The sequence below is a fragment of the Panicum hallii genome, chromosome 2, assembly GCF_002211085.1.
Source record: "Panicum hallii strain FIL2 chromosome 2, PHallii_v3.1, whole genome shotgun sequence".
Lineage (NCBI taxonomy): Eukaryota > Viridiplantae > Streptophyta > Magnoliopsida > Poales > Poaceae > Panicum > Panicum hallii.
In genome coordinates this window covers 44,019,402-44,152,274 of record NC_038043.1, presented here as the reverse complement: position 1 = coordinate 44,152,274, position 132,873 = coordinate 44,019,402, and the positions used below count along the sequence as shown (strand labels likewise).

Genomic DNA, 132,873 nt, shown 5'->3' with positions numbered 1-132,873 from the left:
CGGGGTCGCAGAAGAAGCTGGAGCAGTGGAGGCCGGAGCAGGTGTAACTGCAAGTGGTGGTGCTCCGGCGCCCTGAAGGCCTGACTGTGCTGGCTGCTGAGGGGCGAGTCCGGTGTGAGAATATAACTGTGAAATCATCCCGAACATCGCCATCATGCCCTGCTGCATCTGCTGAAACTGAGCGTCTGTCCTCTGAGATACTCGGTCAATGAGGCCGACAAAACGCTCCTCTGTAGCGGCTCGCTCTCGGGCGGCCTCCCTCTGAATCTCAGCAAGCTGGGCCTCATGGGCTCTCCTGGCCTCCTCCTGAGCACGGCGATCCTCCCTCTGCTGTGTGACCAGCTGCTGCAAAAGAGCGGTGAGCTCAGACGGCTGAGACACCTGAGACTCGGAAACTGTGGTAGCTGCAGCAGCTGACACTGGAGCTGGCTCTCCGGAACCTCCTGCCTCATGATCATGACTCGCTGGAGCAGGTGCAGGGAAGTACTCATCATCCTCGGAGGAGTCTGACTCTAGGTCTGACCAATGAATCTCATCATCTCCTCCAGGAATCTGTGCCTCTGCGGCTAGTAGTGCCTCGTCCTCCTGGGCAACACGGGCCTGAACCTCCGGTGACAGCCGTGCCATGGCAGCACGATCTGCCTGTCTCCCTCTCCTCCTGTCTGAGGGTGCAGTCGGTCGGTAGACTGGAAACCAGGGGACCTCGTCCTGCCGGTATACAGCACTGACTGGTGACTCAGCTGGCACAATCATAGAGCAGATAAAACTGATCCAGTGAGCATATGGGAACTGACGCACGACTCCCATCCCATCAGTGATGACATCCTCAATCTCTGCCAGAATAAAATCAACAATATCGAACGGCTCGTGAGTGAGAATGTGAAGCAGTAGCAGCTGCTGCAGACCTGTGAACCCCTCAGGGTAGCCACTCCTCGGGAGCAACGTCTTCCGGAGTGCCATGTGAACAGCGTAGGCCTCGGGGGTCAGCAAGCTCGGTACTCTGGCGTAGGAAGCCGGGAAGGGCTGGCGGAAGCACTGTGAGATAGCCTCGTGAGAAGGTGCTATTCCACCAATCATGGCTCTGCGCGGTGGATCTGCATCACCATATACCATCTCGTGCAGGGAGACGTCAACCAAGTCAACTTCTAAAATCCCTGCGAGTGTCGCTCTGGACAAACCAAACACCTGCCCCCCAAACATGAAGTGAACAGCTCTGCGCTCTGGGGCAATCCATGCTGTGGCGTCAAAGACTCTGACCCAGTCCTCAATATACCTGTTCCTCTCAATCGAGAGCAACCTGGGCAGACCCCTGAAGTCATCAAAATGTTCCCTGACATCGGCTCCCCCTGCAGCTGTCCTCAAAGAAACCCAATCAAGAACTCTGTGAGAAAAGATCCTGTGGCCCCGCCTCTGATAGGTCTCGTAGAAACTGGCCTGAAGAAGCGTCCAGAATCTGCGATCGACACTGCTGTCTCGTGTCACCGGGAACCACTCCTCCTCCTGCACACTCCACCTGAGCCTCTTGACCTTCGCCGCATTGGCCTTGGTCAAGTTCTGGAGCAGCACACCTGGCTCCAGACGCACGACAGTGTCCATGCGGAACACTGCGCGCTCGGCCGCTAGGGCCTCGGCTCGTCGAGCTGCTGCTGCTGCTGCGGTGGACCTGCGAGGCTCCTGTGGCTGGTGTCCTCCTCGCGTCCTAGGTCCGGTGCGACGCTCGGTCGTAGGTGAAGTCTCCTCTGCGGGGGACGTCTGCCGAGTGCGACCAGAACGTCATAGAGCTGGTGACTGCTGTGTGCCCTGCCCCTGAGACTGCTCTGACTGCTCTGACTCTGAAACTGAATCGGACTCTGCCGCTGAGAGTGACTGCGCTGACTCTGCTGCTGCTGCTGTGGCTTTGGTGGCCCTGGCTCCTCTGACTCTGCCCATCCCTCTGCCTCTGCCTCTGCCCCTGGCTGGCGTGTCCCTGATAGCGAACGGACGAGCGCGGCCTGACGCCTGCTCCTCGGCGGCCTTAGCCACCATCTCGGCCCTCTCGGCCTCTCTGGCTGCGCGAGTCCGCTTGCGAGCGGGCTCCTCGACCACTATCTCCTTTCCCTTTCTCTTGTCACGACCCATCTCCACAACAGAAGGAAACAAGAAAGCGGCGCTGCAAGCTCGGATAAAATGCAGAACACGTGGCGTGCGCGGCGTGAAAGAGTGAATGCGGTGCAAGGCACGTGGGCTGCGGCACGGTGGAGGTGTGAGGCGTGCGAATCAGGAAATGCAGGTGCGGGCACGATGACGCGCGGGCACGGCGGTGTGGTTGCAATGCAGGCGGCACACGGGCGTGGCTGGGATGGCGCGAGCGGCGATGACGCGGAACGGTGATGGCGGCGGCGCGGGGGCGCGCGTGAAGGCACGGGCACGGACGCTGCGTCGCGCGGGCGGACAGCGGCGGCGTGGGCGCACGCGGGCTGCAGACAGCGGCGCGGGTGCAAGCGGCGGCGGCGCGAGGGCAGCGGTGTGGCGGCGGCGCAATGCGGGCGGCGCAAGGCGAGGACTCGGCGAGCGGGCGGCGGACGGCGGCGAATGGCGGCGCACGTCGGCGGCGGAGGCGACGGTGGTGAGAGCGGAGGCGAAGAGTCGAGCTGGAAACGAATCGAGAGCAAATGGGTCGTGAGCCGGCAAGAGAGAAATATGACATGTGGACCCCGCAGAATTTCTTATCGCCGGTTGATCCGACGCTTAGGTTTTGAGCACCGGTTGATTGCGTCGGTGTAGTTTACCAGAAACACTGCCAAATCTGTATCTGTACGCCGGTTGAACCGATGATCTGAAAAATGAACTCGTCGGTTGATCGATGCAAATAACAGTTGATTTTCAGGTCAAAATTGTGCTCTGTTCATCGGTTGATCCGATGCTGCAAAGTTTGTATACGCCGGTTGAACGCCTGAAATGACTGAGCTGTGGCTGACACTTAGTAACGCCGGTTAAACCGATGGGTATAGATCCATTGAACGTCGGTTTAACCGGTGAACCCAAAAACCCTCTCTCAGCTCACTTTTCTATGCTAAGTCCAATGAACTTATAAGATTCAACTAAACTCAAGTTAATGGATTTGCATAGGCGACCTTACCCCTCAAAATAGGATAGCTTAATAACTTAAATAGTTTTTCTTTTCAAAATCAAGGATAAGTCGCAAGAGAGACAAAGCGCCAAATTAAAATGTATGAGCCATGTCATAGGAATATTGAAGGAGGAAATCTTCAAACTCACCATGACATTGCTCACTAGGCAATAACGCACCTAACACTTTACTCTTTTCACTTCTCATGAATTAAGATCTTGCACGTAAAACAAGTCTCATTTTCATCAAGTGATCTCCTTTGTGACCTTTACGCATGCAGTGATAATGCAAATTACAAACACATGCGAAAGAAAGGTAAACATGAGATGCACAACTATATGACAAGTAATGCATAGCGAGAATTTTAAGATCTACTTGTCAAGTTTGATCCCACGGAAAGCTTCATCATGATGAGCCTTTCTACAAGCCTAGAGGAAAACAAGTGGACCACCACCTCTAGCTAAACCCTTGCTCATCACTATCTTACCATGGTTAGACAAGTGTTCTATATGTGTGCATTTTTCTATATGACATGGCAACTTACATGACGTTTGCCGCATCTAACACATTTAGCTCATTTCTTAACCTAACAAAGGTACTCTCGTCTAAAGATTTTGTGAAAATATCCGCCAATTGCTCCTCGGATCTCACACCTTGAAGGGAAATGTCCCCCTTGGCTTCGTGATCACGCAAGAAGTGATGGCGAATATCAATGTGCTTTGTGCGAGAGTGTTGAACTGGATTCTTGGCAATTTTTACGGCACTTTCATTGTCACAAAGGAGTGGTATTCTTCCTAGTTTCACACCAAAGTCCAAAAGGGTTTGCTTCATATATAGAATTTGGGCACAACATGCACCGGCAGCTATATATTCCGCTTCCGCGGTGGACAAAGCCACGGAATTTTGCTTCTTACTCGACCAAGAAACTAGAGAACGCCCAAGCAAGTGGCAACCCCCGGAGGTACTCTTACGATCGACACGGCTTCCGGCAAAATCCGAATCCGAGTATCCCAAGAGATCTAAGCTAGCGCCTTTGGGGTACCACAAGCCTATGCTAGGGGTGTGCTTGAGATACCGAAGGATCCTATTCACAGCCGAAAGATGTGATTCCTTAGGGTTAGCTTGAAAACGGGCACATAAGCACACGCTAAACATTATATTGGGCCTAGATGCGGTAAGGTAAAGCAAAGACCCTATCATTGAACGATAGAGGGATTGATCAACAGGTTGACCGTCCACATCCAAGTCGAGATGCCCATTTGTAGCCATAGGAGTCTTAATTGGCTTACATTCATCCATCTTGAACTTCTTTAGGATATCTCTAGTATATTTTTCTTGATAGATGAATGTCCCTTCCTTCATTTGTTTGACTTGAAAACCAAGGAAGAAAGTCAATTCACCAATCATGGACATCTCGAATTCCCTAGACATCATGGTAGCAAACTCATGGCTTAATAAATCATTAGTTGAGCCAAAGATAATATCGTCAACATAAATTTGACAAATGAAAAGATCCCCGTTGACGTCTTTTGTGAACAAGGTGGTGTCCACCCTCCCGATCTTGAAACCTTGCATGATTAGGAAGTCACGAAGCCTCTCATACCAAGCCCTTGGTGCTTGTTTGAGTCCATAGAGTGCCTTGTGCAACCTATAAACATGGTTAGGATTCCTCGGATCTACAAACCCGGGAGGTTGCTCAACATAAACAAGTTCGTTAATAAAGCCATTTAAGAAAGCACTTTTCACATCCATTTGATATAACTTGATATTATGATGTGAAGAGTAAGCAAGAAGAATGCGGATAGCTTCAAGTCTTGCGACCGGAGCAAAAGTTTCACCAAAATCCAAACCTTCGACTTGAGAAAACCCTTTTGCTACAAGTCTTGCTTTGTTGCGTACCACCACCCCATGTTCATCTTGCTTGTTTCGAAAGATCCACTTTGTGCCGATGATGTTCTTATCTTTCGGAGGAGCTTCGAGGACCCATACTTCATTGCGGGTGAAATTGTTCAACTCTTCTTGCATGGCCATCACCCAATCCGAGTCCTCAAGTGCTTCCTCTATGCTAGTGGGTTCAATACAAGAAACAAACGAGTGATGTTCGCAAAATGAAGCATACTTAGAGCGAGTTCTTACTCCTTTGGAAGGACTACCAATGATTTGACCAATTGGATGATCCTTGGAGATGCGACCATGCTTCACTAGCGGTATTTGCGTAGATGCTTGTTGGGGTGGATCATGAGTGACTTGTGCTTGTGGTGGAACATTTTGCTCTTCTTGTTCTTGATCTTGGGGTGTTGGCGTTGACACATTTTCTTGGGGTAGTGGATCAACTTTATCTTGATCTTCATTCACTTGGGGTGCCGTGGAGGTGTTTGGCAAAGATGAGGAAGTTCCTCCCCCTTGATCATTGTCTTCATGCACCTCTTCCGGCTTGATATCCCCAATGGACATCTTCTTTAAGGCTTCTTCAATCTCTTCATCCCCTACATTTTCATAGCCAACAACCTCCTCTTGGGAGCCATTAGATTCATCAAACTCCACATCACATGTTTCTTCAACTAACCCGGAGGTTTGGTTGAATACTCTATATGCTTTGGAGTTTGATGCATAACCAAGAAAGAAACCTTCATCACATCTACTTTCAAACTTACTGAGCCTTTTCTTTTTATAAATGAAGCATTTGCAACCAAAGACCCGAAAGTATGATATATTTGGTTTCTTCCCGGTGATGAGCTCATATGGAGTTTTCTTGAGGAGTCGGTGAGGATACACACGGTTGGATGCATGACACGCCGTGTTGATTGCTTCCGCCCAAAACTTCTCGGACGTGCCATAATCATCCAACATTGCTCTTGCTAGGGTGATGAGTGTCTTGTTCTTTCTTTCCACCACGCCATTTTGTTGAGGCGTGTAGGTGGCGGAAAACTCATGTTTGACTCCTTCTTCATCGCACCATTCTTCAATTTTCATATTTTTGAACTCGGTGCCGTTGTCACTCCGGATCTTCACGATTGGGGAATTGTATTTCCTTTGAGCTTTTCTTGCAAATGACTTGAAGATTTCCGGAGTTTCACCCTTATCGCCTAGAAACATGACCCAAGTGTAACGTGAAAAATCATCAACGATTACTAGGCAATAGAGGTTACCACCAATGCTTTTGTATGAAGTTGGACCAAAGAGATCCATGTGTAGTAGCTCGAGCGGCTTGGAGGTAGACAACATCGTCTTGATAGGATGATGAGTTGCAACTTTCTTCCCGGCTTGACATGCTTTGCATAGCTTGTTCTTGTCAAAAATGACGTCCTTTATGCCGGTGATCATCCCTCTCTTGTGGTCTTTCTTGAGGTTGCTCATGCCAATATGAGCAATTCTTCTATGCCAAAGCCACCCAAGAGACGACTTGGTGAAGAGCCAAGTCATGGTGCTTGTTTGCTTTGAAGAGAAATCCACCAAATAGATATTGCCATGTCTAAACCCCGTGAATACCAATGACTTGTCTTTTTCATGAGTCACTACAACACCATTCTTGTCAAAGGCACACGTTAGTCCAAATTCACACAATTGTGCAATAGAAATGAGGTTAAAACTAAGTGCTTCTACAAACAAAACATTTGAAATGGATAAATCTTTTGAAATTGCAATTCTACCCAAACCTAAGACTTTCCCTTTTGAGTTATCACCATAGGTGACATGTTCATGATCGCCGGGGTCTTCAAGTGAGGTGAACATGCTATCATTGCCGGTCATATGTTGAGAGCAACCGCTATCAAGTACCCAATGTTTTCCACCGGCTTTGTAGTTCACCTACACACATGAGAATTTATTTTTGAGTTTTCGGAACCCAAACAAGCTTTGGGCTTTGCACATGTGTGACAAGAGCTTTTGGGACCCAAAGTTGCTTGGGGAGATTCTTCTTCGACTCCTTAGCAATTTTGCCAATGAAATTGGGCTTCACCTTGCCCTTCACTTTACTCAAGAGAAAATGATTATTTTGGAACATTGATGAGTAATTTTTGGGTAATTTAGGAAGAGGACGTGATGGTAAAGTGCACTCCCTAGTGTGGTGCCCGGTGACATGGCAATGTTGGCAATATGAGCCAACTTCCTTGATGAAGCTTGTCTTGATCTCCGGAGAAGGAGTTGTGGCCATATTTGGCTCCGGAAAAGAACCAAGACCTCTCTTACCATAGTCACGGGCATTGTTAAAGAGAATCTCCTTGTGAATGTATTCTCCCCTTGAGAGTTTCTCCACACTACTCTTGAGGCTTGCCACTTGATCCATCAATTCCTTTTCCCTAGAAGAGGCAAGCTTGGGCACAACATTAGTGGCATATGCATCAATGAGTAGGTCATCACATGAAGTAGAAGCATTGACCCTTTCATGAACATCTTTCTCAAGACTTGGGTCAATTACTTCATAAGCAAATTCAAGTTCTTGATACTTGTGAGCCAACTCCCTATGCTCTTGTTTGAGCTTTTTGTGGCTCTCTTCAACTTGCTTAGCAAGTACAAGTGACTCATTGTGCCGTTTGAGCAAGTCATTGTACTTACTAAGTAAGTCGGAGTGGGCAAGCTCTAACTTGGCATGAGTGCTCTCAAGAGTTTTGACTTTGCCCTTTTTCCTCTTGATGACGGATGTATACTCATTGATGAGGTTAGTAAATTCATTAGGATCAAGCTCTTCATCACTATCATCTTCACTATCTACCTCACATACCTTGGTGTTACCTTTTGCCATGAGGCACATAGGAGGCGGAGGTAGAGAAGGTTCTTCATTAGTGAGGGCGATGGTGACAATGTCTTCTTCATCACTTGAGTCTTTGCTTGATGAGACATCGGTCACCCACTCTTGTTTCTCCACCAAGAAACTTTTCTTGGTATGCCCTTTCTTCTTTGGGAAGAGCTTGGTCTTCTTGTCATGGGTCTTCTTCTTCCCAAATCTCTTGTTTTTGTTCTTCCTCTCCTCTTCTTCATCATCGCTTGAATCATGGCGATGCTTACTCTTGTTGTCCTTGCTTCTTTTGTCCGGCTTGGGGCAATTTGGACGGATGTGTCCTTTTTCGCCACAATTGTAGCAAATCTTGTTCTTGACATCCATTGGCCGGAACATTCCCTTCTTGGAGTCAAAGTTGAAGCCCTTCTTATTGATCTTCTCATTCAAGCGTGTGAACTTTCTCATCATGAGAGCAAGTTCTCCATCATCTTCAACATCGGATGAGCTCTCATGATGATCATCTTCTTCATTGCTTGAGCTTGAGTCTTGTTTGACCATCTTGAACTTGCGGGATTTGTTTGTCTTGGTCTTTAGAGCAATCGACTTGCTTGATGTTGGCTCTTCGGTCATACCAAGAATGCTCATTTCATGAGCGCGAATTTCGCCCACAAGTTCTCCAACTTCCATTGTGGCGAGATCCTCCTTTTGAAGCATAGCATTGATAATGTTATACTTGGGCTTCGGGAGTAGCATGAGGATCTTGCGATTGATGGATGCACTGTCAATTTTGGATATTTCAAGTGCATTAATGTCCTTGACAATGACATTCAAGCGAGAATACATATCATTGCAATTTTCATGAGCTAGCATTTTGAAGGAATCATACTTAGCTCTAAACAAGTGATATTTTTGTTCACGAACTTTGGTGGAACCTTCATGAATCTCAATGAGCTCCTTCCAAATATCACTTGCTAGGTCCATGCCATTAACTCTAGCAAAGACCTCCTCACTAATAGCTTCGAAAATTGCATTTCTAGCTCTAGCATTCCATTTTAATTGGTCGGGGGTGGGATCTCCGGTGAACCCGACTTTAGTTGCCAACCACACTTCAGGGGCAATCGCATCAAGGTATGCGGCCATGCGAACTTTCCAATAGGCAAAGTTCTTGCACTCGAAGTGAGGCGGCGAACCACCCATCTTGGCCATAGCTCTAGGCGGTGAAGCCTAATGATCCAAATGAGCAACGTGGCTCTGATACCAATTGAAAGGATCGATGGACCAAGAGGGGGGGTGAATTGGGCCTTTTTCAATTTCTAAAACAAGATAAAACAACCTTAACCTATGCAAGAACTAGAAAGGCTCCAATTCACCAACCGGATAACTAAACAATCTACACAAGCTAGTTAAGATGAAAAGAGATAAAGCCTAGCAAGGTAGAGCTAACTAGTGATTCCTAAATCAAGCACATGAATGAATTGCATGAAAGATAATGCTTGAAAAAGTAAAGTGGACAAGGGACAACCGGATTTTTTCCCGTGGTATCGATGTGTTGGCACACACCCCTAATCCACGTTGTGACACTCACAAAGAGTATTGTCACCTCCCAAGTCACCAAGACGAGGGCGCTCACTAAGAGTCTCCGTTCACCATCCCGGTGTGGTGGAGATCAAGCCACGTACAAATCTCTTCTCCGGGCTTCCACAATCCTTGGCAAGCTCCGCGAGAATCACCTCGATCACCAAGATCGCCTAGGTGATGCCAATCACCAAGAGTAACAAGCTAAGGCCTTCACTTGAGCAAGAACCAATCACCAAGAATGGATGCACACAAGCTTCTCTCTACTCAAATCCTTAATCTTGCTTCTTGAATGATTGAATGAACAAGTGTATGAAATGTTGAAGCTCAAGGTGGCTCTTGACTATAGTATGTGTGTTTGGATGTTGCCTGGTGTCAAGAGTGGTACAATGACCCATTGGAGGGGTATATATGGGCAGCTCACACGAATAGAGCCGTTGGAGAAAAAGCTGCCAGAAAACTGCGTAGCGCCGGTTAATCCGACGTCCCTCCAATAGTCATCGTCGGTTTAACCGGTGAATGTAAACTGCCCTTTTTGAAAACTAGCCGTTACTGTTTGGAAAGATTAACCGTCGTTGCATCGGTTTAACCGGTGAATGTAATCGTCCATTGAACAGCTGAAAAAACCAAGTCCCTGGACAACTGCACCGACGTCAAATTTCAAATAGCATCGGTTTAACCGGTGAGTGTAGTTGTCCACTGATCAACTGAAAACCGAGTCTCTGGACAACTGCACCGACGTCCAATTTCAAATAACGTCGGTTTAACCGGTGTATGGACTTGTCCAGACCTGCTGACCTCGTTTAACCGACGTATAGAAAACTTTAGGCGTCGGTTAAACCGGTGTTAAGGATTTTTCTGATTTTGCCTTTTCTGACTTGAGTCTTGAATGAAATCCAAATATTCTTGAGATATAAGTTGAGAACCACTTATTTGAGCTTCTAGAAACCTGAGTGACCATTGTGTGCATCCATTTTCAAATGACCATGTCCATGCTCAAGTTACTAAGCCTAAACCCCTCTTAATAGTGCGATCACTACAAAACTATAAAACCTATGCTAACCTAAGTGTCCTTCTCAGCCTTATGACACTTAGGACTAGAAAGATTCTTAGTCTTGACACATTATTAAGTTGAATGCCGAGATCGCCTTTTTGAATAATGAAAATTAGGGGCCTCTTTTGACATATAACCAAATGAGCGATAATGATCTGTAAAGCTGCACAAACTCATTAGTCACAATAATGGTTGTCATTAATCACCGAAACATACCTTGAGGGCCTAGATGCTTACACGCCGCTTTCGGGGCCCCCGGCTTCACCGAGAAAACTTCCCGGCGAACCCTCCGGGAGACAATCTCTGAGCTGCCGCCGTACATGACATACAGCTTCTTGCGGCGCTCGTCCCCCCCTCTCCCCCGAACTCGGAGACGGACTGGTGGAAAAGACCCTTAATGTCCTTCTTTGCGTTTCGGTACCCCAACTCCCTCTCCGCCGCAGCAGCATCGGCGTCAGAGACCTTCTCCTTGCTAGACCGCCACGGCGGGGAGGAGTCATCCTTGGAGGCCTGGTCGCGCCTCTTGCTGAGGCGCTCCACAAGTTTCTGGATCTCACGGCATTCGATGGCTGTGGAGGGACCCAGGATGAACAGGACACGACCCAGGGTCGGTATGCTGTTGGCGCAGGCGCTTGCCGCGCAGATTCTGGCCCCCAACCGCTGCCGCTGCAGCGATCGGAGCCCCAGTCTGCGGCTTGTTTGTGCCGCGGTTCTTCTTGTTTTTCTTCTTGCCACTGCCAGGGGCAGCAACACTGGAGCCCCACGTCTGGGCGGGCCCTCCTTGAGGGGCAGAGTGCCATGCACGGCCCTCTGCAGCCCTAGCGCATTTGTCCGCAAAGGCGAACAAGGTGGTGACAGTCTCCACCTGATGTGTCGCCAGCTTCTCCAGCATCTTCTCGTCACGGACCCCCTGTCGGAAAGCCGTGATAATAGATGCATCGGAAATACGTGGAATGGTTCCACGAACCTTGGTGAAGCGGGAGATGAAGGTCCGGAGGGTTTCCCCAGGTTGCTGCCTCACAACGTGGAGGTGAGCCTCCACGCTATGCTGCAGAGAACTGCGCGCAGAGCTCTTCCCAGGATTGGATGGATCCTGGGGTGAGGGTCATGAGCCACGTCCGGGCTGGCCCGATCAAGACTACGTGGAAGTAACTTGCCATTTCGGCATCGTTACCCCCAGCCGCCGTGATGGCGGTGATATAGACCTGCAGAAATTCTGACGGGTTGGTTGACTCGTCGTACTTTTCTAGCAGGTGGGGCTGAAACTTGGACGGCCAGGCGACCGTTCGGAGGTGGTCTATGAGTACTGCACAGCCTACCCTGGCCACCGGGGCCTGGGCGAGTCCATGCGGCTTTGGTACAGCCGCGTCGAGCTCGGCCTCGAGGTTCCGACCCTCGATGTTGAGCCAGCGCACGCGTGCCCGCTTGATGGTGACGCGGGCGTCCTCTCCCGCACTTCTGCGGTTGAGCTCTGCCTGCAGGTTCTCGGTCCATGCACTCCTCACTGTTGGGGAGTGCACAGAGCCGGATGCGCCGCCTTGACGATGACACTGGCTGGACACAGATCCCCCCGCTGAGCCTGGGGTGACCTGCGCCAAGTTGAGGAAGCAGTCGACGTCGTCACGCCACTGCCTTAGCACGTCGGGCAAGGCCGCCGCGTCCAGCGGGTTGCAGAGCAGCTCCCTGGCCACCACCAACGGCTCGTTTGGTGTAGGCTGCGATAGGGCCCAGGAGGCCTGCTCCGCAGCACGCTGTGGCGCAACACGCGCCACAGCCCTGGATGGAGGACGGCGAGAGGCATGCGGCGCAGACGACGCCACTTCCTCCCCCATCGGGTGGTCATGAAGCTCAACTACCCGTGGCATTGTGATCAAGAGTCTTGATCTAGCGCAAACCAAACCTAGCCCCCTATCTGGCGCGCACAATGTCGGAGGATTTCTGCAGCCGGGTGGCGAAGTGCACCCGCCTAATCCTAGTTTAGGATGAGTTTGGGGGAAGTCAAGGAATACTTGATCAAGAGGCGTATGTACACAGAAAGCACAAAAGGGGTTTACGGTGGTTCAGGCCGCCGGAGCGTAAAACCCTACGTCCACCGTGAGATGTATTGCTTATTTTGGTGAGGAATGACTGACTCTGCGTGAGTGTCAATTTCCTTGTGTGTGTGAACTTGTGGAACTTGAGAGAGCTTGTGAGTTCATAGAACTTGTGTTCTCACGTGCGCGCTCTCCCTTTTATAAGCTCAAGGGGAGCGCGTACACTGAGCGAGGTCCTAACAGGTGGACCCGGCGACATATTAAATAACGTACATATTGGAGCCTTTAATGCCACATATTTCGGAAATCTTCCTCTTCGGTCCCCATGCGTATCCTCCGTTAGGGTATGGTCATGTGCCGTCTCGCTAGCACAGGGTCTGCTGCCAGTGACATGCGTTGAGGAAGTCGTGTTGTCGCTGTAGAGTCAGCTCCCGCTGATAGGCGAAGGGGCTATGTTGACCCGCCGCGCTGTAGCCTTTGCGCACTGTAGCAGCGCATGCCGTGGGCTTTCTGCAGCAGGTCATAATAACCCTACGCTCACGCGCACGGCGCTGGAACGTGACTACACGCCCCTCGCCCACGCACGCGGTGCGGTGATGCGACGCGCCGCCTCGGTAACTGGCGGGCTTACCGTGATGTCAGCATACCTGCCCAATGTGTCAGTGGGCAGCCCATGCCCTGTCTCGAGCACGCGCACCCCAACCACCCGCATTTAATGCGGTAGTTGGGCTGGCTTCCCGTAGAAGGCTGGCTGCCACCGGACACGTGGTGGTGCTGGTTTAGCGGCCGCTTCCTCAGGGGCACGTGGCGGCATCGGACCTCCTCCCCGGTGAGAAGGGAGGTCCAGGCCCCCCTGGCTAGCCCGGGTGCTCAGGCCCTCTAGGGGTCCGGCTTCCACACGTAGGGTTCCAAGACCACCCCGTGGTGGTCCGGATCCGCGGTAACCGTTCCTGAGCACCTTGTCCTCGCGGGCACGTGGAGGCGCCGGACCTACTAGAACGTGGGGGGAGGTCCGGCGACCGTGCCCCTAGTTGTCAGGCCCGGGCCGTACGCCCTTGTCGCCCAAAAGCTTAGTGCGAGGTACGGATAATCTCGCGCCCCTCGGGCTGGACACACTAGTAGGAGATACCCCTATCTGTATATACCGACAGAAATTATCGTTACCGTTCGGTTTTCAGCTGAAAAGCTGATAGAGATTGGTGAACGGTGTTGTTCAGAAATCTTATTACAGAAGAGAAAGAGGCACTGTTCTCTGAAAACAAAGTTCATTTGGAAGAAGTTTGAAAATGAACTATGTTTTCAGAGCCACTATTGCATCCGTGGCCATTATTTTCCGTTTCTCCAGATTCATACTATTGTCAATATAAAAAATGCTTAGCCGAGTTTTCGCAAACTGAAGAAACCATGTGAATAGCTCGTGCAAGAACAGTTAGTTGCTAGGACGAGTTTACGGAAGCGTGATTTGTGCATTAGCGTCATCACCAGGTCGACTTTTGCAAGTCTATTCCGCGACTCCTCACAGGTCACCATCTACGTGCCAAAACGTGCAAAATTAAGGGACAGTAGCGTAACTTGTTCATCTTATCGAGCTAGAAGCCTCTAGTAATTGCTGATGCATGCTGTGTAAGTGACAGATCAAGTTGCTGCAAGAAAAAATAAAATAAAATAAAATCATGTGTGCTCTTAGCCTCTTACGTATTACTGACTTCAAGAAGATGGATGCAAGAACGCTGTGCACCTGATGACCCGACCGAGGTGTTCGTGGAATAACCTCGTGGTTTGTCTATCTAGTAGAAGTCACCATGTACACATCAGAAGTTCGAAAAGAAAAAGAAAAATACATGTAAACGTCAGAGGAAGTGGTTGGTACAAATATCTGTACATCCACAATGTCAGCCAAGCAAGGCATCCAGATGGTCGGTCGACACTGAGACATAAGATGCTGAGAGCCTGAAATGAAACCACCAATTCAACAATGTCCAGATAAAGAATCAATCGAAACTGGGGCTAATCCCATAACGGATTGATTCGGAACGGGGTCGGCCAATTTAAGTATGGATTGTTGCTTCATCCAGATCTTCAGAAAATAGCTCATGGGATTTGGGGGTACCAGTTAGGATCATCCAGATTGATTTTCTGGGTCTAATAATTTATGCTTCAGAAGGTTTCAGTCAACTCTCTCGCAAAAAGAGATAGAACGTGATGAATGAAGCCTTGGTCAACTTATCATCCTATAGCAGCTACAAGGCTACGTACAATGCATCCACACATGATGTGCTCAGTCGTTAACAAAAGTTTGTTGAGGGTGAGGTGAAGGATCTTCTAGTTCCGAGTGTAGGGATGCATGCATGTTTCAGGGACTTGGCATATATGCTGAGATGCAGATTTTCTTTATCTGACTACTAGTGTATATGTTTTAAGAATTAGTTTTGATTTCTTTTACAAAACCAAAGGATCCATTTTGATTTGTCACATCTCTGAGGTACAGACTACAGTTCAGTGAACAAGGAGAGGGACGACGACCGGAAGTTACAGTTCAGTGAACAGTCAAGCTGTTTGCTACTGTACGATCGACGAACGCATGATGCAAGTACGCCGTACCATTTCGTGCGCTGCTTGAACCCAAACCGCCCGTGTAATCCTTCCCAAGCTGATGAGCCGCTGACGCCGTCGTTCCGCAGGCACCGGCGGCGTCGCTCCAACAACTCACGAAAGTCTTGCGGCCCTTTCAATTTTTAATTCCTCGACGAAACGCCTGGTACGCGAGAGCGAGAGAGATGGGTCGCCACGTACGCCGCCGGCCACCCGGTCCGGAGATATTTCCGGCGTCCGCCGGTCCGACCCGACAGCGACGCCGGCGGCCGGCCGGCTAAACTTAGGATTTTATCGGCGGCCGAGGGCGGCACGGGGTCACTCGCGGAGGCGGATGCCCTGCTGCTCCGGGAAGGTCTCGCCGCGCACGGAACAGCCGAGATCTGGGCCTTGGATGTATCCGCAGTACCCGTACGTGGTGTCGAGAGACGACGAGGAGATCGTTTGGTGGGTGATCCGTGGTGGACTCCGCTACTACCCCGGCCGGATGAGACGGCCAAGGGAAGGTGGCTCGTGGATGAGGAGATTCCTGGGATCTTGTTCTTGTTCGTTCGGAGAAGGTGACGAGACAGAAGCAGTGAAGTGCGCACGAGACACGGCCGTGGCTAAGCGCGAGGCGTGAGGAACTGATGGACACTACACCTGACAGCAACATCACAAGGCGCGTGCACGCCGTAGGATCGGTTGCCGTCTCGCAGCAGCCACATGACATGGGACATCTCCCGGGCGAGCGGGCGGGCGGCGGCAGCGTTCCGCGCCACCCACACCCACCAGCCACCTCAGGGCAGGGGACGCGTCCCCGCCGTGCGCGCTCCGAACTCCCGCGCGCGTTCGACACCGACGGCGACAGGCCGTATCAGGATCGCCGGCGTGACCTGGACGTTTCCCTGCCGAGCCTGTGTCTGTCCCGCTTTTCTTCACCTGGACGGCGTGGAAAACCTGGCCATCGCGGACACGGGCACGGCCAGACGGACGGACGCGCGCGCGAGCGGACAAAGCCGAGGAGGCCCCACCTGAAAAGCACGTCCGGCGCGCCCGTCCATCCATCCGTTCGACGCGATCCACGATTCGGGCGAGGGCGCCCGAAAAAGGGTCCAAAACGCGTGGAGGTGGCGGGGATTCCGATCTCGCGGCGCCTCTGCCCCTTTTGCTACTACGCTACGCCGTCGGTCGGCGCGGGTGCGTGGCGAGGTGACGGGGTGCCGCGAGCCGGAGACACGCGCGGCGAGGTCGGGGCCGAGCCAAGTAGCCGACACGTGGTGCGCCTCCCGGCCTCAAGGTCGGTGCGCCTCCCGCCGCGCGGTCGGCCACGTATCGGGACGGTGGCAGCGACGGGCGAGCCGACGCCCCGTCACCGCGCCCGCGTACCCACGTACTAGTAGGAGTACTATGCATGGAGGAGCGAGAGCCGAGAGGGGACGTTTGGAGTTGACTCGGCGCCGCGGCGGTGTCGCGGGGTTGCCCTGCCCCACGCACCGGGACGGCGGCGGCGGGCTTGGTTGGTGGGCGGGTCCGTTGGTTCGTTCGTGCCTCCTGCGTGCGCTCGGTGGTTGCGCTCGCTCAGGGTCAGGGCGCGGGTGCTGGGCCATGTGGCGTCCGGGGAGTGGCCTGGTCACCTGCTGGTGCTCGTCCGAGGACGCTGCTTGCCGCAGGGTTTCGCTCGCGTTCGTCGGGGGGAGTTTGAACTCGCCGAGCACTTTCATTGGTCGAGGGTCCGCGCGGTCTGCCTGGTGGGGGCGGACAAGGGGTCACGAAGCGAGCGGCGTGCGTGTTCGTTCGAGTCGTCGTCAGCTGATCGCCTGGCGTGTATGGTCGGCGGGCCACTCCATTTCGCAAGGGGGTCAGCCAAGCAGACGGCTCATGGTCCGAGGCTCCTTCTGGAATCCTTCTAGCTTGAAGAAACTCATCATTATCATCGTGTCTGATTTCAGCGTCGTAGTTGGTTCTGCAGGCTCTGCTCTGTCTGGGCGGCTGCAGATGTTCTAATCAGTGGATTGTGAATTGTGATAATGAAGGTAAGACTTGACAGCGAGTTCTACCCGGTGATGATCGTACTATCATGGCTGGCTGCCTGTGATTTCATTTACCCTATTTAATTCCTTCCAGATCTTTCGCCTCGTGCTTTCTTTTTCAAATCGAGGGCGCGCCTCCGCCGTGAGAAATTCCACGTAGGAACCACTTACCCCCAAGCAAAATTGGACCAATAAAAACCTGTAAAATTCGATAAGATGATGACGTGCCATCATCTATTTTCTCTCTTCACATCGATGCTTAAAGAAAACCGCAAGCCCCGCTCCGTCAGAATATTGATTTCCCAGCGTCCAAGTTCCACTCCGTACAGAATGCTTACCTGCAATCAACCTCTTCCGGGCGGGAAGCGTGAGGGAAGGGCCTGGAACTGCAGGCCGGGAATCGGCTAGAGTGAAACGTTCTCCGGCCACCTGGCGCGTCCCGGGCTTCCCAGCCTCAGGCAGCGAATCATTTCCGATGAACCACGAATCGGAGCTGCTGAGTTGTGCAGCGGAGAGACGGCCATGGCAGACCGGAGCCGTTTCTTTCCTCACCCGGTTACGAAAAGACACCTGTGGCTACCGTTCATTTTCCTGGAGGAAGTTTCCTGATTAGAGAAAAATCATTAGATCCTCTCTCCTCTGCGCTAGGACTCCAGGAGGAGGCAGCACGGGTTAGAATAGTCCAGCCCCAGATCCAGAGATGCCACTGCAATCGCCGACGTGTCAGGCTGCGGCGGTGCTCGATGATGATGCTACGAACGTCTTGGAGAATCGGCTGGGTTCAACTCAGGGACAACACAGCATGGGTGCATGGGCGCCTTGCACGCCCAACTGTTACGTGCTGGCCCCGATTCCCCATCATCGAGCTGCCGGTGCGGCGGCGGGCAGAAGATTACCCTCCCCCAATTCTATAACGGACGAGAGATCTCGCGTGTAGGGTGGTTCAGATGCTAGCATATTGCGGTGTCTGTGCCTACAGCTACCTAGCTCGTGTTTCATAAAAAACAAGTGCATCTAGCCTGCGGCAAGGATAGGAGATCCATTAGCTTTGCCCTCCCTTTCCCTCGGACAGGGACAGTCGGACAGAAAGATCCCAAAAGAAGGAAAAAAAGAACACAGCTTGCCCAACGGGGTCGCAGGGATATGCAGCACGTGAGTACGTGAGCGTCGCGATGGAATTTCCGCCGGCGAATCCTCCGTTGGAGCACACGGAGAGCGAGCGGGAGCTGGAGATATGCAGGAACCACATTCCGTGGCCCCTGCAAGTTGGTGGATTAGGTTAGGCGGCACACGAACTAGCCTCCAACCGGCTGACCCGCCCTCTAAACTAGCTTGTCTTTTTTAGCGTTTGGACCAGTAACCCATCATCGGAGACGACGCATGCATGATTGAGGTTACTTGCAAAACTGTTCTGACGTTAACGCTCAGCCCCATCCCGGCTAATCAGCGGCGGCGCGCCGCGCCCCAATCCCGTTACGCCCCGGCCGCCAAGCTGGGCTAGGCCGTGCCCCCCTCCTCCCCCTATTTTACTTCGCCTTCTGCACAACTTGCAAGGCACCGTATGCGATTAGTTTTACCTGGCCGCAAAAGCCACAAACTGCTGCCACCAAACGAGCATCAATCCACGGCCGTCATCGCACGAAAAACCGCTTGATCACCACCGGTAGCGGTAACAGGTAGTAAAAACACGGCTTTCTATTGGCTCCTTGGAATAAAATTAGCTAGCCTTCCGTAGGCTCGCTACAATATTCTGTGACGCAGGCACGCAGCGCAGTGACTCACCCGGTTGCAGCCTGGGAGGCTGGTGGGAGCGGACGAGCGGTGACGCCGCTGCGCTGCGTGGCGTCGTCCCCCAGCTACCACCACCCCTACGCGCTCCGTGCGCCGGCGTTGTCTAGTCTAGTGGTGGGGGGGGGGGGGGGGGGGTTCCCCTTTTCCTTTTTCTTTTGTTTCCTCCCGGCGTTGTCCCCTGTTTGCGGCCGTCACATCACCCGCGGTTTTGGTTTTGCCGCGCCGTTGCTGGCTTGCTGCTGCAGCGCGCTCCAAGTCGCAGGCGTGGTGGTCCGCGCCAGACCGCAAGGCCGGGCGCGGGGTCAAGGCCATCCGCCCGTTCCGGTGCCGGCCGTTGCCGTCTCTCCGGCCGCGCGCGCGCGCTTATATAAAGCCCCGGCCACCTGCGCTCCTTCCCCCAACCACAAGCGGACTCCTCTCTTCCTCTCCGGTCCCTCCAGCCTCCACCTGTCTCCTCCGAGCTCCTCCTCCTCTGCTCCCCGCGCGCGGCTCGATCGACCGTCGATCCCGATACCAATCGCAATACTCAAGCCACCGATCGCCCGACATGGCCGGCGCCCAGTCCTGGAGGTCCTACCTGTGCTGCGTCGGCGGCAGCGCCGCGGTGGAGGACGACGACTCGACGCCGCGGCGGCGGCGGATCGGGGGCAAGGACAGCCCGCGGTCGTCGTCGCGGATGTCGTTCACGAGCCTCAGCTCGTCGGAGACGCTGTCCCCCGAGGACCTCTCGCTCACGCTCTCCGGCTCCGACCTGCACGCCTTCACGTACGCCGAGCTCCACGCCGCCACGGGCAGCTTCTCCCGCGCCAACTATCTCGGCTGCGGCGGGTTCGGCCCCGTCTACCGGGGCGCCGTCGGCGAGGGCCTCCGCCCGGGCCTGCGCGCGCAGGACGTCGCCGTCAAGTACCTCGACCTGGAAGGCGGCACGCAGGGGCACAAGGAGTGGCTGGTGAGCGCCGCCGGAGCAGAGTTCTTTCCTCCTCCCCCGGCAATGCACGGTCTCGATCGGAACGGAACGCTAATTTTATCCTCGTTTGGTGAAACTGGGCAGGCCGAGGTGTTCTTCCTCGGGCAGCTGCGGCACAAGAACCTGGTGAAGCTGATCGGCTACTGCTACGAGGCGGAGCACCGGATGCTGGTGTACGAGTTCATGAGCTCCGGGAGCCTGGAGAACCACCTCTTCAAAAGTGAGCTCTCTCTCCGCTTCACGCACGCCGCTAAATTTGGTCCCCGTCGCGTGCTAATCCGGTCGTTCCTGAGCCCAGCAAGCAAAGAAATTTGCCGATTTGAAAAACTGAGCGCAAGGCACCGATAGTCTTTTGTCCCCTGCCTCCAGTCTCTGTTTCCTTTGCGTAAAGTCATAGGGCTAGGTGAGCTGCAATGTGCCTTCCAGAGGAACAACAGTTTCTTTATAAGATTAGATGCCAGGTCTCATGCCGGGAACAAAATATCCTCGGGATTGCTCGTGCTTGCTTAATATTGGTCATCAATGCCGAGGAGGAAACAAACTCACATGAAACGTCCTTTTCGCTGCAGGCGTCAACGGCGCCCTCCCGTGGATGACGAGGATGAAGATCGCCGTGGGCGCGGCCAAGGGCCTCGCCTTCCTCCACGACGCCGACCCGCCGGTGATCTACCGCGACTTCAAGGCCTCCAACATCCTGCTCGACTCGGTAAGCGAAGCGCCCAGTTCCTTCATCGCAGTAGTTCACTAGTAGTTCTAGTCTCCGTTTTGCTTTCGTCAGACAGACTAGCACTTTCCGTCCCAGCAATAGACCACTCGCCCAAAAGGAAGACGCGATTCTGAAATGCAAGCTCATCATCTGGAAACGGTAGTTACCAACAAACGGGACAGGCTGACACACGTCACTCCGGTGACCGTAAAATACTTGTACAGGAGGTGAAAAGGACAAGTCCGGGACCCAAGTTCCGTCGCAGCACGAATAAACTTTTAACCTTTCAAATCCTATTATTTTTAACTTTTTGACCATTTGAGTCACCCAAGTGGCCATTCGAGTAAGCAGCAGTATCCAGCAGCCGGCGCCGCACGTTTCTGAGCTACACCTTGCCAGCACGTACGGTATGGGCACAGCACTGACCTGACCGGAGCTCGGAAGATTCCTGGATGCACGCCAAACTTGAGAAAAATCCCTAGCTGTTCTATCCTGCATTCACATCATCCACCAAACCCAAAATATCCTAACCATCACTGTCAGCCTACCCCACACAAGCACCCCACGGACTGTCAATGCTGAACAGTGCTAGTATTAGACCACTAATATCTCGGCGCATCGTACGAGTATACTGTACATGGTACTGCCCAAAAGGCTAATCTTCTGATGCGATGTGATTTCAGGACTACAACACCAAGCTGTCCGACTTCGGGCTGGCCAAGGACGGGCCGCAGGGGGACGAGACGCACGTGACGACGCGTGTCATGGGGACCCACGGGTACGCGGCGCCCGAGTACATCCTCACGGGGCACCTCACCGCCAAGAGCGACGTGTACAGCTTCGGGGTGGTGCTGCTGGAGCTGCTCGCGGGCCGGCAGTCGGTGGACCGCGCGCGGCGGCCGCGGGAGCAGAACCTGGTGGACTGGGCCAGGCCGTACCTCAAGCACCCCGACAGGCTCTACAGGGTCATGGACCCGGCCCTCGAGTGCCAGTACTCGTGCAGGGGCGCTGAGGTGGCCGCCGTCGTGGCCTACAAGTGCCTCAGCCAGAACCCCAAGTCCCGGCCTACAATGCGGGAGGTGGTCAAGGCCCTCGAGCCCGTGCTGGGAATGGACGACTTCTTCCCCGCTGGCCCGTTCGTGTTCACTATCAGCGTGGAGGACGATAAGGTGGTAGGCGTCAAGGTGGAGGTCGAGGAGAAGCCGCACCGGCCGCAGCAGCACCGGAGCCACCAGGACAGGCACCGCCAGAAGTACCCCAACTCCTCGATCCACGCCGGCATTGTGCTCCACAGCCGGGAAGGGTTGGTCGGCGATGACTACACCAACGCGCTACGGCGGCAACGGAGGGCATCGAGCCACCGCCAGGAGAGGGGGGCGTAGGAGGCGGGAGCGGGAAGTGGTGAGTAGGACTTAAAGGGGGTTCAGTGTATATACTAGAGGTGCGACACAATGTCACATCGGCTTGGTTTAGTTCTAAGATTGTGATTCTAGTTTTTTTTTTCTTGATAGTGATAGTGGATGTTAGGTGTTAGAAAATACAGGTATTGCAAGAATAGTGTGATGAAAAGTCCGGCTCGGACATGCAAAGGTTTGTGGCACAAAGAGGTTGTGTAAAAGGAAAATGTGGTGAAACAGTCACCCAATGCTGGTTGCACTTTGCTCATTTTGTATTTTTGTCCAATATTTGCAAACCTACTAAATGTTTATAGGGGAAATGAAAAAAATGGAACAAGGAAATGATGTAAAGTGAAACTGACGCTTGAATAAAAATATGCTGATGATGTCACTTAATACTACTCTCTCCATCCTAAATTACAATTTATTTTAGGATATATAGTTTTTCTATATATTTAGACATAATGTACATTTAGATGCATAGCAAAATATATGTATGTAGAAAAATTAAAGCGAATTGTAATTTAGGACGGAGGTAGTAACGAAGAGCTAGAGTGGACACATGTTGTATCAATAATAAAAATAAATAGGGGGAACATAACTCACCTGGTAAACGAAGAATGCCAAAAAATAGTGAGGGTTAGAGCATGTCCAGAAGATTACTCATCCCTTCTTATACCAAAAAGTTGTCCTTTTAGTAAAGGGAGGTGCTCCAGCAGATTACCAATTCCATCGTTAATACTAAAATATTTTTGGGGATCGTCAAAACACACCTTCCTCTTACTCAAATGTAGGGGATTCCTCCCTCCACTTTATCCATTGAGAAATCTGCTATAACACTGACTACCAAAAATATAAAAAATATTATTGGTGATGGAGAGAGAAAATATATAGGGTACGAGAAGTAAGCATCAACTGCAAACCTGCTTCTAAGATTCTTTTTTTTAGAAAAATACAAGTTTCTAAGGCTACCCAACTACCCGAACAAACGAAAGATAACTTTTAAATGTCAACGAGAGCAGTGACATAATATGTCCCAAGAATGCAAGCTACAACCTCCGTGTCCAGTTTCACCACCAAAAATTCAGGTTTATTGTCCAGGCGTTTGCAGGGCACCTCTTTTTCTTTTTTTTATAAAAAAATAGAGCGTGCATTCATCAACGTTCAACGAGGAGATAGGGAGAAAATAGTGTTGGCCAGAAATATTCAGAAAGCTGTGAGATGTTTCAGGTTTATTGCCCAGGTCAAAAGATGTGCACAGGGCACTTCTTCAACTGTTAAGTTCTGCCAACGAAAATATTCTGCAGGTATTTCGACTTTGATCAATCGTAAACAATAGCTTAAGAAACTGTGAACTAAAACAGGCTTCACGCCAATCAAAATAGTACAGATTTCATATATAAATTATATGTCTCGTATTGCAGCACCTACATAAAGCTCATGTTATCATCCAAAACTAGCAACCATACACAAGCCTGTAATTTATGGATTTGCAAGATTTTTGGCTTAAAGATGTTGTACACAAGCAAATGATCTGGTTAACAGGCTACCCAGTGCTTCTCATTTTTGCTCATTTCAGTTTTAGGTCCACTATTTGGAAAACTAGCTGAACTGATACATCAGATGTTGATAGCGTCAGATAATAGCTAGCATGATTGAACAGGTGTATGCTGCTGATTGGTCCGGGTGGATGGAATTTAGTTGATTTTCTTATGAACTGTTAATACCTTTTTAGATCAATTTGAGCCATCGTATTATTTAGAACTAATGCCACAACAGAAAATGATTTTAGTAAAAAGAATCAACAATCAGAATGTACCATTTCAACATTTTGGGTATATTGTTTCAACAATTTCATGTAAAATAAAATGTTGGACCAGTTTATCCATAATATTTAAATATACTTGAATAAATATTGAATCTATAATTTCAAAATTCTGAATATAGTTGTTCAACGTTTGTTCATGTTTTTTCTGAAAAATAAATCCACAGCTCCGGACTGCATCGTGGAGTCCTGGTGTTGGTTTTGCTAGGCCCGCCGCTGCCTCTGCTTTTACCGGCCCGTCAGCTGTAGCAATTGGGCGATCCTACGCCTCGGCATCATCGCGCGGATGGTAAATCGGAAGATTCACCGCTCTCTCCCAGTTGCAATTTTTTTTTACGAAGACACATGACCTCTCTGTCGGTAGTTTTCCTCCTTTGTTTTGGTTGAATATTTAAAAATCATAGTAAATTAAAAAAACATCATGAAATGAAAATTTCAGTTTTGTTGGACGCATAAGTAGATTTATGCAGTGAACATAGTATAATTTAGTAAAAAGTTTTATTGCACTTTTAGATATATATTTTTATGTAATTAATTCATAGATCCAGTTATGGTAAAATTTTTACAGTGGACTAATCATTATATGCTTGAGCTTTAGTGAAAATTTTATGCTCATTGGATCGCGTATGTTTGAGCATTATTGGATCACGTATGTTTGAGCATTGAATTTTTCACTACAGCTCAAACATATAATGATGAGTCCACTATAAAAATTTTATCATAATTGGACCACGAAAACTGTATCTATAAATTAATTACAGAAACGTATATATCTAAAAGTATAATAATTTTTTTACTAAATTATCATATGTAAACTGCATGGATATACCCATGTGGAGTCCAACAAAATTGTATTTTCTACTTTATATATTTTTTAAAGATTCAGCTAAAATAATATAAAAAAGAGAAAAATCACTTAGACAAACCAGTTAAGGAGGTCATGTGTCTGGTATCGTGAGTTGAAAAAAAATGTAGACAGACGAGGAAACACATATTCATTCCAAAATAAATAACAAAATGAATTTCCCCCTCCCAAACGCAGCGCCCCCCGCGCCCCCCCCCCCCCCCCCCCCCCTGCGGCAAGAGGGAAAGCGCGGAGATGGATCCTTCCGTCACCAGGGCCGGTCCAACTTCATCTCCGACGGCGGTGAGGACATGGCGGCGGGGCACACGGTGGGAAAGAAGGGGGTACTGGAACTGGAGTAGTACGGTAGTCATGTGATGTCTGCCGAAAGAAGCAACCTACTTATATTGATCGATCATAACCAAAAAGCCTGGGGCGCAAAGCTATCGTCGTACTTGCGCAGTTTGTAACAGCGGGCAACACGGTCGCGAGACGATTCACGCAGCTGCCCCTGACGATTGTGCTTCAGGCGGAACCTGGTGACGCGAAGCATGTACTCGAAATGGGGATTCATGTCCAGCGTGACGTTGAGCTCTCGTACCTCGGTGGTGAGGGGCTCGAGGATGAGGAACTCCGCATCGCCCATGCTGGCAAGCGTCATGAGGCTCTGCCTCAGGACGCCGTCCTCCGGGTCCGTATCGGACAGCCTCTCTGCCTTGACAAGCTTCCACTCCGGGCGCGGCCTCTCGCCGGAGCCGGCGGGCAGGGGAGGAGGGACGTCGCAGGCGCACACGTACCCGGGGGAGTGGAGGCCGACCCAGGCGTCCAGCGTGGAGTCGTAGTGGCCCTGGCCTCGGAACGGGAGCAGCCACTCGCCGTGGCGCGTCCACTCCGCACGGGCGGCGCCCGTGTCCAGGGAGAAGGTGCCGAAGTACCTGTGGTAGGTCCTGAAGGCAGAGACGAAGACGGTGCGGCCTTCGGGGTGCACGGCGTAGGAGGCGATCGCGATGGGCCCCGAGGGAGCGGGCGTGCCGTCCTTGGTGAGGAAGGGCAGGCGCAGGGGCGAGCAGGCTCTGGTCCAGCACCACAGCCGGGCGTCCGCCTCGTACGCGGCGGCGTAAGAGTAAGGGTCCTCGGCCTTCGCCTCGTTCAGGTCCAGGCAGTGCAGGCCTCCGGCGTGCAGCGCGTGCAGCCTGCCGCCGCCGGAGCCAGACGCGACGAAACGCATGGGATGCAGCCCGACCGGGTGCGCGGGGCCGTCGCCGAGCACGGACCCCGTCGCGGTGTCGTACACCACGGCGCGGGTCGTCCTGTTCCGTGGCTGCCACAGGGCCAGGATCTTGCTGCCGGTGGCGCCGAACAAGACCGTCTTGGCTTCCCCTGGGGGCCTCCAGGCGAAGTTCGGGAGGAGGCTGCAGAGGCTCAGGCTCAGCAGCAGCCGTCGGCTCGGCGTCGGCGTCGTCCTTGTGGATGCTGTACCCCTTGTCCCAGTCGTCCAAGGCCGCTGCTTCTTCTGGCCTCGACGCTTCGCCTCACGGCCGGCCACATCGCCGCCGGTGCGACGCCGTTTGCCCATGGCGCGCGTTTCTCCGTAATATCGTATGGGCTGCTCCCGCGCTTGCAGATATACATATATATAGCACGGCCTGCCGCCGGCGCCGCCGCGGCCACGAACCGACTCGGTCTCGGAGTATGTTTTCGAGTCGGCCAATTTCGCTAACACCAGTCCTGGTCCTACTCGTACCTAGTACCTACTAGGTACAGATGCAGATTCGGCTCGGGTGTGATGTTCGGAGCAGAGGAATGTTTTGATTCAAAAATTAAGGCAGAGCTCCTGCCATTTTTTTCCAAAAAAAAGGCACCCGCATTTTATATTTGATGGCTATCGACGCTTCAATTTGATCTGAGGATTTGCATTTCTTTACAGGAAAAGGCAGCAGACCATATATCAAAGTACGAACGAAACCCAAGGCCATCTGACAGGCACAAAAGGAACAAGAAACAACAAGAAAACATCTAATTCAACTTCAGCACAAGCATCCGGTGGCACAGCACGGATTCCGGCACCCGGAACATCGACACCCTTCTGTACACTTCCTGCACGACCAAACGCACCCGCACGAGCACCCGGGGCACGACGGCTTCGGGACGCTGCAGCACGGCCTCCAGCAGCTGCTGCCGTCTTCCCCCTCGCAGCACGAGGACTGGCACTTGCAGCAGGACGGCGGCCCCTTGCAGCACGACGACTGGCACTTGAAGCACTGCTTGCAGGAGCAGCAGCCCCCGAACAGGTTCGAGCACTTGAAAGACTTGAAGCACCCGAAGCAGCCGGAGCAACGGGGGCAGGCGCAGCTGCAGCATTGCGCGCTGAAACAGCCGCAGCTTGGCTTGCAGTCGCTGGGGCATGAGCAGCATCCCTTGCAACCACCGCAGGGGTTGCAGCCGGGGCAGCTCGGCAGGGTACAGGTGCAGCAGTTTGGGCTGCACTGGAACTTGCAGCATGAGGGGAGCCTGAAGAAGCTGCAGCTTGGTTTGCAGCACGAGCCGCAGTTTGGCTGGCAGCATGAGCTGCAGGTCGGACTACAGGATGGGCGATCGGGTTTGCAGCACGAGGCGTCACAACACGAGCAGCTGTTCGGCCCACAGCACGGCTTGTTGCATGATTTGCAGCTCGGTTTGCAGCACAACACATCGGGGCATGAACAGCAAGAGCAATCGAAGCAGCATGGCCTTTTGCACTTGGGCCAGCACTGGCAGGAGCAGCAGATCCATGGCACGCATATGCACAATTTTGATCTGCAGGAAAATGCAACTGTAAGCTCAGCGAATTCAGTAAAGATAAGTGTGCCAGAAATTCAGTAAGGAAAGTCATTGGAGTTGCTACACATCTACAAGAACAGGGTAGTACAAATGCGTAAAGTTGCAATGCTGTGAACATGAGAACAAATTTTCATCTTATAAACAAATCAAATGGTGTTATTATACCACTGACAAATACACTAATATCTATAAAAAACATTACAAACAACTCTAAGTACATGATGAGTTCAGGGCTAATAAGCACCATGCTACAATAAGCCCTCAGTGTGTTCTGCTAGTGCAATGGGTAGAATGTTTATAGAAAAATTACACGGACATCACAGTTATGTACCAAAATTGTATAAGCATTTTGCTTCAGTGCACAATCTGATTGCACTGGTCAAACAGAACATGCGCTAAAAAGTTCAGGTTTGATGAAAGAACATGTATACACCTGTAGTTCTTTTTTTTTTTGGAAAAAAGCATGTCTTTCAAGCAGAGAAGATATTTAAGACTTATGATGCTTTACTACCACAGCAACAAATAGTGTCAGTAGAAAAAGTACACCTGTAGGTACTGATGGTGACCATGGATGCTAGTCACTTTGTTGAGAGTGCTAAGTTCTATTAATCACATGTTACGTAGGCAAAGCGACCAAAAGAGGTTCTATTAAAGGGAGAAATGAGCTCCATTAACAAGAAAATAAGACCAGGTATATTAAGTCCTTTCATCAATTTCCTAAATTAAGCCAGGAATTTGCAATTTCTGATGCACCAATCTACTTGTTTGCTCACTGAGATGCAATGATATCATTAACTGGCTTTCTCAAAGGAGAAAAAAAAATACGGCAGGCCATAAGTTTGCTTGTTCATTTTTCATCTATTGAAGGGCCCAAAAGTATTACCACTCCAAGTGTGTTTCTTTTTGTGACAGGTGAGACCAAAATGAAACATTATCAAGATTGGCATTCACCTGCCATGTAATCCATGGAAGAAAAATATAACAGAATACACACCTGATCCACCAAAAAAGACGGCAAGATCTGTGCCTCTTTTTCTCTCTGAAAAATTAAAGTAAGCCAAATTAGAAATAGGAGATGCTACAAATTAACTGTAACATCAGGTCCAGAGGCCGTACATTGGTAGTAGCGGGTCTTGTTTAGTACCAACAAACTCATTTACCCTGACAGATTTTGAATGAGAGGATGTTAGCAGAACGTAAACCGAACTTGCTCCAAATAGTCAATAAATATGTGCGGTATGGCCCAAATTTTTTAGCTATCTCAGCGTTGTAAGAACTGCCATAACATGCACCACAAGAAAAAAAACAGTAACCAATAATTTAATAGCCTTCTCAACCACAAATATATAGCAAATGCACAGACCCTCTGTGGGAGGCAACCAACCACAGCTCACCCCTTGGCCACCCACCAGGAAGCATGCATGCAGGGAATCTTTTCTTGATTCGGAACGAAAAATGCAATATCTCCTAAACCGTAGCTCCGATTCCAGATCCGTTTGCATAAGGTTGTTGGAAAACATGTGCTTAACAAACCGAGATCCATGAAGACTATATTTGATGAACTTTTTTTTTCAAGTACGAAATTGCAACTTCACTGTACTATGAGTTGCCATCACAGCTACAACACAATTGCAACTTGGCTGTAGTGTAGTTAGCGCTTGTTAGACCAATTGCTACTTAACGGAACTAATTGGAACTGGGCGCGAACCAGTTGCAACTAGACGCGAAATGGTTGCAACTCGGACCGACCCAGTTGCAGCTGGACGCGAACCAGTTGCAACTCCGACCGACCCGGTTGCAACTGGACGCGAACCGGTTGCAACTGGACGCGACCCGGTTGCAACTGAACACAATCCAATTGCAACTAGAACTATCACAGTTGCAACTGAGAGGGTGGGTGCATTCTCTATACAAAATGCACCCAGGTGCATTATAACAAAACACTATATATATACATATATATATATATGACGAGTTTTATTTACACTCGCGTGTAGCTAATCTCACCATCAATATACCATCGTGCGTATGTTCACATCCTCATTTATCACTTTGAGTATGTTTATATACTTTTTCTAAGACACTTCAAAGGGATATATACGAAAAATTTCAAAAGCATCCCTATTTTTAAATATATATTATTATACCTTAGTATTAGTATATAAAATTGAGTATGTCCACATACTCTATGTATGGTCACATATCCGACGTATATACCATCACAGATGGTCTAGTAAGATCACATACATCTCGTACATACCTTTTATGGGATCAGATACGTCTTACATCATAAGTTACACATGTAGGAGTAGCTACAAGCGCGTGTAGAATCAATTTTTCATATATATATATATATGCACATTCCATGATGTATGTGCGTAACGGGTACTTTCGGGTGCACAAAGATTCATTTTGAGTACTTCAACCAAATATAGCAACAAAATACTGTATCATTCAATCCTTCAGGCCTATCGGAGATATGGGGTTTAGTGGGAACTAAATTGGATCACCAAACTACAAGCTTAAAGTGAAGAAATAGAAATGAAAAAGATGGAACCAAATACTAAACATTGTGCTGTGTGTGGTTACTCGGTGAATAGTAGTTGGAAAACAAGCATGAACAATATAAGAAAATCAGCATTCAGGTCTACTTTCAAATTAAGAATATCATAGCAGCAATAAGCTGCATGCTCCAAATTGATATATAATAGGATTAATGTATGAACTGAAACACATTACTAATAACAATATTTTTGCATCAATTTCCATGATATAGAACTGAACACGGTTGACAAAAAAACACAACAAAAAGGTGAAATTGACTAAAAAAATCATCAATTAAATGGCATTAAATATTAAGACCTGAACTTGAGTATAGATACAAATGCTTTCAACAAATCCCAACAGCAAGATTAATATGCAGTGCAGGAAGGACGAGAGTGCCTACTCTTTACAGCTTCTAGAAACTGGAGGAACTCCTTCAAGTGATTGTAGCTCTTCCTGCAAAATCAGGTTACTGTCAAACAAATGTAGTTCTTCCACACTATGCTACTTGAAAGTGCTAACAAAGAAACATCGATGTCATCAGTAAGCTGGATGAAGCAAGAGAAATAACATGAAAGGGATTACTAAACACATGTCACTGTAGATATTTTTTTGGTCCCTAATCAACATCATTAGATGCGTGAGACTGACCGTGTAGGACCTTCTTAAAAAATGGAATGAGAACGTTTTAATCTTAAAAATATCTGAAAAACAATCAATCATGATGTTGTAGAACACACTAAAAGTCTAAGACCAATAAAATAGTGAGCATCACTTTACTACGAGAACAAAAAGTAAACTCAAGACCTCCGACAGACTGATTTAAAGGTAGATTCTAGTCTCAAATATGGTGCATAACTAATTGACTAATAACGAGACTCCTGCTTTACAGAGCATGGAAAGCAACTGAACTTGCAAGAGGAGATAAAAAGACGACCAAAGCGCACTTGGTCACCAAAGAAGTACAGTAGTACACTTTAGCCATCTGAACAGCGTCGCAAATCTGCTCCTTGAAAGCGGAGCACGGCGTCAAAAAGCCCTTCATTTCCCTTCAAAAAAACACAAACTCTAGTCCAGCACATGAAAAGCCCCAAACTGTGGCAGCCCAGCCCATAAGCACCAGTACAGTGCATACAGTACGGCAACTCTGCAGGAACCCTCATGATGGTGCCTGAGCCTGACGAGCCATGCCGTGTGCGTGTCCGCGAAGCAAGAACGGGAAGCGAGGCGAAGGGGGACAAGCCCACCCACTGCTCCACGCGCAGCACTGACACGGCCAGCGCCAGTGCCACTGGCCACTGCCCGTGCCCATGCCTGCCTCCCTCCCCTCTTCTCTCCCAAGGAACCGAACCGCACGGCCCAAGAGGTACAGCCGCGGCACGCCCAAAGAGGGCAAGCCTGTCGCGCCTCGGGTTAACTGCGCTGCCGCCGGGATCCGCCGCCCTCCTCTCCTTCTCCCTCCACATTAGGCTCCCATCCCCAAACGAAGGCGAAATAAATGGCGTGCTCCAACGATCAGATTTCGCACCAACCTGCCCATTAACTACTGCATTCCCCCCCGCGCTCGTACTAGTACTTGCTCGTTCTACGCGCTGGCACCCGCTTAGAAAAAAAAAAAAGAGATCGCGCGACGAATCGGATCCTACCGGTGGTGATTTTTCAAAAGAATTTAATGGGGGCCAAGTCAAATGGGAGACGCAGGGAGGGGTGCGGCCCCCGAGAGGGGTTTGGGGGCGGAGGAGAGGAACACGGCCGCGGCCGGGGACGCTCACCTTGAGGAAGTCGACCTCGCGGTTGAGGATCTGGAGCTCGAGCTGCAGCCGCCGGCGGCCGCACAGGTCCGGGTACCTCGGCGGCGACTTGGGCCGCGGCGGCTCCAGCACCACCGCCACCTCCTCCCCCATTGGCCTCACCTCACATGTGCTGGCGGCTAGCAGGGTAGTAGGGCCTCCCACGACCGCCGGCCGAAAAACGAGTCCCGGCGCTCGGGATTAGCGAAGCGGAACGCTGAGGACTGAGGAGGAAGCGGTGGTGGTGTAAAACGCGGTGATAGTTTGGGGGCGTGGCCGTGCGAGGCGGAGCTCGGCTCACGAGCGCGCGCGCGTGCGACGGGAGCAGGGCGAGGAGGAAGCAGAGGAGGTGGTGGGAGGACTGGATGAGGAAGCAAGGAGCAGGACCCCATATAGCGAGGGCGGCGAAGGAGGGAGAGAGAGGATGGCTGCGCGGGCAATAATGGCAGAGAGGGGAGGCGTGGGGTTGAGAGAGAGAAACGGGAGAGCAGGGCAGGGGGGAGTGCGTGGGGTTTAATGAGAGAGAGAGGAAGGACGCTGTTGGGGTTTAATGGGTGGGGGCTTGTTTGACTGCGACGTGGGCCCTAGCCCACGGGGCCGGGGGGTTTAAGCTGCTGGGCGAGGGGGATTGATGGGTACATTAGGGACGGCGTCCCGTTGCGTTGAGCGCGGGTGGGCCTTTCCGTTGCCGCTGAGCCGGCCGCTGCCGGGCTGCTCCGAGCAGCGCGCGCGACCATCACAGAAGGGGGTTAAATTTTAGTCGGCCGAAGCTTCTGCTTGGGCCGCCGGCCCGCACCTCCTCCATGATTGGAACAAATTATTCCATTGGAAAAAAATTCCATTGGAATAAAAATTAAAATTTGTTCAGTTGGATTCAATCTTACCATTAAAACGAAAAAAGTTTCACTAGAACAAAATGGAAATAAAATGTTTCATTGGAACTTCCAAGAAGAAAGAAAAAATTAGCAAAACTGGAGCTTAAACCACCAATGGGCCGGGGAACCCCCGGAACGAGCGGGCCGCGCGCGCGGGCGCTTCTGCGACCGGTCCGCACGCACCCGCGCGCGACTCCAAGTATTGGCGGCCGCTGCCCGCTGGAGCACCATTCTCTCTCGCCCGGCGGGGATGGGTCCGGTGGCCGGCGACCCGGCGTGTGGTTGCGGAGGCCGGCTCCGGTCATGAGCTTCACAGTGCAAGGACATGCTGCAAGCGTCGGTGAAATCATGCCGATAGCCGACTGCAGCGGAAATCTGTTTCCTCAACCGCGCCTTTTTCCAGAGGGTTCCTGAACTAAAACATGGTTGGATGGGTCACTCACTGGGATCATCCAACACAAAAGGGTTCTGAGTACCCCACCTGGTGCGACAGCACAGCGTATGAGATCGACGGCACGGCACGTCCGGGTTCGGGCTCCCGGGTGGTAGCGTACGAGAATAGACTGCACAGAACGACGGAGCTTCGATAAAGACGGGACTGCGCCGGCGGCGACGCCCCATTCCCGGCCTTCCCAATCACACAGGCTCCGAGGCTCACCAATCACCATAGCGTGCCGCCGCGAACGCGAACTCCCTTCACCAACCACGATGACGCGCCCTGATACGTCCACGTCGGTCCCCTGGGACCCCACAGGCAAGTCTCAGCTCGCCAACACGATGGGTGCGCCGGTGCCCCACCGTCAGAGAGGCACTCCGCGCCCACTGACCCGGCAACGGAAAAGAAAAGCAGAGGAGCTGGGGCCTCGGCGGGGCCCCAGGCGTCAGCGGCGCCCGTACCGCGGGCCGTACGGCGTGTCTCCTCGCCGGCCCACACGCACGTCGGGCGCGGGCCCCGCACTTCCTCAGTCAGTCACTCACTGCGGCGCAGCGCGCAGCGCCGCAGCCCCAGCACTCGGAGTCTCGCCGCTGCTGGGTGCTGGCTGCTGCCCCGCTCGATTCGAGAAGGAAACCGGCGAGGGACGCACGCGGCGTTTCGATGCGCGCTCGGGCGGCGCGCTTCATCCTCCGTCGCAGGCCTCCGGCGACGCGCGCGACACTGTTGCTCTGCGGAGCAGCGGCGCCGCCGGCGCAGTAGTCGTAGTTGTGGTCGCTGCACGCCTGCACCTGCACCGCACCCCGTTTCAATGCACGTCACGCGCCGGATGCGCCCTGCCGCCGGCGTGCACCCGCCGACGCGTCGTCGCGCTCGCCAGATGGCCGAGGCGTGGTGGCTCCTTCCCGCGCCGAGGCCGGGGGTTTCTGCTGGTACGTAGCGGTGGGAGAACCGGAGGCCGGCCGGCTTTTTTTTTTTGGACCAGAGACCCTCAAGAGATAATACGGAAAATACACACCTCAGGAGATGATACTACCACATTATTAAAGACCAGATCATTTCTGATCAGCCACAGACTCCAAGCAACACATCCAAAGAAGAAAATAACAGCATGTCTCTCTTTGGTGGCCACACGATCTAAGATGTCTTCTTGAAAGCTCTTGACGCTAGATGGAACAATGGGCCAACCAAAGACTTCTCTACTAAAACAAAGCGAGGCATTGCACAACCGAAAACAATATGGTACGTGGACTCAAGTTGACCACACATCTTGCACTCAATTGGCCCCTGCCAATTACGGAGCTTTAGTTGTTCCGCCGATTTGATCTTGTCATTATAAACTTGCCATAGAAAAATTTTAATCTTTAATGGTAGGCTAGCCCCCCAAAGATCAAGCATGTGTTTAGTACTCACTCCAGGAAACAAAATTTCTCTATATAGAGATGAAGTAGTAAATTCCCCCGACTTCTCAAGGCCCCAAGCGACAGTATCTGTATCATGTGACGAAATTGTTCCTTCCATCAGGTCTAGAAGAGCTTCCCATTCTAATTCCTCTTCTTCCCCAAAGTTTCGCCTAAAAGTCAGATTTACGTCACCCCTCTCCCAGAACTTGAAAGACAGACCAGCTTTGTTGGTAGCAGATTTCAAAGAGCTTATGGAAAGCCATTCTCAGAGGGCATTCCAATGCCCAGACATCATCCTAGAATCTTGCATTGTTCACTATGTGCTTGATACCACGCTGACAGCTCTGTTTTGCATCATGCAAACTTTTCCGGAACCGCGAACCTCCTCTGTATTGGCAGCCAAAGAAACTTTTGTCACCTAAATATTTCTTCCTTAGTAGATCTAAGCAGACATTAGAATCACCACGCTCTAATTTGTATATCCACTTAGCTAATAGGCATTCATTCATCACTCTTGTATTGGTAAATCCTAACCCCCCAGCCTCTTTGGGGGTCATCAAACTTTCCCATTTTGCCATATGATATTTCTTTTTTAAACCTGGGCCATGCCAGAAGAAATCCGATCTCGCTGTGTCCATTTTCTTATGAATTTCTTCTTGCAGCGTATAGACCCCATGGAATAATTCGGGATAGAACTTAAGCACGATTCAATCAGGATCATTTTGCCACCACTTTACAGATTACAGCTTTGCCATGTTGGTAACCCTCTTGAGCGGGGCCGGCTGTTTTACGCCGCGTTGCTGGAAGTAAATGCGATACGAGATTTACGGAGGCTGTACAGCAAAATTAGATTTGCAGAGAAGGCAGCAAGGCACCAACGGCTCGCACGGCGCGTACAAACGGCAGTACAGCCAATAAACCGCGCCGCCGTGGACCGTGGTGGTCCTGCCGCGGCACGCCGCAGCGTCGCCTTTGGGGCACCCTCGCCCGGTTGGCCCCGCCGGCAGCGAGCCAGCTCCTGGCGCCGTGGGGGCCGCCGACGTGGACGGCAGCGTGCGGACGTGGGGCCGCCGGCCCCGCTCCGCCCGCACGCCCATCCACGGCCGCCGGCCGGAAACGGCTCGTTGACGTGCGCCACTCATCAGGCCGGCAGCAGCTGCGGCGCCTGCGCCGCAAGCAGGCAGTACCAGAGCCGGGTTGGACGCGGCAGCGCTTTGTCCCCCTCGCAGGCGGGGTAGGCGCGGCGGATTCCGATGGGCCTGCGTCGGGTGGGCTGCAATCCTAGTACTCGTGTAGACGTTTTAGTTTTTTTTTTCTTTTTTCCTTTTTTGAAAAAGGAAGAAGACGTTTTAGTTCATGGAGAACTTGAAAAACCCCCCTGCAATTCAAAATTTCAACACAGTCTTAACCGGAGATACCGCAGAATAGTTTCCCCTTCTCTGTTCGTTCCTCCATGGCAATATGGCATCCTAGTATGCCACCCACATCGATCGAGCGAGAGCTTCCCGTTACCGGCGACCCCGCGCAGGTGCAGCGGCGCAGGCCTCGGCAGCTTTCGCCAAAGCGACTCCATCAGGGGGCCCCGGCGCACTGCTTCGCCTGCGCCCCCCAGATCTGCCTGTCTGTCTCGTCACGAGTCGCGCTTGATCCCGCTGGACCGCATGTCCCCCCGAGGCGGATACGAGGTTTGGCCGGCCGTGCGATGGGACACGCCATTAAGCCCTCGCCTGCTGCACGCCTGCACGTCCCCTGCCGGAGTGCCGGCTGCCCGCTCGCTCGCCATCCGGCTGGGCCTGGGCGCCTGCTGCCCGCGCGCCGGGGCACGTGAATCCCCTGCCGCGGCCGCACGCAGCGCGCTGCGATCTGCCGCAGGGCAGCGGGCACGGAGTGGCAGGCCCCCAATCCTTCCCGGCCCGGCCGGCGGATCGAAGCGCGCGGCGCACCCCTCGCCGGATCCGTTTCAGGCGACGGTGCTCAGGACAGGTAAGGGTAAGGCGTGTAGTTGAGTCGCGCGTGCACCGTGCGGCGCGCTACAGTAGCAAGTAGCAACGCGCATCTTGCGTCGCCTACTTTACCCTCTGGCCGGTCCCCGGCGGCCTGGGCTGGTTTCAGGATATTCAGATATTGGGCCTAGTCAACCAGTATGAGGCCTACTAGTGAAGCAGGGACTGGGCCCAGTGAACGAACGAGCTAAGTTGTAGCCCGACAATCTAGATGGCCTTCGGACCGATTCTGCGAGTTGGGCTGGACGACATGCTGTGCTTCGAAATGTGTAAAGGGTAAAGCTGGCCCGCAACTGTCATTCCGACTGAGACCCACCACCATCTGAGCACGAGCCCGGCGGAGGCAGAGGAAGAGACCGAGAAGCGGAGCCGGTGATGAGGGCGTTCGATCCGTGGCCGGTGTTCTTCCGCCGGGAGTGGAGTCGCAACTGGCCCTTCCTCACTGGCTTCGCCGTCACGGGGTACCTCATAGCCAAGATGACCGCGAACTTCACCGAGGAGGATCTCAGGAACTCCCAAGTTCGTCAAGGAGCACAAGAGGCACTGACCACCAGAAGGGATTCTCCGTTTCACATCGCGTTATATATGGAGATCGTGATGCGGTTCGGATGAAATTAACCTCCCTCCTTTTTTTTTCTATCCGAATGCACGCGTGCTATGATTCATTTTGTGATCTAAATAAAAGGGAATTTGGATTGTTGAACGAGAAAGATTCAACTTCTGGTTTTGATGCCTTAATGTTTGATCCAGTTTAATCTTTCAAAAAAGAAAAGTTTGATCCAGTTTACTGTCTTATATCTGGAACTATCTTTCTATGTGTAGGCAAATGAGAACATTTGATGGGTGGTGTTCTTAGACTATTAGTTTCGCTGTTGTTTGGAAATTGTATCCGATGATTTTGGATTTGGTTTGTCAAATGAACAGCTTAGTTTGAGTAGAGGGGCGATGATAACGCACTTTTAATTAGGAGCAGTGCGGAAATTTTGGCTGAGAAATTGGCGGTTTGCTTCGTGATCAAACTAAAGTTAGAGCGGTAACAAAATTTAGGCCAAAGGTTAGAGGTTGTAGCCATACAAAATTTTGACCATGACGCGTGGAGCAAACATGTCAAAATAAGACTTCATCCCTAAAGAACACATAGTGGTTGTTTGCTTTGAGTCATCCCATGAATTTTGTTAGGATAAACCCATATTCACTATTAAGCTTAATCTTGTTTTTGTGAGGGATGAGGAAGCGAACCTATTTTCATTATTAAGCTTAATCTTGTTTTTGTGAGGAATGAGGAAGTGATAGATCATCTCATTCCATTCCTCGTACCAAACAAAAACATGCAACACCGCCTGGATCTCCAAACCCGCTCACACTACGGATTTATAGTTGAGGTCAAACACAACGTTTACCAGCTCGGCTTATAAAATCAGTAAAATGCTCATCAATAAAAAGAAGTAGTATACTCAACCTGTGATAATTAGGAGTATTTTTCTGTGTTGTGTATATAAAAGTAAGGGTATAACTGAGTTACAACATTATTCCACACTATGGCCACGAGGCCACACACGACGCAAGCCTAATTGGAGAAAAACATTACAGCGTAAAACTACAGCAACAGCGGGAGCAGCAAAGTGGACACTGGACAGCACCTATACTGAACAAACCACGCACGCATCTATCAAGCCTCGGCGGAGTAGAGATGTGCCGGCAGCTTGGGCTCGACGACGGCCTCTAGCGGGAACTTGCGCGGCGTGGACAGCCCGAAGATCTCCTCCATGCTCAGCTCTTCCTTGGTCACGCCGTCGGGGAGGCTCCACGCGAAGCCGTGCAGCAGGTTGGCGAGGCTCACCTGGATGACCTTCAGCCCGAGGCTGTACCCGGGGCACATCCGCCGGCCGGATCCGAACGGCAGCAGCTCGTAGTCCTGCCCCTTCACGTCGAGCTTGCTGCCGAGGAAGCGCTCCGGCATGAACTCCTCCGGCGCGTCCCACAGTGCCGGGTCCCGGCCGATGGACCACACGCTGACGAGCACGCGCGTGCCGGCGGGGATGTCGTAGCCGGCCACGGTGGCGTCCTCGCGGGACAGGCGGGGCACCAGCAACGGCGCCACCGGGTGCAGCCGCATGGTCTCCTTGACGATGGCGTCGACGTATGGGAGCTGGGGGATGTCCTTCTCGGTGACCCAGCGGCCGCGGCCGATGACGTGGTCCAGCTCCTCCGTGGCCTTGGCGATGACCTCGGGCTTCTTCAGGAGCTCCGAGATGGCCCACTCCACTGTGACTGCCGAGCTCTCCGTGCCGCCGGCGATGAGGTCCTGCACGTGCCATTTGAGGTTGTGGTTAAGCGAGATTCTTGCACGGCGGATAGTAAAATTGAACAAGTTTCAAGTGGATGCTGTTGCTGTTGTCCATGTTCGTTCCCCCCCTACTAAACGAAGCACTTGTGCAGTTGGTGCGACGTATCTATCAAGTAGTACCAACTAGCTAGCCCATCCCAAGAACAGTTGAGACAACGAGCCAATCAGGTCCGGGGATCACTGCTTCCAATCCTGAAAACGACGAGATGGCGGGCCACACACCCATAAGGCCACACACATGGATCTCAAGGTTCTTCGGAAGTTTCAATGAACAAGTAACTAACTAATCAATGGACGCTGGCCAGGCCACCTGAAAAATATGTGTTCAGTAACCGTGTGTTTTTGTTCTTTAGACACGTTTCTGACGACACGTGTCTAACTCCCTAGGGAAACTGATTTTCTATTTCTCGCATGATTCTTGAAGTAGTTTAACTAAGCAATTAGTTATTGTACTGAGAGGTTTTGGCAGGTGGCCGACGACACTGGAGCCTTGTTTATATGGAGACGCACATCGTCAGATTACGTTGGTCGGTGATTAGTTTGTCGGCAATTGATGTTTACTCTTGGGAAATGGTATCGTGACACTGTAAAAACTGTCGCAATTGACAGGGAAAAGAGGTAGTGGGTGGAGCTCTTAGGAATTGTAACGAATCTTGTGCAGATGTATGCGAGCAAAACAGAAATAATGGAATCAGAATCCTAGTGAAGATTTGCATAGGAACCGTATACAACAACTCACCTGAGTAAAAGCCTTGACGCTTTCCCTGTCGAGCTCGACCTCCAGGGTCGGGTCGTCGGCGATCTGCAGCAGCACGTCGACCATGTCCTTGGCGAGGAAGCTCTTGCCCTCGCGCAGCCGCCGCTGGTTGTGCTCCTCCACTACGTGCTCCAGGAACCGGTCGAACATCTTGCTGAGCTTCTTCATCCTCTTGATGTACCCCTGCAGGTCCATCCAGTCGAGCCACGGGATGGAGTCACCGATGTTGAGCACGCCGTTGAGCAGGAACAGCTCGTCGAGCATCCACTTGAACTCCTCGGGAGTGGTCACGGAAGACCGGCCGGCCACCACCTCCTTGTCCAGGTACTTCTTGCCGAGCACCATGCGCGTGATCACGTTCAGGCTCACCGTGGACAGGTAGTCCTTGAGCATGACGGCGCGGCCGGAACCGGACGCCGCGTGCAGGTTGCGCAGCAGCGCGCGCACCTCGGCGGCGCGGATGTACTCGTACGACTCGAGACGCTTGGCGCTGAAGAGCTCCGTGAGGCACATCTTGCGCGCCTGCCGCCAGTAGGCGCCGTAGGGGGACCAGGTGATGTCGCGGTAGTTGTAGGTGGTGTACTTGCCGGCGGCCGTCTTGGGCCGGTCCGTGAACACCACGTCGTGGGTCTTGAGGAAGAACTTGGCCATGTCCACGGACGAGCCGACGACCACGGGGAACGATCCGAACTGGAGCTGCATCAGTGGGCCGTACTTCCTGGAAAGCTCATGGATGGAGCGGTGCGGGAGCGCGCCCATGAGGTCGAGGTTGCCGATGATCGGCCACGGCTTGGGCCCCGGCGGCAGGTTGTACGCGCGGTGGCCGCGACGGCCGAGGACGGCCTTGAGAAGCATCACGGTGGCGAGCACCACGCCGAGAAAAGACACCCATGGAGGAAGCTCCATTGGGACGCTGCGGCGGGGCTAGCTGGCGCAGACGGCTGTGGTGGTGATGGAAGACTGGAAATAGCTGGTAAAGTGATGAGTTGAGCTGGTGAGGTGGTGCCGGAGCATGTGGGTTTCTTATAGCCGGGCGAAGCGGTGGAGCGCGTGCGGAAGCTGCAGTGTCACTTGGTGGGAAAGGACAGGGAAATCAGAAACGACTTGAGCCAAAGATGACGAGGGAACGACGACGACGCTGGTCTCCCGTGAAATGCGTGCAGAAGCTTCTGCAATAAGCTACAGACTACAGAGTACAGAGGCAGTTAGCACTGGCAGATTGTCCGTTGAGGCAGAAATTTCAGTCTGTTCTGTGCTCTTTATTCAGAGCAGTATCCTGCCTGATTCAGCTTTCACGTTTCACCCTTGACATACTCTCAGGGGTAAAAAAAAAAACGGTGACAAAATGCTAGATGATGCAATGTTGTCTTGCAGCAGATAACCCGCCATTCCTGTCTTGCGATCGACGCAGATTGTGCTATATCCATACATTATAGTTTTGCAAATCTTGATACATTTCAATAGACTCCAACGGTGAGAATAGCATATCGCTAAATATGTAAATCTAGAAAATTACTTTGTCAATGATTCGTAGTTATTCTAAGGGAGCCAACTTGAATTTTTTTTTCGAACCTTCTTTTCTCTTGCTCCTTTGAAGTTGGCTAGCTCCAACAAACTTTAAGAACTAGAATCTAGGTTGGCGACTTATTTGTTCCTAACGGCCTTGGCGATATGCTCATTGTAACAGAATGGCCAGGCTTTGGTCGCGGCGGCAGAGATGGGTGGCGCTGCTGAGGCAATGTTGTGGGGCGGTGAAGGAATGCCGGTTGGGCAATGTTAGGATAGGAGCGTCGTGATGACATTCACAAAGCTAGGTTGTTGTAGATGTTCTAAAAAATGCAGAAATACCAAGATTTGTTGTTGTTGATCATGCACTAGAAGTGGGTGCGTCTTCGGCACAAATGCATCAGACTTTGAAAACAGTAAAAATCCATCCAAAAGTGCACTTTGAAGTTTTTTGTAAATTTTTTTTGAAACTTGGTATGCTCATAGTTCATTTTTGATATGCTTTGTTGCAAAAGCTGAGGTTCAAACTTGTTTTATTTTAATCATACGTAATGACAAATTTTAGGTGAAAATGCACTAGATGACTTTTGCAGCCAATTATACCAAGACATGAACTATGGATTGTGCCATGTCTTTTTCAGTGATGAGGTCTGGAGTTGGAGAACACAGGTACCAGACTGTTCATGGCCACATGGTGTGGCATCAATGATCAGTCAGTATATCAAGGCGTTCCACCCAAATCTTCACGAAGCATGGTGGTCCCTCTTTCCGCACTAGAAGTATATATGAAGCCCTTTCATCGCATTAGTATGAGACGTATAAATCAAAAAAAAAAGTGCCGTGCAGATTGTGACCAGTCCGAATTGTTGAAACGACTCGATGTAAATTTGAGACGTCAATTCTTTTGAAGTGGGATTTTTTTCGTGTGTGCGCGCGCGCCTGGGGACCAACTTTCCAGTGCGATATATGTCGAAGAATTTAGTTTGGAAAGATATATTTATCGGTGAATTGAAATTCGCATCAGTCGACAAGGCATTTTCGCCGAAGTGCGAAAGCAATCACGAACACTCGAGACTTTGACATTTGACTCGAAATTGCACCGCAAAGTACTGACTCAGCAGCAAGTCAAGTCCAAAGGAAAGGATTCAGAGCGGGCAACATGCTTTGATGCAATTCGCGGAGCAAGTTGCATTTTCTATTGTTAGCTGATGGTACTGTAGTCACTACTAACCTGTTGGTCCGTGTGGGCTCCACGAGCTCCTCTAGAGTCTAGACTCCCTAGAGATCTTTTAGAGAGAAACTCCAAGGGGAATTGCTGGGACAGCGGAGAGAAACACCTACTGCAATTGTTTGTATGACTTCTGGACCACATTTGAAACGGTTGACTGACCATGGACTAACCAATGCACAGATCTGAAAGGCGATTCTTCTTTACATGGAGTTTGCTTTGGCGACAGCGATGGGTTTGCCACTTGATGTAAACAAAAGCTCTTGTTTTTTGCCCTTGCTTGATGCCACACGCCACTCTGTCAGGTTCCTGATGTGCCATAGTTTCTCAAGGACCATATAGCACTGCACATTTAAAATTGAGTGCAGTTCGTTCCTATGCTGAAGGCTAGACCTTCGCCGGCCATTTTCTAACTTTTCTTGAACTCTTTTGATTGGATATCCTTCTGCAATCATACGTAACAATTTACCGTCAGACCTTGTGAATTACTCATGGTATTAACATAGGTACTTTTCTCGAAAATTTGAAAAGATAACTAGCTATGGAGGTGAAATCTAACTAGAGTCATGGCCTCATAGGCAACCAAATGTTAATACAAAAATCACTGACGGGTTACCGGGCGTCCACATCTATAGGTCAGTGATATCTTTCAAAATTGTAGATGGGCCATATAATTTAGACGGCTATCTGCAAAAGAAATTGTCTTGACGGGCCCTACCAAAAATATGTCAAAATGTCCGCTTTTGCAAAAATGAACGGATGGCCTAGAGTTCACGACATACACAGCGGTTTACGATATTGTATTTTTTTAAAAATATGTTACAAACACTCACAAATACGCACGCATACTCACTCTTAACTACACGCGTGCAACTCTACCCATATGAGCAACTTCAAGAGATCGAACTGCTAGATCTTAAAATTGATGAAGTCCCCACATGCGCCTCGCTTTGGACAAAATATTGCATACCACGAATAGCGCCGGTAAAATCATAAAACAAATCTAAATGCAATAACTCAAGTGGAAATGTTCCATCGCGAGCACGTTAGACGCTCATTTTGCAAAAGAAAACGTATATAAAAGGATGGTGACACTCTAAGAGAGGGTGAATTAGGTGTTTAAAAAAACTAAGTTTCCAAGCACATATAAAAATCTAATCCAAAAATCTATTTAGATATGTACTAAGTTTTTCTATGTGTGTTGCCATCCCTACCGTTTAAAAGTTTTGCACCTAAGTTCCAATCCTACGAACTACACATGGCAATTCTAGGAAAGATAAACGTGGAATGTAAGTGCAAGAAGTAGTGCGGAATGTAAATGGTGGTAGTGTGAGACCCGGGGTCACGAGACTATGTACATAACGTAGTTTAAAGAAGTTTAAGAGATTAAGTCCATCTTATCTCTTATTTACCTCGTTTATCTCTTATTTATCCCATTTAAGTAGGAGATAAAGCTAACCGATACAGAAGGAATCTACCCGAGATATGTTCTGGTACGATTCCTTAGCTCGTATTGGTTAGAATTCTTGTAACCCTGACCTCCCGGATATGTAAGGGAGGACAGGGACCCTCTTAAAAGGAAGATCTCCAGATCATTCTATACCAAAGGCAATACAAACCACCACACAGGACGTAGGGTATTACGCACCTCGCGGCCTGAACCTGTCTAAGTTTTGTGTTCCTTGCACCTTCGAGTTCCTGATCTCGGCGACTCCTCACCTAAAACTTACCACCTTGGGCATATCCCTCGGTGGGCAGCCGGTAAAACACCGACAGCTGGCGCGCCAGGTAGGGGTACTCGTCGACGATCCACCGGAGAACTCGATGGCACTAATCATCAATCAGGTGAGTCACTCCAAATATTATTACTAGATCAATCTAGTTTTTTGTGCGGCGAATCAAATTTTTTTTCTTCTCTGTTCCTAATCCGCACGCCATGGATCAATTAACTTACTGGGCATCGGCTCACCACTCATGCCTGTTGACAATTCAACTTGCTGCTACACGCACGGGAGGGCTACCATGAAGCTTCACGAATCAACATTCTTCGCTCAAAAGTACACAAAAAATGTACGTGAGCACTACTACACCAACGCCCGGCCTTATCGACCCGCCGACGACTACTTCGACTACTCGTCTCGACTAGAAACTAGTCGAGGGCGAGCCTCCCAGCAATGACTACATCAACTACTTGTCTCAACTTGAAAACTAGTCGGAATCGATTCCGACTAGTCGAACTTCATCAACAAACCGTTGCAGCTCCATCAACGAGCTCCACGGCTTCGTCGACATTCGTCCACAAATCAAGCTAAGTGACTTATACCTTTTCCGATTTGTTCTTCGCATGATCGGCTACCTTTTTGGGTACGCCTCTCGACGGGCATGAAACTCTCGGGGGCTACTCCATGATCGACTACTCATCCGTGTACGACTCTCGATGGGCATGAAACCCTCCAGAGCTACACTTCGCCGACTACTTATCCGTGTACGACTCTCGACGGGTATGAAACCCTCCAGAGCTACACTTCGCCGTCTACTTATCCGTGTACGACTCTCGATGGGCATGAAACCCTCCAGAGCTACACTTCACCGACTACCTTTGCGCACTGCGCATCCTCTTTGTCGCATGACGACTACTTTCTGCGCGTGTCTCCTGTTAACGGTCGCTAATCTACTCGGGTAGCTTATGCCTTAATCCGTGAAACCTCGGCTCTTTTGTCACGCCTAACGTCTCTACGCGTACACAAGACAAGAATCTCATACACACTATGAGCAACGGCTAAAACAGGACCAGGTGCTTAAACCTAATAGGTGGACTGCTCGGGAGATTTAAATGGCCTAAAAAAGAGCTCGACACAGCAATTTTTACACCGAATAAATTTTGGTGTCTTCACAATATTACGGAGTACTACTCGGTATCTTCGCATTATGCTACATAATGTATGCATTAAGCTTCGGCAACAACCCTCCAGGCAGCACGGCGTGTCATCACAGTTCCGCTAGTTTCCAGGCTCGGGGGCTGGGCGATGCACACTACTCGACATGGTTCCTTCGGCTCTCCTGGCTCGTAAGCTCGGGGGCTGGACGCCGCAAAACTACTTGAAGATGACTCATATGAAGACTGAGAGTGCAGAAGAAACTCTAAGTCACCGCGCGGTTAAATAAACCAGCGGGAGGCTCAATTTCACTATGCAGAAGGCGAAGAATTTTTCTTAGGATTTTAGAGTAACACTGCATGCCACGACTTTTGGATCCTTATTTCCAAACATGAGAGATTTGGATTCAAGGTTCGGGGGCTGTGGTGTACGTGGCATCGACTACTTATTTTTTAAATTTATTTAAAAAGTAAGGAGGATTTAAGACTAATTCGACCCTCAGCCTGATTCTTCGATTCAACCTAAGGCTCTGGGGTTACTCCATATGGAGTGCGATTTGTCAATCGCACGCCATATTAAAAATATAATTCAGGCATGAGCACCTCATAGCTTCGACGCAACCAAGTAAGTACTCAAAGAAGAACTTCAAGACGGAGCTTCAGAAGAAGCCGAAGACTACTTCGAAAGTAATCGAGAAGCCTGCAGTACTCAGCTACGAAGAGCTCGGGGGTTTGTCAGACCTGGGGCCACGGAACTATGCACATAACGTAGTTTAAAGAGGTTTAAAAGATTAAGTCTGTCTTATCTCTTATTTACCTCGTTTATCTCTTATTTATCCCGTTTAAGTAGGAGATAAAGCTAACTGATACAGAAGGAATCTACCCGGGATATGTTCTGGTACGATTCCTTGGCTGGTATTGGTTAGTATTCTTGTAACCCTGACCTCTCAGATATATAAGGGAGGACAAAGACCCTCTCAAAAGGAGGATCTCCAGATCATCTTACACCAAAGGCAATACAAACCACCATACAGGACGCAGGGTATTACGCACCTCACGGCCCGAACCTGTCTAAGTTTTATGTTCCTTGCACCTTCAAGTTCCTAATCTCGGCGTCTCCTCTGCTAAACTTACCACCTTGGGTATACCCCTCGGTGGGCAGCCGATAAAACACCGACACCTGTCAGCTACCTTTTCTAGATATTTGTGTCCTCATCTTTTCCATTGACTTTGTCAAGATATCCAGCTGTGCTGCTCACAAATAGCACTTTCTATCAATCCGTAGATAGATCTTCAATCGTGTCTACTTTTTATGGCTTATTTGCCATGTCAATCCTTACTACTTCCTCTTCTTCGATGATGCTTTTAACATCTTCTTTGATGGGGTCTGTGCTAGAATCTGCCTAGCCATTCTTGAGGCTGACTCCAACGGAGCAGCCATCCGGGCAGGCAAAGCAAAAATGGCTCCCACGCGGGTACTGTAGCGCTCGGATTGGTGTTCCAACGGATCAGCCATTTGAGCCAGCCAAAATAGCGGCAGGAGGGAGAAGCAGCTAAACTGGATGGTACTGTAGCGCTAGCGATCGACGCCGCGCCCCTGGGCCCCCTCCCCCACCCCCGTCGCGTCCCCTCCCCGCGGCCGCGCACCGGCCCCGCTCCCCTCCCCCCCCCCCCCGCGCGCCCCTGCCCCCGCAGCCCGGAGCCCGCCGCCGCCCGCCCCCCGTCTTGCCGCCGGCCCCACCCTTGCCCCCGCCGCCTTCCGCCCGCCGGCGCGCCACTGCCCCCGCCGCCGCGTCCCCTCCACCTCCGCCGCCGCCGCGCCCGCACCCCCCCTGCGCCCCTGCCGCCTTGCAGCCGGCCCCGCCCCTGCCCCCGCCGCCTTCCGCCCGCCGTCGCGCCCCTGCGCCCCCCCACCCCCGCCGCCCGGCCCCCGCCCGAAGCCCGCCGCCGCCGCGTCCCCTCCACCTCCGCCGCGTCCCCTCCACCTCCGCCGCGTCCCCTCCCCGAGGCGGAGCTCCTCCTCCGCCGCCGCCGCCAGCCCGCCGCCGCGCCCGCACCCCCCCCCCCCGCGCCCCTGCCGCCTTGCCGCCGGCCCCGCCCCTGCCCCCGCCGCCTTCCGCCCGACGCCGTGGCCCTGCGCCCCCCCACCCCCGCCGCCCGGCCCCCGCCGCCGCCACGTCCCCTCCACCTCCGCCGCCGCCGCCAGCCCGCCACCGTCGCGCCCCTGCGCCCCCCCACCCCCGCCGCCCGGCCCCCGCTCGAAGCCCGCCGCCGCCGCGTCCCCTCCACCTCCGCCGCCGCAGCCAGCCCGCCGCCGCGTCCGCACCCCCCCCCCCCCCCCGCGCGCGCCCCTGCCGCCGCGCCCCCCACCCCCGCCTTCCACTTTCCTTTCCGTGGCGCGAACCAGCCTGGCCCCAACGTGTCCAGCTATTTTAGCTGCTCCGTTGGAAATAGCAGCTCCATCGATGGCAATGTAAATTTGACGGGGCAGCCAAACTCCAGAATGGATGGCCCAAATGGCTGCCACCCGTTGGAGTCAGCCTGATAATAACTAAAAAATTTGTGACCAAATAGCACAAATAGCTCTGCTTCATCCTTTTAAAATTGCTTATCCAATACCTAATAAATGAACAATCTATTAATATATAATTTATGTATTTCCTTACAAATATAGTTGTTTATGCCTTTTACGATATTGCTTCACGTCAACCCTATTGATTAGTTGTAATTAGTGTCCCTAGTTTGGACAAACGGTGAAATTATGAGCAAAACATGGTAGTGGAGTTTATGTTTTACTTCAATTTCTGCTCCTATAAATCCCTTATTCCATTGCCATTGTCTCTTACTTTCCCGTATCGTATTTGATATAGATTCTTTATTTATCTTTTTAATCTAAAATTTAGTTATTATGAATTACATTTTATATGAATCATATGTTTAGATCTTTTTCTTTCCAAACACATAAGAAAATTAACCACATACTGATTTACTTATTTATTTTTGTGAAACTTAGATATTTATTTATATCTAATTGACATAGATACTCACTTGGTTATCTTAATTTTAGAACCATATAAATTATTAATTGAGATTTCACGATGGCATTATGGGAAGATGGACCTGAGACTTTCGTGGCATCATAATTCCAAGATTAATATAAATAATTTGTCCATGTATGGTAATTTTATTTATTTAATATAGACTATTTAGATCTTCAGAAAATCCAACAGTGTGTGTTCTTCTTTTTTTATTAATGTGGCAACTTTATAGACCGTTAGATCTTTAAACAGCGTGTATTCTTCTCCTTTTCAGTTGACTAATTGCTGAGCAAATTGTTTGAGCGGTATGGCCGGGAGAAGATGGAGAACTCTCCAAATACTTGTGATTCAGTTTACGAATCGGCCAGAAAAATCTGTGCAAGACAAAGCTAACTGTAGCAATTGTATTAAAGTTCTATTTATATATTGAGCGTGAGAATATGTGTTAGAGTCGGTCCTGGGACCTGAGCAACCAAATTTTGACATTTCAAGAAACGGACATGTGTTTATGATGTGACCTGTCCTTTTTTAACCTCAAATGGAGTAGGTTAGCTTCTCTTTTTTTCCACATGACTGGAAACATACATACGGAGAGATGGAGTCCTATTACATGTAGACTTTTTACGCCACGAAGACAATGGAGTCCAAATCTAATAGGAAATACTAAATTTTTTTGTCTAATATGGATTTTAATGTAATATGGATTCTTTAGAATAATATAGGCCGTTAGATCTTCGTAAAATTCAAGGGTGCAGATTCTTCTCTTTTTCTTTTTCTGATTAACGTGGTAATTTCTAGACCCTCTCGACAAACGTGATAACTTCTTTTAACACTATTGTATTAAGATAATAATAGATGGCAATGGTGGGTAAATTTTTTGAAATTAGATGAGTAGTTTGATCAATAGACTGAAAATAATCTGAAATAAGCTCATGTTTATAGTTTATTGGATTATCACAATTTGGGGGTCGGATTATATAATCTAGGTTGTTTGTTGATCATCTTAGATTTAATAAGCTAGATTATATAATCTAAGGGTAAACAAACAGAGCCTTAGTCTTCTCATTTCGCAACTAGCTTGCCGGTCTTGAATGAAAGTCGACACTGGAGGTAGTGACCTTAATTGTATTAGGACAAGCATGAAGCGGCCCGATGAATAGACCATAGCATCTGCTTGCATTTGTTTGATCTTGGGGAAGGAGGGAACGAAAGTGGTTGTGGTTGTCGGGCGAGATAGCAGGAAGGGGAGGATGTACGGTCGAGTAAAAACATTTTAGATGGCATCATAGACAACCATTTATATATAGATATCTCATTCAGCTACAAATTATGCATGTGTGTACATATATACTCATTGTCTCATTCTGTCATTCATCTCTACATAAAACATACTGTCTAACTAGTAATAGCTTTACATAAACACCAATTTAGGAGCAGCAAGCACTACACACATATGCCGCATGCCAACAACACATGCATATACTTAATGATACTAATCACTTGTATCCAAGCTTTCCATATGCTTGGGCTCGAAGACAGCCTCGAGCGGCACCTTACGTGGCATTGCGAGTAGGAAGGTCTCCTCCATGCTCAGCTGCTCCACCGTCATACCATCCGGGAGCCTCCACGTAAAGCAGTGTAGAAGGTTGGCGATGCTCAGCAGGGTCACCTTCAGCCCCAGGCTGAACCCAGGGCACATGCGCCGGCCGGACCCGAACGGCAGCAGCTCGAAGTCTTGTCCCTTGACGTCGACCTCGCTCCCGATGAACCGTGCTGGACGGAACTCCTCGGGCGCGTCCCACAGCGCGGGGTCATGGCCAATAGACCAGACGTTGACGAACACGGTCGTGCCGGCGGGGATGTCAAAGCCGTCCACGGAGGTGTCCTCGCGGGCAAGGTGGGGCGCCAACACCGGCGCCGCCGGGTGCAAGCGCAAGGTCTCTTTAAGGACAGCCTCCATGTAGGGGAGGTGGGGCAAGTCTCCCTCTGTGACTAGGCGTTCGCGGCCGACGACGCGGTCTAGCTCCTCGGTGGCCTTGGCTTGTAGCTCGGGGTTCTTGAGGAGCTCTGAGATTGCCCACTCGATGGTCATAGTGGTTGTATCCGTGCCCCCAAGGATCATGTCCTACACCATAACAGAAGAGTTCCACTGAGGAAAATTAAGCAGATGCCTTTTGTGAATCAATAAATCTATATATGTTGAGGATTCACAGTTTTACAGATAACGTGAATTATCATGCACAGGAGCAGCATGTAGTAGTAATACCATATCTTTTCCAAAACTGACACGTCGTGCATGACATCGTGGTAAACTGAACATTAAAGAAATTTTATCTTATTATTACTGGAGGCTCCTTTTGAAGCCACCTGAATCCTAGGTGGGTACTTAAAAAAATAAAAAAATTCTAGAAATTCTCACAACAATCAGAAACATCCAACCATCAATCTAACAATTCTAATCATAATAGTCATTGGATCTGTTATCTTTTCTAATAAATTACCCACCCCTGTCATTATGAAAATAGACTAAAATAACCCCCTAAATATGTATACAAATTACCTACCTCTGCCATTATAAAAAAATCTAAAGTAACCTCCTAATCTTTGTGTAAATTATCCGCCTATGCTATTATAAAAATAATAAAAATAATCCCCTAAATTTGCATATAAATTATCTAATTATATAATTATTAAAAGTTAAAGTAACCCCAAAATCTGAATCTAAATTATATAGTTATAACAAATATTAAAGTGCACCAATATAAAATTCTAAATTACTATTTCTATCATTATTAATATATTATTTATATTATTGTTAATATAAAAATACTACCCATGATATGTGTCAATATGTATTCTTGTACGATGGAAGAGATAAGAATACCAATTCATAAACAAATGATCCAATTAAATATATATCAAACACACATGAAGGTATGATGTAAAATAAAATCTATTGCAACTAGATAATAATAAATATATATTTTAGATCATGTGTTAGAATATTTAATAGATGAAAGAGGACGTGAGATAGATAATTATTAGTTATAAATCTTATGTTTATATTAATTAATTATTAGTTATAAATCTTATATTTATATTAATTCTAATTAGTCCGTGCGAAGCACGGGTTGATAGACTAGTAGTGCTAATCACCTGTGTGAGGGCCTTAACGTTGTCCCTGCTGAGCTGGACCTCAAGGTTAGGGTCGTCGGCCAGCTGCAGCAGCACGTCCACCATGTCTCTTACCACGAACCTCTCTCCCTCGAGACGTCTCCGCTGGTTGTGCTCGTCCAGGATATAGTTCAGGAACTGGTCAAACATCTTGCTAGCCCTCTTCATTCTCCTGACGTACCCCTGCAGGTCCAGCCAATGCAGCCAAGGTACAAAATCGCCAATGTTAAAAACACCATTCAGTGCGAATAACTCATCCACTATCTCCCTGAATTCGGCTGGCATAAACACCGGCGGCGAGCCTTCCTCGGCGGCCGCCTCCCCTTGGATGTACTTCCTGCCGAGAACCATGCGTGAGATCACGCTGAGCGTCATCATCTGCAGGTAGCTCCTGAGCCGCACGACGCGCCCGGACGCCTCTCGCAGGCCATGGATCATCCCCCGCACCTCCTCGTCGCGGATGTACTCGAACGACTCGAGCCGCCTAGCGCTGAAGAGCTCCGTGGCGCAGATCCTGCGCGCCTGGCGCAGGTACGCTCCATACTGGGACCACATGATGTCGGAGGAGTCGTACGCAGTGTACTTGCCGATCGAGAGCGTCGGGCGGTCGGAGAACGCCGCGTCATTGGTCTTGAGGAAGAATTTGGCCATCTCGGCTGATGAGCCGACGATGACGGGCATTGACCCGAACCGGAGCAGCATGAGAGGGCCGTACAGCTTGGAGAGCTCATGGATGGAGCGGTGTGGTAGCTCACCTATGAGGTTGAGGTTGCCGATAATCGGCCACGGCTTGGGGCCCGGCGGGAGGTTGTAGGCGCGGCGGCGCCTGCGGGAAACTATGGTTTTGAGAAAGAGTACGGTGATAAGTACGACGGTGAGGAACATAGGCCATGCTGGGAGCGCCATGCATATGTGTAGGCTAATTAATTGATGGGTTGATCTTGGCTCCTGAGTGGAAAGTAACACCTCTCCTTGAATCAATCACTTGAGCTGTGGAAAACCTAAACATAACACATCATTTGCCCTCTCACGTCATACGCCTAGATCAATACGGTTTTCCTTCGTCCGATTGTTGGATGGGTGATCTATTATGATATCTATAGACGAGGTCGACATATTTATAGAGGATAAACTTACTTTATCTTTATGGGTGTCCTAAATGGTGGCCAAGACTAGACGATAGGCTAGGTGGTGCCCCTATTTATTTATTTATTGTTGTTGTTGGCGGCCATGGCGGCTAAGATCGTCAAGTATCTTGGGATGTAAATAGTTACCAAATAGTATTTTTTGGATCGGCTAATTAGCATGCCACTTTCAAATTATTTACGCAGAACTATTTTAGTTCATTTTATCAACGTTTTAAATCGATCTAATGACTTAAAGTACAAACTATATAACTTGCATGGCTAATCCTGAGTCAATTGCTTGAACCGTGAAAACCTGAAATGTAACATGTACATCTGCTGTCCTTTCACGCACGCCATACACGTGGATTGTCCGCTTCATCGGATCCAATGTACTGCATGACGTCACCTGATTAGTCACAGTCAAGTCGGCATCCATGTCGTTCACGTGTTACTTTGGCTGGTGTCTAGGAATATAAGTAGTTCATTCGGATAAATCTTCATGGCTGGAGATTTTTAAAACTATTTGGTTCCTTATAACTAAATTTTACTTCCATCACATCGAATATTTAAACACCAGTTAGTCTATCACATCGGATGTTTAGACACCAATTAGAAGTAGTAAATATAGTCTAATTACAAAACCAATTGCATAAATGGAATCTAAGTCACGAGACGAATCCATTAAATCTAACTAGTCTATAATTTGACAATATTGTGCTACAGTAAACATATGCTAATGATGGATTAATTAGACTTAATAGATTTGTCTCGTAAATTAGCAACAGCTTATGCAATTAGTTTTATAGTTAGATCATGATTAATCTCTCTATTTGGCATCAAACATCTGATATGATCCGGACTAAAAATTTATTCCTGGATCCAAACACCCCCTTAGTAATCTTTTTTTATTTTCTTTGTTTCTTTCATATTGAGCTTTTACCCCATGATTATCATAGAGTCTTAGTTTGTCTAAGAGATTTAAAATGTAATTGCTTGCTAACTTTACAGCTGAATGTCAACAACATTATTTAATTAGAAAAAGTCAAGTTTGTTTACTTCTTATCTTAGGAATATGTCAACTGTTGAGGATATAACGTATGGCCTACAACATGACAATACAAGATGGAAAACAGTAAAAGAAACCTCAATATCCGGTTTTAGAAAGGAAATGAATACATATCATATGTGTGTTAGGATCAAATTGACACAAAAACGATATAAATGTATACCTTAAACAATGCGAGAGTATTAAAGTACTTTATTATATGACTGAAAGTCTTAATCTTAAACAAAATGAACGTCTTTAACTAGCAGCGGAACTTCATCTTTATAGGCAGATGACTGGTGGATATACGTCTAGAACTCCTGGAAGTCTTCAGGAAATTCCGGATAATTAATCCGGAGGATGTGCTTCTCCATCTCGACGGGCGCAACGATGGCAACAGGCAACGACCCGAACCGGAGCTGCATGGAGGGGCCATAGCGCTTGGAGAGTTCATGGATAGAGCGGTGGGGCAGCTCGCCCATGAGGTTAATGTTGCCGATGATAGGACCCGGCGACGGTGGCTGTGCAAAAGGGAGGCTGAGAGGAAAAGAGCAAGGCCAAGGACGATGGCGAGGAATGTGGCCCATGTTGGTAACACCATCGAATGGAGTGACGAGCTTAGATGAGCTGATTAGAGGTTTGCGAGATTATAAGGTGGCGAGCTGGAGCTTATGTTCTACTAAACTCCATACCTGACCCGTTTTCCCGTCTTTGCAATGTATCAATTACTAGTCGTGAAAAAATTGCAAGAACTTGAGGCACATTCGGAAATTATATTTGCCGCATTCTGACTATCATTTTACTCCTTGTATGGATTTATTCATTGGTTGCATTTATCTGATTTAATATTGGTTGTTTGCATTGGTTAGGTTATGGAGTCCGTACTCTATTACTTCATCCTAAGTCACAATCAAGTCTACATCCGTGTAGTTCCACGAGGTAATTATTATAACCAGTTTACTGTTGCTATAGTATTATATTTTATCCTAGGCCATTCTCAAAACCCCACTGCAAGGTTTCGTTACGTGGTTTCCAAGATTGACGATTGACATATCATCTGAGAGTTTTTTTAGTTAACGAATGAAACAAGGTCTATCAAATCAATGTTTCATTTTTCATCTACGTGACCAATGAGAGTTGATGAAACGTATGGAGATGAAACGCAGACCCCCTCAATTCAGTTTATTCCGTTTCACTCCCATCTCTCTGCTTATAATATTTTGCCATAACACCATAACAGCTGAGTTGACATCTCATCTAATTGAATGAAACATCTATAAAAACTCTCACTGAAAATGGTCTTTATCATAATTGATCAATAAAAGAGAGTCTAGATAGGAGAGCAATACCGCGTATTGTTAACAGTGGCATCACAACCTAGAGTTGACAAGGAATGCCCAAGAAGTTATTGATCTAAATAGCAGGATATAGAAGTGAAACTCTCAGTGAAAATATCCTTAACATAATTGATCAATGAAAAAAGGTGTACTTACTTGGGTTTGAAACAACTGGATCGTGTGTTTCACGACACAAATGTATGTGAAAAATTAAGAAAATTTAATTTTATTGAAAATTAGACACACCTGCACAAGCAAAGATTGACAACAAAAATAAAGTATAAACTCGGCCGCATTTGCAGTTTGCACATCACGAGAAAGCTAGTTGGGCTCAAGGCCTTTGGGGCTAGTTTGGAAGCCCAAAACCCCGCGGGGAACCTGGCCTTTTCCCGTGGCTGGAAGCCCGCGCGGAATTCCGCCACGGGTCTAATTCCGCTGTCGTTTGGAAGATCTGAGCTCGGGGGTGCCTGACCCGACCCCCACTTTCCCTGGGGCAGAGTGTTCCCCACCTCGAGGGTTCGGGCTCCGCTTCCCCGAGCCGAGCGGCTTAGACAGGGAAGACGAAAGGCGGCACGTCGCCGCCGGCCTCCGTCCAGTCGCCATCCCGCCTTCGTCCAGGCACGAGCTCCTTCTCCATCCAAGCACCGTCGCGCCACCTCCGTCCAATCGCCGTCGTCCCTCCATCTCCGCATCCAGGCATGGCCACCCTCCGCATCCAGGCACGGCCACCCTTCGCCTCCCTGTCCAGGCGCCGTCCTCAAGGCTGCACCATGGCGGCGTCCACCACGACCGTCTCCTCCGCATCCACCATGGTACCACCACCTCGTCTTCCTCCTTGCTCATGTGAGTCCCCCCTCCTTCCCCCTTGGCTCTTGTAGGTCCAATCCATGCTGATTTCAAGGTCCAATCATTGCTCATCCGATTACTCTGAAAAAGTGGGTAGATTGATACATATTTCTGCATATTAATATCTCTTATATTCGGAATACTAGTATGATAAAATGTAATGGAATATGTTCTACATGCTAGTATTTCTAAGTTGTCTTTCTATATATTGCAAGTTGTTTTTGATGTACAACCGTTGAATGCAAGCCAATGGATCTATTTTTTTTGTCACATAATAGAACAATCAGTTGTTGTTTTAGCGCGGTAGAGATGCTTGACTTGCATCCACAATAGGCGCAATTTATTTTCTTCCAAAAAAATTGTTACGTTTGTAGTTTTCTTTCTTGCTGAGCATCTTTTATGGCAGATAATTTCTCCACACTATAGTGTTAGGCAAAAGAATGTTTCTGGTGATGCAATTTTTGGTTCTATAATATTTAATATAGCATTGATAGCTATTTCTGTCTAGGCCCTGCTTTGTTCCCTTGTAGAGTGCAATGCATAGATTATTCCTTTTGATCTAGTTTATATAGAATGTACTAGTTTATATAGAATGTACTGATTGCTTTTGCCATATCTCTTTACTACTGTATGCCTGTAGTGCCATAGTTTACTACAGTCTGCTTGTCTCACCTCCACTACTGATACACCTTTCTTTCCTATGGTAATGAGCTTATCAAATTTTTACTGACCCTTGCTTCATGTCCTGCAGCGTATACAACAAATTTTTACCTTCCTATGGTAATGGTGGTGTGAAGGAACAAAATGTTAAGTACTTCACGATCTGATCCTAGATTTTGGATGTAAAGATGGAGAACTAGGCTTGTCTGATTTCATATTTAAAATATCAGTTTGTTGAAGAGATTTTTTTTTTGTCTTTCATGATCTTTTGATGATGCTAGCATTGACCATTATGAGATATTTTTTCAGTCTTTCATGATCTTTCTCGATTATTTACTAAATTGTCAAGATATTTCATTATTTTTTAAATATCCTCTCCCCAGTTCCCAAATAGCGAGAGGGAAACAAACCCCAGGAGGAGAGGCTCCCCACGGAAAGAAACATATATCAAAATCCCGCTCGGAGATTTGCCTTCCCTAGGTTCCCCTCCTCTTGCTCCCAAACTAGCCCTTGATGGGGTTTGGGTAATCAATCCCTTTCTTTTCGACACAAGAGCCAGTGGGGGTATTATTGAAACAGAACCAAATGCAATCCAGTCTAAACATTGTACACGTGGTCCGGAAGCTTGGGCTCGACGACGACCTGGAGCGGGAACTTGCGTGGCGTGGACAGCCCGAAGACCTCCACCATGCTCAGCTCCTCCTTCGTCATGCCATCGGGGAGCCTCCACGCAAACTCGTGCAGCAGGTTGGCGAGGGTCCCCTGGATCACCTTCAACCCGAGGCTGTAGCCGGGGCACATCCGCCGGCCGGACCCAACGGCAGCAGCTCGAAGTCCTGGCCCTTGACGTCGATCTTGCTCCCCACGAATCGCTCCGGCCGGAACTCCTCTGGCGAGTCCCACAGCGAGGGGTCGCGGCTGATGGTCCACGCGTTGACGAGCACGCGCGTGCCCGCGGGGATGTCGTAGCCGCCCACGGACGTGTCCTCGCGCGACAAGCGCGGCGAGAGCAGCGGCACCACCATGTGCAGGCGCATGGTCTCCTTCACGATGGCGTCGATGTACGGGAGGTGAGTGATGTCCTTCTCGGTGACCCAGCGGCCGCGGCCGATGACGCCGTCCAGCTCCTCGGTGGCCTTGGTGAAGACCTCGGGATTCTTGAGGAGCTCGGAGATGGCCCACTCGACGATTACGGCGGCGCTCTCGGTGCCCCCGGCGACGAGGTCCTGTGTACCAAAGAAGCGATTCACTAATTAAGCACTTCTGTACAGAGAACTAAAATCAGTCAGGAAGAGAGACAGACCTGCGTGAACGCTTTTACGCTGTCCCGGGTGAGTTTGACCTCGAGGTTGGGATCGTCAGCAAGCTGAAGCAGCCTGTCGACCATATCCTTGGCCACGAACGCGTCCCCCTCGCGCCGCCGCCGCTCGTTGTGCTCCTCCACCACGTTCTCCATAAATTGATTGAACATCTTGCCCACTCTCTTCATCCTCCTGACGTACCTCTGCAGGTCCAGCCAGGACAGCCAGGGGATCCAGTCCCCGATGTTGAGCACGCCGTTGAGCAGGAACAGCTCGTCGAGCATCCACCTGAACTCCCTCCATGTCGTCACGGAGCCGCCGCCGCTGGCGATCACCTCCTTGTCCACGGCCTTCCGGCCCAGGACCATGCGGGCGATCATGTTCAGGCTCATCGTGGACAGGCGCTCCTTGAGCGGCACGACCTGCCCGGCCGCCCCGCGCCGGTCGCGCAGCAGCGCGTGCGCCTCCTCCCTGCGGACGCACTCGGAGGACTCGAGCCGCCTCGCGCTGAAGAGCTCGTCGGCGCAGATCTTGCGCGCCTGCCGCCAGTAGGCGGCGTAGGGGCTCCAGGCGATGTTGGAGTAGTTGTAGCCTTGTAGGTGGTGTACCTGCCCGCCGCCATCTTGGGCCGGTCGATGAACACCGAGTCGTGGGTCTTGAGGAAGAACTTTGCCATGTCGACGGACGACGCGACGACGACGGGGAAGGAGCCGAACTGCACGCGCATCAGCGGGCCGTACCGCTTCGACAGCGCGTCGAGGGAGCGGTGCGGGAGCGCGCCGAGGAGGTTGAAGTTGCCGATGATCGGCCATGGCTTGGGGCCCGGCAGAGTGCGGCACGGCCGGCGCCTACGTCCGAAGACGGCTCGGAGGAACACCACCGTGGCGGGCACCACGGCAAAGACGGACGCCCACCATGGTGGTACCTCCATTTTGGGGAGAATGTGGTGATGGGCTGACGGCTAGAGGTGATCGCCGGAGGGTACTGCCGTACCGTACTTGAGCTACGGCGTACTCGTGTCGTGTATGAGATTGGTTGTTGGAAGGACGGCAGCTGGACGGGAAAATGGCGACGATCGATTTTGTTGCATTGGAGTTTAGAGTGTGCGCTTGACGACTTGGCTGACACGAATATTTAACGGTATAATGCAGAGTTGACTTGTATTCAGATTGGTGAATTGAGACCAGGCGATATACAATTAAAGGCAACTATATCTCTTGCAGGATTATTAACTAGGAGTTAAATGTTGTATATTGCAACCGGTACTTTGCACCATTCTGATTGGACAGAGCCAGCTAGCCCAGCCAAAGTCAGCTGCCACTACAATATGTCATGTCGCAATTTTTATCCTAAAAATAAACTATCCATACACTGCTATATTGTGGTACATCTCAGGCCTTTAATTTGTTTGAAAAATGCAAGTCTTTGTTTTAGGTTGCAGCCATTGTGTTATTATAGCGTCTCTCCTTGAATGAACGGTGTAGGTGGATAGTATTCTGAACACCATAATTTTGTTGGATTTGGAGTATCTTATTGTTGGATTAGGAATTATGATTATCTAATACAAATGGTAGCTTGCACCACTCTGGCTAGAGAGCCAGCTAGCCAGCCCGAAGTGAGCTGAACACCGTAATTTTTATTCTTTTTTTCTTGTTTCCTTTTATTTCCTTTTCCATTCTTTCTTCTTGAAACTTTTGTTTTATCTTCCACGTATATTCTTTTATAATTTTCTTCCTTATAATCCCACCCCTGATTCACTAATTCATCTTTATTTTTATTTTATTCTCTTTTCCTTTTTTATTCTTTTATTTATCTCGGAAACTAATTCATTGTTGTGTGTATAATTTATTTTCATGTAAGAATAATTTATTCATGATATGGACGCGTCATTTATAATTATTTGTTCGTGCATAGAGACATTTATTCATACCGTGAAACTATTTATTCATTTTTGTAGACTAAATTATTCTGTTGTAATATAATTTGTTTGTAATGTGGATGTGTTTGCTCTCTGTAGAATAATTTGTTCATTTGCAGATACATCCTGTTTACTTTGGATACTAATTTGTTCATAATAGTTAATTATTTGTTTGCTTTGAAGCTAAATAGCTAATCGTCTAATTGTAAGAATATTTTTTTTCAAATTCTATTAGAAAAATATTCTAGATTGATAAAAAAATGTTCGTTTCGTCTAAACATAGTTAAATGTGATCTTATTATATAGATCTTGTTATAAGAAACTTAATGATGCATTCAAAATTTAGGATGTCCAACTTGAGATATACTCCTATATTTTTTTAATTTCAAATATTTCTATATGTGGGCATGATAAAAAGAAACATCACACTGGAGATGAAAAAGATCTTCTATAAACCATGTAACCTTGTTTTCTCTCCTAAAGCACTATTTATAAGAAGGGTCTGTTTGGAGGAGCTAAAGTTGAGTATTAAATTTTAGCACATATTAGCACTCGTACACATGCTAAAGTTTTTGAGTCTTGGCTAAAGTTTAGCCCACCCCATTAGCACTCCCATTTGGACGAGCTAGTGCTAAAATTTAGCATTTTTACCATTAGCATTTGGATCCAAACATGATCAAAATATAAAATATTTCTTAATATTAACATTTGAAAGAATGAGTGAAGCGAAATCTCTGATCATAGATGCAGCCTAAAATCTTAATGGGATCAGACTATGTCTTCATGGAATAAAATTTATTTCCATCGCTCTGGCAGGAGATAATCGCGCCCGCCAACCAAACAGCTCCAAATGTTCGGGTTTAGGCCCAATAAACTGGTGAACCCACCAGCGCGGACGGCTCCCTCTACTCACAAAGGCCCCCATTCTGCGGCCCACAAGCAAAGCAGAGCCCGCACGAGGCAATTTGGGCCGCATGTTTGGTTTCTGCACGAGGCCACACTGGCTTTGTTTGCATTCCTGTAGCCGATGCGGCGTTCGCAAACAAAAGACATAAAAAAAAACACACGCACACACTGGCACTCCTCAAAGAAAAACATACACACTGGTAAGCAGGCGATCAATGCCGTGACGGGCGTGGTTTGCCTAACGCTAGGGCCGCAAGGGATGGCAACGGGCGTAAATTCGCTGGGGTATGCAAAAATTATTCAAACCCATTAAAAATAAATCTATACTCATGATGGGTATAAAATTTTGGCCCAATTCAAACCTGTCGGGTTAACGGATACCCACGATTCGCCCACGGGTCATCCATGACCAAGGATATTCCTTTACGCATTGGTTGCACCCTTCTCATGATAGAAGCTTGTCAAAAATTAATATATGCATATTCTTCTCATTATCAACTACAGTTCAATTTAAACAACTAAGAGAGACCATACATTTAATTTGCATAAATATAGAATGAACAATAAGTTCATAATTTATCGTATGAAGATACTGGAGGGAATACTTCGAGTGGCAATGGTATTAACAAGTTTGTTATAAGTTCATAATAAAATAGTGGTATTAAAATTAAATTTGTTATAAGTTCATAATAATAAAATGTTGGTATTAATATCAAATTTGTTAGTTCACAATAAAATGGTAGTGTGTATTAGATTGCATCGGGTTTAAAAAATCCACGGATTTACGGATTTGGATATTATAGAAATAAACCCATGCCATAAATCCAATGGATAGAACTTCTTGCAGGTTAATGAACCCACGGGTCTAAAAGTTGATCCAAATCGATATCCTAATAAAGTGGAAAATCCATCGAGCTTCGAATTTTGGGTACCATTGCCATTCCTATCATGAGGCACGCCACGGTGCAACACGCCAGCTGACCCGATGATTTGTGGCCAAAGTCACCGGCAGGAGTCAAGGAAGTTTCTTTAGTGCCCATGACTCTTTGACTCTACATAACTTCACCTGCAAAACCGGTTCCCTTACGAGGAAGTTGCTACAGCGATACCGCGGCGAAAAATCGTAGTATCTGAAAGCAAATTTATACAATGCTCTTAAAAATAAAAGGCCAATCTTACCGTTACTAATTGAATATTACTAATTGAAGGTTTGTTTTGAAGCCACCACGTGAAACCACCTAGAATCTTAGATGGACACTTAAAAGAAATAGAGAAATTCTAAAGATTCTCATAAACATCAGAAACATCCGGTCATCAATTTGACAACTCTAATCATAATAGTCATTGGATCTCTTATATTTTTCTAATAAACTATTCACACCTATTATTATAAAAATAGATTAAATTAACCCCAAATCTCTATGTAAATTACCCACCTATAATATTATAAAAATAATACAAATAACCTCATAAATTTGCATATATATTATCCAATTATATCATTATTAAAAGTTACAGTAACCTCTAAATCTGAATCTAAATTATATAATTATAACAAAATATTAATATAAAATTCTAAATTACTATTTCTATCATTATTAATATATTATTTATGTTATCGTTTATATAAAAATACTACCCACGATATGTGTTACCATGTATTTATATATAATGGAAGAGATAAGAATACCAATTCATAAACAAATAGTTCAATTAAATATATATCAAACACATATGGAGGTGTGATGCAAAATGAAATCTGTTGCAACTAGATAATGATAAATATGTATCTAGAGTATGTGTTAGAATATTTATTAGAAAAAAAGAGAGCGGCTATAAGATTTAATTTTATATTAATTCTAATTAGTCCGTGCGGAAGTACGGGTTGATAGGCTAGTTTACACAATTGTGATAAAGTTTGGCAAAAAAAGATCTTAGAAAGACGTAGGAAAGTGGATAAAAACGAACTACCTGTGGAGGTCGAAGAGTCCTTGGCAGAAGAATTTTTTTGCGAACTTGTCAGAGCGAGCAAGTATTTCATTAAGAGCCCGATCTCAAAACCGAGAAAAAACTTTAAGAAAAAGAAGAAAAAAGTTACATAGAACCAAAGAAGAAAAAACAACCTACAACTCGAGAGAGAAGAAAACTAGCCATCTGAACTAATAAGATGCGATAAATCCTCTATTCCCGTCCTGATCCAGCATCCACCTTTCGCAATCACGTCAAGCACAAAGAACTGCAATGGCGTTAAACTGTATACTGTAAAAAGATCGTTCCAGTTTCTCGCAACAAAGATGCCGACAGCTGAATAACGAGGCCTTTGACTGCAGGAAAGACCAAACGCATCGCTGTAGTGTGGGTGGCCAAAGCTCACTCCGCGTAAAGGGACGTGCCAACAACTACTGGCCGCCGGTCAGTCCAGTCCTCGGTCCGTCAGCCCTTCCAAATGGTCAGTCAGCCAGTCCACGAGCCAGATCCTCAGCAGCACTAGGTGCTTCCCTGTTCTGCCCCAGCAATTCCCCTCGCAACTGGATGCAAACATAGCTAGACAATTCAATGGATCTTGCTCACGCGGCATCAGCCCACAAACAAAAACTGCAACTTGCTGCCTGTTGAATTGCAACTTGTAACAGTTTGTTTTGGTTTGGTAGGTAACGGTTGCTTCAGAGCGTGTTACCTGCTCCGAATGGGTTTTTTGTGACCAGACCAGACTTGCTACAGTCTCGGTGCCGATACTTTAAGTGGAATTTCGAGTGAAAACGTCAGGCCCTGAGGGTTAGTTGGTGCATTTCGTCCACACTTCGGCGAAGGTGTCATGTCGTTTGATGCCAATCTGGATTCTTTTCCGGGTGAAGATGGTCTCATGGAGATCAGATGATCGCACTGGAAAGTGCCAAACTGACCGCATGATTCTACCTGCATGGTTTATCTGCAACACGAGCCCATCCATTTTCCCATTCAGTTCTCAGATTTCAGACCTCAAATTTCACAGCCGCGTCATGTCAGCAATTGCATCAGACAGGTGACGCCGCACGCAGACGAGGCGCCGAAGCGGGCGACGCCACCCGCAGACAGGCGACACTGCGCGTCAGTTATCTATCAGGGTTTCGAGGGAGCACCATGATTTGAGAAGATTATGGGCTGAAACCGGTGCCCTGACCGGTCGGTTTTCATGTGCCATTTCAGTTTGGCACACCGATGGATCATTGACGCCACACTATGTGGACAGGACACGAGCGTCGGATAGCCCCTGTGGTCTACCACTCCTTACCTGCTCTGCCGAACATGCAGCCGGCTGCTGAAAACGACTTGGGTTTCACTTTCATCCGGACAAATAGAAATCTGGCAGTGTCCATGCACAGAACAGACTGCATCGTTTCTGCGCAATGAACAATCTCTCGGAGTTTTTACGACCAGGTGTACTGCAAGTCTGCAAAAGCCGGAGCTGAACACTAGGTTGTCCCCAGCACGTGTTTCCCGGGAGTCGAGCGTCGTCGCCGTTCCCTCGTCAAGTTTTCTTTAGCTCAAGTCGTCTCTGATTTCCCCGTCCTTTCCCACCAAGTGACACTGACAGCTTCCGCAAGCGATCCACTCCTTCGCCCGCCTATAAAAGCACGCGCGCTACGGCACCACCTCACCAGCTCAACTCATCACTAGACCACCCACTTCAAGCCTTCCATTCCATCACCACCAGCCGGCTGCTGGCTGCGTCAGCCCCGCGGCAGCCTCTCTAGCTCGACCGTACGTCCCAATGGAGCTTCCACCATGGGCGCCTTTCCTCGGCGTGGTGCTCGCCACCGTGATGCTTCTCAAGGCCGTCCTCGGCCGCCGCAGCCCCCGCGCGTACAACCTGCCGCCGGGGCCCAAGCCGTGGCCGATCATCGGTAACCTCGACCTCATGGGCCCGCTCCCGCACCGCTCCATCCACGAGCTGTCAAGGAAGTACGGCCCGCTGATGCAGCTCCGGTTCGGGTCCTTCCCCGTGGTCGTCGGCTCGTCCGTGGACATGGCCAAGTTCTTCCTCAAGACCCACGACGTGGTGTTCACGGACCGGCCCAAGACCGCCGCCGGCAAGTACACCACCTACAACTACCGGGACATCACCTGGTCCCCGTACGGCGCCTACTGGCGGCAGGCGCGCAAGATGTGCCTCACCGAGCTCTTTAGCGCGAAGCGTCTCGAGTCGTACGAGTACATCCGCGCCGCCGAGGTCCGCGCGCTGCTGCGCGACCTGCACGCGGCGGCGCCCGGCTCCGGCCGCGCCGTCATGCTCAAGGACTACCTGTCCACGGTGAGCCTGAACGTGATCACGCGCATGGTGCTCGGCAAGAAGTACCTGGACAAGGAGGTGGTGGCCGGCGGGTCCTCCGTGACCACGCCGGAGGAGTTCAAGTGGATGCTCGACGAGCTGTTCCTGCTAAACGGCGTGCTCAACATCGGCGACTCCATCCCGTGGCTCGACTGGATGGACCTGCAGGGTTACATCAAGCGGATGAAAAAGCTCAGCAAGATGTTCGACCGGTTCCTGGAGCACGTCGTGGAGGAGCACAACCAGCGGCGGCTGCGCGAGGGGAAGAGCTTCGTCGCCAATGACATGGTCGACGTGCTGCTTCAGATCGCCGACGACCCGACCCTGGAGGTCGAGCTCGACAGGGAAAGCGTCAAGGCTTTTACTCAGGTGAGTTGTTGTGTATGATTCCGATCCTAATCTTCATGCGTAGGATTCTGATTCCATGAGTTCTGTTTTATTCGCTTACATCTGCACAAGCTTCGTTACAACTCCTAAGAGGTTTCTTTGGGTGACCGAGGAAGCTGCACTCCATACCCTTTTTCTCCCTGTCAATTGCCGACAGTTTTACAGTTTCACTACACCATTTAGTATGAGTAAACCACAATCGCCGACAAAACTAATCACCGACCAACGTAATCTGACGAGGTACATCTCAATAAACAAGGCCCCAGTGTCGTCGCCGGCCACCTGCCAAAACCTCAGAGTACTAGTAGTGAGCATGACGATTTCAGATTAGGCCTTTGTGTGTGCACGTTGACAATAACTAATTACTTACTTAAACAACTTCAAGAATCATGTGAGAAATAGAAAATCAGTTTTCCTAGGAAGTTGGAACACATGTCGTCAGAAACGTGTCCACAGAGCAAAACCACACGGTTACTGAGCACTTACATTTTTCAGCTGGCCTGGCCAAGCGTCCATTGATTAGTTAGTTCGTTGTTTATTGAAACTTCAGAAGAACCTTGAGATTCATGTGTGGCCCACCATCTCGTCGTTTTCAGGACCGGGGGCAGTGATCCCCGGACCCAGGGGCGAAGCTACATTTGGTTTAGGGGATGCCAATGCACCCACACAAATTAGCAATACCAGTGATTAAGTCTAATTTTTTAGTAAAGTACACCAACGGTCTTCAAACTTATCACGTTGCGTTATCCCGATCCCCGAACTCGTAAAATGCATATTTGACTCCTTAACTTAGCTTCGGGTATCATTCCGGTTCTCAAACTCGCAAATTGCATATTTGACTCTCTAAACTTATCGAGTATCGCCCTGGTCCCCGAACTTATAAATTGCACATTTAAATACCTAAACTTACGACATGTACGCATTCTTTCTTCCAATAAGCATGGCTCTCGCCGTTGTTCGCAACACAATCTTCGAGCTCCTTCCCTATAATGTCTCTCTCCCGTTGTAGCATTGGCGAGAGTTTGGTCCCACCTCATCATCTAACAACAAGTATTGCTAATTGCTTTGACGTTGCCGGTAAACAACATTGGAGATGGACACCTCACACTAGGTTGAGGTGGCCAACATGGTGATAGTTTGACAAATAATTTGTATGAAGGAACAACTATGAATGTTTTTTCATGTGAATCTAATAAACTCAACTTGTATTGTTAATTTTTAGATATTGATGGTTAAATTAAATCATGGACCTAGAAGATATGCATCCGAACTCAAAATTTAGAGGGTCAAATATATAATTTTTTATTTAGGGATCTGGAAGACACCCGAAACTAAGTTTAAAGAGTCAAATATGCAATTTGCGAGTTCGGGGACATGAATGACACCCAAATCTAAGTTTAGGAAGTCAAATCTAAATTTTACGAGTTCGGAGACCAGGATGACATGGCGTGACAAGTTTAAGAACCGCTGGTGTACTTTACTCCTAATTTTTCACCATATATATACATCCCCATAGCTCAACTCTATGTACCCACAAGGCAAGTGTACCCTCCTTCAATTTGATCTAGCTTCGCCACCGCCCGGACCTGATTGTCTAGCTAGTCGGTACTCCAACTGCACAACAAGTGCTTCATTTTGTTGTGTGGGTGGGTGGGTGGGTGGCGGGGTGCAGAACATTGACAGCAACAGCAGCGTCCACCTGAAACTTGTTCAATTTTACTTTCCGCCGTGTCAAGAATCTCGCTTAACCACAGCCTCAAATGGCACGTGCAGGACCTCATCGCCGGCGGCACGGAGAGCTCGGCGGTCACAGTGGAGTGGGCCATCTCGGAGCTCCTGAAGAAGCCCGAGGTCATCGCCAAGGCCACCGAGGAACTCGACCGCGTCATCGGCCGCGGCCGCTGGGTCACCGAGAAGGACATTCCCCAGCTCCCATACGTGGACGCCATCGTCAAGGAGACCATGCGGCTGCATCCGGTGGCGCCGTTGCTGGTGCCCCGCCTTGCGCGTGAGGACGCCACCGTCGCCGGCTACGACATCCCCGCCGGCACGCGCGTGCTCGTCAGCGTGTGGTCCATAGGCCGCGACCCCGCTCTATGGGAGTCGCCGGAAGCATTCATGCCGGAGCGCTTCCTCGGCAGCAAGCTCGACGTGAAGGGGCAGGACTACGAGCTGTTGCCGTTCGGATCTGGCCGGCGGATGTGCCCCGGGTACAGCCTCGGGCTGAAGGTCATCCAGGTGAGCCTTGCCAACCTGCTGCACGGCTTCACCTGGAGCCTCCCCAACGGCATGACTAAGGAGGAGCTGAACATGGAGGAGATCTTCGGCCTGTCCACGCCGCGCAAGTTCCCGCTCGAGGCCGTCGTCAAGCCCAAGCTGCCAGCACACCTCTACGCCGAAGCTTAATAACTTGATGCGTCCTGCCCAGTGTCCACTTGCTGCTTGCGTTTTTTTTCCGGTTACTCTACTATGTAACTTCTCCAGGTTTGCGTCATGTATTGCCATGTGACTATAGCGGAATAATATCCCTAAGCAAGTGTCGCTCGAGTACACAAATACACACAATGATGAGTCACTCTCATGGTACGTAAGCCCGTTTGTCACTATTTTGCAACCGTGATAATGATAACTGCACCATAGTTAAGGCTATATTCTGCCACACATACCTATCCGTGATAATGATAACTGCATCCGTTGACGCCCAAAATTTGCAAGTAAAATTAAGGAAAGGACAAGGGCCCGTGAGAAGCCAATTGAGGTTAAGAAAAATGCTGATGATGCGACCAAGTCAAAAGATATCGGGAGTTCGAATCGGGCTAGATAATGAAAGTCAGCGAAAGATTTTATGGAAGTCCGATTCCTTTTTATTTTTTCTTATAAATATAGTAGTTTTTATATTTAAATTAAATTTATAACCGATCGTGATGGATGAGAAGAGGCTGTAAATAGTAGACTCAAGTGTTTTGTAAAGGGAAAAGCTATCCTTTGCTCGATGTTTCTATTTGAGCCAGCACTCGATTTTCAGGACACGCATCTGTTTGCCTTTTGTTTCCTGTGCGTTGGATATGAGCCTCGGTTATATTTGGTGGGCCCACTTGTTTGTCCGTGCTGTTCAATTCTTTGGGCAGCGCACCTTTTAATCCCTTGTTGGATGCGGTGAGTTCAAGAACATTTCAACTTTCCCCTTTTCTGCTCCTCGTTCTCGCCGGCGTGGGTGCTCTGTTGTTCAGGCGACGGTGAGGCGATTCGGGTGATTTCGCCTTTTTTTTCTATGTGTGCCTGTTGTGAATCTGTTCTGCTTGATCTCTCTTTGCCGTATTTCTAATTTCCATAACATTTCGCTTCGTTTTTTCTCCTTTTCCATGTCGTCTGTGTTTGTGCTCTGCTCATAAGGCGACGTTGAGGCGATTTCGAGCGATTTGGTTATATTTTTGCTGTATCCCCTTTTTGCGATTTTCTGTATTCTGATCTCTACGTTTGATTCCTCCGTGTCTCTCGTCTGATTTGGTTCGTTGGTTATGGTTTTTTTGATTTCTTCTCTGTAGTTTTGCGCCCTTGTAGTTTTGACTTGATTTTGGTCATGTTTTTAGTTTAGTAGTTGGTTTTGAACCAGAGATTTAGGGTTGCTACTGGTGTTTTTTCAAATTTTTCTGTCAATTGGTGATTATTCTAGGTGTCCCTTGTTCTGTGTGTTATTATCTAGGGTTAGGTTTCAGCTTTTGTTGAATTAGTTGTGCTTGTCAGGTCTCGTTGATGAGATTTTTTGATTCCGCTCATAGTGATTATGTTCACTTGAGTTCTTAATTGTGTTCATTCCCTAATTTTTGTAGTTATTTGTTTTGTGATATTGTGAGATCCTGAAATTTAGTTTGTTTAATTGAATTATATTGTGTGATTTGCTTTTTGTTCGCAGTTTGTGCTTCTTATCTTCACTCAGTAGGTTAGGATTTTTCTTTTCATGGCCTATATGTAATTCACTACTATACAGAAGTTTACTTTGCAGTATATAATTTTTTGTATTTTGCTATATTGTATAGTATGCTTACTGATATATTTATTGATTGTAATTTTTTTAAGTTTGTTTAATTCTATTTGATCAATTACATCTTTATGTTATATAGATGCCTCGTCCAAGACCAAGAGAGTTTGGAGAACACAGAAGCAGTGATCTAGATAGTGATGAAAATCATGAATCTATGGAGGAATCTTTATCTGAATCAGAAGAATTTAGCTTTAATTGTACTCAAGATGAAATTACTGATTTTGAAGTAAGTTGATATTATCCATTGTACATAAGTTATTCATTACTGTTTTATATGCTAATTCCTTGATATATATGTTATTGTTATTTTTTTATCTAGGATTCCTCTTCAAGTGAAGACAATGGGTTTAACAGGCAGCTTTACAAGGAAGTTTTAAAAGATGTAAGTTTATTTGCATTTGTTTGATGTATTTTTCATTCTTATATCTATGTCCTTCGCAGTTTCTATTTTTTTTAATTTCTTGCAGTACAATGAGATTAAGGAAATCAAAAGAAAGTTGAAGATGAAATTGAGTCATGGAGTAAGTTGCTATGTTATGTAATTTTTGTTAATTCTTATATCTGTAACTCCTCAGTTTATTTATATTGATATGCACTGTATGCACTTTGCCTAGATTACGATTAGAAATTGTAGCATGTATTTACTTTTATTAACTGACAGTGTTTTAAACAATTTTGCACAATTTATTTTTCACTGTCATTTTAGTAATTTTGTACGGCTAGCCTTTGTGCTTATGTTTTAGTTCTTGCAAGTAACCTTTAGTTTATTCCTTTTTGTTATATTAAAATTAGTCTTTCTTATTAGTTCATGTAATCTGTAACTCCTCATTTCATTTGTATTGATTTGTATTGTATGCACTTTGCTTACATTAAGATCAGTAATCGTAGCATGCATTTATTTTTGTTAACTGTCAATGTAATCTTGCATATTTTTTTTGTTTTCCACAGAGAGAAGCGTAAATCTCTTATCAAAAAACAAAGATGCATTTACTCGGTTCTCTGTTACTGCTTTTTCTTCAGTCATTGATTCACTATCACCTCATAAGAAGAAAGTTATTGAGAATTTTGGATTTGGCTCTCTTCTTCTTTTTTATAAGTGCTATTGTCGGTACATACGGACAGGGGTACCTCCTGCTAGGGTATCCAGACCCTTAGCGTCTCGATGTCGCCTCACAGGTAAGGACGCGATGGTGTCTGGCTCCGGCGTGTGCGCCAAGCGCATCGTGGTGGACGCGCGCCACCACATGCTCGACCGCCTATCCTCCATCATCGCCAAGGAACTGCTCATCGACCAGAAGGTCGTAATAATCCACTACGAGTAGAACTGCCTCTCTGCGGGCCTAGCCCGTCAGAGAGTCACCTGACAGTCTATCCGCCCTGATGGACACGAGGTTATCCGTGACCTCACCCTTGTCCTCTGGGAGATGGGACGTACGGCCCGGACCCGACAGCTGGGATTGTGGTCTCCGGACCTCCCCCCGGGCTCATATAGGTCCGGCGCCCCCACGTGCCCATGAGAACAAGGTACTCGGGGATGGCCTCCACAGTCCCGGACCTCTCAGGGGGTCCGGCGCCGCCACGTGTGGGAGCCAGGCCCCTATGGGCCAGTCTCTCCAACTGGCCTCGGGGCCCGGACCCCCTTTTCCTCCGGGATGGGGTCCGGCGCCACCACGTGCCCCCAAGGTGGCGACTCCAGGGCCGGCCCTGCCACGTGCCCGTGGCAGAAGGTCCTCAGCGGGACGCCAGCCCAACAACCGCATTACATGCGGGTTGGTGGGTTGGGTGTGCCCGAGTCAAAGCATGGTCTGCCCAACTGACACCACGGTAAGCCCGCCTGTTACCAAGGCGGCGCGTCACTGTGCTCTGCGCACGGGTAGACGACGTGTAGTCACATCACGGCGCCGCGCGCGCGAGTAATGATGGCCTGCTGCAGGTGTGCTGAGGCGTGCGCTGCAACAGTGCGCGGAGATGCGACGGCGCGGCAGGGTCAGCGCTGCTTCTTCATCTGTCAAAGGAAACTGACCCAACAATGGCAGCACGGCTTCTACTGTTGGGTAACACTGACAGCAGTCACTGTGCCGGCATGGCGGCACACGGCCATATCCTGGCTGTAGATACGCACATCAACTTCCCGATCGAGAGGACTACAGAGAGAAGCTGGAGAGGAAGATCTCCATATCTCTCATATAACAGGCTCCTGTTGGCCGGACCCACCTGTCGGGACCCCGTATAGTGTAAGCACTCCCCTTGGTCTATAAAAGGGAGAGTGTACTCGTTAGAAAGGGGGTTCCAACTCAGGCTCACACAAGGACTAGACCCACAAGCTTTCCTCCAAGCTTCCACAATCAATACAACACTCAAGTGGATGTAGGGTATTACGCTCCGGCGGCCCGAACCACTCTAAATCCTCGTGTCCTTCCCGTGTTCATCGGCCCATCGATCAAGCGCTCCTAGGTCTCCCCCAAACTCTTCCTAAACTAGGATTAGGCGGGTGCATTCCGCCACCCGGCTGGAGATTTCCTCCGACAGCTACGTTCCTGACAAATTTGCACAGCGGGTTGCTCATGTTGTTAATTATAAGTCTGGTGATATAGTTGTTGATGGAAAAATCATTTCTCTCACAAGAGAATCGGTTCATTGTTTTCTTGGTATTTCTATTGGTGGTACACCATTCCCTTCGCGCACAAGGTCTGGCAGGTCTGTTATTTTGGAAAAGTTCCATAAGGAGTCTATTCCCTCATTCTTTGCAAAAAAGTTAGAGAATGCTGATGAAGATTTGTCTGATGAAGATACTTTCATTTTCTTTATACTTTCATTTAGCTTTGTTGCATTGAACACCTTTCTATGTCCAAATTCATCTGTTGTCCCTAGTCTAAAGCATTTTGGTATTTTTGATGATATAAAAAATGTTAGAGAATATGATTGGTCAGGATATGTTCTGTAATGGTTACTGCAGTCAATTAAGAAACTCAACAAAGCTAAATTTGCTAAAGGGAAAGATGCTGGAACACTTGGTGGATGCCTATATTATCTTGCTATAAGTTTCTTGATTGTTTCTACATATTTTTCATTTGTTACTCAATTCTTTTCTTCCTAACTTTTTATTTTACATTTTTCTCTCTAATTCTTTATGTATCTATTTTTTTAGTCATATATCTTGACTTTGTTGACTTTGGGCATCGTAGAGTTTCTGATTCATTTCCTCGCATATCTGTTTGGAAAGGCAATATGATCCAAAGTTATTCTGACCTTGACATTAAATCTAATGGATGTTATGGGTTCAGACCTATTTTGAATTTTTCCGATACTTGTTATTTCAAGGTTAGCTTGTTCTTATTATATTTTCATACAATCTTTATCCTTCATTCACTTTAATTCTGAGCCCTGTTTCTTATATTGTGCTACAAGCTTCATATGCAAGATGCTAGTTGTTCCTCTACTGAGTTTGATAAGAAGTTTATGGAAAGTCTTGATTCAGTGTCAAGGTGCAAGCTTCCTGTTTTTTTTGAAGAAATCAACATGCACTGTGCTACATAATCATTGTCATCAGTTTTCGTTGAGTTTGAATTTGGATGTCAGTGCTATATTTAATCTTCCAGAGAATCTGTTAGTCAACTTTGAAAATGTGAACAGAAAATGTGCTATATTTAATCATTGTCATCTTCAATACTCTTGTCAACAAACTACAAATTGTAACGGATGAAAATTAAATTGGACACTTTCCTGTGCAGCGGATCGACCAGCGGACTCTAAGACCGACCGGCAACCTTTCTGCTACAAGTCATCTTCAAACCGCTTCAACCTACGCAATTCAAATCGTAGCTTATAATATCACACTCTTATGTAATATACGTAAACTAAACATGACTTAGTCAGTCCAACCACACCTTCTACTATAATAAATTCGCTACTACGTTCACTTTCATTACAATCGCTTTCCAAGTTCTGTGCTTGCCCCGCGCATGGGCGCGCGCAAAACACTAGTAAGCGCTAGTTCACTAGGATAAGTTGGCTCCAGCGATATGAGTTGCTAGGCCAATGAACATTCTTCTAGTTAGATCGTAGAGGGGAGGAAAGCGGCAAAACGTTCTACCAGAACGGGCTCGCCTCAGTCACTGATCAGTGTACTATTCGTATGCGTTTGGTCTCTGACGCTCGACACACAATGAGTCCAATGACACAACTCAAAGGCGCAAAGCTGATTCTCCTTGCAACAATCCACCGACATGACAGGCTGAACCTGGGGAGAACAAAGATCCTGAATTCCCTTTTACAACAAAAGAATACATGACAACTCGACTGCTGCATTCCTGGTTGGAAGACTTCTTTCGCTTAACATTGCTACCGCCAGGAGTACATTCTGTACAAGGATATTCAGGCGTGTGCAGCAAATCTGAAGATCCACCGGTGACAAAAGGGGAGGCGTCATCAACAAAAGGCCCGGTGCATTCAGGTACTGGGAGCCCCTTACATTTCAACAGGTTCCAAACTCTTCTCGAAGATGAGACAGCAGTTCAGAGCATATGCAATTGCTCGGTACCGATGGAAACTTCAAATCTACTGTATGATCAAGCTGTGCTCCTTCATCCACTGCTCAGTTGTCTGCAGAGGTGGGTAGCAAACTGATGAATGACTCCATCGAAGCACAAAGCAGCAAACAGTAGCAATTGGAGTTCTTTTTTCAGGGAAAAAAACAATTGGAGTTGCAGATATGCTGTCGAATTAGCCTTTCCTCTCCATGTAAAAAGGCATTTACAGGAAACTAGACTTTCCTTTCCATGAGACCTTCAAGACATGGTATTCCTTTGCCAATGGAACTAGAAGCTGATGAGAGTTGCTAGGGCCATCACGAAAATGATGACAACTTATTCCTAGGCGGGGAAGATGACGGAGCCTAATGTCTTGTCGAAGATTACATCCAGGAACTAGAAGATGTTATTGGCACGGAATGGTAAGTAACTACATGGATATGGAGACCCAAACCTACAATTGCCTCTGCTTCCGGGTACACTTGCTGGATGCTGCAGGAAATCAGGACAGCAACGTCAACTCTGCCTTGTAATCTTGTATGATTGGACCTATAGCATTGAGATACCACACAACAGCTAAAAATCTCATCCTTGTATTTTTTTTTCCCATCCATATGTGTATGCTTTATATTTCATTATTAGCTACTGCCTACTATGACTGAGTTGGAGTTAAGTTATCCAGATCCAAGAGACATATATTTCCAGCAGTTCTGTCTTTGTGCACGTCATGGTGATAATTGAAAATGAAAAGTAATCATTCATCATAGGAAGAACATAACTTATGTGTTTATGTCAAGTTGTCTTCCCAGAGGATAAATAGAATGTATGTTTACATCAAGGCATTACATGAAGATAGCAAGCCAAGCTACAGAGCAAGAAAATAACTAACTCAAGATGTAATTCATTTCTTTGTGGACATCCCGTTCTTACATCTTGGATGAGTAAGAAGCAGTGTCATCAGTCCCCAAAAACATAGCCTGAATTCAAATGCATTTGCAGATATTCACCTGATCCCAACAAACTGAGCCTGACAATGTTTCACTAGATGAAGGGCGAAGCAAGTACCAGCAGCAAAGAGTTCTCGAGCTCAGAATACGCAGTCACCTCTGAGAAACTCTTGGTCTCAATGGCATAATCGAACACCTCATAAGCGTCGGCAACGCTGCCCGATCGACACAACGCCCTGGCAAAGGTGGCATACGCGGGCGCCTCCATCTTCATCCCAGCCCCTACCATGGACTTGTACACCTCGACGGCCTTGTCCAGCTTCTTGTTCTTGCAGAGCCCCATGAGCAGCGTGTTGTAGGTGCGCTCATTGGGCTCGCAGCCCTTGGCCTCCATCTCCTCGAGCAGCCTGAGCGCCCCGAGCGCGTCGCCCTGGACGCACATCCCGTTCATGAGCAAGGTGTAGGTGATGACGTCCGGGAAGTGGCCCTGGGCGGCCATGGTGTCGAGGAAGGCCCTGGCCTTTGCGACCATCCCGGCGCGCGAGAGCGCGTAGACGAGCGTGTTGTAGGTGACGAGGTCGGGCTCGACCCCGTCGCGCTCCATCCGGCGGAGCACCTCGAGCGCGCCGGCGGCGTGCGCCTTGACGAGGGCGTTGTAGAGGTGCGCGTCGGCGCGGACGCCGTGGTCTGCGAGGACCGGGAGGAGCCTGTAGATCTCCCGCGGGTCGCCGCCGCGGCACACGGCGTCGGCGAGCGCGAGCAGCGCCCCGCGCGGGGCCGGCGCCGAGGAGGGGTCCGGGTGGAGCTTTTGTAGAAGGCCCCGCGCAGCGGCGACGGAGCGGTGGGAGGCCAGGCGGCGGAGGAGGAGCGCGAGGGAGTAGGGCAGGAGCGGGACGGCGGCGGGCGTGTCGAGGGCTAGCGCCACCGCCGCGTCGATGTCCGCGTCCGCCGCGGCGCGGATGGCAGCCGCGAGGTCGGTCGGGGTCCGGATCGGCCTCCGCTCCTCCTGAGCGGCCGGAGGCGCGGCGTCGTCGGAGGCGGAGGCGGCGGCGGGGACGAGGGCTCCCGGGGCTCTGGGGCCCGTGCGGGGCTTGCGGCGGGGTTTAGCGGCGTGGAGGAAGAAGCGGCATGGGGCTTGGGCTTGGGCACGAGGGCGACGGGGGCGAGCTTGGCGGCGGCCCGCATGGCGTGCTGCGCCTTCCCTATCCCGGGTAACAGCGGGCGGGCGGCGGCGACCAGGGAGGAAGGGAGGGAGGGATTCGGGCGGCGGCAGCGTGGCGTGGTGGAGTTGGGAATGGTGGAATGGAGAGGAGGAGGGAGGAGGAATTGTGGTGTGGGCTGATGCGGAAGGCCCGTTTGAGCCCAAGGAAAGAATTACGGGCCTGTCACTTGTTGGGCTTGTCATTCATACTTTTTGCCTAACTTGTTGGGCTTGTCATCCATACTTTTTGCCTAACAGCTCACAACAAAGAAAGCCACGTTCCTGCACCAGTAAAAACTGGCAAACCAGTCGAAGAAGAAACGAGCCAGAAAACACAGGCGAGCATGTGACGCGTTGACGGTCAACGGCACGGGCACACGCTGACTGTACTAACCACTTAACCAGTAACTGGAAGCTTGGAACTGGAGTGGTTGGGAAGACGAGGCCTGAGGCCACCTCCAATGGCCGAGGACGTCGTTGGCCTAAGCTGACGTAGCAGAGAGAGAAACCGTAGAAATTCTGGCGCCCGATAACGTCGCTGGTCTAAGCTGACGTAGCAGAGAGAGAGAAACTGTAGAAATGCTTGCGCCAGCGCTCGTTTCATCGCTAGCTGATGGCTTTAACCGTTGAACACGGCCGGATGCGGCCTGACACGCACGAGTCGTGGATTTTGTACGTGAGATGTGTCTGCCGCAGAGCTGTCCGTCCGGTCCGTACCCCGATGTCTTTGTCCGAACGTGGGAATTGAATACCCGATCCACTCGGGGAGAAGAGTGAGTGGCCGGCCAGCAGGCAAGTGGGAGGAGCAAGGCAACCTCACATCGCTGCAGGCTGCACCGGTCACTACTCGCTCGCTCCAACCAGTCCCCTCCACTCCACTTTCTGCGATTGTCTTATTCGTTCCTGCCTCGTAATTCACGACAATTATGAATATATATAACCCTATTATACGATAAATATCCCAAAAATAGCTTTGTTAAATTCCTTTGACAATTATACAGTAGTCCACCACGGTTGTTTTGCCGCTGGGCTTTCCTAACTTTGCATATTCTTTTATTAACTATATACAGTAGTGGTTTTTTTATTTTTTAATTAAAAAAATGGAATTGGATCCAATCCAAGCCACACGTCCGCACGTGACTGGGCGCCTGGGACACGAATTCCTTGAAAGCGGAGGGGCCAGATCGCAAAACCGCGCGGCTCCCTTCCATTCCACCCTTTGGTTTCCTCCTCTCTCCCCCTGGTCGTACCGGCGCCGGCGGTCACCACCGCCATCCACGCCCCACCCACCTAGATCCCCTGCACCATTGAAAATTCCCTCCTCCACCAATCCCGTCGCGGCTCCCGGCACAGATTCCTCCTCCTCCTCCCCACCCACGCGCCCCCTCCGCTCGGTGCATCCCCTCCCCTCATTCCCTCCGCCGCCGCCTCCTCCCTCCCTTCCTCCCGGCCGCGGGTTCCGATTTGGGAATTGCCGCGCGCTGGATTGCCTGGGTAGATAGATAGAGAGACAAACAGACAGGGGGAGCGGAGCGGGATGGGTTACATTGGCCACCACGGCGTCGCCACGCTGCGCCGCTACAAGTACAGCGGCGTCGACCACTCGCTCGTCGCCAAGTACATCCTCCAGCCCTTCTGGTCCCGATTCGTCAACGTCTTCCCGCTATGGTTCCCGTAAGCACCCTCCTCTGCTCTCCTCTCTTCTCTTCGTTTCCGCCTCCGTCGACCTTCGAGCTCTCTCCCGAACTCAATGCTTGATGCGAGCGGCTGGCTGCCTCTGACTGTTAGAATATAAGCTAGAATAATTGTTTCTCACACCCTGAGTGGCTCAAAGCGCGATCTGGTTAAACCAACATATTCGCCTATGACAAAGTATTACATAAGCGTGGCATGGCATGTTTGTGATCTGGGTAATTTGAGCTTATTAGCTGGTCCTAATGTTCAAGGCGGAGCCCTGAGCTTTAGCATAGCATAAGGAATCGTCTTTAGCTTTGGAGGCCATCTCGCAGGGGCCTGCACACAGCGAGAAAGCACCAACTTTTGCTTAGTGGTTCCTTCTTGCAAAGCTGAAAAGGACTGTTTCAATATATTCGATAGATTACTTCCTGGTTACTAGTTCATTTATAAAGAATGCTTCAATGTGCCATATGAGGATTATGATCCATGCCTTTAACACCGACGTTTTTACTTTCTTTATGTGGGAGCGAGCAATTAAAGCCTTGTTGTTGTTTGATTTTGCTGCTGTACTTCAGTTGTCTCCTGTGAGCTTAATGCAAATTGTGCGTTTTATGTTATCCTGTTGTTTGCTATTTAGCTGCAGAGTTTACCATTCGTGATAAAGCATGCTGCATCTGCAAATTGTGTGTTTTATTTTATCCTGTTGTTTGCTATTTAGCTGCAAAGCTTACCACTCTTGATAAAGCATACCATATCTGCAGTCTAATCTTCGACCTAATGCTTGTGCACATCGAGTTGCATCTTTTTCTTAGTTTTGTGCATTGAGTGCTAACCTTCTTTATTGTTATCTTTTTTTTGGGTATCCATGTTGGGATGATCTGCAGACCAAACATGGTGAGAATTCAATTCACGTACTGTCACTTTGATCCGTGCTGCTTTTTATTGCCATCCTAATACAACATTGGTGCTTACTTTTTTTCTTAAATTCCAGATTACGCTGACAGGTTTCATGTTTCTACTCACATCAGCATTCCTTGGCTTTGTAAGTATCTTACGGCAGTAAGTTGTCAATTCTTATGATATCATATTGTTCTGACATATATATGTGAGAGTTTTCTTCTTGATCACAGTACTACAGTTCTAATAATCCAGTAACATTGAGCCTTATTACCGTATCCATTTTACCTGCAGTTATATTCACCTCATCTAGATACAGCACCCCCCAGATGGGTTCACCTTGCTCATGGATTGCTTCTCTTCCTTTATCAGGTTTGTCAAACTTTATGTGCTCACCCAATTATGCATTTCTTTACTTACTACCATATACATCTTTCGCAGCCTAACATAAGTCTGTTTCAGCTAGTGCTCCAATTTGTCAATCTGCACTCATAGCATTTTTTTAAAATTTCAAGGCATCTATTGACACATGGTACCAAGTTTTGTAATTAATTTGAATACCTCTCTGAACATCTAATGAGTTTTTCCTGTTTTCCTTGGATGTAATAGCTTCATGTTTTTTTAATGAACATACCATGTCAAACCTTCAATTATTTTAGTTTAAATGGAATGGTATTGATGCAGACATTTGATGCTGTTGATGGAAAACAAGCAAGGCGTACAAACTCATCAAGTCCTTTAGGCGAACTTTTTGATCATGGTAATCTCCCCTTGACAACTTAAGTTGGTGGACTCAGTTTTTAAAAAGCCTATATGATGCTGATAAGTTTGTATCCCATGCAGGATGTGATGCCCTTGCTTGTGCTGTAAGGCCACCTGTCAACCTTTCCCTTTTAAGTGCAATGATTCTGAAATGGATGTGAACTGATTATTTTATTCTATCTATTAGTTTGAGTCCTTGGCTTTTGGAAGCACGGCAATGTGTGGAAGGGCTACCTTCTGGTTTTGGGTCATTTCAGCCGTCCCATTTTACTTTGCGACCTGGGAGCAGTGAGTTCTTGTGTTCGTGCCCAGTGTTCATAGTTCTATACTCTACAATCTTGCCAAATGTGTCGTAGTTCTGTGGATTAATGTTTCACATGACTGCAAGTCTTCTGGAGGCTTTCTAATTTTGTAATGCCAAACACATTCTGTTTTTCGACCCGTATGGACTGTAAAACTTGGTGACTTGCATTTGTTCTAGTGATTCATTATGGATGATTTGCTCTTGTGTATAATGTACTTTGTCTTGTGGGAAGTGCTCAATGCTTTTGTAAAGTGAAGGCACTTGCGACTACCCACTGCTCTACTGAGATTGGCACAGCTTGGTTTCTGCAAGTGCAGAGCACTAGTCTTGTCAAGCTTCATAATTACATACTTTTTGTTGTTTATCATGATGCTTCTATTTCAATATTTGTTGCACTGGTTTCTTTTTTTATCCTGTAATTTCACACTTCATGGCTTTGTGCAGCTTTTTTACAAATACACTTATTCTTCCTATAGTCAATGGACCAACTGAAGGCCTTATGCTGATCTATTTGTGCCATATTTTAACCTTTTTCACAGGTATTATTTGATTTAAACTGTCACTTTTCACGCTTATCAGGTCTCTGTGGAACTTAGAAAAAAAGTGTTTGTTTGCTAATTCACTGTGCATATGCATGTGGCTTCCATATGGTTAGTGGTAATAATAGCTCATCTTTCCTTTGTAGGAGCTGAGTGGTGGGCACAGGATTTCCAAAAGTCAATGCCCCTACTGGGTTGGGTCCCTTTTATTCCTGGTAATAGATGCTACCATGCTTATATTGTTTATATTATCCAATGGTCATCTAGTTCTTTGATTTTTGAACCATCTATATCACCTTTTCTGATGTTTTTCCCCTTTTAATGCCCTATGAAGGCTTCATTGTGAAGTCAGAATACAAAATGACATTTCCTTTACTGAAGTTTGTGCTCATTGCCTCTTTTCCCAGAAATCCCTGTGTATGACATTGTTCTAGGTCTTATGATTGCTTTTGCTGTAATCCCAACAATTGGATCTAAGTAAGTTCCGTTTTACATGTATTATTTTCTAGTGGTATTTTGTGCTGCCTGATGTTCTATATGGCTTTTTTGGTATATTATTGGACCCTGTAATCTTCTCTTTAAATCCTCTAAAATTACATTCAATGTGATATCGTCAATTTGAAGTCCAAAGAAATAATAAGCATATTTGACTCTGAAGTTTATTGTATTGCTTCATGTGTAAGAAGATTAATTCATCTTTCTGATAAAAAAGAATAGGTTATCTTTAATTGGTATTTGTCCATGAAGCAAATCTGCTAAAGAGATTGATAGTGAAGTTACATTTGCAAATTGGTCCACCTGGTGGCCTGATGCATGGAATAATATACAGCTAGATCTAGTTAATGTTGCAAATGGAGAAAATTCATACTCTTAGCCGATACATGTTTCTGCACAATATATCTGAGTTGAATAAGTACCTCATTCACTTAATCTTTGAGCTTATTTTTATAATTTTGGATTGATTGAGCATTGGAGATATAACCAATGTTGACTAAGCTAATCTTGCAACCATGCAGCATTCACAATGTATATAAAGTTGTTGAAGCTAGGAAAGGAAGCATGGTGCTGGCACTAGCCATGGTAATCTCAAAATTTATCTTTTCTATTCTACTGTTGTGATTCTCTTTTCTTCATCTGATATTTTGCATTCTTCATTTGTGTCAGCTCTTTCCTTTTGGCTTGCTCTTGGCTGGAGTTCTTGTCTGGTAAGGCTGTTGAAACCTTTCCTTGCTTCATGTATATGTTATGCATCACTTTACCTAGAAATTGAGCTCGGCAATCTAAGCTAACAGTCTAGGGGAAGCTTCTAGTATATCACATAACAGTTACATTTTTATGCAGGTCCTACTTGTCTCCTTCAGATATAATGAGAAACCAGCCACATCTGCTAATTATTGGAACTGGTTTTGCATTTGGCTTTCTTGTGGTAAGGCTTTAATGCTGATATTTACAACCAATGCCTTGTATCTGTCCATTTCTGTGCTTATTTGTGTACCTGCTCAGTTGTAAATGGCACTTTCATGTTTAAGACTTAAAAGCGTTGTGTCTTCATGTTTCTTTTGCTGTAATAAATGCCCTGTTTCAAATATGGTAGTACAGTATAAATTATGGACATTTCCTGATATCTGTTTATATTGTTCCACAGGGAAGAATGATTCTGGCTCACTTATGTGATGAACCCAAGGGTCTGAAAACAGGGATGTGCATGGTACTTTCTTGGAAAGCCTAATCATTCTTTGTTCTCTTTACACCATCCTCATATATGGCCTATGCTAGCATGCTAAAAGATGTGCTATTCTTTCAGTCCCTTGCGTATTTTCCTTTTGCAATCGCAAATGCACTGACTGCCCGGCTTGATGATGGGTTTGTGCCTAGACACCTTTTTCTATTATCTTTGTTTTTAATAATTTCCTGTCTCGACTAAATTTATGGTCATTGATTGTTGCAGAAATCCCCTTGTTGATGAGCAGCTAGTTCTCTTAATGTACTGCTTATTTACAGGTACTGGATTATTCTCACAACTTCTATTTTCAGTAACAAGCTACAGTTGTCTGCTAAAGTACTAATTTGATCTTCTTCTTGTTTAAAAAGCAGTATGTCTTTTTGGTCTTTTATCTATGCAAGATTAAACCTGCTAATTCATCATGATTTAAGGGTGTTCTACTGGTTGGTGGCTTGCAAACTTTAGATCAGTAGCCCAAAGCTATTCATTATGTTAAATTGCCTACATAAAGGAAATCATGAGAAATTGGTTGTAGGTTTGCAGCACATCTTACCTTGTATGAGCCCCTGAAGTCTGATCTCAATTTTTTGTTCAATCTGTTGCAGTGGCACTGTACATGCATTTTGCTACGTCTGTTATTCATGAGATCACCAATGCGCTTGGGATTCATTGCTTCAGGTTTGTTAGACATCAGTTCATCATCAACTTCTTTCCCACATATTTTTATCAGTCAATAGGTTGAAACAGAATTTTGGCTTGTGACAGAATCACTAGGAAAAAGGCATAATTCACATCCACGAGCATCGGTGTTGCCCTGGATTGTAATCGATCACAAGTGGTGCCTGCTAGACAAGAAAAATATTCTTATGTATCTCCATTACACGGATGCTGATTCCCGAATCACATTTGCATCTGCCATTGCGGGGATGGTGTTCGTCCATCCCCTGAAATTCACTTCAGCATGAAAACTTGCAGACAGATAGACAGACGAGAAAGCAGTGCATTTTTGAAAACATTTAGTAGTATATTATGTTGTATCTTGCCTTCAGCATGTGTTCTTGTAATGCTCGGCAAGAATTTTGTGGGATTTGTTGAACTGAGTGATAGATGCTGCCTCTGATATGTTTCAGTTGTAGGAATCGGTCGGTGTTTCTTGAAGGAACGTCCATCGTATTCTTGAAAGACAATGTCCTGGGAGCCAAGAATTTTAATTTTTTTAACAATTCTCCAAATCTAGTAATTAACCAATTAATTCTGTTCTATTCTCCCTTTTCTTAAAAAAATTCAAAATTCTTGACATAAGATATAGCTCTCCATGGTCTAGCTTTGCTTTTAGCTCCTATATGGGTGGACCTATCACCTATGTACCACATTTATAATATGGGAATACGTGTATAAGACTGTCTCTTGATCAAGAGAATGTAGCTCTTCCATTTCTTTATATTCTCTCTCCAAAAGACTATCTCCTGAAAAGATATCTCTTCCCTTTCTTTCTATTCTCTCTCCAACTAGACAAAAGTGTGATGTGGCGCTTTTATAAGCTAGCTGACGTGTGTATTGTTAGAGAAGGTTTAACACAGTTAAGTTCGACTAGTCCTTCCTTTCTTAAAATAAAATATGCTCATGGCGTATTGTACTTGTACCATGGCGGCCTCACGAAGTAGTCGGATCGGCCCCTCGTGGAGAGTCCCAGAGAACACGCACCACAGTCCTCCCTCGCTTGCCGGCTGCCGCCTCCTTCGTCGGTTAAGGCACTCATCTGCTTACAAACAAATCCCCCGATCTGTCCTCACAGAGATTACCACCCTTGGCCCCGCTAATTGATCTCGCAATCTGCAGTTTCAAGGTCTCCATGACCATGTCCGCCTCCGCCTTCCCGAGCTGGGTGCTGTTGGAGCCCTTCGTCCTCCGCAGGGACAGGGAGGCCTCCTTCCCCGACGACACCAAGGCGCCCATCAGGTTGTCCGGCACCACCTCCTGTCGCGACGCCTTCCTCTTGGCCTTCGATCTCGCCGAGCCCCCGCGCATCTCCTCCCTCTACGCGCACCTGCCGGCCTTCGGCTGGAACGAGACGCCCGTCGCCTTCCTGTCGACCCACAGCCACCTCGCCCTGCTCCGCGTCGGCACCTTGGACTATCATGACAATCTAACTCAGGACTTCTTCGTCTTCGACGCCTCCGCCACCGACGACGCTCGCTCGCTCGTACATCTCCCCGCCTGTACCGAGCCGCCAATGGATTATAGCCGCCCGGATGGCAGCCTTCCTCCTCGTCGTCGCCGTCGTCCTCGTCCTGAGGGAGCGTCCCCAGCCAGGCCGCGCCTGATGGCTGTCAAATCCATGTGCATCTTGTGCCGAGGCGAGCAAGAGTTCGCGGTGGCAGAGCTGGACCTTTACATGCCCAACGATATTCTCTTCGCCAACATCTATTTGTTCAGATCATCAGCAGGCAAATGGGACTCCATGCGACATATATTGCATGACAGTATGAGTCGGCGTTAGCGTTGCGTCTCCAATATAACGGGCAACAGCTAGTTTTTTTTTTGTTGTGCCTTTATATACACCATATGTTTGACCATTTGAAGTAGGTTAGAGCTTGGAGAAGCTATAGCCTTTTCTACGCACACAAATTTATCCACCAAAGTGCTCAAAGAAAATTAAGGCAATTAGTAAAAATTTTAGAGCTTGATTAGTGCTACTAGTTTAGGCCTCTTAGTAGTTTAGGCCTCTCGGTGCATTAGGTATTAGCCTAAAATTAGGCGAGGTTTGCATATCTCATTACTATCGGTGCTTGCACGCACCAAGTGTTGTAAATTTGAGGCTTGTAAGTCTTGTGGGACCCTCCAACCGAGTTTATGGAGAGGCCACCGGTGCTTGTAAGAGGGAGAAGAGGCCCTCGAGTTTTTGCCAAATCTCTGTCTAGACCTAGTGAAAATGGCAGGAGCATCCGGGAGAGGTAAGATGGAGACCCACTTGCGCATGGGAAAGTCCCATCGGCTATCCACAGAGTTACTCGACCGGAAGCTTGGCCCTTGCACGGGTATTCCCTCAGAAGGGGCTCCAACAAGGATTAGTAAAAAGCGAGAGCTTTCTAATACCTCGATAAAAAATCATCGTGCCGGGAGTTTGCATTCTCTACATGTCGGTGTTTTAGCGGCTGCCCACCGAGGGATATGCATAAGGTGGTAAGTTTTATGTGAGGAGTCGCCGAGATCAGGAACTCGAAGGTGCAAGGAACACAAAACTTAGACAGGTTTGGGCCGCGAGGTGCGTAATACCCTACGTCCTGTGTGGTGGTTTGTATTGCCTTTGATATAGAATGATCTGGAGATCTTCCTTTTGAGAGGGTCCCTGTCCTCCCTTATATATCCGGGAGGTCAGGGTTACAAGAATCCAAACCAATACCAGCCAAGGAATCGTACCAGAACATATCTCGAGTAGATTTCTTCTATATCGGTTAGCTTTATCTCCTATTAAACAGGATAAATAAGAGATAAACGAGGTAAATAAGAGATAAGACAGACTTAATCACTTAAACCTCTTTACACAGTCCCGTGGCCTCGGATCTGACAAGCCCCCGAGCTCTTCGTAGCTGAGTACTGCAGGCTTCTCGATTACGTTCGAAGTAGTCTTCAGCTTCTTCTGAAGCTCCGTCTTGAAGTTCTTATTCGAGTACTTACTTGGCTGCGTCGAAGCTATGAGGTGCTCATGCCCCGAATTATATTTTTAATATGGCGTGCGATTGAAAAATCGCACTCCATATGGAGTAGCCCCCGAACCTTAGGTTGAATCGAAGAATCAGGCTGAGGGTCAAATTAGTCTTGAATCTTTCTTACTTTTCAAATAAATTTAAAAAATAAGTAGTCGATGCCACGTACCCCGCAGCCCCCGAACCTTGAATCTAAATCTCTCAGGTTTGGAAATAAGGATCCAAAAGTCGTGGCATGCAGTGTTACTCTGAAATCCCGAGAAAAATTCTTCGCCTTCTACATAATGAAATTGAGCCTCCCGCTGATTTATTTAACCGCGCGGTGACTTAGGGTTTCTTCTATACTCTCAGTCTTCATATGAGTCGTCTTCGAGTAGTTTTACGGCGTCCAGCCCCCGAGCTTACGAGCCAGGAGAGCCGAAGGAACTATATCGAGTAGTGTGCATCGCCTAGCCCCCGAGCCTCGGAACTAGCGGAACTGTGATGACACGCTGTGCTGCCTGGAGGGTTGTTGCCAAAGCTTGATCTGAAAAAAGATAATGCATACATTATGTAGCATAATGCGAAGATACCGAGTAGTACTCAGTAATATTGTGAAGACACCAAAATTTATTCTGTGTAAAAATTGTTGTGTCGATCTCTTTTTTAGGCCATTTAAATCTCCCAAGCAGTCCACCTGTTACGTTTAAGCACCTGGTCCTGTTTTAGCTGTTGCTCATAGCGTGTATGAGATCCTTGTCTCATGTATGCGTAGAGACGTTAGGCGTGACAAAAGAGCCGAGGTTTCACGGATTAAGGCATATGCTACCCGAGTAGATTAGCGACCGTTAAGAGGAGACACGCGCAGAAAGTAGTCGTCATGCAACAAAGAGGATGCGCAGTGCACAAGGTACTCGGCGAAGTGTAGCTCTGGAGGGTTTCATGCCCATCGAGAGTCGTACACGGATAAGTAGTCGGCGAAGTGTAGCTCTGGAGGGTTTCATGCCCGTCGAGATTCGTACACGGATAAGTAGTCGGTGAAGTGTAGCTCTGGAGGGTTTCATGCCCATCGAGAGTCGTACACGGATGAGTAGTCGATCATGGAGTAGCCCCCGAAAGTTTCATGCCCGTCGAGAGGCGTACCCAAAAAGGTAGCCGATCCTATGAAGAACAAGTCGGAAAAGGTATAAGTCACTTAGCTTGATTGGTGGACGAATGTCGATGAAGCCGTGGAGCTCGTTGATGGAGCTGCAACGGTTTGTTGATGAAGTTCGACTAGTCGGAATCGATTCCGACTAGTTTTCAAGTTGAGACGCGTAATTGATGTAGTCATTGCTGTGAGGCTCGCCCTCGACTAGTTTCTAGTCGAGACGAGTAGTTGAAGTAGTCGTAGGCGGGTCGATGCGGCCGGGCGTTGGTGTAGTAGTGCTCACATACATTTTTTGTGTACTTTTGAGCGAAGAATTTTGATTCGTGAAGCTTCATGGTAGCCCTCGCGTGCGTGTAGCAGCAAGTTGAATTGTCAACAGGCATGAGTGGTGAGCCGATGCCTAGTAAGTTAATTGATCCATACTGTGCGGATTAGGAACAGAGAAGAAAAAAAATTTGATTCGCCGCACAAAAAACTAGATTGATCTAGTAATAATATTTGGAGTGACTCACCCGATTGATGATTACTGCCATCGAGTTCTCCGGTGGATCGTTAACGAGTACCCCTACCTGGCGCGCCAGCTGTCAATGTTTTACCAACTGCCCACCGAGGGGTATACCTAAGGTGGTAAGTTTAGGTGAGGAGACGCCGAGATCAGGAACTCGAAGGTGCAAGGAACATAAAACTTAGACAAGTTCGGGCCGCGAGGTGCGTAATACCCTACGTCCTGTATGGTGGTTTGTATTGCCTTTGGTGTAAGATGATCTGGAGATCCTCCTTTTGAGAGGGTTCCTGTCCTCCCTTATATATCCGGGAGGTCAGGGTTACAAGAATCCTAACCAATACCAGCCAAGGAATCGTACCAGAACATATCTCAGGTAGATTCCTTCTGTATCGGTTAGCTTTATCTTCTATTTAAACGGGATAAATAAGAGATAAACGAGGTAAATAAAAGATAAGACGGATTTAATCTCTTAAACTATGTTATGTACACAGTCTCGTGATCCCGGATTTGACAATAGGGTTTGCGAAGTGGAAGGGTGGAGAAAATTGAGCAAGGTCAACCTCTCATACACCACACCGCCTATGCAAAAAAAAGTGAAGACGCAACTCCACCATCGCTAGAAGGCAGGTTGGTCTCGGAAACAAGTGCGTCCGTTGGCTGATTCACAAAAGGCTCCGCTTGTTGATTCACAAATACAAGATTAAAGGGACAAATCAAATAGTAGGGGTGTAAATTAGTGATCCTTAGATGCACCTCCAACCCTATGTAGTTTAAATTTTTATACTAATTTTTCAAAATAAGATCCTATTTTAAAGAAGTAGTATAAATATTTGAACTAAAAAGGATCAGAGGTGCACCTAAGAATCATCAATTTGCACCCCTATCGAATAGTTTGGCTAAGTAGGAATGTGCTCCATTTGCCACCCTCTCTCAATAAACTACATAAAAACCACTAACTCACCTGCATCTTATTCTTAATACCTAAGAATACATAACTAAAATTTTGTGACAGAAGCTCACATTAGAAGATAAAAAATTATTACTCTCAGTAAACACAAAACTATATTTCTGCATAAAATATTATTCTATTTTATCATAAATTCATATTTCACATCATGAAATATGATGATAAGAACAATAGTAACTTAGTGTAGACTATTTGAACAAAATAGTACAACATTTAAATGCAAAATAAAAATCATTTGAATAGATTTATTTTTAACTAAAAAGAAGCCCAAATTTTAGTATTAAAGAAAGTAGATACCCACGCTATTAGCGCGTACAATCATCGAACCGTTTCTTTTCTGTTCCTTCGTCGTTCTCCTGCTGTCCACGACCTTCTCGTTCTCCTCCTCATTTTCCCCCAAACTCCTCCAAACCCTAGTACCCAAGGGCCTCAAATTTAGTGGATCCGGTGGTGCTCCGGCCCCGGCCAAGAACGGATGCCCACGATGTTGCCGATGAACAATTCTCCGTCCAGCCATGGGCTGCCGGCGCGAAATTCAGAGCTCCGGACGCTACGGTCGTCATCTAGCGAAGCATCCAGACTGCGGCGGACTCCATCCCCTTCGACGTGAGCACGGCGGGCGGCACCCCCGGCGGTGCGAAACGGAGAGGCGTGGGCATGTCTGGAAGGGCGTGATGCGGCGGTTGCCCGGTGCAGGTGCGGCGTCCCTTGGCCGGCACAACGCCCACGCTGGGAGGGGCGTGCTGCTTGGCATGGGTACGGCGAGTGGTCCGGCGCTGGCATGGCGAGCTGGTCCGGTGGTGCCGCAGAGGCCCAGGATGGCTACGGTTCGCAGTTAGCAAGGCGTGCACAAATGGTCTGCATGGACGGCGCAAGAAGCAAGTGGCTTGGCCGGCGACAGCAGCGAGCACATGCACAGCAGCGGCGGCAACGAACTAGCAGCATGAAGCAAGGGTAGATAATAATTATTAAAAACAATAATATATACCTCTAATAATCCAGGTTACCAAACAACTCGGAACTTATTTCCCTCCCCTCATAATAATCTGGATTATATAATTTATCATCAATAAGCTAGATTATATAATCTATTTCTGAAGTAAGCAATGAATCATTGAGCTGTCAATCGAAATCCTAATCGGAACGCGGACAAATCAATTGGAATTCTAGTCGGAATCCGAACAAATCAATCGGAATCCCAATCGGAATCCGAACAATCAATACCTCACGCGCGCAGTCACAGCATGGCCCGTGCATGGAGTAAAAGAACACAAAATTCGTAGAAAAGTCAAATAAGGAGGGAGTAACAAAGCCACACCTTGTGCATAACAAAAAATATATGAACCTAGAATGTTAAAACAGTCTATATTTTGAAACGAAGGGAGTATATTCCACTGCCGGAGAAGACCTAGTCATATTCTACAAAGTAGGCACACCGTACCTACCAGCATCGGCCACCCTAGTAGGCTTAGCCGCTTAGGTAGTGACTTCGATGATCATTGTGACAATACTAGTATTCGTAATCTTGTTCTACTTAGTTTCAACTTATCATAAAACCAATTTTAGAATTTAATAGTGGTTCAATCCGTGCTCCTGTAAGGGTCAGCAATTTTAAGAGGCATGTATTAAATGTTTGGTCCCACAACTAATCAAATTTGCTTATATTTACTTACTTTTGTTTATTCATTTATTTTTATCTATGTTTGTACATGTTTTGACACAATAAATATATAAAATACATTATAATCTTTATCTAGTTGTCGTTTACTCTATATATTTTCATCGTTTTTAAACAATAGAAAGTAATATGATCATGGATGAGTGCATGTGTATACCCGGAATGCATGATATGTCTGTTTTTTCATATATTAATAATAGCAGAAATGGTGATTTAGAAGCATTTATATAGGTATGTTTGGGTGCTATTTTTCATAATAGTATATGTCAGTAATTCAGATGAGGATTTAGACATGACTTTAATGTATTTATTTTATAATGACAAAGTGAGTAATTTATATGTAAATTGAGGATATATTTTATTCTTTTAATAATGTCAACTATGAATAATGTAGATGCAAATTTAGGTGTTTATAATTTGTTACTCTAATAATATAATAACAAGTGTGGGTACTTTAGATAGAGATTTAGAGATTACTTTATGTTTATTCTTATAGCACAGATGGGTAATTTCGAAGGAAAATAGATCTAATGACTATTGTTACCAACTACATGGAAAATCTACGGATGTATGGCGGGAATAACGTCGAATGGAACTCAAGTTTGGGCCTTGAGACAAAAGTTATGTATTCTCAATGGTGGACATTGGTGGCGGGAAAAGTAAACTTGAGTTTTTTTTCTAATCAAGCAACCACTTCTTTTGCATTCACATTTTGCTAGAAATAAATGTCATCATAACCTACTGCATTTCTACTCTATAACACTGATTAAGACAACTGACACGTGGAATCAGATGGATGCCGACTTGACTACGACTGAAAAGAAGCGACGCATGGATCCACGCGCACGGCGTGAAAGGGCAGTGGAGGAGTTACGTATCAAGTAACTTTGACTCAAGCTAAGACACTGCAAAATGTCTAGCCAATGATGTCTGCATTACGACGAGATTACAACGCGCAAGTAATTGCCTGCGAGAGGGAGACATTTTTCACGAAAGAAAAAGAGCTGATTGACCACCTTGCTTCGTCTTAAACGAGAGGGGAATGCATACCCTGATTAGCCGAAAGAAACTTGCTGAAACCACTGCTTAGCTAGAGAGGTACCCACAATATTAAGGAGGACCTGGTAGGCGTGCTGTCACTACTACTCGCGAAACATAGTATTTATACAACACTTGTCACTACAAGATCCCCTACCCTTTAAGCTCAAACCCTTCAATTCACTCTAGAGTCAACCGAAGAACCAGACATCATTTAGGTACCCACTTAAACTTCCAAGCAATGGCGCTTCCAACATGGGCTGCGTTCATCGTGCTTGTCACCGCAGTCTTCCTCAACGTCATAATTTCCCGAGGGCACCGCCGCACCTACAATCTCCCGCCAGGTCCCAAGCCATGGCCAATCATTGGAAACCTCAACCTCCTAGGTAAAGATATAAATAGGTACCCAATAGTATTTTTATCAACTAATTAATTATAGTGGTATGTCACTATAGTTCATTTCTCCTCCCAAATTATTTACACAAAATGCTATTCTAATTTATTTTATCAACCTTTTAAATCAACATAATCATCCAAAATATATATAACCTGAATCCTGGACTCGTAGGTGTGCTGCCGCACCGCTCCATCCACAAGCTCTCCAAGCGCTACGGGCCACTCGTGCATCTCCAGCTCGGGTCCTTGCCCGTTGTTATCGGCTCGTCTGTCGAGATGGCCAGGTTCTTCCTCAAGACAAAGGACGCCACCTTCGCAGACCGCCCGAGGTTCGCGATCGCCAAGTACGGCGCTTACGACTCCTCCGACATCATGTGGACCCAGTACGGACCGTACCTACGCGAGGTGCGCAGGATCTGCGCCGCCGAGCTCCTCAGCGCCAAGCGGCTCGAGTCCTTTGAGCACATCCGCGGCGAGGAGGTGCGTGGGATGCTTCGTGGCCTGCGCGAGGCGTCCGGGCACGTCGTGCGGCTCAGGGGCTACCTGCAGATGATGACGCTCGGCGTGATCTCGCGCATGGTTCTCGGCAAGAAGTACATCCAAGAGGAGGCGGCCGCCGAGGGGGGCTCGCCGCCGGTGCTGACGCCGGCCGAGTTCCGGGAGATGGTGGATGAGTTCTTCGTGCTTCACGGTGTGTTTAACATTGGCGATTTCATACCATGGCTGGATTGGCTGGACCTGCAGGGGTACGTCAGGAGGATGAAGAGGATGAACAGGAAGTTCCATCGGTTTCTGGACCATGTTCTGGACGAGCACAACCGGCGGCGGCGCCTCGAGGGAGAGGATTTCGTGGCAAGAGACCTGGTGGACGTGCTGCTGCAGCTGGCGGATGACCCTAACCTTGAGGTTCAGCTCAGCAGGGACAATGTGAAGGCTATCATACAGGTGTTGTGCCCCAATTTCCATCTCACATTGGTATTAGTTTCTTAATCAACGGATGAAATTACCAGGGTGTTACGATCTCATAGTGTTCATACGCAACCCTGTGTTTTCGGGAGAGAGAAAAATATTAGACGTCAACTTTTTTTTTAACGAAACACAATACATACATAGATGCTCACAAACACACAGACATCAACTGGAATAGATAAAAAAGATTACACATGATAAAATGCCCGTTTAATTGTCAGAACTCAGCAGTGCAACATTGTATCACGCAGGATGCACTCCTCGGAGGATCAGATACTTCCGCTGTGACCATCGAGTGGGCGATCTCGGAGCTCATCAAGAACCCCAAGTTACTAGGCAAGGCCACCGAGGAGCTCGACCGTGTGGTTGGGCGCGAACGCCTGGTCACGGAGAGGGACCTGCCAGCCCTTCCCTACATTGAGGCCATCCTCAAGGAAACCTTTCGCTTGCACCCTGTTGCGCCGATGCTGGTGCCCCACCTAGCTCGTGAGGATGCCCGCGTGGACGGCTACGACATCCCCGCCGGCACGGTCGCCTTCATCAACGTGTGGTCGATCGGCCGTGACCCGACGCTGTGGGACGCGCCGGAGGAGTTCCGTCCGGAGCGATTCATCGGGAGCAAGATCGACGTGAAGGGGCAGGACTTCGAGCTGCTGCCCTTCGGCTCCGGCCGGCGGATGTGCCCTGGGTTAAGCCTGGGGCTGAAGGTGACCCTGCTGAGCATCGCCAACCTGCTGCATGGCTTCGTGTGGAGGCTCCCGGATGGCATGGCGGTGGAGGAGCTGAGCATGGAGGAGATCTTTCTGCTCGCGGTGCCACGCAAGAACCCACTTGAGGCTGTCGTCGAGCCTAGGCTGCAGAGCCATTTATATATGTGTGATTAATGTCCATCGATCAGTACGTGCATTTGGCATTCGGTGTATGTATACAACTACGTGGTTGTTACTGGTCTTGGTGGTGTCTATATGAAATTATGAAGCCATTTACCTACATAAAAGGTTTCTAGTGTGCTTTATATAATGTTGTAACTCAACCCTATAGTCTCGCCCTCATTATTGTCCCGCTTCGCAATCAAGGTTTTTTTTCTTGCAAGTACACTCAGTGAGAGTTTTTGTTTCAAGATATATATACCATACATATTAGCTGGAAATTAATTCAAAAAAACAAAATTTTGATGTAGTTGTAGGATTGAACATAGGATGAAGTAGTGGATGGGCCGCCCACAACTTTATTTCTTGGTAATTTTTCTTCGGTTATAATTTATTCATGTAACCTTTTACGAACATATTATTCAGTAACTCTATGAGCACCTTGGAAAGACTTAGTTGAAATATCTTTTCTTTTTTAAAAAAAGAGATCTTTTTGTTTTAATAAAATAGAAGGGCTGTGATCTCCTACTGGTTATATATTAATGAAAGAGTAAAATGTATAAGTGGTCGTTGAACTTGGCTTATCATGTCATCCGGATTCCCAAACTCTTAAAATACATATTCGGATTCTTAAACTTGCTAATCGTATCACGTGAGGTTCAAATTACAATTGTTTAAGCTAAATTGAAAGTTATATAATTTATTAAATATAAAATTATGTACAAAACGTATACGTGCAAAAAACCTCATAACAAATTTTACTTGTACAAATATATTCAAATACAAAATATATGTATAAAAAAACTATACGTAAGCGAAACTCATATGATAAAGTTTGTAAAAAGGTCAGGAAAGAGATGGACAAATTTTGGAGGAAAAATTGGAAAAAATATTCAAGTACAAAATTTTGAAACAAAAATTTAAAAATATAAGAGTTGAGCACATTCCAAAATGAAAAATAAAATTTAGGCCCACCTGTAAGCTCCACATTAGTAGAAATATTTTTATTTAACTTAAAAATGGTGATTTGATCCACGTGATATTATTATCAAGTTTGAAGATTTGAATATACATTTGGAAGTTTAGGAATCTAGATGGGACTACGAGCCAAGTTTGAGGACCGACGGTGTGTTTTATATTACTCGAAATAAAACAAAATGAGTTTGAAAAAAGAGGAAAAAAAGATTATAACGAGCTGTCTAGCTAATGTATGAAGCCGTTGCTATTCTAGGGATAGCATGTCGTTACTCTATGAAGAAAAGTCAGATTACAAGCCCTTTCCACCGTACAACTAGGTAGATGACAGATAGCTAACATGCAAAGCCGCTGCTATTCTACAGATAGGGATCCGTTTATCAGACTGTGAAGATGGCGATCTCTCGCCACGCCCGCCCGCGCGCACACACCCACACCCCAACCCCACCATCCCGCGTTGGCGCCCCGCTGTAAGCAAGTGTACACATCCTCAATAATGGAGCTATCACCATGGGCTGCGCTCTTCGCCGTCGTGCTTGCCACCGCCCTCGTCCTCAAAGCCATCCCTTCCCGCGGCCGCCGCCGCACCTACAACCTCCCACCGGGCCCCAAGCCATGGCCAATCATCGGCAACCTCAACCTGCTGGGCGAGCTGCCGCACCGCTCCACCCGCGAGCTCTCCAGGCTCTACGGCCCGCTCATGCAGCTCTGGTTCGGGTCCATGCCCGTCGTCGTCGGCTCGTCCCTGGAGATATCCAAGTTCTTCCTCAAGACCCACGACGCGGCGTTCTGCGACCCTCCGAGGTTCGCCGTCGGCAAGTACGCCACGTACGACTACTCCGACATCCTGTGGGCTCCCTACGGCGCGTACCTCCGCCAGGCTCGCAAGATCTGCACCGCCGAGCTCTTCAGCGCCAAGCGGGTCGGGTCGCTCGAGTACATCCGCGACGAGGAAGTGCGCGCGCTGCTGCGAGACCTGCGCGGGGGCGTCCGGCGGCCGCACGGTGCGGCTCAGGGACCACCTGCAAATGGCGGTTCTCGGCGTGATCTCGCGCATGGTTTTGGGCAAGAAGTACGTGGAGACGGCGGAGGACGCCGCGGAGGGGGGCGCGCCAGCGGCGGCGACGGCCGCCGAGTTCAGGGAGCTTGTCGATGAGTTCTCCGTGCTCAATAGCGCGTTCAATATTGGTGACTATGTGCCGTGGCTGGATTGGCTGGATCTGCAGGGGTACGTTCGGAGGATGAAGAAGATGAGCAGACAGTTCGATCGGTTTCTAGAGCACGTCCTCGACGAGCACAACGAGCGGCGTTCATTTTAGTATTTATTAACACTATAGTATACTACCTTGCATTCAAGACCAGTACTACGGCTAGAAACCTAGAATCAGATTATTATCAGAAGATCAGTTATACCAGTATACGAGTACTACCAGTATTTAGTTAGCAGATTCAGTACCATATTATGAGAAATGCATCTCTCTTTTGGGGCGCAGGACCTGCTCATCGGAGGCACGGACACGTCCTGGATGACCGTCGAGTGGGCTGTCTCGGAGCTCCTCAAGAACCCCGAGCTCTTAGCCAAGGCAACCATGGAGCTGGACCGTGTTGTCAGCGATGACCGCCTGGTCAGGGAGAGTGACCTCCCCAACCTCCCGTACATCGACTGCATCATCAAGGAGACCCTGCGCGTGCACCCGGGTGCGCCGATGCTGGTGCCGCGCCTGGCCCGCGAAGACGCGTCGGCGGACGGCTACGACATCCCCGCCGGCACAACCGTGCTCGTGAACGCTTGGGCCATCGGCCGTGACCCTGCCCTGTGGGACGCGGCCGAGGAGTTCAGGCCGGAGCGGTTTGCCGGGAGCGAGATCGCCGCGGAGGAGACGGACTTGAAGTTCAAGATGCTGCCGTTTGGGTCCGGCCGGCGGATGTGCCCAGCATTTAGCCTCGGCCTCAAGGTGATCACGTTGAGCCTCGCCAACCTGCTGCACACAGCTTCGCGTGGAGGCTCCCGGATGGGATGACCAAGGAGGACTTGTGCATGGAGGAGAGCTACAAGCTCTCACTTCCACGCAAGGTCCCGCTCGAGGCCATCGTCGAGCCCAAGCTGCCGGCATTGGTGTATGCGGGGGCTTGAGGTGCTTGTACGTACGTTTGTTGGTTGGCACATATCTGAAGTGGGGGAGTACGTAATTGCTTTATTAGTAACGGACTCGTTACTACTATCCCAGTTTGAAATTGTAAGTTATTTTAGATTTATCCTAAGTCAACTTTTCTATATCTTGATAGTGTATTTATTTGATGTTGTGGATGTTAATATATTTTTCTATAAATTTAGTTAAAACAAGACAAATTTGACTAAAAACAAAATTAAAACGACTTAAATTTAGAAAGGTGCGGCTGTAGTTACTAGAGCCGATGAGATAGATCATGGAGAGCTAGAGGCGGCATGGCGATTGGCTATGGCTAACGAATTTAGTTTGGTGTTGATGAGATTGCGAATGGAAGCAGGGGTGGACCTGTTTGTATTTGAAGGTATTAGCCAATCGCCTTGGGGCCGAAAAGAACCTAGCAGCCCACATCCCACCTCTCTCCACCCGACGGCCCAGAGGCACATTAGCGGCCAAGGCAGCCGGCCTGACCGACGGCCGAGCCCTTGCGCCCCACGCTCCCACCCCTGAGCCCCGGACGCCTGCCCCGCCCGCTCCATGCTCCCCCGATTCCCTAGTGGGGTGATTGGTTGGCTATACCTGACTTATTAGCCAGGCCCGTAGCATGCAGCCTGCGGCTGTTTGGTTGCTTGCAGACCGTCCAGAGCCTAGCCCGGCACATGCAAAAGGCACCAGCGAGCCTGGCTCGCTGGATGCGAGGGGCTATCAACTGATGATGGTATTAAGAAGAAGACTAGCTTATATTAAATGGTATTAGTATTTTACTAAAGTGATTAAGATTTATTGATGTAAACTAAGAACTATTAAAACATACTTAAATAAAATAAATATAATAATGGCACTTGTTTATAATATTTTATCTTATGCACCATATTCTCGGCGGGCAACCAAACAATTTCTATCCATAGCACGACTAACAAATATAGGTAACCAATTAAACTGTTATTTCTATCCACGAGCCTATTCGGAGCCAGGCTCAACTCAGCAACTAACCAATGAATCCCTAATCCACAGCCAGCCAGCCGCAACCCTAGCTTCCCGAGACCCCATTCCAGCGGCCGGTGGTGCGCTCCCACACCCCCACTGCCCCGCAGCCGCAGTCCCGCAGGCGGCGGCTCGGCGGACTGCGGGGCACGGCCAGGCCAGCGCTGCAGCCAGCGGCGGTCCAACCGGCAAGCGTTAAGGCACAGGCGCGGGTCTGGGGCTGCCGCTCCTCCAGCCGTCCTGAAATTTAGGCCGTCAAAAAAACACCTTTTAAAATTTTAAATACCCACATCCCAAATTCTGGATCCGCCCCTGAATGGAAGAGGGAGAACGTAGATTGCGAGAGGCTGTCAATTTGTAGATACGGAGTGAAGTGGACTAACAATGCCACAAGGAAGAGAAGGCTGCAGACGCCAATATATGACGACAGAGGGACCAAGGCAAAGGAAAGGCATCTGTGTCAATGCAACTATGACTAAAAGTAATTCCCAACTTTATTATCACAAAGATGTCAAATTCAAACTCCATCACCATAAAGGTGCCAAACTACAGTATCTTAGAATACATCAAACCAAAATTGATTGATACCCTCCTCTTCTTAGAACTGACAAACAATTTGCATCACCAAATTTACCTCTCCTTCGGAACGCTTGTCGGGAGGTCGGTTGGCAACAAGCGGTCGATATAGAACACTTGCTCATTTCCTTCCAAAGGCGCCAGACCCTGAAGAAGACAACGGTGTCTTCAGTGCCTTGATGTTTAAATAAAAAGAATTACAACATCCTATGGAACATAAAAATTCCGCAGGATATTACAGTAATCATAAAACATATAAACCCACCACAATTCTGCAATACTCAATTCTAGGTTGTTTTTGATAAAGGAAGTTTTATTACTTTTCAAGATAGAAGAGGACAAAAATGGTCTCCTGAATATAAACCAAACAAAGTCAAATTAATTTCATATTGATATATAGGCAACATGAAAGCTACTTGAAAAAAAATTCAAAAGCATGATAGCACAATTTCTCTTTTTCCATCAGATATCTTCTGAAGGGCTTCATCAATGGATGCAGAAGGGGGTTAATTTCATATCCACTTAATAAGAGTAGCACAGAAAATACAGAAAGCAGAAAGGAACACAAATGAGTAGGATAGATCTGTATTACCATCATAGGACATAAGAACTCTATTTGGATGCAATTCTTGACTTCGCCTACGACTCGATCGCTTGGCAGCCTCCATAATCACAGGATGAATCTATAACAAAGAGAATCAGAAAGAAAAACAGGTTTTTCTTTAAAACTATCGGCAAAAATTGTGTCTGCAATGCAACGTAGCAAAAGTGTGTTCATTCCAAGAGGACAAAAAAGAGATGAAAAATTAACTTATTAGTTGATTAGACACAATCGATGTTACACGGTTCTGTGGAGATAACTGCTACTCGGATAAATCTTGACAGCATCGAAGTACAGTGACAGAAACTTCAAGAGCAAAGATATATAGTGATCTAACGTAGCATTCAAGAATAGCTATAATCAACCATACTAAATCACATGAAAGATCATTTTAATCAGTATTACATTTGAGGATCATCAAATGAAGCAAGGTACTGGATATGGTGCTTGATAAAATCCAGATCAGAACAGAGACTACATATATCCTCTTCTGATATACTGTCCCAACTACGGAGTGCCTGAACTTGCATGCTTAGTTAGCTGCATGTGCTAGTGATTCATAGACCATTCATAGTGACTATAGTCAAGAACGACATAACAATATATACTTTGAAGGATACAATTATTAACAGCCTGCAAAGCAGCACATTCATATGGTAAGCAACCATGAGCACAGCAGGCTCAAAATATCTTAATAATAGCCTCTGCTTGGTAGTCATTAGATGATACTTTTATATCTACACCGATAAGAGTACTGTCATCTTCAGCAATTTCTTAGATAACTGACAGATACAAAACCAAGGTTATCTAGCAGCAGTTTGCAGTAAAGAAACATATGACACATTAACAATTCACATTATCTGAATATAACCATAATATAAAAAAGTGAAACCAGAAAAGATAAGAGAAAACGATGAATGAATATTCATTAGCCAAATCTCAATGCAGTTTAAAAATTAAAGTAAACAAACACAAAAGATTCTAACCTCCAACTCACAGCAACTAAACTGCTGTGATGTTTTAGAAATCAGAGAATCAGGAACCTACAAGAAATAGTGTTTAGTTAGCATGTCACCTGAGTAAAGACGTTTATTTGGAAAGCATTATTTTTGTTAGATATATGTATAGCTGTGTACACTTCACATTCCTAACAATTTTCACCCACTTAAATATTGGCTATGTTGTGTTAGGCTTTGAAAACTGTAGCACTAACAAAGTCCAACCCATATAATTTATCTCTGCTAACATTATAATGTTATTTGCAGAAGTGCCAGTTCAAAACATTAGCAGGAATTTATCTCTATTTCTAGACATATAATAAAATCTATTTTACTACAGATATAAACGGTAACACCTATCTCAAGTGGGGATATAAATGTAGAACCACTTGATTAGTAAGGCTAGATATAACAGGAAAATCTAATTATGTTCACATTAAAAGGAATACTATAAATAAACATGAGTACACAGAGGATTGGAGGAGAAATAACATTTGCAACCTCACAGAGAGCAGACAGGATTAGCACTTCTTCATGACCTTAGAGGACCTTCCAAATTCCTGTAAAAGGGAAGCACAATCAAAAGAATCAGCAAGGAGAATCTATATCAAAGGCGATGAGAGTGCAATTGCTTATGATGCCCTAGGTGAGAGCAGAAAAGGGGGAAAGTCACTGCTAAGTCCTGGCCTTAAAGCAGTTCGGAGCTAATTGGTTGGGAAGCCGCTACTGCAGGAAATCATGTGCTCGACTGCCTACAAAAAAGAAACGGTTCAGAAGGGAATCATAGTTTCACACAGAAATTGATGACTCTGAAAGAGACAGCAATCTAAACCAAACAAAAAGCATCTAGATATCTAGGAACTATGCGCAGAGATATACATAAAAAATATACCATCCTAAATAAACATAGATTATCCTTGCAAAAGAACAGTGAGCAGATGGAATTTTGCAGAATACACAAAAAGAAAAAATTTCTGATTTGTTTTTTGACAGATTGCATGGTTAGTAGATGCAGAGACAGTGGCTCCAGTTTATATGACTAAATTCACAAAGGCAGGGAGTTTAACTAAGTTACACTGCGTGCTTTGCAAAGAAGACTGAAAAAGAGAAGAAGACATGACTCACCTCACTAACAGCTGCTGAGGACAGTCCATCAAGTTTATCTGACCAGTCAGAAAGTTTCAGTGTGACAAAACCACCAATGTATAATGTCACTGTAAAACCACGACCTTAAAGCAGAAGAGGGATGGTGCGAGATTCAAATACCACGAATTCAGGTGCAGCAACTTGCTCAGGAACTGTAACATAGTCTGAATAGTAAGATAAGAATGCTGAAATCAGCCAAGAAAATAATAGGCTATGGCATCGATCATCAAATAAGCTGAGAAGAATATAGATGCTTGAAAACACAACATTGTATCTGCAAACTGGTACAGCCTGAAAAATAGCCCCACTGATCGGCAGCCATCCAGGTCAAGATCACAGCCCAGGGTAACAGCAACAATATCAGCCTTACAAAGTTGAACAATGTGTGAAGAGGTCATACGACTACAACTTAGATAATAAAATAATGAGTGCTGTCATCATTCTTCCCTGTTGCGGGATACCAAACAAGAGAAACTTGTCAAGAAATTCAATACAAATTGATTCCACAAATATGGATAGCACCACCATATGCCATAGCAAACATCCAACCTCTCTTCATTCAGCCTTTCATGTCTAGGGTTAATCCTGAACCCTCCTGTTTTAGCAGGGCTCGCTCAGTCAAGGAAGACCACTGTGAAAATTAGAGGGCCTTACAAGCAGCAGTATGCAGATCAAATTTACACATCAAAACGCTGGCCAAAACCCGAAAAACACACACACACACACAACACCACAGAACAGGTACACACATGCACCCACACCACCCGCGGTTTAGACCTCGTAATATACAACTGAACCTATTCAAGCAGCAATTTAAACATCACCATCACCTCACTCTGCATGCTGGGGCAGCAGGGGAGCACTTAGGGTTTGGGATGGCCCTAAAGTGGACACTGTTCCCGGTTAGCCTGCGGCGAGCTCTATAGTCAGGAAGGCCAGAAGATTGACCGGATCCATCACTTCCGCCGCTGCCCTGCAATGGCTCCAGGGTTTCAACAACATCACTCATGAGCGGCCTTGCCTTGGGGTTGTGGCTCAAGCAGTAGAATGCAAGGCTGCAGGCTTTGTGAGCAGCTCTGACCGAATACTGCCCCTCCAGTTTCGGGTCAATTATTTGGAGAAGTCTCCTCTTGTCATTGAGCTTCGGAAGGGCCCAGTCAACCAGGCTCTGCTCCCTGCTGGGCCGTGACTTGTCAATTGACTTGCGCCCTGTCAAGAGCTCCAGAAGGACAACACCAAAGCTGTAGACATCACTTCTAGCAGTCAAGTGACCTGCCCATCAGGTATATACATGAGAAGAATACACAAACACAGACAAATATTACATACACGTGTAGGGTTTGGTCATACTTTGCTCTCAAATGCAGAAACAAGCAGTAAACAATCTATTGTGATATCAGATCATCAATTATGAATAATACAAACTGAGGCTATAAATTTTTGCTATGAAGTAATATTTAAACACTGAAAGAAGCAGGAAATGGTAATATATGTGATCTCAGTTAATGGAGTAGAAACAGTAGTTTCATGTCTGGAAATTTGACATGTACAAGTTCATATCCGGACAGCCAGGTGATATCTTCTAAGGAACATTATTAGCAAGCAAGAGAAACAAGGATGACAGTACCAGTCATGACATATTCAGGAGCAGCATAACCATAGGTTCCCATCACCCGTGTTGATACATGAGTCTCATCACCTTCAGGGCCAGCTTTTGCCAGGCCAAAGTCCGACAGTTTAGCAGTATAATCCTGTGGCAATGGAAACAAAAAGATAAATCATTATGTCAACATATATGTATTCCCAATGGATAAATATGCATGGAACTGAAAAGGGAGAAGAAAGCATGAGCAAGCAATTAACACTCAACAGAGTCCAGCAGAATATTTGAGGTCTTGAAGTCTCTGTAGATGACAGGCCTTTGAGCATTGTGGAGGCAAGCAAGCCCTTTAGCAGCTCCCAGTGCGATTGACATCCTAGTACCCCAGGGTAATGGCATAGCTGTCTCTGAGAATATGACAAACAGGATATCGTGATCAGTAAAATTTCCTTCCTCTCAAATAAAAGTTCATTGTGATTGAATCAGTGAAAATAGTGTACTAGCATTACATATCATACAGCTAGCAGTGGAAAGCATTCAGTAGTTTCTCCCTTTGTTGGGGGCAGGGCCAATTTGTATAAAGCATCAAGAAATGTAGCAAGTAACAACTATAGTCCATAATTAGAGGAGCTCTACAAAAATCAACAGATGCAGAAGAACTTAACACAGAGGTGTGGTAGTGTGTAAATGTGAAATGGATTATTTTTTATATCTTCCAGCAGATAATGTTTAAAATAATTGGATATGGTCAAATTGGGAAGTTGCCTAAAAGGGTCAATACATAAGCCACAAAATAGATGGTAGCCAGCTAGGTACCACATGTAATCTAGCTAAACAAACAGTTCACCGAGCAAGTAATTGTCCAGGATGTTGAGTCATCAGAAAGTTCAAAAGTTGGAGTTCAATGGTTATTTTGCAAAATTTCGAGATAGCATGTCAAAAAGAATTTCATACCAACAGCAGTTACGAAAATGATAAATGTAGCTTATCATTTATATTTTTTGAATCAGCTCAAGGTGTTGTGAATTGTGATCAGTGGATGGCATTCAAGAAAACAGAATACAGTATGTAAACAGTGGCATGACAGAAACTCAGTTATGATGTCATTCACAATCTGGCAAACAGGAGTAGAAGGATTACTTCGGAATAAGTGGTTTTCTAGACTTCCTCGAAACATGAACTCGTAGACAAGCAGCCGGTGGTCATCTTCACAACAATATCCAATCAACTTCACCAAATTCGGATGCCTTAATTGCCCCAGGAAGTTAACCTCGGTCTGAACAAAGAAAAACATAAGATGGATAGATAAACCTTTTCAATATTTTTTTGAGCAAAACATAATACTGAAGTAATTATTTTCTTGGCATAAATAAGAATGATAGCTATCAACTTCCGTGTGCAAAAATACGCCGAAAGCATTTTACTAGCAGTCATTCACACATGCTTAACCATTAAAAAATCATAATAGCTCATGGATTTCCATCTTAATGCATCAGGTTTCTTTGTTCAATAATGTTGCTATTTCTGGGCATGCAAGTAAGATATTGTGTTTTTAAATTTTAAAGCACGAAAAATACTGAACAACTTGGCTACTTACAAGCCATTCTCTGTGCCCTTGATGTCCATCTTTGTTGAGCACCTTGACTGCAACAGGAAGAGACTTCAGCCCAACCCTGACATTCTCATCTATGTAACCCTTGTAAACGGTCCCAAATCCTCCTTCACCAAGAACATAATCAGCACGGAAGCTCTTTGTGATTGTCTCGAGCTCAAACAAGGTGAAGGCAATCACATCGTTGTATATGGAAATGTTCTTGGCATCTTCAATTTTCCTAGGTGTTGAAGGATCACTTAAATCTGATGAGGTACGGGTGTGCTTCCGATCGGCAATGGCATTCTTGGCCGGATGTTGTAATAAGTGGAGCTGCTGAACTGAGAACATGGTAATATGATATTCGGAAGTAAATTCAAGTCCTCAACAACAAAAAATGAAGGAAAAATGAAGTACTACTGCCCATCAGGTCTCTACAGAATTGATTAATCGAAGTTACAAGGATTTCTTGCGTGTATAAGATAAAAGTGCCAAAAGCCATCCACTAGAGAAAATTCTCACGCTCAGTTTTATGCGAATGTCTCAAATACATTAAGAAAAAATATGATTCAAGGATTCAAGTAGAATTATCAGCATTTGCAAAGAGGATTGAATAAAAGATAGCTACTCATGCTGGAATGTCAATTTTCTACTTGGTGATTATATATGGAAGTAACATAAGAACAGGTACAATGAATGAGTGGCCAACTGCTAGCATCCATTAAATGGCCTTTTCCTAAAATAATAGGTTATACTGTACTTATATTTCGAAGTACGAAGCAGGAAAAAATAAGCAGTATATTTATAAGCACAGATTGATTACAGCAAGGGTGAACAGGTCAGGGGACCAGATCTGCTGAACAGTGCATGCAAATTATAAAAATCTCAAATTGCTTTAGAAAATGGAAGTAGCAACTAGAACAGATTGTGTTTATTCGACTTGGAGGATCTTGATTTTTTTTCATCCATGCGAAATTGAAAGTCAATTGTGGGGAGGAGGGCACAGAATGGCACTCGCTGGGGAAAGTGCCACTCGATTTTATAGAAAATCAAGAAGATGAAGAAGCACAAGAGCACGACAACTTGAACAGAAGATGTAGCAGAGAAGAGATCACAGATCAACAACCTAGAACGGTGACAAGAAGAATCAAACAAGTCTTCAACCAAAGAAGATAAAAACCTTAGCAAATGCAGTAAAACCAGAGTCCTAAGGCTGGATTCGTCTCCAAGGCGAAAATCAACATAACAATTCATCAAAAGCCCCACTAAAGTATTAACAACAAACATTTGAGCAAAAATTGACCTGAGATTTTAATTGAGACCACATTTTCATGCTGCCGATTGGAATGGACTCCCAGAAAAATCGAATTTTGCAACAAAATCGACATTGTGAGAATATACTGATGAACCAAAAGCCATCACAACAGAAAGAAAGAAGGAAATAAATCATTTTTGGCAAACCGCGGCGAGCCAACCAACCAAGAGAACCCAGAACCAAAAACTACCAATCCACGAATCAAATTTTGATGCAATCCGAAGTGCCCACGTGAGATCCAAAGTACCACCGACAAGAGTCCCCAAGAAATCCGAGAGCAAACTTGGAAGGATACCTTGCGCGTGCGCAGCGACGACGGCATTCTCCTCTCGCGTGCCGCAGTTGCCCATCTCCCTCTCTTCCTTCCCCTCCTCCCTGTGGCTCAGTTGATGGTGTTCTTCTACTTGTACCAGGAGTAACCCAGGCTTTCATTCTTGGCAGGTTGCTTCATGCCATCCGCTTCTTCCTCCGACTCGGAGATGACACGAGATAGACGACGGCTAGAGCTGCGGGTGGATGAGTTGTGAGGCGTGAGTGTGGCGTGTGGTGGAGAGTGTGTGCTCAACCTCGGTAGAGCAAGGGAAATGTGGGGTAAGGGGTGGGTATGCAAGAAATTAACACATTCAATTTTTGCAACAAACCAACACACATGAGAGATAGATCTACAGGTTGTAATATCAGCTCACATCCACAAATAGGACTCTAGGATCCTTTGCTTGAGGGAGAGAAGGAATCCAACTGCAAGTAAAATCGAAACACCCTTTCCTGCCGCTAAAAAAAAAGGAAGCTTTTGCATTAGGACATGGCGATGCGTTGCAACCACAAGATGAAGGGAAGGAAAGGGGAAGGGCCAGGCATACCTGGTGACTGCTCTTCAGCGGTGTTAGCTGGACGCAGATCCAGCGATGGAGGCGCGGGTCGAGCGGCGGGCGTGCGGGAGGAGGGCGTCGGGCGGTGAAGAAACGAGTTCGACTCGTCCTGAACTCCTGATGGTGTCGTTCGGTGATTTTTGCAGCACGGTGCGCCTCAGCATCTCTTCTCTACTACTCGTATTAATAAAACGACGTCGTGGTGGGCCCACCACCGGCTGGAAATCAAACATCGGAAACAAGACGGGCACGAGTTGGGATGGAGAGCTCCACGGCTGGGGAAAAAAAAAATCGGAAATAAAAAAGAACCAGGGAGGAGTTGCACGGCGCGAGCCAGTGCAGCATGCAGTTGGCGTGGTAGATGTGGCACCGAGATGGAAGCGCCGGCACTGGAGAGGAAATTAAAGAGGATCAAATAAATATATACTTTTTTATAGAGAAAAAATATCTTTCTTTCAGGTTTTGCATTAATTTTCTATAGAAATTTGATCTAATTTTATCAACAAATCCTATACTACGTGTTGTTGTTTTACGGGGAGTGGTCATAGCCCATGCCCGCTCCTCTAGTTTCGCCACTGGGTGGAAGAGCTCCATGGAAACAACCTATTGGGAGGAGGCCGCGTTATTTCACGGTGGTTTAGCTCATTTGCACTCCATGTAAACACTACACAATAGCTAGTTGTATATGTTTAATCAGTCATTTATCTTATTTAATGATTATTTACCGATTTAAACGGTAGTTTAGTCCAATAAATAGCTAAACCATAGGTGACTGGCTGTTTTAGCGTTTACCATTTGGGTTAATATTAGTGGCGAGGTTCCTCTTCATTATGTACTCTGTAGGGGTTACTACCGTGCGAGATCGGATTCACACATGAGTGATAAGGTACTATATTATACAAGTCTTATGTCTTGAATACGGCTTTGTAGTTTGATAGTTACGTGACATGGGTAGAGAGATTGCAATGGTAGCACCGGTAGGAAGTAGGATGGCATGATCGAACTGTCATGCAAAGGAAGCTATTGGAATAGGCAGCGACTTTGATCCTCACATGTCGGTTCTGTCCAGCACCACAATTCACCATCTCCAAATTGTCTCTTGCTCCCGCGCCGCCCTTCAGTGTCCGACGTCTTATCTTTCACTACAACACCACCAAAAACTATGAGGATGGTATAGTGCTGCATACCCAACAACTAGGTGATTTAGCGGCAGAGTGTGCAAACCGTGTAAATGGCAACCATCATTTGATGGCGTATAATGACATATGTGATGGCCACCTTTGCAGGTTACATTCTTTGGTCGATGCCTGCATGTAGAACGACCGACGCCGTCAACAAGCCACGCATCCATGCATACGATGGATCCAATAGCCGCCTTGCCACATACTTGTTGCCAGCATGTCGTCGAGAACGTTGCCCGTGCATAGTTAGATGGGATTACAACCGTGCAATGGCTATACGGATTCATATCATCGCGTGTCTATGCGGTGCTATATGCCGCTCTGTTGCTGGTGAGAATCATGACTCCCTCCTTATGTTCCTCTTCTCCTTCTCGGATTCAGAATCCTACATGCATATCCCCTCAACCCCTCCCTTGCTCACTCCTCGCTGACCCAAGGCTTCATACTAGTGCCCCTACATCGGACACTCTTCTTCGACCTCAAACGCTTGGAGGCGACATGGTGAGGAATGGAATGGTGGCGCAGTGTGTTGTGGTGGATTGATGATGCTAGCAGGATGCATGATCATGCGGCAATGGATGCAGCTAGATGTGATCGGCGGCCCGTTAACAAAAACATAAGTTGTGCAATTCTCCTGTTATCAACGGCTCCATAGATTTTAGATAAAGGGTCTGTAATAGTTGACTTGCTGGACATTTTGGAGATTTCTTTCAGCCCTACCAAGTAGTACAACAAAGGTACTATGAACATAAGCAAAGGGATCCACCACTTCCCAATGATTCCTCTTGTTGTATGATTATTTCTTTCGACATTTCTGCTGGGTTAACAGGGACCAAATAGAAGATATTTTTTCAGCCGTGATAGAAAAGAAAAAAGGGGGGTGGGGGTGGGGGGCTCAGGAGCACAGTATATATGATGTTGTCCTGAAATGAATCGTTATTATTACTTTGAATAAAAAAATTAGTTGCATTGTCTTTTGTGTCACATTTCTTGCGATAAAAAGTTTTGTAGTAGGGACGGATGAACAACACGGCTAGCTGGCTTTGCTGTCATGGACAGCATGGAGGGAGCTTTTCAATTCGTCTTGGTACAATTCAAGCAAGAGAAAAAGAAATAAAATCAAACGGTTTATTTGAGGAGGCTCGGGAGGATATCTCATTTCAATGTTTCCCTTTTTGGTGATAGAAAGCTGTTGGGCCATGATGTGAAGTAACAACCACTTAATTGCTTGTCTCCAACAGAAATGGAAAAGGAGTTTGTGGTCATGAACACGTAGGGAGGAAACCAACCATGAAATGAGATGGGAAAAGCGCCGAGAAACAGGCCCGACCTCCATTGCGAGAAATGAACTGCACAGGCACAAGGGAGAAGGACCACGGGCATGTGCAATTGTGCACGGGTGGGTTCCGGCCGGCGTAGCTGCCCCAGCCTGATTGCCTGCCAGCAGCAACAGCAGCAGCAGCCAGCAGGCCAGCAGCTGCATCAACAGGAGCCGAAGCAGCAGGCCGAGCACGAGGACTGATGAGGCACTGAGGCCTCTCGTCGTCTCGTCCCCAAGCGGCCAAGCCAAGTGGCAAAGCGTGTGCGCCGCCTGTGAACCTGTGATGCTTTGGGGGGCACGACGGAGGCCCGTGGCCATGATGGAGGCAGAGCAGAGCTGCATGTGGCGCGGCGTGGAGAAAAAGGGGGCGACGAGGGAGATACACTCGCAGCAGGCGAAGATCTTGTACCTTGGAATTAGCAAAAGGGACGCACCATCACGATGAACAAAGCTGCTGCTGCATGCCTCGCAGTTGCAAGGCCCTAATCTTTCAGAAAAAAAAGCCGCAGGCCCTGCAGAATACAGTTAGCATCTGTCACCTGCTTTATTTTTTTTTTCTTCAGGCGACCAACTTTTTTTTAGCCAAGCAGATATTTGTAGGCACAAGATCACCTTTATCGCTCTAGGTTACCTATATTTGTTTAATGGATGCTTGGATCCATGTAACCATGCTGGTTCGTTGGTGGCCTATAACTGCCAGCTTCTTAATGCACAGCTAGCACAGCAAGCAGTACTTACCGCAATGATCCTGCTGCAGTGTAGCGGCAAGAGCTAGCAAAGTTCGTTAGTGATAAAGAAAGGAAAGGAAAGGAGGCGGCATGGGCAGGTAAACAAATGCCTGCACCGCAGTGACAGTTGGGGAGAACGTGCACCTGCAGTAGTGCCTGGCTTTTGCATCGGCTCGCAGGGTTTGAGAGAGAGAGAGAGAGAGCGCGCCCATGCTCGTCATTAGGCCACGCATCATGTGCAATAAATTACCTGTCACGTCATTAGCGTACATGCTCTCTGATCAATGGTTGTTTGATTATCCTGAGATGAACAGGTAGAGTTCATCGTTATCTCTCCAGTCGATTCCCATAAAGTACTCATCCCTAGACTAGATGGGCTCCATTGCATGCATGCTAGATGTCAACTTGCAGGGAGACGGGCATGATACGTGCAACGCGCTTGTCCTGTTGCGACAAAGCACTACGAGATCGTACGTGCGCGCACATGGTTACAAGTTTTAAGACTCCTTGGGACGCGTTAATTACTTGGCTAGATATGTGGCAGCGGCCTGCTGCTGGTGATATCATTGTTAATAGCGAGTAGGTCTGATTTGTTAGTTCAGGCCAAAAGTTCTCCACTGGAGGCTTTTAGGTTTCGTATTGTTTTTCAGGTGCACGCCCGAGCTACAGGACGAAAGCTGACCTGCTCTTCTTCTCTCTCTTTTTTTTTCCCTTCTTCATTCAGTTCAGTGTCAGTCCTACTGAGGACTGACGCGTAAGCAAGCACATGCAAGGATCCATCGAGCTGAGGGAGCCATTGATTGAGCTGGGGTTTGCTTACTTGGATACTTGGTTTTATGAAAACTGATTGAGCCACACAACGGCTTATAAAAATTAATAAAGTATATATACATATATATTATACTCCTGCAAGATCTATATGCATGCATGCATGCAGGCATGGGTTCCACGAAGAGAAAAGGGGGAGGCAACAAGTTGCAAGGAAAGCCACAAAACATTCATGAGCACATAACTCAGGATTTCATTAATTCCAGGCCCCACGATGGAAGAAACAAGGCCTGGATAATCCCAGTGGCCTGACCCGAGCAAGCACCATGTGAGAGGATCGGTCCCGCGTCAGAGCTGGTCTGCTCGTTGGAAGATGCAACAGCCGGATCTTCGTCTTGTCCCACACAGAAGCACACCCTGAATTGTCGTGTCGACACCTTCAATCCACCAGCGGAAATCTCTCCCCCTTCTCACCTGTCCTGTCCATCACTGCGCCATTACTAACAAGCTCGTGGCCTTCTTCGTCTTTAGACAAAAGAATTCGATCCATGCACTGTTCAACCCCTGAGCTACGTGAGTATGGTCGGGGAAAATCGCATAGAAAAGGATGGTGCAAAACTGCCGGTGACTGGAGAACAGTTTCTCTCTTCCCTCTTGCAGCTTCTCTTATCTTTCCCTGGAGCTAGGGCCGTGTGAAAGAGAAAGACACAAATGATTTCCCAAACAGAGCAAACACTAGTCTATCGACTCACCCGTGCTCACAAGACCATTACCAGTGTCCTACTACCACCACAGCTGCAGCTGCAGCTGCAGCCCCCTTGTCATGCATTCATGCAAGTCAGATGGACAGCACCAAGAAACAGGGGACAAGCGTCCTAATCCAGAATCAAAGCGAAACCAATGTTGGCAAGCAAAATCAATCAGCCGGCAGATGCAGTAGGAGCTGTTCGCAAGAGACCAAGCAGGAGCGGCCCCAGCATCCAGATGAGTGTGCCCCCCAGCTGGTCTCAATGTAGATCACAGGTAGCACATCCCTTTCCATCCACGACAACGTGTAGCAAGCGGCCTAGCAGCTTGGCAGCAACCGTTTGTCAAATTCAGTTGCTCACAGATCCTTATCGTATCGTCAGACCCCCAACGTGCCACCAACCCACCTTCGGGTCGTCCAGCTACCCAGGTGTACCATCAGCCACGGTTGCTGTCGCTGACAGCAGACGGTCCATGTTCATTCAGTCCAGCAGCACAACGGTTTCAAGAGAAAAGGACTGCCACGAGATGCGCACGCAATGCAGATGGAACTCAGCGAGGGAGCATCAGCGGCAGCACAGTTTATCAGGCTAACATTCATACTGCACCACACAATTCTGAAACCTATAGATATCAAATGGAACTCAGCCGGAAACAACAGACAACTCAAAGGCGGCGCATGTACAGGGGGGAAATAGGCTGGAGACACTGGGGAAATGATGGAAATGCTTCTAGCCTTAGCCCAATTAGTTGCCTCTGCGAGTCACTCATCGATGATGCACCTGATGCTTCCTGAGCTATGTTAGCAAAGCATCAAACATGCTGAAGAGAAGGTAGAACTCTGCACCTGCTGCCTTTATGAAGAAAGCTTGGAATTTCAAGTGATCTAGGCAACATCTTCATCGTAACTTACTCCCCATTGACAAAGCTTTTACTGCCGTAGTACTTCTTCTCACTGGCTTCCTTCTCGTTCCGCTTCTGCAAAAAGCAAAAACTGAATGTAAAGCACACCAGATCCATGGACCAGAATAAATGAGAACCACAACAACCACACATCAAAGAACATGTTGCCAAGCGTAATATAAGAGAGGAGGGTTTGTCACTGGTCCCAGGGAAACAGCCAGTATTTATTGTACACATGCAAGAAACTTTACTCAAGCAATAATGCATCAGCACTTGTAAAATCAGTAAACAATAGCTCTCATATGCACATCATTGATATGAACAGGACAAAATTAATAACATGTATACCCATAGCCATTGGAACAGCATATGTATTCGAATCATCCTGATATATACACAATTGACAATCATTTTGTGCTAAAATGTGTGTATTCAAATAAACTCACAACTTGATTACCTTCGCATAGTCCACATTCTCAGCAATTGTTACATGAACAACCAACAAAATATTGAATGCGGTAATCTGCACCCAAAACGAGGAAGTTAGAAAAGTAGATAGCTCCGGACAACCACATAACCTGATAGTCATAACTCATAATTAAAATTGCAGCAGATTGTCATTTACATGGCCTTGATCAATACTTGATACATAAGAGGGCTCAACTGTTAACCTTTTAAGTTATGTATATAAATGGTATGTGCCTTCTACTTGGTGATTCAATGCAAGCAATTTGGATTTTAGACAAGGACACTGATTATCTGTTTTGGTGCACAAACTCTTAACGTATGTCTGGACCGGTTAAGCAAAGCTCAAATCTAGTTGGAATAGGGTTTAGGTTTTAGAATTTGGGTAGCTCTGGGAAAAAACATGCCCTAGTTTGCATCAAAGCTAGAACTTGGATGCAACGATATACAAAATTATTTTTAGGAAAAACTGTATTTCCCATCCCTTAAGTATTGCCAAAGTGTAACTTTCATCACTGACATTTCAATTGGTGCAAATAAATCCCTTAACTAATTAAACGGGTGCACAAATCATCCCTACATCGGCTTAACAAGACTGTCTGAATCACTATTCTTCGGAAAGTTAAATCAGTTTGCTGCCATGCAGAAACAGAAAAGGCAAAACAGGAACAGCCGAACAGCCAACATAAGCATAAACAGGCATTTGAATATCTATAGGCTGACTTATTAGCTGATTATGGTTTTCTCCTCTTTCTTTCTTTTCCTTGTTTTGGAAGGGTGGCCATGTGAAAGAAAATTCACACTTACCTCAACATCTCCTGCATGGAACAGATCAGATGCACCATCTATGTAAACTATCCGAGACTCTGAACCTGGACCCTGCATCAGGAAATTCTACAGTCAACAGAAAGAACAAGTGGCCATATTTCAAATTCATGCCTAGATTTAAGAGCCAATAGTTGTACCAAGTAAACTAAATCATTCACTTCCAGCTACCAAGAAATGGAGCATACTATGGCCAACTAAATTTTACGATCATTTAATGAGCAGTTTTCAAATGCATTTAGTGAACAGTTGGACTACCAGCCATATGGCTTTTTCTGACAATTCAAGGACTTATCAGATTCTATTCCCACTGTTATACTTCCAGAATATACCGATATTACGGACAAGGCAAGGTCTCCAGCAAGCAATTTTGAACATCAGCTCTTGTAATAACAATAATGTGTGAGTAAAAGTTATGAAAAAGAGCATATCAATTTATCAGCAGACTATTCAAAAAAAGAAAAACCAGAAGTAAATAATAGGTTTTAAAACGAAGAAAATGATATATTAATGCATGTGAAACTGTAGAATTCAGACCTATTTGAGAACTTAACTATTCGCCTAGATGTAGGAAGGAAATGAGTTATTCTAGTTCCACTTCAAGATCCACTATCATCAACTTTCTGACCATGTCCACTACTGAATTGCCTTTGTAGTGAAGAGTGATTGTGGGCCTCAGAAGCTGACCCTCCCTCCCTCTAACACAAAGAAGCATACGTCCTATCATGAAGCAATACTTGATCAACATGAGGATAAAGCCTTTCCATCACCAGAAAAAAAAAAGTGTATTCGCTAGAAATCACAAATTCATTGGTCCCAAAAGGTTGAATAAGTTGGAGCTCAGAACCAGAAATGGGTATAACAGAGGATTTATGGTTCATGCAGTCATTGGAACAAGAACAATAGTGGACTGCTCATCCTTAAACTTTTCTTAATATGACACTAGGTTCACATGATTTCCTAAAAGACAGATCAGCTAAGAAAAACTTTTGGACAATACAATTGTTGACAAAATAAGTTCCTGGTAGATCGAGAATCAATTGCAAAATAGAAGAACAGCTGTGATGTTCGATCAGAAATAACAAACAACTGAGATTTAGAACCTAGAAATTTCCTAATTCATACCTCAATAGCATTCTTAGCAAAGTTCTGGGGAACTCCCCCACAGTTTGCCCTTCAACAAAAAAAAATCATTCTTAGCAAAGCAAAGTCTAACATCGAAATCTGAAAAGAAAAACTAAAGTGGAATTAGTACCAACAATGTCTGTCATTGACACTCCCTCAGTTTTTTAATCTGCTTATATCGGCCAGCCTTTTGGCATGGCATATGCATCAGTACCATCTGGTAGCAAACAAGGATCATTACCATGGATAATGTAATCTATGTTGTACTCATCGAATAGCTTGTTCATGATATTTGCAGTTATGGCATAAATGATATCATTCACCCATTTCACAGAAGAGACCATTATCATTCTGTATTACATAGAAAGAAGAAAGATCATAGCCTTATTATAGAATATAAAGGAATAACAGAGCATGATACTTGATACTCCCTGATACATCCAATGAATCGGAAAAAATAACAACACAGAAACACATAAATTTCCATACAGCCAGGTCACACATAATGGAACACAATATAAAATTGAGAAAAAAACTGATCATTTAAGGAGTTTTTGCATATGCAGAAAGTATCAAACCAAGTAACCGATGTACTTTATTAAACCAAGTACACCGATGCTCTTACCTCTTACCCTTTTAACTGAATATCTTGATGAACCAATAAATAACTACCACAATATCACATAAAACCCTATGGATTGTTCCCACTTTGTGGAGACTGCAGTAGCAAAATGATCCAAGACAATTTTGTGAACCTAAGGGCATGTTTGGATCCGGGTGACTAAACTTTAGTCCCGTCGCATCGGAAATTTGGACATCAATTAGGAGTATTAATTATAAAACTAGTTGCATAAATGAGACTAATTCACGAGACGAATCTATTAAGCCTAATTAATCCATCATTAGCACATGTTTATTGTAGCACAACATTGCCAAATCATGAAATTAGGCTTAAGCCCCGTTTGGATCCTTGGAATTGAATTCCATTCTAATAATCATAATTTAGACATAAATTAATTAAGCTAATATAGTTTGGGGGGTTAACTATTAAGGAAGAAAAACGTTACTTTAGAAACCCCTGTGTTACACATTCGTATGCTAGAATTGCACTAGGCAACACATCAGAGATAAAAAAGACAATGATAGGGTGGTACGAAGTTGGAGGGAGGTTTGGAGGGCACCTCTCGCGGAGCGCCGTAACGGGCGGTCCCTTGTTGGCCTTGATCTCGTCGTCGCTGATGAAGCCGACGATGAGCTCGTCCCCGAGGGCGCACGCCTGGCGCAGCGCGTTGCAGTGGCCGAAGTGCATCATGTCAAAGCATCCGTCCATGTAGACGCGCACGGGGCGGCGGCGGCAGGGTCCGCGAGGTGGAGCGCGAGCACCGTGGCGCCCAGCACGGTCCCGCCGATGACGCAGGCACCCAGCATTTGGGCGCTGCAGCCTGTGCCGGTGCCCGCCTCCATGTAGACGGTCAGACGGAGGAGATGGTGGGACACGGGACGGGAGGAGTGGTGGAGTGCGGTTTGTGTCTGTGATTGTGCTGTCAGAGTGGGGTGGGATCTAGGGTTAAGGACGATGAGGGCGTGTGGGTGGAGGGGCTATTGCCATGGGGGTGAGGGAAGGGAGAGGGCGGTGGCCGGTGGTGGGCAATGGGCTGGTGGCGGCGAGACGGAGCACGAATGCTCCGGTGGCTCCGCCGCTCCGGGTCCGGGAAGAGGGTGTTTGAGACAGCTGCCATGTGGGGCCAAGATGTCAGTTGAGGTGAGCAGGATCAAGGAGCCATAACCCCACATGTCATTGATATGACTGTCAAAAGTCACGGATGCTTCCTATACCGGTGAAACATGATGCGAGAGGACATATTAGCTTTGACATTTCGACAATAGAGGCATTGCTCCGTTGGAAGCTTTGATATGAGAGAGGGAGGGCAGGAGGACCGAAGCGAAGACACAAGACTTGCCCATACCCCATAGTGAAGCCCGGCAGAGGAGATTGCAGGAGCGCTACCTTAGTGGGCTTTTCAGTCACCCATGCAGCCGGTCTATCGGCCCGTTCATCGTTCTATCAAAAATGAGTTTGCTGTGTGTGCAGTGCACGTGCAGCCGTGCAGGCGGGGGAGCAGGGGCCTGCTCGCACTGTCCCGTCAGGGATCAAGGGCCTATTTGAAATCACGCCTAAATCACCTAAATCGCCACAGCCTAACCTTAACGTGCTAAACCATATTAGACAAGTGTTTAAGTGCAATACTAAGGTTAGCGCGCCACATTTTGTTAGGCGCGGTCCAACTACCTCGCCACGGGGAAATAAGCCACAGGTGCGATGCTCGATTTGACCGCCGCAACTAAAAATCGCGCCACAGCCTCTCGGTCTCCTCTTTCCTCCCGTCCGCGCCGCCCAGGTACTCCTCCCTGCCGCGCCCCCTCCCCCCACCCCACCCCACCCCCCGGGACCGAGCCCGCACCCCCCCCCAGCGGAAGGCCGCCGCCGCCCCGCCCCCCCGGATCCAACGCGACGGCCGCCCCCCTGGCGGAAGGCCGCCGTCGGGCCACCGCCCGCCGCGCCCCCCTCCCCCCGGGATCCACCGTGAGCGCCCCCCCTCCCCCACCCCGGGATCCACCGTGAGCCGGGGTGCGCCCGCCACCCCCGGTGGAAGGCCGCCCCCACCCACCCCCCCCTGGCGTGGCACTGCCGTGCGCCCGTGCGTGGCCCCCGCCTGGCCCCCGCCTCCGCTCGATGCCGCGAGCCCACGATGGCCGATGGAATTGGATGGATAGGGTTTGTTTGCTCTGTGCCTATCTCAGTTCCTGCATTTGTCTAACATTTTTCTTCCTTTCTTCAGGTATTTTTTCAGCGAGAACAGTCATCTTCTGCTTTAAGGTATAACTATCTTCTAGATTTTACTTGTGTCATATATGTTGTATGCATTATAAAATAGTTCTTAAATCTTTATAGATGGGTGCAATGGAGGATTATCTTGAGTATTATTATTATGATTATAACATTCGAAGAAGAAGGTTGCTTATTTGCATAGTCATCTGCGTTTGTATGTTGTGGTACAAGTTATAAGAACATAGATTGATGAGGAGGTCCAAATATGGTTCTTTATTAGAAAGAGATTTGGTAATAGAAAAGAGGTTAAACCATTTATATAATGGAACTGAAGCCAACTGTATTAGTGAGTTGCGCATGCGTAAAGTTATTTTTCACCAGTTATGTGGTCTTTTAAGATCCCGTGGATTGTTAGAGGATAGTATCAATGTGTCAATTGAGAAACAAGTAGCTATGTTCTTGAAATTTGTTGGTCATAGATGGACAAATAGATCAGTTGTTTTTGAGTTCTTACGCTCCAGAGAGACTGTTAGTAGACATTTTAATACTGTTTTGGATGCTTTATGTGTATTGTCTCGTGATATTATTGTCATGATAACTACGGAAACACATCCAAAGATATCCACCGGCCCGGGAAGATTTTACCGATACTTTGAGGTAATATATATATATATATATATATATATATAATGCAATGAATTCATTTTTATATTAATTTGTAGTAATCACTAATAGGAGCACTTTTTTTATTTGTGTTAGAAATGTGTAGGAGTATTGGATGGCACACATATACCGGCATCGGTTCCTATATATATGCAAGATAGGTTTAGGGGTAGAAAGCACTATCCAACACAAAATATCTTAGCTGTCGTAGATTTTGACCTTAAGTTTACATATGTGCTGGCCGGATGGGAAGGATCAGCTCATGATTCCTTTGTGCTCCAAGATACATTGTCACGGCCATCAGGCTTAAAAATTCCAGAAGGTATAAGTCAAGTCATTAATATATCGTATTTTAGCTTCCAAAATGAATAGCTAATGGTAGTTCAATCTAATTGCAGGTCACTACTTTTTAGCCAATGCTGGTTATGCTGCTAGACCTGGCATATTACCTCCATATCGAGGTGTCCGGTACCATCTTAAGGAGTTTAAGGGTACTAGACGACCGGAGAATCCAAAAGAATTGTTCAACCTTCGTCACTCCTCTCTTAGGACATCGATTGAGCGAGCATTTGGCACACTCAAAAATAGATTTAAGATACTTACAAGTCAACCATTCTTCCCTTTAAAAGCACAAGTCAAGATAGTTTTGGCATGCTGCACTTTGCATAACTTTATAATTGATGATGGACCTGATATTTATATTTATGATGATGCGACATAGTTTCAAACTCTTCCAAGAAGCAATCATTCACATGGGGATATTAATAGGGACAACCAGCAATGAGCAATCATACGTGATCACTTAGCTCAGCAAATGTGGGATGAGTGGGACCAACATTGATGCTTGTGCTGCTATTTTGAGATATTATTTTAAGTGTATTGTATGGCTTTATTGAGACCTTATTTAATTGTTTAGAGACATTATTATATGGCTGTTTTGAGATCCTATTTAATTGATTTGTGTTGCTGTTTTGAGATCCTGTTTAATTGTATTATATGGCTGTTTTGAGACCCTATTTAATTGAATTATGTTATTGTTCAATTGTATTATGGGGCTGTTTTGACACCCTATTTGATTATAATATATGTATATTTTGAGTCCCTATTTTATTGTAACATGTGGCTGTTTTGAGACACTGTTATAAACTGATCTTGAGTACAGATATGGGCAAGGGGAAGGAAAAAGATGAAGGTGATGGCACCACTCGCGAGAGGACCATTCTATGGGATGAGAATCAAACTAAATTTATGCTTGGTTGGTTCATTGACTACATGAAAGGACCTCAAGATGCCTAGAGGGGGGTGAATAGGCTAATGTGCAACTTAAAAACACTTCGAGCACGGTTAGCAACACAAGTGTCCGGATACTCCGGATATATGTCCGGATACTCCGGATACAGTGTCCGGAGTCTCCGGATATAATGGCCGGAATATCCGGGTATGAAAGAAAATGCTACTAATCACAGATGGAGATGCTGTAAATTGAATTCAATAAATTTAGAGGGACAAGTGGTACCTTTGAAGTGTTTCTCACCAGTAGTTTTACTCCTGAGACTTGTACAATGATAGATCGCCCTCAAACCCTAGAAGGTTAGTCTCACAAGCAAACAAATGCAAATGTACACTAAAATTGCGAGAGAGACACAGAATTTGTTTCCCGAAATTCACTCCCAAAGGAGCTACGTCTCCGTTGAGGAAGAATTCAAGAGACGGTGCTCAAGAACTCCTATGCTCCTCTCCCAAGGGTGAGACCAACGCTCAAACCCTAGGAACACTTACTAAGAATTCCTCGGAGAGGAATGAAGATTACAAACCAGCTGTGATGCTCACAAACCAATCACGCAATCACAAGCGATGCCTAGCCGTCTAGGAGCTTGGAGCTCCAAGAGTAATAAACTAGAATCCACGGGCTAGACTTGGATTGATGTGCTCAAGAGATGAAATCAAGGCTTACTTGCACAATCTTAGCTCTTGCAACAATCTCACTTCAAACCCCAACGAAAATCACTCAAGAATGGAGCAAAAGGGGAGTGAGAGGGCTCTCTTTTGGTTTTCTGCAGCTCTGGTCGAAAATGAGCAAGAGAGAGAGAGTGAGAGGGGGTATGGGGGTATTTATACCCCCTCTCCCAGAAACTAACCGTTGGGAGAGCGGTACCCGGAAACTCCGGGTATATGTCCGGATACTCCGGACATAGGGGTCCGGAGACTCCGGAACAAACTGGTTTTGCAGACCGATAACAGTAACCCGGACACTCCGGGTATACGTCCGGATACTCCGGACATTCTGTCCGGACATTCCGGACTGGGATCCGGACACTCCGGGTTAGACACTGAATTTCACATTTAAGTCCCTTTTTGAGTGTTGAGATGGTTTCTTATGATTTTTGTGGGTTCTCTTGAGCACAAATACCATGTCTACACTAGTGGATCACGGTTCCCCTTGATAGTACAGCGTTCCTATACTCAATTTCAAAAAATAAAATCTAGTCTTTAAGAACACTTAAGGACGCCGCTTTTCATATCCTTTTTGAGGGTTCACGCTTCTCAAAAAACTTTGCTTAGTCACCATTAGCACCTGCACACATGCTTAATAACACGATTAATTATACATGTGCTTTGTCATATATCACCAAAACCCACTTAGGGGCCTAGATATCTTTCAATCTCCCCCTTTTTGGTGATTGATGACAACCCACATGTATCTCATTTGATAACCATAAAAATGTAATCTTAAGCATGTAAAGAGCTCCCCCTTAATGTATGCCATGAATTTGAATTTCAAATTGACTTCTCTAAAGTCAAGATTGGCATATTTAGAAAAAGATATGGAAACTCTTTATACATTCTACAGTGGAGTGAGCATGTGTGTGTGCTGAAAAATGTGTGATGCAAAAGTCATGTCATATAATCAAGAAACACTAGTGTTTGATCAAGATAACCCGGAGACTCCGGGTTTCAATTCGGAGACTCCGGATGTGTCCGGAGTATCCGGAAGAATATCCGGACCATCAGGTCAGAACACAGAAAAATAACATTGCATCATAATCAAATTAAGATCACACTATCAGCTCATCCTTAAAAACAAACTGCAAACTAGTCGACCACAGAGTAGCACACATTACAAAGTTCCTCACACCACATTGTCCTTACATAAAAAATTGTTCAAAGGAAACGCATAAAGTTGATACAAAGTCCAAATGAGTACATAAATGACATTTTCACTCCCCCTTTGTCAACAAGTGCCAAAAATGAGATGAAAAAAGGCAAGAAGGTCTTCTACTCATCATCATCTTGGGCATTCTCATCGGAGGTGTCCTCATCCTCATCCGAATCGGGAATTTCGCGGTAGTTTGGAGGTGCTTCTTCCTCGGTCTCTTCCTCTTCATCAAATATCTCTTGGCCACGAGGAGGAGAGCGACGGGATCGTGTGGGGGCACGTGTGCGCGGACGTGGGCGAGGAAGAGGAGCATGAGCAGCAGCAGTGGCGGCCTCATCCGCAGCATCCCATTCGGCAAATGGGTCATCAAACTCGGGCAACTCATGGTATGGATCCGCCGGAAGCCCCAAGTGACTCTTAATCTCAATAATGTCACGGCGGTTTTCATTGATCTCTTGAGTTGCAGTCTTGCACATGCAGAATATGCTCTTTAGAGCTCTCTTGATAAAAGAATCATGATGACCACGACGAGAGGAAGATGGACCCGAATAAGATGGAGCTGGGTCAAACCGAGGGTTCCTTGTGGCACCGGAATGAAGAGGAGGGGCGTGCGGTGCATCACCGGATCGAGGACGAAGATGTAGGGCAGCATGCTTGCAATCCTTGGGAAAGGTGACCTTTGTAACTCTCTCAATCATATATATAATGTAAGGAGCAGATGGTAGAAACTTTTGTGGATCATTCATCGTCCTCCTTAACTCATTCCAAATAAAGTCCATAATAGAGAAGGGTCGTCCACCGGGCATAACACGGGCAAGGAGATTGCAAGCAAAGTACCTAAGAGCAGTGGCATCACCATCCTTTGCATCAATGGTGGCACGAAAAAATTGGTTCATGGTGTAGTAGAAAGGTTGAAGAGTGCTTGCATTGCCGGCTTCCGTTAGAATAGGATTGTAGAAAAGAGCCGGTAATTGACTTGGCTTTAACTGATGTTCCACATGAATAGGATCTCTCTTCTCATCCTCTGAGCCAAGTCCAAGGAGTCTTGAGAATGTCATGTAATCGACTCCATATTTCACTCCCTCGGTAGTCCAAAAGAAGGCAACTTGCCTTGCATCATAATATAGGGAGGAGTGAAACTGAGCAAGAATCTCCTCATTCCAATCATACCGAAAACCCATGATGTCATAAAGACCAAATTCCTTGCACTTTGCAATAGCTTGATTGAAGAATGGGTCATTCATCCTCTCAAAATAATCCCAATCAACATATTTACAAGGAATAATGTGAGCTTTGCCCTTGCGCATGACAACGGAGGAGTAGAAATCTTGATGCAACTGACACCAAAATCTCCTTTCCAAATTTTCAGCCTTCTCATACTTGTAAACATCCTCCTTGCGTGCATCCGTAAGAGCCACAGTCTGCTTGAAATAGTTCCGTCCCATGGAAACAGTAAACTCAGTGAGAATTTGAGGACGGTGAAGCTTTGGGCACCTAGGATATTGGCGTTGATCTTGTGGATATTCAATTTGAAGACGAGGAGGAGTGCGAGGGCAGATATCCCAAGCAATTCCCCGTCTTGATGGATTTGCCCGAGAAGGAGGAGGCGCTGCCATGCTTGGCATCATGTATGGAGCTTGACGAGGTGGACGGGCTTGTGAGCTGCTTCCTGCAGGCTCTTTGCCCGGACGGTGACGAGGACGAAGTTCTCTTGGAGGAGGACTAGGAGGTGAAACTTCCTCCTCTTGGATTTGAGGATCATGACGGCGCTTTTGCCGTCTCTGACCGGAAGAAGCCTGTGCACGCTCACGTCCCATAGCCTGGACATATGATATATCGATTAGGAGCAAACTAGAAGCAATAGTAATGAGACACGTAGGCTGAGACGCTAAGAGTCCGGAGAGTCCGGACATATGTCCGGATACTCCGGACAATCCGGAGTATCCGGACAGTACGTCCGGAGTCTCCGGGCATCGACATACAAACTCTACTTTCATGAAATCTAGAGATTTGACCATGGGATTTGAATGAAATTTGGGGCACAAACTGCTGCACATGTGGGAAGATAATGCCCCAAAGGATATCTAGTTTTGACCACTACATTGACAGATCGGACGATTTGAAGTTTGAATACCTTAATGAAGAGGGAAGCGCGGGAAAATCCGAATCCAAAGCGTTCTCCGGAGATTCCGGACGAGAGAAAGCACTCCCGTCAAAGATTCGCAAATCTTACGGGAAAAAGTGGGGAAAATCGCCCCTTGGGCGAGTGGAAGGCAGTGGAGAAGGGGAGAGGCGCGGTGGAGGTGAAAATAAGAGATAGAACCGTTTTTGACCGACCCCCCCGCGGTATATATATAAGATGGTTTTACCATCCGGAGTATCCGGACGTATGTCCGGAGTATCCGGATGTGTCCGGAGTATCCGGACATGGGTCCGGATTATCCGGCTCCCCCTAAAACTGCGATGAATTCCAATGAGAAAAGGATTGAATTTTGATAAGAGAGATCTAGTGATGTGAGAGACTTACTTATCTTGAGACTAGCCAGCAATCAACAATGGGAACAATAGTCTCAAGCAAGTAAGAAAATATTTAAATTATTTTCAAAGTCACACTCCTACTAATTCTAGTAGATTTTTCAAAATAATTTCTCTATAGCACTCAAACATGTGCCTGATCTCAAACTAAGTTACGAGAATCCAAAATATTTAGCTCACTCCTCAAGGTACAAAACCTATGCTCATCAAGTGGTTTAGTGAAGATATCGGCTAGTTGTTTATCGGTGCTCACATGACTTAAAACGATATCTCCTTTGGCTTCATGGTCTCTCAAGAAATGGTGCCTTATGTCAATATGTTTGGTTCTTGAGTGATTAACGGGGTTGTTAGCTAGCTTGATTGCACTCTCGTTGTCACACAAGAGTGGAATCTTGCTAAACTTACAACCAAAGTCTCTCAAGGTGGATTTCATCCAAAGTAATTGTGCACAACAAGCACCTGCAGCAACATATTCGGCTTCAGCAGTTGATAAGGCAACGGAATTTTGTTTCTTGGAACTCCAAGACACAAGAGACCGGCCAAGGAATTGGCACGTCCCCGATGTACTCTTCCTATCTACTTTGCAACCGGCATAATCCGAATCAGAGTAGCCAAGTAGATTGAAAGTGGAGCCCTTGGGATACCACAAGCCAAGGTACGGAGTGAAAACTAAATATCTTAGAATTCTCTTAACAGCCATAAGATGACATTCCTTAGGATTAGTTTGAAACCTTGCACACATGCACACACTAAGCATGATATCGGGCCTAGATGCACAAAGGTAAAGAAGGGATCCAATCATGGAGCGATATACCTTTTGATCTACGGCCTTACCATCCTCATTTAGATCGAGATGTCCATTAGTCGGCATGGGTGTCTTGATGGGCTTGGCATTCTCCATGTCAAACTTTTTCAACATATCTTTGGTATACTTGGCTTGACAAATAAAGGTTCCTTCCTTGAGTTGCTTGATTTGAAAGCCAAGAAAGAATGTCAACTCTCCCATCATGGACATCTCGAATCTCTTCGTCATGATCCTACTAAAATCCTCGCACCAAGATTGATTAGTAGAACCAAATATAATGTCATCGACATATATTTGGCACACAAAAATTTCTTTGTCAACTTTGCGAGTGAAAAGAGTAGGATCGGGTTTGCCTATCTCAAAGCCTTTCCTTAAGAGAAAATCCTTAAGGCATTCATACCATACTCTAGCAGCTTGCTTAAGCCCATAGAGCGCCTTATGGAGCTTGTAGACGTGATTAGGTAGCTTGAGATCTTCAAAACCCGGTGGTTGCTCAACATATACCAATTCGGAGATTGGTCCATTAAGAAAAGCACTCTTCACATCCATTTGGTATAGCTTGAAATCATGGTGAGTTGCAAAGGCAAGCAAGATACGAATTAACTCAAGCCTAGCTACGGGTGCATAAGTTTCACCAAAATCCAAACCTTCAATTTGTGTGAAGCCTTGAGCAACCAACCTTGCCTTGTTTCCTGTCACCACGCCATGTTCGTCTTGTTTGTTTCGAAAGACCCACTTTGTTCCAATGACGTTTTGCTTGGGTCTTTCTACCAAGGACCAGACTTCATTCCGTGTGAAGTTGTTCAATTATTCTTGCATGGCCATCACCCAATCCGGATCATCCAGAGCTTCTTCAACCTTAAGTGGTTCCAAAGAAGAAACAAACGAGTAATGTTCACAAAAGATTGCTAAACGAGAACGAGTAGTTACCCCTTTGTTTATGCTTCCAAGGATGTTATCCACGGGATGATCCTTTTGGATAATTTGATGAATTCTTGGATGAGGAACTTGAGCTTCATATTGTATAGGCTCGACTTCTTGTCCAGCCTGAGGTTGATCTTGATGTGGAGATGATGGTTCATCTTATGTAACCCGGATACTCCGGCCCTGTGTCCGGATACTCCGGACAGGGGATCCGGAGTCTCCGGACATATTACCGGAGTTTCTGGGTTGCGCCGCGGAAGTCGATGTAGATGACCCTTTGAACATCAACACATCATCATCGTCTTGATTCTCTTGTTCTTGTGGCTTTATTTCACCAGTGGCTAGCTTCTTGATCGCCTTGTTTGGTGATTCTTCCATGCCTACAACATCATCAACTTGCTCTTCTTGAGAGCCATTAGATTCATCAAATGTCACGTCACACGCAACTTCAACACAACCGGAGTTTTTGTTGAAGACACGATATCCATGAGCATTTTAGGCATAACCAAGAAGAAAACCTTCATCAATTTTAGATGCAAATTTAGAGTTCTTGGGCTTCTTGTTGAGAATGAAGCACTTACTTCCAAAAACTCTAAAATATGACACGTTAGGCTTTTTACCAAGTAGAAGCTCGTAGGCCGTCTTGTTCAAGATCTTGTGAAGATAAAGACGGTTGATAGCGTGGCATGCCGTGTTGATTGCTTCCGCCCAAAATTGATCCGAAACCTTGTATTCATCAAGCATTGTTCTTGCGGCTTCAATGAGAGTTCTATTTTTCCTTTCAACAATTCCATTTTGTTGTGGAGTATATGGAACGGAGAACTCATGCCCAATGCCCTCTTCTTCTAAGAATTCTTCAATGTTGGTGTTCTTGAATTCGGTGCCATTGTCACTTCTCACTTTCTTGATCTTGGTCTCGAATTCATTTTGAGCTCTTTTTGCAAATTTCTTGAATTTTTCTTGCACTATACTTTTGTCATGCAAAAAGAATACCCAAGTGAAACGAGAATAATCATAAACAATAACAAGTCCATATTTGTTACCACCAATGCTTATATAAGCCACCGGACCAAAGAGATCCATGTGTAGTAGTTCAAATGGCTTGACGGTGGTGATGATGCTCTTTGACGGATGAGGAACACCAACTTGCTTTCCGGCTTGACAAGCACTACAAATACGATGTTTCTCAAAAGAAACATTTGTTAGTCCTAGAATGTGATCCCCCTTTAGGAGCTTGTTGAGATTTCTCATCCCAACATGAGCTAGTCGGCGATGCCATAACCAACCCAAGCTAGACTTTGCCACCAAGCATGTATCAAGTTGAGCCTTTTCTTGTAAAAAATTCACTAGATAACGCTTTCCATTAAGTACACCCTTGAAGGCAACGGAGCCATCGCTTCTCCTAATGACGGTCACACCTTCGTTAGTGAATAAACAATTGAAACCCGATGCACAAAGTTATGATATGGATAACAAATTATACCCAAGAGATTCGACTAGGAGAACTTTTGAAAGAGAGAATTTTGAGTTTAGATCAATGTTACCGGTACCAAGCACTTTTCCCTTTTGATTTCCGGCAAAAGTAATGTAATGATTATCACTTGATTCTTTCAAACTCTCAAATACGCTTCCTTCTCCGGTCATATGATTTGTGCATCCGCTATCAATCACCCATGTTGATCCACCGGAGAAGTATTCCTACAAAACAAGATTATTCCTTTCTTTTAGGTACCCAACAATACTTGGGTTCTTGAGTGTTAGTCAAAAGCACTTTGGGTACCCACACATGGCATTTCACCTTAGTGTTCTATGAGCGGTGACCCACAAATCTAGCAACCTCTTTACCATGGTGGTTCCTAGTTAAAACATAATCCGCATAAAATGACATTTGAGGTAATATTTTTGGTGTCTTGGGTGTTTGGAATTTGTCTTGCTTCAAAGAGGATGCAACAATTTTGGCACCTTCATCACATGTTGTGCCTTTCTTGACAAACTTGATTTGACTTAACCCTTGCTTCTCACTACTTCTCCTATGGATGGGAGTCGTCATGTTCACTAGGCCTCCTCTTGCCCCTAAGGCGGCCTTCTTGTTATTCTTGACATAAGGAATGGTTTGAGAAGTGCCATCTTCATACTTTTCTAGTCCCTTATCTTTCTCAAATCCATATTTGCTTAAGTACCTTGAACCAAACCCCTTGGTGTGCTTCTCAAACTCACCTACCCTAGGTGAGAGATTTGTCTTGAGTACTTCCTTGTGAGATGGTACATCTTCTTTCACCAATTGGGTGAGTCTACTAATCTCTTTCTTCATAGCTTGCACTTCGGCATGGTTAGTCACATAAGTTTAAATATCAACATTAAAGCATCGTGCACAACCATTACTAGTTGAAGGACTAGATGACTTTGATGCCTTACAACTGTTAGAGGAATTTATTGAGAGAGTGCTAACTTTAACTTCAAGTGCCGTGTTCATGACTTGCAAGCTTGTTAAGCTTTCTTGAAGTTTATCATTGTCTCTCTTTAAGTTAGCATAAGTATCTTCAACTAAAAGAAGTTCTTTAGTTAAGTCATCCACTTTCCTCTTTTCGCTAGTAAATGACTCTTCTACCTCAAGAAGCATGTTATCCTTGGCTTTTAGAGATTCTCCAAGCCTCTTGTTTTCCTTCCTTTCATAGGTAAGGTGCTTTTCAAGAGTTTCGGATTTTTCTCTCTCAAGTCTAAACAATTCCTCTTGTGATTCAAGAGTCTCATCTAGATCATCTAGTTTCATTATTAATTTCATTATTCTAGTTGCCGCACTCTTGCCATATTGTTTAATAAGACTAGCAACTTCATCATCATCATCTATTTCATCATCCGATGAGTTCGGAGATATTACCTTTGAGTTCTTTGCCATCAAGCATATAATTGGATCTTGATCTTCATCATCGGTGAGATCTTCAAACAAGCTTGGTTGATGTGAGGATAAAGTCTTGAATGCCATGGTTGCAATATCTTCATTGTCGGAGTTGCTTTCTTCATTTGAATCCCATTCTTGACCAAGATGAGTTTCACCAACATGCTTTTTATATCTTGGTTTGTCCCTCTTGGATGAACTCTCCTTGGCATTCTTGTTCTTCTTCTTTTCTTCCGGACAATCCGCAATGAAATGCCCGATTTTCTTGCAACCAAAGCATGGCTTGCTTGATCTTCTCCTTGATTCATTCTTGTTCTTGCCAAAGTTTCGAAAGTTGCCCTTCCTTAGAACTCTTCTAAAGTTCTTGATAAAAAATGCCATTTGCTCATCATCAAGCTCATCCTCTTCACTATCACTAGAGTCTTCAATCCTTGAGGGTTGGGTCACTTTTTCTTTGCCTTTCAATTTAGCTTGAAGAGCCAACCCATTATTCTTTGCAGCTTGCTCTTGTAGATCGACCAAATCTTGATTTATTTTGACTCTCTTCAATTGATCATGATGAGCCTCAATTCTTCCGAGAATATTCTCGGCAGTGAAATGCTTGAAACCCCTTTCCGCTCTTATCAAACTAGGTAATGTGACATCCCTAGCCATGTAGACGGTTAAGAGCTTATCCACTATCTCACGATCACCCCATTTGTCTCCACCAAGAGACTTGATTTGATTGGTGATTTTTTTCATGCGGTTATACATCTCTTTAACGGTTTCATCTTTCTTCATGGAGAATAGACTTAGTTCATCTTTCAAAGTCTTGATTCTTGATTCTCGGAGTTTTCTTGACCCTTGATGATTTACTTGGAGAGTGTCCCAAGCATCCTTGGCGGTAGAAGAATCTTCAATTTTGTCAAACTCTTCCGGACTCACGGAAGAGTGAAGAATGTTCAATGCTTGATAATTTCTTTGTAAGACATATGCTTGAACGGGTGTTGTGGCTTCTCCATCTTCCGGGATCTCACACCCAACTTCAATGATTTTCCAAAGATTCTTATGAATTGCACTCAAATAACCAAACATTTTGGTCTTCCATTGATTATACCCCGTCCCGTCAAAATAAGGGGGCTTTCCCATGTGAATTGAAGCATTGTGATCACTAGGAATTTGAAATGTATAGTCATGACCAACTTGGTAATAGTCGGCTCTTTTCTTCACCTTTGAAGAGCTTGAAGATCTTCTCCTATAGTCATTGTCTGAGTCATCACTTGACTCGATTAAAACTTTAGTGCTTGATTTCTCTTTCTTTCTTTGCAATTTCTTCTTCTTCCTCCAAGCCTTCCATTCTTGAAATGACAATTCATCGTCGGTTATTTCCAAATCTTCTTCATCTTCTTGTAGCCTGTTCTTTTTCTTATCTTCTGATTTTTCAAATGACTTCTCCTTCTGAACTTCAACCATTATATCGACTTGACCCTTGGATGAAGCGTCACTCGACATCTTGACTCTCCAAGCGGTTAAGCTTCAAATATGGAGAACTTTGCTCTGATACCAATTGAAAGGACCTCAAGATGCCTAGACGGGGGGTGAATAGGCTAATCTGCAACTTAAAAACACTTCGAGCACGGTTAGCAACACAAGTGTCCGGATACTCCGGATATATGTCCGCATACTCCGGATACAGTGTCCGGAGTCTCCGGATATAATGGCCGCACTATCCGGGTATGAAAGAAAATGCTACTAATCACAGATGGAGATGCTGTAAATTGAATCCAATAAATTTAGAGGGACAAGTGGTACCTTTGAAGTGTTTCTCACCAGTAGTTTTACTCCTGAGACTTGTACAATAATAGATCGCCCTCAAACCCTAAAAGGTTAGTCTCACAAGCAAACAAATGCAAATGTACACTAAAATTGCGAGAGAGACACAGAATTTGTTTCCCGAAGTTCACTCCCAAAGGAGCTACGTCTCCGTTGAGGAAGAATTCAAGAGACGGTGCTCAAGAGCTCCTATGCTCCTCTCCCAAGGGTGAGACCAACGCTCAAACCCTAGGAACACTTACTAAGAATTCTTCGGAGAGGAATGAAGATTACAAACCAGCTGTGATGCTCACAAACCAATCACGCAATCACAAGCGATGCCTAGCCGTCTAGGAGCTTGGAGCTCCAAGAGTAATAAACTAGAATCCACGGGCTAGACTTGGATTGATGTGCTTAAGAGATGAAATCAAGGCTTACTTGCACAATCTTAGCTCTTGCAACAATCTCACTTCAAACCCCAACGAAAATCACTCAAGAATGGAGCAAAAGGGGAGCGAGAGGGCTCTCTTTTGGTTTTCTGCAGCTCTGGTCGAAAATGAGCAAGAGAGAGAGAGTGAGAGGGGGTATGGGGGTATTTATACCCCCTCTCCCAGAAACTAGCCGTTGGGAGAGCGGTACCCGGAAACTCCGGGTATATGTCCGGATACTCCGGACGTAGGGGTCCGGAGACTCCGGAACAAACTGGTTTTGCAGACCGATAACAGTAACCCGGACACTCCGGGTATACGTCCGGATACTCCGGACATTCTGTCCGGACATTCCGGACTGGGACCCGGACACTCCGGGTTAGACACTGAATTTCACATTTAAGTCCCTTTTTGAGTGTTGAGATGGTTTCTTATGATTTTTGTGGGTTCTCTTGAGCACAAATACCATGTCTACACTAGTGGATCACGGTTCCCCTTGATAGTACAGCGTTCCTATACTCAATTTCAAAACATAAAATCTAGTCTTTAAGAACACTTGAGGACGCCGCTTTTCATATCCTTTTTGAGGGTTCACGCTTCTCAAAAAACTTTGCTTAGTCACCATTAGCACCTGCACACATGCTTAATAACACGATTAATTATACATGTGCTTTGTCATATATCACCAAAACCCACTTAGGGGCCTAGATATCTTTCACTACATAAAGGAGCAACATGCTGGTTTCAAGATAAAAAACAGCATCACTTTAAGTGTTCAGAAGCATTGAATAGGCAGTTCAATATGGGGGTAACTGCTACTTAAGTTGAGAGATATTTCAGACATTACAAGAAAAATTAAAAGTTTATTAGAACAGTTTTAAGCAAAAGTGGTAACACATTTGACACCTCAAGATCTATGGTTATCGTATCTGAATCAGAGAAGGCTAACCTACAGGTATTCTCTTTTTCCAACATTTTTTTAAATATTTTGCTAACTAAATGAAATATTGTTTATTAACAAATAGCATGTTACTATATGCAGGTCAGGGCAAGAAGGCTCCTGTCCAGCCCACCAAATTCTTCAATGAAATGCAAGAACTATTCCTTAAAAGCAGTGCTGATGGTTCTCTTGCCATGGACGCCAACACTTGTATCAATAGGACACTTTATAATGATTATGATGATGACATATGCAATGACTTGTCCAGCTATGCTCCGCCTGAAGATAATCTATGTGATGATTCAGACACTTTACCTTCTCCTATAAGTGGCCAGCCCAGCATGGCATCCCAAGTGGCTGAGCAAAGCTCATCTAGCTCGGGAGTCAAGCGTCTAAGAAGTAAGGGAAAAGCATAAAAGAGAGATGTGAGACCAAAGAGCCGCATATTTAGAGTAGGAGATGCAATCACAACTATTTTAGTGGAACTTCAAAATGAAATCAAGAAGCCACCACCACCTCCACCACCTATGCGCAGCTCTGATGATATATTATGGCAAAGACTTGAGAACATGGCTTTAACTACTGACCAAAAGCTGATGGTAAGAATATTTCTAGCATCCAAAAAATAAAAGGGGATGCGTAGTTTCTTATCAGGCTCATCCGAGATAACATTTCAGTCATGGGTTTTCAAGTTTCTTAGTGATTCAGGGATGTAAATTGGTTATGTATGGTCGTCTGCTATTTTGTTTAAGTACTCAAGTAATATATGTTCTATTTAAACCGTCATTGTGGATATTATTTGCACTTTACAAAGCTGACTTTGCACTTGTACTAGGCTTATCGAGTACTCAATCGAAGGTGGATGGTGTTAATGGAGGCCGGTTCTTTTGCACTTTGTAGGCTGCTCCACTCTTTTGTTAATGAATGAGCGCTTCTTTTGAGGGCTGATGAAGATTGATAGTGTTGGTGGTAGCTGCTGCACTTGTTTAGCGGCTGTTATGAACATGTTGCACGGCTGTTATGATCATGTTATGTGGCTGTTATAAACAAGTTATATGCTTATGAACAAGTGGTTATGAACAAGTTATGTGGTTAGTTATGTGGTTATTAACAAGTTATGCCTTTACGAACAAGTTATTATTAACATGATATGCCCTTTCTATAGATTTGTTATTATTTACTCACAAATTGCTAGTTTGGCGCGAATGAAGTTAGGCAGTGAATCAAACAGCTACCACACATGTACTGATTTGCCTAACTTGTGGTGTGGTAGTAATCCAAACTGCTGCCACACTTTTTTCAGATACGCCTAACGTTAGGCGTGGCAACGAACCAAACACAGGTCTAAGGTGAGGCAGCTTAGGCACGCCACATGTGTGGCAAGGTGCTAACGTTAGGCTTTGGCGCATTAGGCATATTCCAAACAGGCCCTAAAATTTGGTGGGCCGCTAATTCTTCACGGGCTGCTAGCCTCAGCTCCCACATGATTGGAATAAATTGTTCCACCGAAACAAATTATTCCATTGGAAAAAGTTCCATCGGAACAAAATTTAAAAATTAAAATTTATTCAGTTGAATTCCATCTTTATCATTAGAACGAAAAGAATTTTCTATTGAAACAAATTGTTCTACTGAAACAAATGGGAAAAAAATGTTCCATCGGAACTTCCAGCAGGAAAAGAAAAAAGAAAAAAGAAGAAAAGAATTAGCAAAGATGGGCCTTAACCACAAGTGGGCCGGTGAAAAAGACAAAACGAGCGGGCCGAGCGCCCCTAACATTTGCGGGGGAGCAAGACCAACTGCAACGTTGCGAGATTGTCAGGCGTTCACCAGAAAAATGTTTGGATCCAAATGCTAATATCTAAATTTTAGTATTGCTTCTCTAAAC

The 132,873-nt window shown here is 46.7% G+C and overlaps 8 protein-coding genes, 1 long non-coding RNA gene and 5 pseudogenes across 16 annotated transcripts; 7 read left to right on the top strand and 7 right to left on the bottom strand.

The window, feature by feature from the left end:
• The first annotated feature begins 19,192 nt into the window (after positions 1-19,192).
• On the top strand, positions 19,193-22,221 carry LOC112882188 (serine/threonine-protein kinase RIPK-like). Its single transcript, XM_025947182.1, has 4 exons — positions 19,193-19,832; positions 19,935-20,070; positions 20,420-20,556; positions 21,240-22,221. The coding sequence occupies exons 1-4, from the start codon at positions 19,431-19,433 to the stop codon at positions 21,936-21,938; spliced, it is 1,374 nt and encodes a 457-aa protein (XP_025802967.1). The 5' UTR covers positions 19,193-19,430; the 3' UTR covers positions 21,939-22,221.
• Positions 22,222-26,619: 4,398 nt separating this feature from the next.
• Positions 26,620-32,245, bottom strand: LOC112879816 (keratin-associated protein 4-6-like). Its single transcript, XM_025944222.1, has 5 exons — positions 31,759-32,245; positions 30,390-30,442; positions 28,559-28,603; positions 28,437-28,481; positions 26,620-27,418 (listed from the first exon to the last, which is right to left on the bottom strand). The coding sequence occupies exons 1-5, from the start codon at positions 31,888-31,890 to the stop codon at positions 26,650-26,652; spliced, it is 1,044 nt and encodes a 347-aa protein (XP_025800007.1). The 5' UTR covers positions 31,891-32,245; the 3' UTR covers positions 26,620-26,649.
• Positions 32,246-36,865: 4,620 nt separating this feature from the next.
• LOC112883219 lies at positions 36,866-37,037 on the top strand (annotated as a pseudogene).
• A 904-nt stretch (positions 37,038-37,941) lies between these two features.
• LOC112883218 (cytochrome P450 71A1-like) lies at positions 37,942-40,576 on the bottom strand. Its single transcript, XM_025948491.1, has 2 exons — positions 39,577-40,576; positions 37,942-38,795 (listed from the first exon to the last, which is right to left on the bottom strand). The coding sequence occupies exons 1-2, from the start codon at positions 40,498-40,500 to the stop codon at positions 38,160-38,162; spliced, it is 1,560 nt and encodes a 519-aa protein (XP_025804276.1). The 5' UTR covers positions 40,501-40,576; the 3' UTR covers positions 37,942-38,159.
• Positions 40,577-49,519: 8,943 nt separating this feature from the next.
• LOC112881742 (cytochrome P450 71A1-like) lies at positions 49,520-52,477 on the bottom strand. The gene is made up of 2 exons (XM_025946581.1): positions 51,398-52,477; positions 49,520-50,366 (listed from the first exon to the last, which is right to left on the bottom strand). The coding sequence occupies exons 1-2, from the start codon at positions 52,319-52,321 to the stop codon at positions 49,734-49,736; spliced, it is 1,557 nt and encodes a 518-aa protein (XP_025802366.1). The 5' UTR covers positions 52,322-52,477; the 3' UTR covers positions 49,520-49,733.
• A 4,371-nt stretch (positions 52,478-56,848) lies between these two features.
• On the bottom strand, positions 56,849-58,832 carry LOC112882355 (annotated as a pseudogene).
• Positions 58,833-64,213: 5,381 nt separating this feature from the next.
• On the top strand, positions 64,214-67,842 carry LOC112879662 (cytochrome P450 71A1-like). Its single transcript, XM_025944018.1, has 2 exons — positions 64,214-65,233; positions 67,025-67,842. Exons 1-2 carry the CDS (start codon positions 64,307-64,309, stop codon positions 67,655-67,657), a joined length of 1,560 nt encoding a protein of 519 aa, XP_025799803.1. The 5' UTR covers positions 64,214-64,306; the 3' UTR covers positions 67,658-67,842.
• Positions 67,843-69,447: 1,605 nt separating this feature from the next.
• LOC112881102 lies at positions 69,448-72,619 on the top strand (annotated as a pseudogene).
• Positions 72,620-74,553: 1,934 nt separating this feature from the next.
• Positions 74,554-77,181, bottom strand: LOC112881101 (annotated as a pseudogene).
• Positions 77,170-83,086, top strand: LOC112882481 (choline/ethanolaminephosphotransferase 1-like). The gene is made up of 18 exons (XM_025947551.1): positions 77,170-77,644; positions 78,532-78,541; positions 78,639-78,689; positions 78,839-78,916; positions 79,229-79,304; positions 79,388-79,410; positions 79,494-79,594; positions 80,055-80,149; positions 80,296-80,364; positions 80,557-80,626; positions 81,166-81,229; positions 81,314-81,354; positions 81,491-81,575; positions 81,795-81,857; positions 81,954-82,012; positions 82,098-82,150; positions 82,478-82,550; positions 82,638-83,086. Exons 1-18 carry the CDS (start codon positions 77,508-77,510, stop codon positions 82,657-82,659), a joined length of 1,170 nt encoding a protein of 389 aa, XP_025803336.1. The 5' UTR covers positions 77,170-77,507; the 3' UTR covers positions 82,660-83,086.
• Positions 83,087-91,043: 7,957 nt separating this feature from the next.
• Positions 91,044-93,353, top strand: LOC112882684 (flavonoid 3'-monooxygenase-like). The gene is made up of 3 exons (XM_025947799.1): positions 91,044-91,282; positions 91,465-92,237; positions 92,513-93,353. The coding sequence occupies exons 1-3, from the start codon at positions 91,138-91,140 to the stop codon at positions 93,143-93,145; spliced, it is 1,551 nt and encodes a 516-aa protein (XP_025803584.1). The 5' UTR covers positions 91,044-91,137; the 3' UTR covers positions 93,146-93,353.
• Positions 93,354-94,537: 1,184 nt separating this feature from the next.
• LOC112882685 lies at positions 94,538-96,362 on the top strand (annotated as a pseudogene).
• A 4,602-nt stretch (positions 96,363-100,964) lies between these two features.
• LOC112882686 (probable serine/threonine-protein kinase PBL8) lies at positions 100,965-106,126 on the bottom strand. Of its 5 annotated transcripts, none has more exons than XM_025947800.1 (8): positions 105,945-106,126; positions 105,771-105,855; positions 105,380-105,590; positions 103,776-104,110; positions 103,319-103,454; positions 102,449-102,585; positions 102,206-102,329; positions 100,965-101,850 (listed from the first exon to the last, which is right to left on the bottom strand). In XM_025947800.1, exons 3-8 carry the CDS (start codon positions 105,432-105,434, stop codon positions 101,405-101,407), a joined length of 1,233 nt encoding a protein of 410 aa, XP_025803585.1. In that variant the 5' UTR covers positions 105,435-105,590; positions 105,771-105,855; positions 105,945-106,126; the 3' UTR covers positions 100,965-101,404. The 5 variants fall into 5 exon arrangements, with proteins under 5 accessions (XP_025803585.1, XP_025803586.1, XP_025803588.1 ...); XM_025947801.1 differs by having other exon boundaries at positions 105,734-105,855; positions 105,945-106,121; XM_025947803.1 differs by having other exon boundaries at positions 105,734-105,849; positions 105,945-106,121.
• A 5,120-nt stretch (positions 106,127-111,246) lies between these two features.
• On the bottom strand, positions 111,247-115,191 carry LOC112879819. 4 transcript variants are annotated; one of them, XR_003226184.1, is made up of 6 exons: positions 114,147-115,191; positions 114,017-114,065; positions 113,446-113,611; positions 112,874-112,945; positions 112,059-112,124; positions 111,247-111,676 (listed from the first exon to the last, which is right to left on the bottom strand). It is a non-coding gene; the product is annotated as an uncharacterized LOC112879819 (long non-coding RNA). The 4 variants fall into 4 exon arrangements; XR_003226182.1 differs by having other exon boundaries at positions 113,429-113,611; positions 114,017-115,191; XR_003226181.1 differs by having other exon boundaries at positions 114,017-115,191.
• Positions 115,192-132,873: the final 17,682 nt, after the last annotated feature.

Coding starts and splice junctions, on each gene's coding strand:
- LOC112882188 (XM_025947182.1), top strand. CDS start 19,431: ATGGCCGGCGCCCAGTCCTGGAGGTCCTACCTGTGCTGCGTCGGCGGC. Junction 19,833..19,934: donor AGGGGCACAAGGAGTGGCTG/GTGAGCGCCGCC, acceptor GAAACTGGGCAG/GCCGAGGTGTTCTTCCTCGG. Junction 20,071..20,419: donor GGAGAACCACCTCTTCAAAA/GTGAGCTCTCTC, acceptor TTTTCGCTGCAG/GCGTCAACGGCGCCCTCCCG.
- LOC112881742 (XM_025946581.1), bottom strand. CDS start 52,321: ATGGCGCTCCCAGCATGGCCTATGTTCCTCACCGTCGTACTTATCACC. Junction 50,367..51,397: donor ACGTTAAGGCCCTCACACAG/GTGATTAGCACT, acceptor GTTATGGTGTAG/GACATGATCCTTGGGGGCAC.
- LOC112882686 (XM_025947800.1), bottom strand. CDS start 105,434: ATGGGCAACTGCGGCACGCGAGAGGAGAATGCCGTCGTCGCTGCGCAC. Junction 102,330..102,448: donor CAAATATTCTGCTGGACTCT/GTTGAGTGTTAA, acceptor CCATTGCCACAG/GATTATACTGCTAAACTGTC. Junction 101,851..102,205: donor TCCTGAATATGTCATGACTG/GTACTGTCATCC, acceptor CCTGATGGGCAG/GTCACTTGACTGCTAGAAGT.
- LOC112882684 (XM_025947799.1), top strand. CDS start 91,138: ATGGCGCTTCCAACATGGGCTGCGTTCATCGTGCTTGTCACCGCAGTC. Junction 91,283..91,464: donor TGGAAACCTCAACCTCCTAG/GTAAAGATATAA, acceptor CTGGACTCGTAG/GTGTGCTGCCGCACCGCTCC. Junction 92,238..92,512: donor ATGTGAAGGCTATCATACAG/GTGTTGTGCCCC, acceptor TGTATCACGCAG/GATGCACTCCTCGGAGGATC.
- LOC112883218 (XM_025948491.1), bottom strand. CDS start 40,500: ATGGAGCTTCCTCCATGGGTGTCTTTTCTCGGCGTGGTGCTCGCCACC. Junction 38,796..39,576: donor GCGTCAAGGCTTTTACTCAG/GTGAGTTGTTGT, acceptor TGGCACGTGCAG/GACCTCATCGCCGGCGGCAC.
- LOC112882481 (XM_025947551.1), top strand. CDS start 77,508: ATGGGTTACATTGGCCACCACGGCGTCGCCACGCTGCGCCGCTACAAG. Junction 80,150..80,295: donor TATTTTAACCTTTTTCACAG/GTATTATTTGAT, acceptor TTTCCTTTGTAG/GAGCTGAGTGGTGGGCACAG. Junction 80,365..80,556: donor TTGGGTCCCTTTTATTCCTG/GTAATAGATGCT, acceptor CTCTTTTCCCAG/AAATCCCTGTGTATGACATT.
- LOC112879662 (XM_025944018.1), top strand. CDS start 64,307: ATGGAGCTTCCACCATGGGCGCCTTTCCTCGGCGTGGTGCTCGCCACC. Junction 65,234..67,024: donor GCGTCAAGGCTTTTACTCAG/GTGAGTTGTTGT, acceptor TGGCACGTGCAG/GACCTCATCGCCGGCGGCAC.
- LOC112879816 (XM_025944222.1), bottom strand. CDS start 31,890: ATGGGGGAGGAGGTGGCGGTGGTGCTGGAGCCGCCGCGGCCCAAGTCG. Junction 30,443..31,758: donor GCGAGGTCGACTTCCTCAAG/GTGAGCGTCCCC, acceptor CTGATTTTGCAG/GAAGAGCTACAATCACTTGA. Junction 28,482..28,558: donor CAAGACCCGCTACTACCAAT/GTACGGCCTCTG, acceptor TTAATTTTTCAG/AGAGAAAAAGAGGCACAGAT.